Source organism: Centruroides sculpturatus, unplaced genomic scaffold (genome assembly GCF_000671375.1).
Source record: "Centruroides sculpturatus isolate CEXI.00-Female unplaced genomic scaffold, Cexi_2.0 scaffold359, whole genome shotgun sequence".
NCBI classification, from domain to species: Eukaryota; Metazoa; Arthropoda; class Arachnida; order Scorpiones; family Buthidae; genus Centruroides; species Centruroides sculpturatus.
The window spans coordinates 112,715-256,893 of record NW_019384764.1 but is presented as its reverse complement, the minus strand read 5'-3'; the positions used below and the strand labels follow the sequence as shown (position 1 = coordinate 256,893).

Below are 144,179 nucleotides of genomic sequence, written 5' to 3'. Positions count from 1 at the left end.
TCCTCGCGTATATGGTACAGTTCTTGACGATGCGGCTAATAAAAGAACAACTAACAGTCAACGATCTTACTGGGTGAGTTCGAACTTGTTCCAGGAAGTGATGATTCGTACACCCGGGGTTCGTTGCTTGTTTTTTTACGACGGTTAATCTTTTAATACTAGTTTATTTTATTTTAACATTCACCTCGGATGAAAAGTCGGGAAAGTACAAAGGATAACTGCGAATTTTATCGAAGTTTCATCAGAGTTTATATATTTTTAATATAATTTAAGTAAAATGTTTTGTTTTGTACTTTATTTACCCGTATTATTATTATTATTATTAAAATAGTTTCAAATTGTGAGACTCACCAATAATTTAAATTTTCATAAAGAAAATAAACCTATATCCAAATATCCCTTGTAAAACACAGTAGTTACGTTCGGAAAAAGTGCCGTGCTATATGAAACAAGAGACTAATGCAAAACATGGAATTCGGTTCCAAAAGTTAATACAAGTATACTATTGTTTTTCATTACTAAAAGAAATACATTAATTAAAGCAATCAATAAATAAATAACAATCACAATTAAAAGTATAGTATTACGTGTTAACATTAATTTTCTTTTTACGTAATATCGTAATTTTCTGATCTTTTCTGTTGATCTTAATCAGAAATATCAACAACAACTTCATTTTCTTTTATTTTCATCATAAAATTTTTATGAGTGACAAAATAAAAATAGAAATGTTATTCATCGAAAATTTGTTCTAGCGGGTCGCTTTTGTTCAGTCGAGTACCGAGCGACTTTTTTTTCCAGATTTTGTGTTCGAATACCGAATTGTTCGAGTACCGAGATACCGCCTTTCGTTCGCCATCTTCAATGCGAAATAAACCATATAAACTGATGTAAAATTTAACAACAAGAACAGTCATTTTTATTCTTCAAACTATTTATATTATTATAAATAATTTTAAGAATAAAATAAAATATTATTTATAAATTTATATTAGCTGTAGCCTATAATAAATTATGTAAAAAATGTTTTTTTTATTTATGTTTAAATTCACTAAGGTACTGTAATAAGAGGCTTAAAAGATCGGTCCGTATTACCTCGGATAATTTGGCTTATACTGTATATATTGTGAAATAATATGTTTTATTCTTAAGAATTTTATCATTTTGTCACAAACTTGGCAAAACATTATATTGATTATGTAAAAAACTAAGCCAATTTTGTTTGACCTAACTAAAATCTCATATAATAAACGGGCTATAAATGACCTATTGAGAAATCTCTTTCGAATGAAAAATGATAAACTAAAATATCTTTCAAATATACTATAAGAAAGATGAGATAAACATTTTTTGAATGAAATATTCGAATTGTACTTCGAAAATGTTAGCTAAACATAAAAATACGATACATTTCGCACGTAAACTTAATTAGAGAATGAATATTATGGCTTAAGTTAGTGAGTTAGTTAATTTTGAATAGTGCAGTATTTGACACCATTCAAAATTAAGCATATCGTGATAAAAGATACATTAAGTAATTTCATTAAGATATTATTCTCAATCTTCTATTAATTATTTATTTTAATTAAGAATTATACTAACCATAGTCACCTAGATACCTACCAGGCCGGAACCTAATATATAGTGATGTAACAAGAGGAGCGCATATTGTAAATAGTTATTCCTGTCCAAAACTCTATATTTTGAAAAGCAAAGTTCATGTTTTGTTAACATTATTTGGTAATATAATTTAAATAGCTCCAGATTTATTAAAATGTCAAAAACTATTGAAATTTCAGCTTATGTACTGTACTGTACTTAGGTTATTTTATAAAATTTAATATCACATTTCTATCAGTAAATTGTCATAAATATTGAAGGCCTAGAAATTACTTATCTTGATCTTCCTTCTTGTGTTATGACAAAGAAATGACAAAAAGTTCCTATCTTGAGGCAGCACAAACAAGATTGATGGCCGAACGGCCAAGCGGTCAAGATGACAGCCTGCCGCTCTTGGGAATCCAGAATCGAATCCGGACGGGTCGAAATTTTTCACGAGGTGATACATCCGGATATGTTGGGTCCCGGTCCCTCACCACCCGGCTGCCCCATTGTGGGCCTGGCCGAATCCATAATGGGCTTGCTAAAAAGAATGCCCACAGAATGGAAAGAGTTAAAATATATATTGCTTTTATTTAGTGTGGCAGCTGGTAGAAAAATAAATTGTATAAAAAACGTAAATCTAAATGATCATATTTCAAGTCGGCAAATTGTTCAATTTTAATCACACAGTCAAAGAAAAGAAATAATACTTCCCCGAGACGTTCCGATTCAAAATGGCGTCGAAATACAATGAAGAAAAGTCGGAATTTTTGGAGATTTCTTCTTCGAGACAATGTCCAATAGTAGGAAAAAATAACAATTGGAAATAATTGTTAGATAAATGTGACGTCTCATGCATATTACGTAGAAATTTCTACGTCAAGGCATTAAACTACTACTACAGATGTCCAATATTATGTATAATTTTCAAAGATTTACCAGTTTATTGCGACGATTAATTCAGAAATTAATAAATACACGAATTAGAAATTTATATCAATGTCAAATAATTGACATCTCACAACCTGCTATGTTATATTAAAAAGGTTATTTCCCCATCTTTATTATATTAAAAAACGATTAATTCAGAAATTAATAAATACACGAATTAGAAATTTATATCAGTCAATTATTTGACATTGATATAAATTTCTAATTCGTGTATTTATTAATTTCTGAATTAATCGTCGCAATAAACTGGTAAATCTTTGAAAATTATACATAATATTGGACATCTGTAGTAGTAGTTTAATGCCTTGACGTAGAAATTTCTACGTAATATGCATGAGACGTCACATTTATCTAACAATTATTTCCAATTGTTATTTTTTCCTACTATTGGACATTGTCTCGAAGAAGAAATCTCCAGAAATTCCGACTTTTCTTCATTGTATTTCGACGCCATTTTGAATCGGAACGTCTCGGGGAAGTATTATTTCTTTTCTTTGACTGTGTGATTAAAATTGAACAATTTGCCGACTTGAAATATGATCATTTAGATTTACGTTTTTTATACAATTTATTTTTCTACCAGCTGCCACACTAAATAAAAGCAATATATATTTTAACTCTTTCCGTTCTGTGGGCATTCTTTTTAGCAAGCCCATTATGGATTCGGCCAGGCCCACAATGGGGCAGCCGGGTGGTGAGGGACCGGGACCCAACATATCCGGATGTATCACCTCGTGAAAAATTTCGACCCGTCCGGATTCGATTCTGGATTCCCAAGAGCGGCAGGCTGTCATCTTGACCGCTTGGCCGTTCGGCCATCAATCTTGTTTGTGCTGCCTCAAGATAGGAACTTTTTGTCATTTCTTTGTCATAACACAAGAAGGAAGATCAAGATAAGTAATTTCTAGGCCTTCAATATTTATGACAATTTACTGATAGAAATGTGATATTAAATTTTATAAAATAACCTAAGTACAGTACAGTACATAAGCTGAAATTTCAATAGTTTTTGACATTTTAATAAATCTGGAGCTATTTAAATTATATTACCAAATAATGTTAACAAAACATGAACTTTGCTTTTCAAAATATAGAGTTTTGGACAGGAATAACTATTTACAATATGCGCTCCTCTTGTTACATCACTATATATTAGGTTCCGGCCTGGTAGGTATCTAGGTGACTATGGTTAGTATAATTCTTAATTAAAATAAATAATTAATAGAAGATTGAGAATAATATCTTAATGAAATTACTTAATGTATCTTTTATCACGATATGCTTAATTTTGAATGGTGTCAAATACTGCACTATTCAAAATTAACTAACTCACTAACTTAAGCCATAATATTCATTCTCTAATTAAGTTTACGTGCGAAATGTATCGTATTTTTATGTTTAGCTAACATTTTCGAAGTACAATTCGAATATTTCATTCAAAAAATGTTTATCTCATCTTTCTTATAGTATATTTGAAAGATATTTTAGTTTATCATTTTTCATTCGAAAGAGATTTCTCAATAGGTCATTTATAGCCCGTTTATTATATGAGATTTTAGTTAGGTCAAACAAAATTGGCTTAGTTTTTTACATAATCAATATAATGTTTTGCCAAGTTTGTGACAAAATGATAAAATTCTTAAGAATAAAACATATTATTTCACAATATATACAGTATAAGCCAAATTATCCGAGGTAATACGGACCGATCTTTTAAGCCTCTTATTACAGTACCTTAGTGAATTTAAACATAAATAAAAAAAACATTTTTTACATAATTTATTATAGGCTACAGCTAATATAAATTTATAAATAATATTTTATTTTATTCTTAAAATTATTTATAATAATATAAATAGTTTGAAGAATAAAAATGACTGTTCTTGTTGTTAAATTTTACATCAGTTTATATGGTTTATTTCGCATTGAAGATGGCGAACGAAAGGCGGTATCTCGGTACTCGAACAATTCGGTATTCGAACACAAAATCTGGAAAAAAAAGTCGCTCGGTACTCGACTGAACAAAAGCGACCCGCTAGAACAAATTTTCGATGAATAACATTTCTATTTTTATTTTGTCACTCATAAAAATTTTATGATGAAAATAAAAGAAAATGAAGTTGTTGTTGATATTTCTGATTAAGATCAACAGAAAAGATCAGAAAATTACGATATTACGTAAAAAGAAAATTAATGTTAACACGTAATACTATACTTTTAATTGTGATTGTTATTTATTTATTGATTGCTTTAATTAATGTATTTCTTTTAGTAATGAAAAACAATAGTATACTTGTATTAACTTTTGGAACCGAATTCCATGTTTTGCATTAGTCTCTTGTTTCATATAGCACGGCACTTTTTCCGAACGTAACTACTGTGTTTTACAAGGGATATTTGGATATAGGTTTATTTTCTTTATGAAAATTTAAATTATTGGTGAGTCTCACAATTTGAAACTATTTTAATAATAATAATAATAATACGGGTAAATAAAGTACAAAACAAAACATTTTACTTAAATTATATTAAAAATATATAAACTCTGATGAAACTTCGATAAAATTCGCAGTTATCCTTTGTACTTTCCCGACTTTTCATCCGAGGTGAATGTTAAAATAAAATAAACTAGTATTAAAAGATTAACCGTCGTAAAAAAACAAGCAACGAACCCCGGGTGTACGAATCATCACTTCCTGGAACAAGTTCGAACTCACCCAGTAAGATCGTTGACTGTTAGTTGTTCTTTTATTAGCCGCATCGTCAAGAACTGTACCATATACGCGAGGAAGACAATAAACTCAGTTTTGTTACGATCTCTCTCGTTCGTTTTTCACGAAAAGTAAAGCAATAGTAGTAAAAACACTACACTATTAACATGAAAAACGAAAGAAGAGATAAGAAAAAAAGAATTCCAGCAACGAGTTGCGTAACTTTCCCACTCTCATGAGATTTTATTAAAAATAACTTTTACATTATTAATTATAATGAATAAAATTGTGTATGGCGCCATCTGTTATGAGATTTTATTATAAATTATTTTTATATTCTTATTTATTATAAAATGGCATAAAGCTTAATTTTGAGGGAAGAGATGAGTTTTATAAAACGTTGTAAATACTAATAACGAATAAAATCTTCATTAAGTCCGACCCCATTCGAAATATACATAACCTCCCACTATCTCCTCATTCCCTCAACCTTTAAACACGAAAATTTAATACTATTAATGCCCCTAATACTCCTACATCCCTGCATAATTTCGTTTCTTCATCATTACCCCATCCTGAGATATTAAACGAAATACAGTAGATGCCAAAATCCTGGAGGATAAAATTTGATATGATTCCAATATAATACTTTCCATGTTACATACATAGCAAGGTTTTCCCCAGGGAAAGCAAAAGGAAACTTCAATATAGGTTTTCCTTCTGATATTTAAAAAGTAATTTTATTTATTAAGTATTTAGATTCATTTTCTTATTACTATTTAATCTTCATTTAATTCGTTTAATTACAATAAAATACATACCATTATGCTCTTAATTTATTATAATTAGGCTACTTAAACTTTTATCTATATATTTGAGTGATTTCTTCTACAATTTCCAAAATATATAAATATAATTAAAATGTTCTGTAGAGTACATCCAGTTAGTTAAATATTAATAACTTTGCCATCATTAGACCCAAATCCACACAGAATAATAACTTGCAAATAGGGTTTGTGATGGCTCTATATTTGGTTTAAGGACAGAAATGTTTTGTGACAATTTATTAATTAAAATTTCACTTACTTTACCACTTGAAAAATAATTATAAGAGTTAATACTCCTATGATTAAGCATTTCTTGATAATCATAGGCTTTACTTTTGATAAGATATTCAAATATAGATTGGTATTCCGAAAAGTGGCCATTTTCTTATGTCATTATTCCACGATTTTATAATACTAATTGATGAAAATAAATTAGAAAATACGAGTTTGTAAAAGAAACTATACAAAAATCCGAAAATTTTGCATTAGACTTGAATATCATAGAATTAAGTCTAATGCATTGGATGCATCATGCATCATGAATGAGTGAGTAATCGTGTAAGACTATTCATTCATAGCTTTTGTTTAACTATTCGAAGTTCTGTTTAAAGAACTACATTATTTACTTGAATTATTAAAGTATTTATTAAATTTTATTTTATAATAAAATATATTAAATTTTTAAACTATTTAAACTTTATAGCTACAATATAATCTCTGCTTATCATCTAATATAAAATTAATATCCAAATGTGTATATATTCTATTTAATTGAAATTTATCTTTACTTTATCTCCGTCAAACTCCAATTTCCAATCTAATTTCTTAAACTTTGTGCTTAACGTAATTAGAATTTATATCTAGTTTAATTACACTAAAACAATTAAAAGAAAATTTAATTATATTATAATTAAAAAAGAAACTTTAAAGTATTAGAAAATAAAACTTAAATTTTTTACTTCACATAATTTGAAAGTAAACATCCCAAATATAAATTTTACATTTTTAAATTGATTTAAAATCAAGATTTTTAACTTTTCATTTAATATATTTTCTACGCTAAGTTTTACAAATAAGTCAGAATTATGTAAACATCAGAAACAATAAGAATAGCTGAATACACTGAGTCATGTCATGTTATTGTTTGTAGCTATTGATTTTGGAAAATACCCATTTTAAGAAATAAACTTTACACGTTTGTCATGCTCTTCCATTATCTATGTCAGAGATATTACAATAGATAACACTTAACAAAACTGTTATAGCGCTGTTCAACAACAGAGATAGAAAGATGTGCGACTATACTCATCAGTTTGGAGTTATCGTCATTGGTGATAGCGCTTGTGGTAAAACAGCTTTAGTTAAACGTTTTACAACTGGCACGTATAATCCGTCTTACGATTCTACGATAGGTGTCGATTTTGCTTTAAAACTAGTAGAAGTAAATAAAGTCAAAATACGTTTACAAATATGGGATACCGCAGGCCAAGAGAGATTCAGGTATAGTGTTATTCGGGCTTATTATAGTTATATGTTTTACTTTAGCTAATGACTCCATCAGATTTGTTTTAAACTCGAATATATGCACTTTTATTTAAAAAAAAAAACTTTCTGATACTTTAACATTTATACGATTATTAAATAAACTGAATATTTTAATACAAAATATTAATGATTGTGTTTATATTAAATAATACGTAATAATATTTTAGAATATATCAAGAAATTTCGTTTCTATTTACCATATTCTTAAACTTTTCATTATATGTACTGTACGTTTGTGTTTTTAAATATATTTATCTTCATAAATAAATAATTTAAATCTGTACATGATATATTTTAAAACACATCGATTATCATCATTTTTAGGTCAATATCTCATGCTTACTATCGCAAGGCATCTGGAGTATTCCTTGCTTATGATGTCAATGATAGAGTTAGTTTCCGACATATTTTGGACTGGTTAAAACAAGCAAGAAAATACACAGATAATCCCATTTTTCAGGTTGAAACATTTTCTTTCTTTTTTTTTNGCATTCGAATACGCACGTGTTTTTATATAATATACATGTCGAAATTCCCCCCACTGAAGGGAGATGGCTTACGGTAAAGAACTCTGTTTCTATTTATACGATTTTAGATGCGGGTTTTTGCGTTTTTGATTGCGTTTTAATAGGGTACGTCAACAGAATGTACAGTACACTAAGAAGGGATTTTTCGATATTCCCCGCGGGGGAGAAAGACAGAATTAAGACTTACCGCGAAGAACTTGGCTTCTATTATATTATTTTAGATGCGGGTTTTTGCGTTTTTGATTACGTTTTAATAGGGTACGTCAAGAGAATGTACACTAAGAAGAATTTTTTCGAAAAATTTCCCCCCACGGGGGAAGTGTTATACATTTATAATAGATACATTTTGAGCCACAACAACGCGTGGCGGGGTCTGCTAGTTATGTAATACCTGTACAGTAAAACATGTTTAAACGTAAGCTTTGCGATTGCAAAACTTCGTGTTTGCATTTGGCAATTTTACAATAAAAATGATCGCAACTGCGTGCATTTACTTGATATAGTTTAAAAATGGAAAAAAGAAAAAAAAAAGAAAGAATACACTAAACTGTTCAAACGGAAGCTGCCAAAGCGGAAAAAAAATTGGTATCGTGCGATTCCGGTTTATGCACGTTTTACTGTGTTATATACTAATTTGTAAGATAAGTATATAACAACTAATAATAGATAACTATAATAGATTTGATTTAATAGATAACTATATATAAAAACATTTCTTGAAGTTTTTAACATTTAATTTCAAATGGAATTCAACATAAATTATTATCACAGAAAAATTTAATGTTTCCATTGTGTCATATAATCAAACTGATTAGAATCTAATACGTGTGTCGTCGTAAGTTTAATCAGTGTCATAAAAATATTAAACATGTCATGTTTAATATCTGTCTAATTATAAATCGATTATATATGGATTTAAAAATAATGCACATTTCGTAATCTAAATAGAATTTTTAAAGTCATTTCCTTCATTTATAGTTAATGGGAGAATCTTATTAAAAAATAATACACTTTAACTTCACAACAATAAAACAATATTTTATCTTCATATGATTTTTTTTAAAATTTTCTTTTTGGTTCTCCCCAATAAAAGAGCCTTCTTTCCATACTCATCGTGGATTTGGGTCATAATGGGTGCAGTCGGGTAATAAGACAGACCGAACATATCCCACAGGATGAGTACTAAGAGGGCTTTTTTAAAAATATATGAGCCTAGATCTATTGAAAAATTTCGATACAATATTCCTAATATTCAGTATTCCCGCTGCACAACGCAAAACTGATTGTTTATTGTATGATTCCTGATAGTTTATGCCAGTTGTGTAAATAACTTTCAGCTGAATACATAAATTTATAATGACTATTTTCATCAGCATGTGCTAATAATTCACTTAATTTTGCTCATTTCAAAGAGAATTTAGTCAGAAAATATAAATGTTACGAAAGAAAAATATCAAAAATTTATTCCAGAATGTTCTAAATTATTTAATAAATTATTATAATCATTAATTTAGATAAGAGATAGCGCCTGAGGTATGCCTCTAGTGCCAAATTACTTAGTTTCTAATTATTAACTTTAGCATAATAATAGCCTGATTAATTAACGAGAGTTTGGATTAGTATAAAAAATATGAATGCAGAAAAACTTTTTGTATTACATCATTCTATGTATTTTTAATTTAGAATTTTACTATATTATTATTATTATTTGTTTTACTGTATAAAAACAGACACTGAAAAAACATTTGATGATATTTTTTTAGTTTTTATTACCTTCATAATTAAATATGTTGTGCTCTTGCAAACTTTTTTTCTTCCGAATCGTTTGAAAGCCCTAATATGCCAACGACTAAAAAAATAATCTAGTGCAAGTTTTTTAATTAATTAAATTTATTTACAAAAGGACAAAAGAAAACTTCTGTTTGTGAAATACATTATAAAATTTCTTTAATATTATAAATTAATTTGTTCAAGGTATTATTCATTAGATAAAGAAGCCATTATCTATATTAGTTTTATATTTCGCCTCTGTATTAAAAATCTATTTTGCTTAATATCTGTATAGAATTTCAGAAAATTTTATGTAAATATGAAACTAACTCCGGGGAAGAAACTAAAATTAAAATTGAAACTTTTAAATTAAAAGTAAACGAAAATTATCAAGTAAAGAAAGAAATTTCATTGAGATAAAACAATATCACATCCTCTTATCGTTTAGAAGTGCTTCTTGTAAAATGAAAACAATTAGAAATAATTGAAAGTATATTACTTTCTATATCTTAATTTTTCATTTTTAATATTTTTACTTTTCCGACTCTATTATATATAGTCTAACATTGAGAAAATATGATTCAAAAACGACCCCCCTCAAAATTTTTACATTTTTGGACTTCAAAGGGACCTGAAGCATTTCGAGGTTCCCTGAGTCCAAAAATGTGAAAATCTTCGGGAGGGAACCATTTTTTGATCGATCGCCGAACTTCCTTCTGCTATAAAGGCCTATATATTGTAACCGGGAAAATAAAAACGGAGCTTAATCTTTTATTGTTCTATGCCAGTACGTACTTTTGAAATAGCTTCCAGAATTTAGTATTTGCTTTTAAAGCATGAAAACAAACAAATTGCACTTGGCATTTCCATCAAAAACAAAAATTTGATCTCTTTCCCCGATTCACTATATTCATAAAAAGTACGAAAATAAAACTTCATTTTCAAATCTCTCGCGCTTTTTTCCCTCAAGCGGTCATCTAAGTAAAAACTTATTTTAAAATACTTAGTAATTTAAAATTATTTTAAATGTTTTAATATATTTAAAATAGGCCTAATTTTCGTACAGTCGAGCACCTGCAAGATAGCTGCGTTATGTTCCCTTATCCGAAGTAACAAGATCACTCAGAGGATTGTTAATGGTATTCGATTCGCGCCACTTTATCGTGTCTTAGGTGCTTTGCGTAACTTTTACAATACACTTCAAAAAGTTAACTTTACTACACTTACATGATATTGGTTTCCATTTTTACATTATCAATTTTGTTATTCTATCGAATAATCAGTAAAAACAGTATATTTACCAGTCACATTATTTTCATTTATATCCAGAAATACATAGATCTAGCTGAAAAGATGCGAACATTCTGCTTAAAATTTTCTGGTTATACTATTGTCGAATGGCACGTACTGTACAGTATAAAAACGAATAAGTACAGTACCGCCTTAAAGTAGTGTAAACTCCGAAATCTAGTCGTTAATCACTTCTTGCCTCGCGTCCTCTCGAGATGAGGGTGTATGTGATCCGCGCTGTATATTAGAAAACTGACTAATGGAAGATTTCACAAAATCTCACTATTATAGTATAGAGAGCTCTGTTGCCACGTGCCCTGGTCGATCACTGTACCGTGTGATTAAAGATAGACTCTTATAAATCTTCTCTAGAATAGTGCACCCTTATGCGGACGGTTATCCAGTGCTCTGTTAACAGGAGTTTCACTAATGTAAAAGACAGGAAAGAAAATCGGAGTGTGCTCTTTCCGTTCGTTATCCGGTGTTAAGTGGACTCGACTGTATAAACTAAGAAATTTTGTGTTCAAAATTTCTTAGTTTATACAGTCAGTGTTTTATAGTATTTAGGAAAACTAAATACTATAAAACACTAAATACAATAAGTTGTAATTTTATCTAAAGGAAATTGTAAGTTATCAAATATATTTTATCAATTTAAGTACTGGTTGCATTAAATAATTTTGATTTCAGAATTATTGCAGGTAACTTAAGTAACCTTATGCAATTGTAGATATATTAGATTAATCATTTTAAAAAGTGCTTTAAAAAACTGATATATTATCTTCAGCTTCTTATAATAAGAAGTTCTCGACATTATTCATAAAATCTATATTCATTAAATCTATTTAATTAATGAATGGATAAAAATCGTTTTTCATCAAAACATTTTGAGAAATGTATCTTATAAAACTGTTCCACTTTTCTGTGAATAATTATATTAAAGATTTAAGAAATAGCTGATGTAAGAAACTGAAGATAAGATATAAAATAGAATAAGAAATATGACAAAATTCGCTTGCTATAATTATGTTTACTGGTTAGAATTATATACGAATAAAGACTTAGAATTTAAAGTTATTTATTTCTATACTTAACTTTAAAAAAAAAAAAAACCACTTAAGTAGAATTTAAAGAATATGTAACGATATTATGGAAGAGCTTATCATGTGCTGTTTTTTAATAAATCTACAATCGTTCACAGGAAAGAGAAAGTTTTTATAAGATAAATATTAATAAGTAATTAGTAATGTAATAAAAAATATTGACATTTATCAATATTTTATGACGTAAAAATATTTTTATTCATTCATTAAATCTATTTGCCAAAAACAAATATTTCAAATACCTTAAGCGAATTTATCAATAAATTCGGTTATTTAATTCGAAATGCTGAACTATTTAATAAAAGAAAAAAAAATTATCAAAAAAGGAAACAGTTTTGTCACGTCAGGATAAGACAAGCACATTGCCACTTAAAATAGATTGTGTTGCACAACATTTCAAGTATAGAAATTACTTTTCACAGTATATCACACAATAAAACCTCGTTAAATTGGAAGTTGAAGAGATTAAAAAAAAACCACCCCGACTTCAAGTTAACGAGTTTAATATCCGATTTTCTCAAATTTTTCTATGGCTGGGAAATTTTATTCCCGTTGATGAGCCGTTTCTTAAAAATCTGTTCAGATTTATCACAAAATTGTAATCAGTTTACGGCGCTTTTGAGTACGTTGCCAAGGCGCTCCCTTGTGTCTCGATCAAAACGCCAAACGTAAGGCAATTAGCCTCTTTTAGGACGACAAAGGTTTATTTTTGTTAGGACTAAAAACAAAATTGGTTTTAATAAATGTACCTTAATAATTCTCGAGTTTCTAGTGGGCTAGTCCAAGGGTGGGCAACCTTTTTTATAACATGGGCAAGAATAAATTTTACGTTTTTTACGCGGGCCATAGTAGTTAATTGACACCTTGTGACCTGTAAATTTTTAGTCTGCAAATGCGAAATAAATAAATAAATAATTAATTAATTACTACAGTCGCCCCCATAACACTGTTGATTATTCCGTTTTATATGAATTCCATGTTGTATGAGTCACTTAGATTTTACAAATGCGTGTGCCGGGCTGTGAATGGCTCACCTATTTGTAAAATCTAAGTGACTTTAAACACAATATAAACAGCACTATGTAGTGCGATACAACAGACATTACATTTTCTAATTGAATAGCTTTTGCACGTAGATTTTCTTGATGGATGATGCGATGAGATATAATTTAGAAAAATTCTGTTCTCCCATTTTTCGTTTGAATAAGGAAATGACTCCCTTATTTTTTCCTGTCATTGCTGCCGCAACACTTCAGAAAATAATATTCAATTTAAACTAGACGAATTACATCGAAAAATATTTATTAATAATTTCTTCTAAACCTCTCGCGGGCCGTAGCTGGCCCGCGGGCCGGGGATTGCCCACCGTTGGGCTAGTCCACCATTGTACCATAGAGATTACTGAATAGTTACTATATCGGTACATTTACATTTCTTCACTTTTCTAAATTCATCTTCGCTATCTTTGATATGGTCATTAGCCTTAACTTCGCTCTTCTCAGTGGTCTCATCTTCATTACAATACCTTCATAATGTAAGTAAACTCTAACAAAAAAATCTAACTTGCAGTGGTAAAAAACATCTAAATTTAAGGTAAAATCACCGTTAATAGGTAACTGTACAGTACATATAACTGGAAGAGTCACTTTCCCGTATTAACGAAATCATGTTAGCCTGATCATTGACACAGCAATGCACTGCTCTTATACTCCTAGGTGAAGTAAGCAAGAACATGTAAGAGCGCGGTATGCTCTTATAAGCGAAGCAGAACACGTGTTTCAGTAACGTAAAACAAGTGATTTTCACATATAAGAGTACGGAAATACGATAGTATATATAATAGCTCCATCTCTGAATGTCTTCTTCGATGGTACAATCATAAACTTTCTTTTCGCGACGTCTCTACATTTTTGTAATTGAAAAAACAATTCTTTGTAAGCAATATTAGACTATACCGGTATAATATGCTGTTTATTTTAGATACCAAAAATGTTAATAAACAATATCCTTGACGAAAGAAACGAAAACACTGATAAAAATCATAAGAGAAATCTTCGAAAATAATTAGCTAGCGCTGTAAACCAATCTTTCCGATACTATTTTTCATTTTGTTTTGAGATTTCAAATTTCTGATAATATAGTCGAAAGAAGATTATTTCATTCTTTTGCAAATGTCTACTTTTATTTAAACATCGAGCTAGCATTCAAACGAGACTATTGTAACTTTATTACATTAGATGCCTCTTATTTGACGCATATTTGGAGAATGCTTGGAAATTTATTTGATCGTCATCCATTAAAACTAAAAAATAAATCTATCTTCATTTTTTAGCATTTAACTCAAGTTTAAAAATCGCACTCCTAGCAACAGTTTATTTTAAAATATTCAGAATTTATCTACACCTTTATCACTTATTACATTTACGATCGTAATCAATACAATTAAACTGATTTTAAAAAAATTTATCGACTAAATACAGATCTGCATTGATGTAAAATTTACAAATTACAGTAATCGTTAAATTCAAAACTACATTTAATTTATTTTTGAATTTAACAACTATTATAAAAACACAAAATGTGTATTTAGACTTAATGTTATAAAAATGATCCGTCTTACATAATAAAAATTTTAGTCGGTTTATATTTACGAAAAAATATCAAATTTCATATTTAACATTGAGCGTAAAAAACAACCAGATTCGAATCCCGAAATTTTTCAGTTTAGTTAGCTTGTTTGAAAAATGAGGATGTAATCTCACCGAGGGTATTATAAAGCTTTTCAGTTTGGTATTGGATCCTCAGAAATATTCATGGATAGCTTAGGCCAAATATCTCGAGCCCCTCCTTCATCCAGACATCCTATGCTTAGTCAGATAAAAAAAAAAAAACATGAAAAAGCCTATCTTAGAGTTCAAAAGGACGAAAAAGATTTTTAAAAATCCAACTAACGTGCACCAAAAGGTTTTAATTAATTAAAAGGTTTTAGGTTTATTCTTATATGGCAATGCAACACATGGAACTGCCTGTTGGAGGATTTATTCTGCTATGGTGGAACAGAGGATTTATTCTGCTATGGTGGAACAGAGGATTTATTCTGCTATGGGAGAAAATTTCATTTAGTATTGTCAAATAAGGTATCAGCAATGTCTCCACACCTGTTGAAAATACTTGATGCATTGTTACACAACAGTAAAGCTCCCCTATTTGGAAATACGAGCTGAGCTGGGGTTTGTTACAGCAAAGTCCATTTTTGAAATTAAATTGCATCTGTAATAATAATGGATACATGGTATGTCGGATATGTTTTCATTTGATTACTATTAAAATCACAGCATTCAAATAAAGACTACTTTAGCATTAAGCAACTGAACTAAACAATTTTTATATTACCAGAAATATTAAAAATCGTATCATTTTAAAAGGATAAAAATAATGACAATCATTTCTAATCAAACCTGCATGGTATAGTTTTATACTGAATGAAATGCTATTATCTTCATTTAACTTATTTTGAAAATGTTATGCCATTTCTGTTTTCGTACTGGTAACTTACAAAATAATTTGTATTAAATATATTTTTAATGTACAAGTTTCATATATTTCACTCATGGAAAAGCTGTTTATAAGAAAAACTAAATTTCAAAAACTATCAGATAAATTTTTATCAAAATTGTAATCATTATGATAAAGATGTTTTCCAATTTAAAAAAAAAATTTATGTCAGTATTATTTTTTCCTCCTGACTTTTGTTATCTAAAATTATTTTTGAAATTTTTTAAAAGGAAACAATTGCTAGATGCTTGAGTTTATTTTAAATACTGTATTTATAATGATTCTTAAAAATTTCATAGGTTGTTGGGTGCAAAGCTGATTTGAATAATAGTCCTGAAGTATCTACAGAAGAAGGAAGACAGTTTGCAAAAGTTAATGGTTTTAAATTTTTTGAAACATCTGCTAAAAACAATTTGAATGTGGAAAAACCATTTGTAACAATGGCTACAGATATCTATAAAAAATTCGTACCCATTAAAAATACACCTGATACACACTTCAGCCAAATAAATCTTAAACCTAAAACCCCACCACCACAGAAAACATGCTCTATCTGTACTTAATTTATAAATAAATAAAATTTAATAAACTTTTATAAACTTTATTTTATAGAATATTATAGATGTGATTACACAATATCTTTATTGTGATTTTATATAAATGAGTACAGTTTGCAAACCTATCAATAGTTTTGATTCATTAATTTATTACATCTTAAATTCTAGCAAATATTTCAATCCAAAATATAACATTTGATCAAAAATAAAGGAATGCTAACACTGGAATATTGCATATGCTTATTTTGTGATACCAATAACACCACAGGCAAGTCTTCCTCCTGCATTACCAGTTGTTTTACTCAATTCATGTCCACCTTTACCTAAATCATCAGGATCAGCATGGACCTAAATTTCATCAATAAAAGTTATGAGCAAGAAATATAATAGCAATATAATAGAAAAATAAAGAAACAAACAAACAATAACTTACCACCATGCTGCGACCAAGAATAGAAAGGGGTCCATAGAGAGTAATCAAGCTATCAGAAATGTTTACTTTTGCTACTCCATCAGGACCAGCCTCTACATTTCCTAAATCTCCAACATGTCTACAAATTAAAAATATAAATTGTTCAATATAAAATGTTGTTACTCAACTCCTTTCTCCAAATAAAAAAACAAATAAAACTAGCATATTTAAAATAAGCATTCTTTAAATGAATCTTCATTATATTTTTGCAGTATATTTATTCCATTTTTACTAACTGATGTTGATGTTATAACAATAAAATAAATATTTTCAAAATACAGCTGTCCCTTGATAGTCTGACGTTTTGTAATCCGACATGCTCAGTAGTCCGATGCACCTCCCGTCAAGGTACTCGTCTCCGTTACGTGTCTGCTTGCACAGAAGCATGTCGTGCTGTGAATCTCCTCACCCAATTCTTATATGATGACACACATTTCGTGTGTTTTCCATGAGCAGTTCTGTTCGAACAGTTGGAGTAGGGAATATTGTAGGCTACTGCTAGCAAAACAATGCCAAATATGTAATCATTTTCGACAATCCAGACACTTTTGATAATCCGACACCCCTTTGAGTGTCGGATTACCCAAAAGTGTCCGGATTAACAAGGGACAGCTGTACATTTTAAGAATTTTTTAAAGAACTGAAATTAATATATATTACATAAATAAATATATTTAAAATATTAAATAATAAACTGTTGAATTTGTTTTTAATTGTAAAATTATGTAAAACCATCAGAAGTAATTTAACTGAAATTAATGTAAAAAATTATTTATTTACTAAAGTTATTTGCAATAAAGTACTTAATTCATTTTTAATATTGTATTTATTATTTTGTGATACACTGTTAGCACCTACTTTATATATACTCAAACATTTTAAATCTGAGTATATAAATACAAACCTAATTTATTCTTTCTATGGTACTTCTGATAATTTATCATCCATTATCAGACAGAAGTACCATAATTTTTATCCTGAGAATAATTTCAGAGCTAGAATATCTTGTACTTTAGTAAAAAAAAAATTGTTTCTAACTTATCCAAGTCAAAATCATTTACACAAACTTGCTTTCTACAAGGGTGCATCAAAAAGTAAATTGCAATTGGCAAGAACTTTTTGTTGATCAATGATATTTAGATAAAATCTGGTAACAACTATTGTAATACTTCAGATTACAAGGCATAGCAGATTTGTCAACATAGTTGCAGAGGATCAGTTTTCAGTCATGAAAGATGTCATGTCATTTGGATGTAGCAGCATTCAAATTGGAACTTTGTGCAGCAACTTGTTTATGGGCAATGGGCAACTGGTGTTGGATTTCAGTGGGGTTACACCCACTGAAATCCAACACCAGTTGAAGGAAGTGTGTGGTGAGAAAGCTTTTGCACAATAATGCTACACCTCATTCAGCAGGCATCATGAAGGATGTTCCTGTACAATCCATTTGAATGGATTGTTTAGGAACAACCTCCCTACAGTCCAGATATTGTTTTTTGTGAATGGCCTCATGAAAAAGGTCCTTTCAAATTGCCAATATGAGTCCAATGACGATATCACAAATGCAACACAAGAACGGTTATTGCATGTTGGATGGAAATACTTCCAAGAAGGAATAGAAAAACTCATGCCATACTACAATAAACGTTTAAATAAACTTTATGATTGTACAATGTACTACTTTTCAATTTAATCACACAAATAAAAATTTGACTTTTATGTTTCATACTTTTATTTTTAGAAAGAATGCAACTTACTTTTTGACTCACTCTCATACAAAGGATAGGCAAAGTACACATTAGAAATTATACAATAAGCCACATACAACATAAGGAATTTTACTCAGAAATTTTGAAAAAAAATGCTCTTAATTTATTCTGATAATCAAGCAGATAAATAATATTCTATATATATCTGCTAAATTTTAAAATGAATCTAAATAATTATAAAACTACAATATACTTCTGATTAATTCAATATCAAATGTTTGTATTCTTTATACTTACACTGCACTAGAATTATGCTTATTTTAATTATAGAATTCAGTCTAAAGGTAAGCAGTTTAATCCAGATTAAAAATTAGTAATTTTTGAGTATAAAATTAGTTTTCTAATTTTCCAAATTTTTAAATTAAACTACTTAGCACAAGATGATCTTTAGTTAAAATTCTGTGATTTAAAATTTCAGTTTAACTTAAACTAAAATTTAGATGATGTTGATTCAAATTTTGATAAATATGCTAATTTTAATCATTTAATCATTGTTCTAGGTGTGAAATACCCTATGTTTACATAGGTGTGTAATACACAGTTTTACACTATGCATAGTACCTTTAACTATCATGTCTCTATGTAATACATCTCTGTAATCCAACAAATGGTAGACGGACTCACAGCAAAAATTTTCTGTGAGTCCGTCTACCATTTGTTGGATTACAGAGACGTATTACAGAGATCTAATATAAAGCAATCCAGTTATATAGTATCAGGTCTGGTTAAAAGTTTACAATTTTAGGTTGTGTGTAGCATTTGGCACCACATACTTTTAATGTTAAATTTTACACATATATTGTTTTATATATATATGTGTGTAAAATTTAACATTAAAAGTATGTGGTGCCAAATGCTACACACAACCTAAAATTGTAAACTTATTATTGTAAATTAATTATGTATGTATAGTATACAATATATATATATATACATATATATATTGTATACTATACATACATAATTAATTAAAAACAACAAACTGAAATGAATATTTAAAATATTTTAATATACTTGAAATTAGTGTTGGGGCAAGATATTTCAATTTGACCAAAAATATGGCTTGACACTAACACCATCTGCACAAATGCAATAGACTAGAATGAAGTTTCAGGACTTCCAAAAATGCCAGTAGGTGATGGTACTGTATATGCCATAGATCTTCATACTGTCCCAAACGTCTGGAAGTTTCTGGCAGCAAGACAATGTCAAGCATCATTCATTATATGCAGTAACACAGGCAGGTCAGATTCAAATAAATAACAAAATTAGAAAATTTGTTGGTCAACAAAGACATGAATTCTGATTATCAATCCCAATTACTGATGTTTCAACTACAGCTAGTAAAACTTATTAGTTGCTTGGCATTATCTTTATCCTAAAATATGACGTTCAGTGTTTCTTCAGCAGGAGGTCACTTCTTTTTCACAAATGAAATTTTCTATTGTAATTGCAGTAATCATGATTGTTTTGCATAAGTTAATATTAACCTAATTACAAAAACTAAGTGTGTAAACAGAACATATATGTGGTTTTACAGGTTTTCCCATATTTATGAAATCTAACTATTGACTTTCCTCAACACTAATATTTATGGTCTGCATCTGACAGGCCTAAGTGTAAAGGTTCTTATAAAGCTCAGACACATACTTGTACTCACCACACTTTTTTTCAGGCTAATTCACAAGAAGCCAAATTGACTGGTGTCAAGATCACCACTTAGTTCAGTTATAATGCAAGATTGTATTTAGTTTAAGTTATCTTTAGTTAATTTCTTGTATGTTCCAGTTTTTTTTTTTATTATTTTTGTCATTGTCCCAAAAAACAATAAAGAACCTCAATCCACAGATAAAGTTTTAAGCTGATATTCATATTTTGTAATAGATAAAAAACAAGCAAAATCATGGGCATTTAATTTCCCAACAATTGTAATGTTTTGAAATGAAATTTATGCACAAAAATACACAGTCACAAATTATTGTTATTCTTTAGAATCAAGATAGTGCCAAGCTACAAAATGCTGACCTTACCTTTTGAAAATACTTTGATCAAAGTGTGCCATAACTTTTTATATATAATGCAAATACCCCTTCAAATTCAGGATATCTAAAATAATAATAAAGTTGCAAACACATTCAGTTACCAAACATGATTTAATCAACCTTTCAAACCATATTTTCTCAAAATAGTGGAAATAAGGCTTGGCACTATCTTGCCCAACCCCTTCAAATATAAAAACCAAAATTCAGCAACAAGATGTTAACTTTCCTGGCAACATTTAAAACTGTCTTTGTCACCATCTGATACGATATTTTATTAAAAACTTATTATATTTCTAATTATTATAAATGGCAATAAGTTAAATTTTGAGGATAGTTATCAAGTGTTTGCTCATGGCCATTGTGTGTTGCAGTCTGTAAATCATCATTAAGTCAACCCTACTTGAGATATGACACACAACTACCCTTTATCTCGCCACCCTGTCAACCTTTAACCATCAAAATTGAATAGCATCAATCCCTTAAACACAAAACTCTCTGCAGAGTTTGCAGTTATTAATCTTCACAGAGTTCAAAAAAAAGCACAGGAGTTATTAAGCTTCAAAGAAAATGAACAAAATCATGCTCCCCCACACATATATATAAGGAGGTTATATATATACAGTAGAACCTCGATTATCCGGACTAATTGGGGATGAAGGTAGTCCGGATAAGGAAAAATCCGGATAATCGAAACAAATACTTCAATTTGTCTTTTAATGATAATACAACACGTTTTCTTTTCGATGACATATCGGTGATATTAAAAGTAAATACTGTATTTAAATCGTGGTCAAATTTTCAAGAAACAAACGTTCGTATTGAATTTGGACTACTACTGACCAACGCTAACAGACTACCTATTGTTTAAAAGGCCCTCTGGTGGCGCAAGAAGACGGATTTTATAAAATAAAAAGCAGTTGAAACTGCATTTTTATGAATAAAAATTTGACAAACTATTTATCGTTTTATGACGAGTAAAATTTTTTCGTCGCGTTCGCGGCTTTTAAGTAATGCATAAACCTTCGAGGCGCGAGGCCCTTCGGACCGCGAGGCATAGGCGGTGGCCCACGTCGTCCATGCCTTACGCCGCCCTTGGTCATAGAAATGATGTAATTTGAATATAAATTATTTATAAATACGTATGTCAAGTTATATTTTTATTACTACGTAAAATATATTTAAGAGTTTACGACCCAGTCCCATATATTTAAGAGTTTACAACAACCATATTACGACCCATATATTTAAGAGTTTACAACAACGTCTCACCCAGCACAGTGCTGGGTGAGACGTTGTTGAAACAAAATAAGTTATGCATTCCGTCACGTACATAAACAGTGTCGTAATTCGCCAAGTGCAAATCAGCAAATTCGTAAAATTTTTGTTTATTTTGAACAATCCGGATAATCGAAAATCCGGATAATAGAGGTCCGGATAATGGAGGTTCTACTGTATATATATATAAGGTGGTTCTATATATATATATACACAGAACCACCTTATTTTTTCATTTTTTGGACATTTTAAGGTCCTAATTACAAAGATATAAAAACCTTGGGATTTTTATATTTGACCAATTGCCATAACTTTCCCTCTGTTGAATATAACAGAGCCAGAAAAGTAAAAACCAAAAGAATAACATCCATGAATATAAAAATGTTAGTAAAAATGTGAACAATGAATTAATTGAATTGAATGGCTATGGTAACAGCATATATATTGATTACATTTTTTACATGCACTTTTAATTTTTCTACCAGTATTTTTCATGTACAGTAGATATATCTTCCATACTGGCTAACAGATTTCTTAGACTGATTCAGCAGATATTCCAGTGAAAATCTAAACTTTGGCAAAGAATTGTAAAAAAAAGTTATTTTGTTCATTATTAAATTCAACACCAGAGAAAATAGCTTTTAAAGATATTGGTTTTTATGAAAATCCTCAAAAAATGGAGTTTTTACAGGTAGAAGTGACCATCTTACTTTCATCTAAACAAAAAATTTTGTATATCTAATCTTTAAAGTTATTTTTCATTTAGAGCCAGTTGCACTAATTTCAATCTCAAGATTTAATACATTTTAATCTGCAGAATTTCCCTCAACGTATTCCATGAGTGTAAATCTTTGGGATATACTGTACTGCTAAGTAAACCAAGTTTAACAATACAACTTAAACCTCACACCAAATATCAAAAAAAAAAAAAAAAGTAAAAATATACACTGAGTGTGGCATTAACAGTTTTTTTTATTTTCACTAGCATTTTCAACAAACTTATATTCATCATCTTCAGGTGAATGAAATTTAAAAAAATAGAACACAATATTCTAAATGAATGAAACATATATAATTTAAATCAGTAGCATGCATTACGTGGAAGCACTGCTTGTATTTTCTAAAATATATTCTGTGATTATTTTCATAAACATATAAATATGTTTTATCTTTGTTTCATGTCAACGTATCTATTTTAGAATTAAAATAAACTGTTTATTTTTGTTATTTCCAGTATTTGTTTATAATTTTTATGGAAACACAGCTTCCCTATCATTAAAATGTCACTGCACATCAGTTATTTTAAATCAAAATTAAAAAAAAAGTCATTATGAGCATGATCAAATTTTGATCATGCAAGATATTGAAATGTTATGCAATGCATGCATGGATATATACCCCCATGTCAAAGATGTGATGGTGGACACACTGTTCAGCCATTTATATACAGCAACCCACACACTGGGTAGGTCAAGCAGTTTGGCAGTATGCAAAGCTGATTTTTCACGTGCTAAGTCCATGCATGTGCATAATATGGTCAGGGAATCTATTTCCAAGCACAACACTGCATAACGAGAGAGAGGTGTTAATAGTTCAACTGCCATTACTGTACCTTAGATTCCTCTCCATACACATTTGCTGTATATTCAGGCAACATAACTTTTTCCTGTCCATCCTCACTACTGAATTTATGCAGACTCATCTGCAATGATCAGGATAAACTCTCCACCTTTGAAAAATCAAGAATCTATGCTGTGCTCTTAGAGAATCTTGTAATGGGGATAAACAAGAGGTACATTGAAACCACAACACTAATGCTTGCTAGACACCTAGCCAAGCACCAGGATGACAGGATAAAAGGAAAGTTCTATGGAGTTTGCAAAAAGGTGCTTGAACAGAACTACAACCCATTATGGGCTCAAACACTACTCAGACACTGCAGCAACCAGAAACTCATTTTCATATGGGAAAGAAAAAATAAATAAAAATCGCTCCTTACAACTAAGGCTGTGGAGTCAGAGTCGAGAGGAATTTCTGACCGGAGGAGGAGTCACAGTCGGGAAAAATGTATCAACTCTTAACTGGCATTTCTCTCTGTTTTACACAGAAAAAATTTTTAAGTTTAATATTGGAAATTGGCAAAATGCAGCAATTTTATTTATTAAATATGTAGTTGTTATCTTTGTAGTATTTCTGTTTAGTAGCTAAATAATTATCTTGACCCAATTGAATTTGACTATTTTTGAATCATTGTTTTATTATCCTGCTCTAAATAAGTACTCTATTTTTCTAAATGAGCTAGACTAATTGATCAGAGTAAATATTTTTCTTTTCTGAACAACGGGCTGAAGTAGCTAGATCACACACTTTTTAGTTGGACTAACTTTTCTGGAAGAGTGAAATTGAAGTGCAAATGTTATAGAATAGTGAGGTTGAGGCCAAAGTTTTAAATGCGAAAATGTGTACGTCTGATGTTCAGCGCCGCTTTCCTGTAAGCCTGGAAGTTTGACAATGGTGTTTGGATAGTCAGTGGAATCACGCTTGACATTCCAAACACCATTGTCAAATTTCTAGGCTTACAGGAAAAGTGGCGCTGAATGTCCGACATACATGTTTTCGCATTTAAAACTTTGGCCTCAACCTCAATAAAGATATGAAGATGTAGAATTTTATTGCCCCCCCATTTCTCCTCTTATAAAAAATATTTTAACAAATTTAATAAATATTAAAAATATTATTTATTTGTAACTTACATTAATAACTATAAAAATACTTGGGTAAACACCCCGGGCTGCTTTCAGAGTTCAGAGTAGGGTACCCACTATGAGTGCCTCTGTACCTCTCCTGTAAAATGACTTGGTATTTCATTTTGCTAGAGTGGGGAGTTGGTCTACTAAAATTATCAGGAGTCAAATTTGAATGTTTTTTTACAGACTCTGCAGCCCTGCTTACAACAACCTTGGATCCATGCAACACTCCCAAAAGCTTGACCTGCCCACATGTGGATTGCCCTATATAAAAATGGCTAAGTATTAACGTGTGTCCACCATCATATCTTTGACATGGGTATATTGCACTGCACATTGGGTTTACACATGCACTGCATGACATTTCAATATCTTATGTATTTGAATTTTGATAATTTCAATTTTGTTTGCCTGAAGATAAACATAAGTTCATTGAAAGCACTAGTGAAAATATATACTGAGTATGGTGTTAACAGTTTATTTTTACTTTCTTTTTAAACTAGGTTAACCAGCCAATTTCAGACAATTAAAATTTATTCTGTAGATCAGTGTTTTTCAACCTTCTTAAATACACAACCCCTTTAGAAGGTAAAAAAGTCTGGTGACCCCCAAGGCCATATTAAAACTATATCAGTGAGTTTAAAAACTACACACAGTAGTACCTCAGGATACGAAAGCCCCAGCAAACGAAATTTTCAGGATACGACATGAAATTCGAACATATTTTTGCTCCACGATACGAACAAAAACTCACCATACGACGTTACATTAGTTCGCAGCGCCATTTTTTATTCACTTCTGTTCGTTGGTCTCAGTCGGCGCGTTTGCTTCGTCGTGGAAGGATCTCGCTCGATAAAGGAAATCTTGAGGTATTATCAGAAAATGACAGATTTTATTGAAAAGAAACATCCCGAAAAGGTTCACGCTGGCCGTATTGCTGCTCGGAGTAATAACATTTGCCTAAGTCATTTTACAAACATTAAAAAGTAGGCAAAGCCGAACCTCTTTGGATAGATATTTTACCAAGCGACCTCTATCCAGTGAAAGTGCTGGTGGAAGTGAAGGAAAGAAAGCAAAAAGCAGTGAATAAAAATTAAAAAAATAATTAAAAAATAAAACAACACTAATTTTTTAAAATCTTTTCTAAGTTATTTTTAAATTATTGTTACATTATATTATGTAAGTTAAGTTTTAGTATCATTTCCCTTCTCCCTCTCTTCCGCCACCAATTTACACCTTCATCGTCGTCTATCCTCAAAGGTAAAGTGCAAATAAAACTACATTTTTTTTTTTATCAATTATTATTCTATTACGGTTATTTATACATTTACAACTACAAAACGCATTTTTTAGTATTTTCCTTACTATAGTTATTATTATTATTTTTTAATGTATTACTTTAGCTTTAATTTGAGTGTGTTTTTCGTGTTGGAACAAATTATTTGGTTTTACATGTAATCGTATGGGGAAAAATGATTCACCTTACAACATTTTCATGATACGATCTGAGTGTCGGAACGGATTAATTTCGTATCCTGAGGTACCACTGTATTTAATTTTCTTTCTGTTGAGACCTAAATAGTGATCGAAAAACCAATCGTACTGTAAAATAAACAGGTACAGCCTTCTCACTGAAATTGTAAGTTTTTTTTTATTGTAGTGTAGGACCTACAAACACTTGTCTTTCTTTTACCCGCGATCCCCCACATAAGGCTTCGCGACCCCCCCAGGTTAAAAAACAACTGCTGTACATTATTAAAAATCAAGATGGCTGACCAACTCTGATTCCAATGTGGATAACATTTATTTAGAATATTTAAAGGAAGTTATTTCTAATATTGGTAAAATATTTTAAAGAAATATGATCTTATAACAATGTATAGTGACAGTTTCAAGAATTGATTATGATTTAAAACTACAATTTTATGTTAATAGTCAGGGTTAAAGGAATCTTATGGTACTTTATAATGAAAAAGATTAATAATATATATACATTATATAAGATGGTTAAGATATTGTACATAATATCTACCAAATCTCCCAGCATATATTTTCTCGTACATTCAAATCTGTCCCATGCTTTCACTTAGACATTTTTATATTTTCATTTCTTTATCTTGTTTACTGTTGTTTTCAGGAAAATGAGTACACAGTAAAGACTAAGCTGACTGACCAATAACTAGTATCTAACAAACCAAAGTGACTGGTGCAGTGAATATAGCTTACTCTTAAGATTAATGAATGAAAGTCAGATTTATCCCATAGACAGTTATTTGGTAGTTTATACAATAATTCATGCAAGTGGCCCTTAGTTACTGAAATACTCTTTAAAAAAATTTAGATTTTATATTTACAAAAGACACACTCATTAATAATTTCATGGTATGTAAAACACTCCATGCCTTGCCTTAATTACCAAAACTGTAACAGGATTTTAAAAATTTTTTTACAGACTCCTAGCTAATACAATAATTTTTTGTTGATTTAGCTAGCCGTTAATTTTTGTGAAATCTTTACAATGTAGGGTTACAATTTTTAAATTAAATTAAAAATTATGATTATCAAATTAATTATGATATCGAAAGAATATATTTTAAATTATCCTTTAAGGGCAGACTACTACTACTACTAATTGTAGTGACCTGCCCCTATACATCATACTTTTCCTGATAACAGCATCATGCTGGCCATCTATCGGTATGTTTACTTCTGAGCTAATTTTACTGTCAGCATGCTCAACCTGTATACTTTCATCCGAGGGCCATGTTACTTCAGAGTTGTGTGGCATCATTTTTAACGAAATTAGTAAGCTCGAAGTGCTAGCTAGTTTACTGTTGAGCTTTGCACTAATTCAATATGGCTGCTTCCATTGAAAAAAAATGACTTTCTAGTACAAAGAAATGAAACAGAATTATTTTTGGAAAAATATTTGAAATTTACCAATAAAAAAAGTGTTCTCTCTGTTTTGGCAGAAAATAATTTTATCGGTAAATTTCAATTATTTGTTGTATAAAATGTTTATAATAATCTTTACTTTTTTTATTGTAAGGTTCAATAGTTGTAGATGACTTTTTTCATAAACAGAGGGTTAATGTGAAAAAATTAAGTTTGACTTGTTACTTACGATTAAAAGTGAAGTTTACCTTATACACATTTGGAATCTTCAGAAGTTCAGAGCATTAAATAAATCATAAAGAAATGAACAGCATTAAAAATAATCCAGAATTATATAAGTTTGTATACTTGAAAAAATTTTCAATTGCATATGGGAAATGACTGAGAAATTGTATCATTTGAATAAAAATTCTTGTTTCAACTATTTGCATTTTAGGAATTTCTAAAATTAAATACAGTACAGTAGAGCATCGATTATCCGAATGTTGATCAACTGAAATGTCAATTAACTGAAAGCTTTTCAGTTGGAAAATTTAAATTTCCGCTTGTGCTGTGGTGCTGCAATCTTTAGCTGTGTCTTGGGCTACTCCAATATTATTTTTGTTGGTGTGCATGTTTTAGCTGGTAGCACTGGCACGACCATGAAAGGATACTTAAGGATGTGCCAGGATTTGAACAAATTTCAACATGGGATAGGTTAATATATTTTTTCGTACATAATCAGTTATCCGAAACATCGATTTTCCAAACAACACCATTCTCCAATTGATTTGGATAATCGATGCTCTACTGTACTACTACTACTACTACTACTACTACTACTACTACTACTACTACTACTTTCATAGCATTAAGTAAATACAGAACATTATAAAACCATTAATAAAAAAATTATTATAAATTACACAAGGAAATTACACAGTTTCATTAAATAGTGATGATGTAATAATAATAATTAAACAAAATGATACTGTGCTCGTATAAAAGATTCTTTGTATGGGTATTTCTACTTTTGTTCAAGTAAATATATCAATGAGATACTGAAACAAATATTTTGAATAATGTTTCATCAGTAAAATATTGAGATGAATGTTTACTCCCCTCAATATTTTACTGACCAAGTATTCTGAAATTTTTAAGATAAACATTCCATTTGCAATGTCATCACGCTTTGTTGTAGTTTTTCCAACAGCAGGATGCACTGGTGTTTCTTCACTTCCTTCCTTGTTCATCAAAATAATCTATTTCTATTGTATTATAAGTTTGTATACAAATATTGTGCAGAATGCATGCACCAATAATTGTTTTTACAATCAAGTCCATTTGATACATCTAAAAATGTTAGCGGTCTTAACCTTCCAACAAGATGTGTAAATGCATGCTCAATTTGATTTCTATATTTGGTTATTTATTATTGTGTAATTGAATGCGGTTAAGATTCCCATTATTTCGATATGCTGTTAGCAAATGTTTAGATAACAGATATGTACTATTATCCAAAATATGGCAACAGCTGAAAAATCCATCTCTGATGTAATGTTGATAATCGGAAAACACAGGCATCATGCACTGACCCAGCATTATCTACACAGCAGTCTAAAATTACCATTTTCTCATTACAAACTAAACTTATAGGATGACTTAATACTTATTTCTATTGAAATAAGCTACTGCTTCTTCAGTTGATATCCTAATAGCCATATGCTTTCCATCAATAGAGCCTATAATTCCAGAGAAACCAGATTGGGTATAAAAGAAATTCCATTGTTCTTGCAGCATCCTGCTGTGATTGTCAAGAGATTTTTCACTTTCATTTAACATTAAGGAGCTCATTTCCATGTAGATAAAAAGCCGAAACAACCCCAAGAAGGTATGATGGAAACCAGAAGACGTCTGTATGTCACCAATTCCTTTTTAAGAAATTTTTGTATTTTTAACTGGATGTATTTTTGTGTTTTTAAAAAGGACTTTTTGATGGCCAATAGCCTAACATGAAAGGTCAGTCAGCAAGAATGTATAGTCTGAAATACAAAGAGTAAATGGTGGTTCCTTTTTTTGGGAGGACTTTGTCTTCAGATATTCAACTAAGAGAGAATTAACAACCTTATTTAAAATATTCCATACAGTGCATTGAGACATTAAAAATGATTGCTAATAATACCCTTAGAGAAAAGAAGGGGAAAAATGTTTTGTATTTAACATCAATAATTTGTTGATCTTAAACTCGGTTCACTTACACTATAAAAAAGCAATGTCACATCTATTCACTGGGTAAAACGATTGTATTAAATATGTATTATATATATGTACTGTACAATCTGCTATTCTCTTATATACTGCATCTGATTGCATATATTACTTCCTATAAACCAATGTGAATGATTTTTCATTTTCCAAATGTCCATAGGCAGCATATAACCTGCTTTTGAGGAAATAAAGGTCATCTTCCAGGGGCAGTAATTTTTTTGTGTCTAAAATTGCACTTATTTTTTTTAAGGAGACTTTCAAAAGATTCTCTTTAAGTCTAAGATGCTGTTTAAAATTGGTTGGATTATAAACTGGTTCAGTTGCTTCAATAAAAGTTTATCTTTTCTATGATCTTGCTTTTCTTTTTTCCTCTTTCATTTTTTCCACAATTATATCCATAACAAGATCATCCTCATCAACTTGGAATCAAGTAATTCTATCTGTAACGTAACATTTAAATCAGCAGCTTTGATAATATTTGCATGAAACCGCCATATTTATTGTTAGCATTTACATTTGAACTGGACAAGTAAGAAGAAATACACATGCTAATGACGTCACTTCTGGTGTTCAGAAGTGGCACTATTAGCTCAGAATTAAATGCACCATTTGTAACTCCATCCCAGGAAAATTTTTGAATTGAAATCATGACTTCTAGTATAGACCAAAAGTTCATATATAAATAAGAGCCTCCTGTCCCAAGTTTTCCATATCTGGTCGCAACTTTCATCTAACACTGTTCGAGATTAAAGGACACAGACAGACAACAGTAGGAATTTATAGGTCTACAATTTTTTCAAACTGTAGCCTAATAATCTTTGAAAACATTAAAATAGTATCAAGTAAAGCAAGAAATGGGGATGCTTAACATCCCATACAACCCTTTCAGAGTTAAGAGCTTTGTTAAGCTTTCCTGATAGCAGATGTATGTTAGAGTATTAGATGCAGAAAATAAATGAAAATTAATGTACTAGGATAGTGATTGTTTATATATAAAGCCTCCAAACTGCCAAATTATTATGAGGCTGATAAATAATTAGAAATAAATTTTGACTGTAGGTAGGCAGTTATTAAATTTACCATTAAATTTATTAATTAAATTAATTTTTAATTTAGAATGTTCTGGAATAAAACAAAATTGGCCTGGAATGTGATTAACCCACAATTCCTGCTTACCATGCACATATGATGCCAGCTATGCTATCCAGACCTCTGGCCAATCTTCACTTACAGAACTATTAATGAATTGATTTAGGTATGATTATACAGGTATGGTAACTTAGCACCCAAGAGCTCTCCATAGCATTCAGTCAACTTACTCTTTATTCAAGCATTGATAAAGCATAAGTCAGCTAAGAATTATATTACAAATTATTGTTGGGTATTATAATAGTCTAATAATAATTTGGTAGCTTATTTGGAATCTAATCTATTGAGTTAGTTGTTTTTAACACACACAAACCTCACACCAGAGTAAAGCATAAATGGGCTAAGTCCATGGAGAGCAGTGAATACTAAATTTTCTCAGTTAGTACAAGTACCCTGCATGGTTATATCTAAATCAATAGTTCTGGAAGCAAAGAATGGCCAGAGGTCTGGATAACATAACTGACAATGTATGTGCATGGTAAATAGGAGTTGTGAATTAATGTACTAGGGTAATGATTGTTTATATATAAAGCCACCAAACTGCCAAATTATTATGAGGCTAATTATTTATGAGCCAAATTATTATGAGTCTTTGCCCTGGACTGATTCAATTTGGGAATGTTTAGAAATAAATTTTGTCTTATTCCAGACATTATTAAACTTACCATGAGACAGCAGCATAACTGCCAAATTTATTTATATCAAATAACTCATTAGCTTACAATAGCCTGATGATAATTCAGCAGTTCATTTGAAGACTAAATTGAGATAAAGAACAATTCTTTCATAGTTCAAAATTATGATCATTGATGCTTAGATGCTGAATGTAGTTTTCAGGAAAGGAACTTGAAGATGTCACTTGCTGCTCATGGTGCACAATGGCTCTAAAATGGCTTGCTGCAAAACAAACAAAATGCCATTACTGCTTTCCCATTTTCATAAAAACAAAAATCATCTTTTGATTTCCCTGGGTTCTCCAAAAACAGGTACTAATGTAAGTCTTTCTTAAAAATGAAGCAGAATAAAGCAGACTTGTGTTATATCAATACATTTTGTGTTATATAAACATATATTTATTTGTCAATATTATGAAACACCTAGTCTTGATGTCCCATTTGAGCATTGTGTAAAAATATTAAACTAAAATGTGTTTATAAATTATCAAAAATAAAAATTCTTTATACCTAAATATACAGATAATTGCAATCACAAAATGAATTATTTCTTCTAGTTTTCCACATTCATATCTACTATGCTTGTTATATATTTTTAGATTTAATTATAACATAATACATGATTCCACTGAACTGAATTAAAACAAATTTGTTTTGGTATATCAAAGCTGAAACAAGAAATTTAAATAGTAATATACATCATTCTGATTATATTATTAATCTAAATGCAAAAGGAGAAAAAAAATACAATGAATTATCCTATACTGACTTTCAACATTATATGTCACATTTACCTTTCTTCATCACATGGTGAACCATGGGTCTTTCCATGGGGATTGAAATGTGCTCCAGCACTTGTACAGCCATTAGTATTATCACCAAACTCATGAACATGAAAACCATGTAGTCCAGGTTTCAATCCTCTAACTTCTCCTTCAACAGTAACAGGACAATTTGGTTTCTAAAAAAAATTTATAAATTTCTTATGGTAAATTACAATAAAAGAACTAAATAAGACAAATTTGTAAATTAAAGTGGGGAAAAAAAAATGTTTCAAACCAGCTCTTTCTTAATATAAAAACTATACTTATTTGAAATTTAGAAAAGGTTCCATTTTTATGTATTAAAAAATCTGTCCAGTTTGTATTAATTTTAAAGAATATTTTAATGCATAGAAATTACCCTATGTTACAGCATATAAGATGCAACTTTTGTTTAAAAAGTTTTCAATCTTATATGTGAGGTTGAAATTCCCGTAGGCTAATGAATTCTCCAAACAGCCTTCAGTAGGGTACAGCTAATTTCTACCTTGATCAACTCTTAAATAAAAATATAATAATAATGTTTAATTAATAAATAATAATTATTTGCTATAGATACAGCTTTTGCATATATTCAAGTAAAATATTTTAATTGTAAATGACTGCTATTAACTCCTTTTCTCTCTAATAAAATCAAAATGTACTTTACATTCTAATTTTACTTTTAAATTTATTTTTTACTGCATTTTGTTTAACAGTCATATACAAAAGATAAAGGATGGCTTTTAAACACACTAAATGCTTTTTCCCTATGCTGAAATGAAGGAGTGTCTTTACTGTATTGCTGTAAAATACAATAATTTTGGATAATACTAATAGTCATTTGTTATAGCAGAGTAAGTGTGATTGATCTTTAAAATCAAATTATTTTATCTTTTAAATGCAGTATTTGAAATTGATAATCTATTATCACACACACCCCTCCATATAATATAGCTACATTGATCTGAAATATTTGAGTAAAAGACTTCCTACAGAAAAAAGAGTGAGAAGTACATTTAAAGATGATACCAGAAAAATCTGAAAAACTGCAAGGTCAAATATTTTACGTCATACAATATAAAGTCCAACCTGATATATTTTAGAACATGTCCATTGAACAATTAAGTGCCATCTGTCTACTCTATTTTTTATTAATTTACTCTGCATTATTGTAAATAGCAAGACAAAATGAAAATGCTGCTATAAATTATTCTTCATTAGATTTTGAAATATTCTAGTTAATAATATATTATATCATTAAAAAAAACTTATAGAAGGTTACTTAAAAGATCTGTTTTATAACACAGTTCTATACATTTTAAAGTTGTAATCAAAGCATGTGATTTCCATTAAAAGGATGATAGATATATTGTACGTTAGATAATTTGCTGATAAGTTTACACTTATAAAAAAAAAAAAACAAATTCAATTATTGATAAACTATTATAGGTTTAATATATAACAGTAGTATTAAATAGTGAATTTAACTAGAAAATAAGCTTAATAATAATATAATTAAATCCTTTCATAATATTAGCTTAATAAATACAAAACATAAATTAAGAATTTTATAAAACTAACAACTAAAACACTAAAAACTTTATTTCTACAATAATTTAATTTTAATGAAAATGATTCTTAATGAACTATATACTGTGTATGTATATTATAGTTCTCATATAAAGGGGAGGTGCAAAAGTAGGTATACAGGTGAGAATCGGAAATACAAATGTTTGGTGTTCTTTATTATTATTTTTATTAGTTAGTCTTCCTTATTTGTGATTTAATTTGTACATAAAAATAAATGTTTCTTTTTCCTATTTTCTCCCTGTATGTTTTTCCCACAATAACAACTGTTTATCTACTTTTACACCCTTCTGTATATTAGTATGTTACGAAAAAAAAAAAAACAGTATTATAATACAAGAACATAATAAAAACTTTTAATTAATTGCAATTAAATAAAAATACTGTATAAAACACATGATATTTAGAGCGTTAAATTCATTAAAATTTAGGACAAAACTATTGTGTAAACCATTTTTTATTTTTGCAAATAATACCCAACATCCCTCACAAATGTACACACATTCTGTAATTCTTAAAGCCTAATTGTATTTCATATTAAGGAAAAAATCTCAGTTTCTTTCATTGTCTGTGTTAATGTGACTACAAGGAAGAAGGAAACACTCGTACGCTTTTCCTTAAACATATTTCTTATATAAACAACAATTATCATACGAAAGGAAAATTGGAGACTCGCTTACAAGGAAGGCAACATGGACGGGTTTGTTAACCGTTTAAGCTGTAATTAAGCTTGTATACATAGAAGCACAACATAATCAAATCAATTATCCTTGAAAATAATTAAACCAGAATGAAATTTTTGCTAAATCATTAAATTTAATAAGGATATGACGTTTAAAATTGCTCAATCAAAGCCACCGGTTTCCTCTTACCTTGTAAACAATTATGTAAACCGATGCTAGAAGTATAGAGAAAGTAAAAAAATGTCTTACCAGTTGAGAAAAATGAACAGTACCGCTTACACTTTCTCCTACTAACACGCAAACCGCTTTTAGAGGACAAGAAGCCATGCCTTGATAACGTGTAACGCCAGACGACACTAGAACAAACAAGATGGAGGAGACGAGCACGCGCACAGATTGCATCATGGATCGATTCCGAGGCTTTATATATGAGATAACTATTGGTGCGAAACGAAACGGAATTCAATTAATAAATTTTAAAATTATTTTAACAAAATTAATAGTAAAATTTTTAAATTTATTATATATTTGAATTAATTTATAAATTTAAGATATTCTNTAAATTTAAGATATTAAAATTAAATAATATTTAAATTATTTTTAATATTATTACTTAAAACTTAATTAAACTCAATTTATATATTACGTATTATATATATATATTTTTTTCTATTATTATTTCGTGCTTGTAAGAATTAAATATTACGAATTAAAATTATATATTCGTTTTATGTCGTATCGGTTTTTATTAATTGACCAGATTTGTCACGTGCATTTCTTATGCGCAAAATATCATTTGTTCTTTTTATTTGGGATTTCATAACTTTTTGAAAGTGAGATTCATGCTGAATCTTTCATAATCAATAATCAGAATTTTGCGTTAAATCAATGTATCAATAATAGTTTGTCAAAATTAAGAATGATTGGTCATTACATTTGATCTAATATCAAATCTGGAAATTTGAAATTAACGACATTAATTAATATGCAGATCATTCAGGATTATTGGGCATAAAATATTTGAGAATAGAAAATAATATTAAAACAAAACTGATGCAATTAATTAGATTATATATATAATATTGCATATAATATATATATTTATATATTCCTTATATATAGCTTTATTTATTCATGTTAGACTACTGTATAAAACAAGAATACATTTGTGTAAAAAAAATGAGCTTCTTTTATTCGATTAATATTAGTAGGAAAATATACTTTGATTCAAATGAAAATTGAAAATTCACAAGAATCTATTTTTAGATTTCTGTATAGACTACTTTGAGTATAACGTATCTGCCTATTATTAAATATTATATAAGCTAAATTTAATGGTGGACTTAAACATTAAATATTATATATATTTAATGATTTATTAACGCGGAAGCAAATTCAGCGTAAAGAGGTTGAGTAAAATGACAAATAGACTATTAATAAAACATATATTAATGCAATAAAAATCAAAGTTCAAGTTTTCAGATCAGTTAAATCATAATGCAAATCAATAATTTTCTTTTAATAATTTAATAAATAACTTAAAGAGGAAGATATAAAATATAAAATACACAAAACTGCATAGAAGTAGTTTTTTTTTTTATACGAAAACTATTACGTTATATCCTGAGTGAGAAATGTTTTGCAATAATTACATTTTACTAATATTGTGTAAGGAAAATAAAAACACAAAACCTGTTTTAATGTTATCTAATAAAATTATATCTTAGATTTTATATTAGATCGAATTTGCTTTCTGTATCCTTTCACATCTTTTTATTGTTCAAAGTGCTGTATAATTTAGAAAACAGTTTTGTCTTAATAATAATATGAAAACAAAGATACATTTTTATCAATATTTTTAAAAACTTAAAGATCAGAAAAAGAAAAAAAAACAAGCATCGTCATTCTTTAGAATTTTCATTGGATAACTTGTGTAATGACCGTCATTTAATTTTATTAGGTTTTCAGTTGTTTACAAGGAATTTAAAGAATTCGGAGCATTTTAACCAGTTAATTTCGTCTTATAATATAAAACATGAAATCAGTTGAGCATTATAAGATTTACTGGCTATGATTGAGCATATATATTTTTCTTATTTGTGAATTCTTTTGTTTCTTTCATTTTAATTTAAATGTAATCAGAATCCTATTAGTAGGATTTAAATTTCAGCGAACCATTAAGCATAAGTTACAAAATTCACATGTAAAATCATTTAAAAAATACTATTCATATGTTTGTAATACATACTGAATTACACTCATTGCAATAAAAATTAGCGCACCGAAAGTTGTCAGAATCGAACGAAATTGTACATGTGTGAGTGTAACGGTGATATAACTAAGTAATTACAAAATGAAAGCAAAATAATCATTTATTGCATGAAAAACTACAGATGGAAGGAGGTTCTAGCCACTTATAGCGTGAATACACGATGCGATACGGGCGGGCATGGAGGCATACAGATGCGGTATGATGTCCTGCGGCATCTCAGTCCACTGACTGCAAGCAGTCCTCTAGATTGGCCAAACTTCTAGGTTGTCCAACTTGGTGTCCTAGGTGATCCCAGACATGTTCTATCGATGATAAATCAAAGGACCGGCAGGCCAGGGAAGTATGGCAATGTGGCGGAGCACTCCTGTGACACTCTTGCTGTGTGTGTGGTCGAACATTGTCCTGTTGGAAGATAGCTCTTGGGAGCCCTGCCACGAGAGGCAACACATGTAGCTGCAGGATGTCACTCACCGCTGAGCTGTCGTGGTTCCTTGGATCACTACTTGGAGGTGACCGGCTATCGTGTGTGATTGCAACCCGGACCATCACACCAGCTATAGGGGCAGTATGCCGCTCCAAAGAGTAGGCAGGATTGATGCGTTTACCACGGAGCCTCCAGACACGAACACGGCCGTCGTCAATGCCCGAACTGAATGTAGATTTGTCGCTGTAGACGACCCGGTTCCATTCCGATGTGGTCCAATCCCGTCATGAGCGACACTACTTCAAATGGAGTAGACAGTGGTAGTGTCAGCAATAACAGCACATGTAATGGCCGCTGCGATACCAAATGCTTCTCACCCAGACGCCTCGAAATGGTATGAACAGACATAGGGGCTTATAATGATGGCACCACCTGAGTCCGGATGACGGACAACGATAAGGTCGCTGTGTGCATGCTTGTTGGAGGACCTAGCGGTCTCTCGGCTAGTGGTCTGCCGATGGCGTCCTGAGCTTGGGTCGTTGTGTGCAAGCTCTCTGTCGTCCACTGGTCACAATACTTCTTCAGTGTTGTCAGAATGGCCTAGGTGGCGGTCTATTCGACGAGTTGACCATCCGGCTTTTCTCAACCCGATGATCCTTTCCCTCTCAAAATCGGTTAGTTGTTCACATGATCTTCGATTGCAATGTAAAGGCATATCTAGTGATACAGTGTCCCTCTGTAACACTTAAACTACAGATAAGAGGCCTTTGCGTGCTGTTATTTAGACCAAGAGGGATGCACTTTTAATGCCCTTTGCTGGCATTACGCAATGAGCCATAATGCTATAACTCTAACCATTTTCATATCTGCGTGACAAGTTTTGCAACGATACGACAACTTCTTCTTGATGCACTAATTTTTATGGCAATGACTGTACTTTATAATTAATAAAAGCAATAATAATAAACAATTCTTGCAAAGTGACTACAAGTTTTAGTTTCCTTAAGAATCATAAACTTTTAAATAAATTTTTAGACTATTGTAAAACCAATCTTTTATTTTTCGTTGAATGCCAGACAGCTTTAAAATTAAAGACTTGTAGCAAATGTAAATATTCCTCCTGCGTTGTAGTTTTTTTTTCTTATGAATAAACAATTTATTAAATATTGAACAACTTGAAGATTACATAATTCATTCGAGTATCAATTCAAACTAAAAATAATAACTTTAACTGTTACTGTAAATCTTGTCTACAGTTTTGCTCAACTGATTAGCGTCATTATTGTCATAACGTTACTTAATTGACCTTCAATGTTTCTAGACTAGAAATTCCCCTGTCAAGCATGACGAAACACATTTTTTTTTTCTTCTTCTTCTTTTTTGACAAAATAGCGAGTCTGTTTAATTCCACGTTGATAAAATAAAGATGAATTGTGTATTCTTGTACATTACAGTACGTCACTTAAATGATCGTTACCTCCGATTGGATAATAGAACGTCACGTGGTTACCATGGAAATTTTAAAAAAATTTGTTATAGAAGTGACACGTTGAAGCTATCTTTTTTTAAAGTTTAAATTTAAATTTAATGAAGTAAATTTAAAGTACGCCATTTGTCAAAATATTTTAAAATGCAACTTAAGGGAAATTCCGTGGTCAATCAAGTGCGATCATCGATCTGAAATCGATAAAACGTTTATTCTGTAGTTAATATTTTCGCAAAATAAATAGCCTATACTTTCCGTCAGAACATAAAACGAATATAACCAAAATTTCATCTCGATTGGACAAAAATTGAAGGAGTTGTGGTACAAAGTAAAGCCCCAAGGCTTTTACTGTGATGATGTTTGTTTTCCAGATTTATTTTAATGGTGACATTGCTTCGGAATTCGTAAAATACTATTATGATCACTCAGGACTGATATGAACTTATGATTTTAACTAACTAGTCCACACTTATTGGGCTGCAATTTGAAAAAATGTGGATCTATAAATTCCCACTGTCGTTCGCCTGTCTTTCCGTAATCTCGAAAACGGTGTTAGATAAATGGAATAATAGAGCAGATATGGAAAGCTTAGGAGCGGGAGGATTCGATTAACTATATAAGAACTTCCGATGCAAACTGGAATTCATGTTATTTCAATTAAAAACTTTTTCCCTAAAAAATGTTAGACAGATGACCGTATTGTTAAAGGAAAAGTATGATGTACCGTACAGGAGCAAGGCACTACTAATTTGAGGTGGAGAGCATATATTTTAAATTAAAAAAATTAAAAATTGCAGTCGGCACTGTGACGATGCCACAATAAATAATTGCTCGTTATCTACTTAAATTAAACGCTATTTTCAAGAACGCAATTGAAAAGAGAAAAGGAAATTATAAGCAGAATGCAACTTTCATACAAAACACCAAAGGGAATTTCTAGTGTATAATTATAATTACACACTTGTTAACACAGAAGAGTATTTTACATTTTTCTAAAAAGATTGCGTGAAAAATAAAAAGCTTTCACCATATAGGGGGAAATTGCACAATCTACATTGGGAACTACTTATGTGTATTGTAGAAACTGAAAGAGCATTTACTAGACTAAGATAAACAAATGATTTCATTTTATATCGAAATTGCGTTGTATAAGTACCGCGTTATACCTGTAAATGCATTAAATAAGTATATTCATGTTTTAGGTGGTTTAATTTAAGTGATGACTTCAAAATTCGACAACCGTTCTTGGATATTCAATATTAAATATCTGTTTACATTAAAATAGCTATTTTCCAGTAAATTTCTTCCTATTATTTCATCAAAAATTTCTTTGAATACTACTGAGTTTTAAAACTCTTTAAAAATTATCCATGAATACGATACTAGTTCGATTGGATATTTAAGGAATCTTTCTACCCTATAGAGTCTAAGAGGATGTTTATCGTGTCCATCATGGATTCAATTAAGATCATAATAATTGTTATTACGTATAAACATATGTACAGTATACGAGTTGTATTAAAAATGTAAAACAAATTTTAGTATAATTGACTGTTAAAAGTCCAAATATATTGCATTGAAAAGTATGCAAATATAGCTTTTCTTATGTTATATTCAAGTAAGGATATTTACTATTTTTCGAATTTTAAAAATATTTTATAAAAGATTTAAAATCAACATTCTTTTTATTTTTAAAAACAATTTCTTATTTTCTTATTTAAAAACTAGAAAAACATATTTATCAAGTATTTGAACATAAACAGAATCCTTAGATCAGAGAGGAAAAATTGTAATGGCCTTCAATATCGTTACGAATAAGTTTTAGTAAGCTTCCAAATTTCCGAATCGTTAAATAACTTTATCGAAGTTTGTGTGATGATGAATAATAATAAGAATTTAAGCTTTTCAGGAATTAAAATTTCAAAGTTGTAATGTTTGTGTCGTCACAGATGTATCAAGTTTACGAGTTTTATATTCACAAAGCAACTAAGCCCCCCAAGAGGATAAATTGAACACTGCGAAAACATTTGTTAGTCATGGGTTGGAGCTTGGCTAATGGGATAACCGTGTGGAATTTTCGGAATTTTCTTTACGTCTTTCCCATAAAAGTCCTCCCAGAAGACAACCCCTTTGACAAATTGCCATGGCTTGCGTTGTCTTATTCATCCATTTTATTCAAAACAGGTAAACAAGTTTGCCAAAAATTTAAAGAATCGAATATAGTTATACTAATTAGTATGTATAAGTTATACTATACCCAGGTAAGTTAAAATCGGAAGTATTGCAGTCATAAAATCGATGTTTATGAGTGTAATTTTATTATGTTCTTTTTAGAAACTAATATTTATATACTATTTTAAAAAATTTATCCTGGTTTTTCATCTGTTTATCCATTTATTCTGATTAATTATTTTTTATATTCCAGTTTTATCGAAGATAAATTTGTATGATAAAATTGAAATCTTACAAAAACAAAGAAAAAATTGTAAAACATTCTCCAAGACTTCTAACTAACAAAAAAAAAAAACCATTAATAATCAATGCCGGAGTTACAATATATGCAGACTGTGCAACAGCATGGAGATCCAAGTCGAGTGGAGCCTATTTTGTCAATATGGAGGCAAAAGGCTGGGAAACAAAGTATACAATCATATATTAAAGTACAAAATATTGGGAATAGGTTATCAGTATTCAGAAAGGTCCTGAAGAGGCCAGAAATTCAGGATAAAGTCTTTATTTTCGTGTTTGTGTGACCTAAAATTTTGAAGTTCCTCTGCTGTTAGTAGTAACTTTTCCTCGAAGACAACGATTAAGATAAATATAGTGTCTAATTCTTCCGCTCGAGTTTCCTTTAATATATATATATATATAAACATTATTTTTGATACTTAATTTTAAATAACTGTTTTCGTGTTTATACATTAGGCCTATATAGGGAGGGAATAGAAACTTGACTAATATTTTACGATAGATCTAATAAATGAACAACGATATAGGTCTTTTACATGCACATTGTGATATAGAGCACTTCTCTATCATTTATTTAATAATATCTGCTGTAAGCAATACATTAATTGTCAAATATAATCTGATTGATTTAAAATTTTTGCAAATTCATTTATTTTACAGTAATCAAACTATATTAAAAATCGAAAATTGTCATTTATAATTTTGAATTAAGCATAAAATATTTTAAATCTTTAACCAAAAGTGTTTTTTAAGAATTTAATATTGGAACATTATATAATAAAAATCGAAACTCTTAAATTATATTGTTTTTAAATTAAATACTTATAAATTAATATAATAAACAATGCCAAATAATAAAACGAATGAAAACTGATCTACCTGTGAAATTTCAAGATAAAGTGATATAATGTTAATATATAATATTAAAATTATATGACGTCGCTTGGTAGGAAAGAAAAACTACTTTTTATGCTTGTGCATTATCCTTAACTTCCTGGAATTCTAACAATATATTAATAAAATATACAGTATTTCGCATTTTACGGAAATCAAAGCGATGAGTCTGTCATCAAAATTAGCAACTAAATTTAAATTATATGGCATTCAAATGTCTGTTATCACTTCTCTCTCATTAAAAATTTCCATATATTATCAATCAATTCAATAAATACGTTATTTGTACGTTATAAGTAAATTAATATAATTTAATTTTACATCTACGTAAACCAATTAAATTTCTTTTTATTAAACATTTATACAGTATTTCGCATTTTACGGAAATCAAAGCGATGAGTCTGTCATCAAAATTAGCAACTAAATTTAAATTATATGGCATTCAAATGTCTGTTATCACTTCTCTCTCATTAAAAATTTCCATATATTATCAATCAATTCAATAAATACGTTATTTGTACGTTATAAGTAAATTAATATAATTTAATTTTACATCTACGTAAACCAATTAAATTTCTTTTTATTAAACATTTATACCATAAAGTGTAATAATGCCTAATTTTAATAGTGAAATAATTAATTTTAAAATAATTTTTCTCTAATTCCTTATTATATAAAGAAAATCTTTTAACAATTACATCTGAAGGTCACATAAAGGGAAAATGGGATTGTATCACTTCGTAGAACAATGCTTGCACGAATAATTATTGTACTAAAATGCTTTTTGTGGAATATTTGACTTGTATCAATAATTTTTCGAACGAATAGAACTTTATTAATGAATGCTAATCACAAATTATTATATAATTGACTAAAAGTTTTGGCACGACGTTACTAAATAGAAAAAACATTGTATTTCAATGTTTTTTTTTCAATAGAAAAAAACAAACTAACTTCTATAAATACTGTATAAATTCTTAACTATTTTATTAATATGTGTTTTTTTTTTCTGAATAATTAATTAATTTATCATTATTTTTAGTTCAATAATAATTTTAAGAATTAATATAAAATGATTTATTCAAGTTATAAACTTACTCTTGGATGTTCTTTACTTTATTACAGCAATTTACTTTAGTATGAAATGATTTTACAATTTTTGTATTCAATATACAGTAGTGGTTATCCTTCAACCTTAATGTAGTCTATTGTGTTTTCAAAAAGTTGTATTATTCTTGTTCACATCACAAATTTTATTTCGAAGAAAAGAGAATTTTAAAACAGATTTTCATAAATAGAATTTATTTCTATTTATTTCTAACATTATTCGATAATTTTCAGATTTAATAGATTTTTAAAATATTTGAAACCGGTATAATTTAAAAAATTATTATTAAATCTTAATTAATTACAATGTGAAATGATTATGTGTTAAATGTAACAATATTCTTTCCGTTATATAATCTATGTAAATCTATCACGTCTTTGTTATTTTGATCGAATTAATCTGTAGAATTTCTCATTGTAACAAATAACTTAAAATTTCAATTGTTTAAATGAGAAAGATTAAAATCAGGACTGTGGAGTCGCGTAAAAATCTACCGACTCCGACTCCGACTAAGGGCGGATTTGTTACCGAAAGAGACCCGGTAATTCTGATGTCATCACGTGACCTCAGAATAAAAGATTCAATAAATAGAGTTCTAATAAAGATAGAACGTAGAAACTTTTTATTCCAAAGCTAAAAGACTCCTCTAAGTAACATATAAATATGTATTCGATAATTTTTACTTTTCCGGATGTTATATATAACAGAGGGAAAGTGTAGCGCTCGGTCAAAAAGTGACCCCTCACAAATTTTTACATTTTCGGACTCGGGACACCTTGAAATTTCGAGATATGCAAAAGATTCGAGGTTTTTTCTATATGTGTGGATGTTAGACTGTGTGTGGGGGGCACGATTTCGTTCACCCTGTTTGAAGCCTAATAATTTCTGTGGTCAGAATCGGAGTCAGATGGTTTAACACAGGAGTTAGTTATTAAGCGTCAAAGTGGTTGAACTAAATCGTGTCCCTATACACATTCTAACATCTTAACGGCAGTGGCGTGCCGTCATTAGAAGCGGTGGATGAGCCGCTTCCCTTGTATTTTCTAAAAAATAAATATATATTAATTTTAATTATATGAAAATTATCGCACAATATTTTATTATAACCGCATTATGTATCTTTTTACAAATTTCTATACTACACGTGAAAATAAAAATAAGATTGCTATTGTATATTCGACTATTAGTGGCGGAGTGAAATCTCTGTATTGTCAGATTCCAAAAAGCCAGATTTGCGCATGCTCTTTACAGAGCACCAACCTCACCCGGTTTAGCCGGTGGAAGCCTACGACCTTGGGTTGATGCTACACATATAACGCTTCCAATTCTATCCGGCACCGGTTATGGGCTGTTAGCCGCCCACCCACTAGATATTTGGCCGATTACGTGAATCACGAGTAGATTTATAACTTAACCCAACCGATAAGAATTTACTGGTATGTTTTTCTGATATTTCTGTATAGTTGACAGGAGTTTTAAAAAATCCATTAAAATATTTGATATATTTATTCTGCTCTCCGATTTTATATTACGGATTTCAATGTTAAACCAGTGATATTACGATTTCGTATGTCCCATCTTTAAGGGGATGCAGAAAAAAACGTGTACAATTCTTGTATAATGTTAAAAAATTAACTTTTACTTTGGTAGCATAATTTACAACTAAATTTAATGAATGAGAGAGATGCACGAGGTACAGAAAAAGCTCTAGAATTTATTTTCCTTAAATTTACGATTTATGTATCCGTTTGTCATAAAAATTTGTCTTTCCACTTTTTCCCGAAACTACAAATATTCGAGCACAAAGTAACTGGTTTCGACTTATTTCTACTTAAGAAGAAGTTAAATAATTAAGAGATTAGGGAATTGGGGACACAAACAAAACCCTGATGAAAGAGCCGAAATTTTACTTAAACAAAAGCCTAACCGAACCAATCTCTAGCCGAGTACAGTGGGAGTGATTTCTTCGAAATATTAGATGTAATAAAGACAGACATTTTTCCAGTTCGATGAGAGTGACCGAAAAGTTGTAAATTTTGGAAATTTCCGTGGACAACACCTGGTCCTAAAACGAATTAGAAAACAAACGACGGACAATCAATTAAGTTTAACATATTTAGACTTTTACAGCTATGGTGAGAAACGTTTAAAATTTACAACAACCCTGTCGTGTCTTTTGACATTTGACATTGACCGGTATCGGCACCCTCGGGGTTTGGCAGCCCGCGTGCATGTATACACCGCACACCTAGCAGGACCGTCTCTGATTCCACTCGTAGGGAGCTATTTGACTAAATAGTTAAGATTTAAAGAGTAAATAATATTTTATGTTACTTTTATGTATTGTACGTTTCATTACAAAGCTATATTTAATTATAATTTTCTTTAAAAGTATATTCATACAATTGAAGAATGTTTTGTACCAGGTATATATATCCACCACACATTTTATTTCACCAAGTAAGTTTTTATAATTTTATTTTTAATTTTAGCCCTTATATCGTGGCTAGCGATTCGGAATGTAATTGCGATATTGAAAATTTATTTTAAAAAAGTTTTGGCTCGAGATCATATAATGAAAAAGAAAACATTANACATTCCACCGGGAATATTTGTTGCTCGATCATCAATGCCATTATCACTCGGCCAATACGGACCTGCACTCTCATTAAAATGTGGATGGGCATTTCAGAATATCTGAACAAACAGCAATGCCGTCTACCGCAAAGTGAAAACACGGAATATGCAACAATTGGGTGTTGTATATAATATCCTCACAGTAACTTTTTAGACACCCTTTATTTTACTTTTCCAACTGTTATAATATAAGAGGGAAAATATGGCAATCAGTCAAAAAATGACCCCCCCAGACTTTTACATTTTAACTTTGGGAACTTAAAATGCCAAAAAACTTGAGGGTTTTTCTGTATTTACGGATATGAGTGAGTGAGTGAGTGAGTGAGTGCGTGTTTAGAGAGGCATGATTTCTCATATGATAAAAAATTAAAAAATAAATAAATTGCCTGACAATAAATGAATATAAGCCTCAAGCTTAAAATACTTTTCATAAATACAATTTTAAACTACTTTACTGAAATATAAGCCATACTGAAATATGGTAGAACCAGTGGTGATATTCAGCGGGTTCGCACAGGTTCAGCCGAACCCGTTCTTAACATTTTCAAAGTTTTCCGAACCCGTTGTTTAAACACATGTAACATTTCTCAGTGATTTTGTTTCTTTTAAAAAATATATTAAAATATACGTATTATACTCTGTAACACTACTAAACTAGAGCCTTATACCCCGTTCGCCTTGGTGCAACCTCCATCGACCGTTTCAATCTCGACTGAAACGAGGTTCAATCGTGATCGACTCAAGAGAGTTCTTGAAACTAGGTCCAGTCATACGAGAGGTCCCACAATCCCACGCGCGCGAGAAAATACAAGATGGCTGCGGAACATGTGTTGGGCTATCAACAGCTAAATAAAAAAAATATTGTATTTCAAGAGACAATGACATCTGTCTACTATTATAATAATACCTAATGATAAAATAAATGATTTAGAAAAGTTTTTTCTTGAGAAAAAGCCATTTTTTGTTTATAAAATATTTTGAATGAAAAATATTAAAATATGTACAAAATACACCATTTTGAACACTTTATATATATATTTTCTTTTTATAAATAGTAAAAATAGTTCTGGCATAAACAATGTTAAACTTTAACTGACTTAATTTTGCGAACGCATCTTTTTTATTTATATGAATATCTTAAGGTCAGTTTTTGCTCTAATGTTGCTAATGCACCATTTGAGCGAAAAAAAATTGTTAAGGAAAAATTTTCTGTTAGCGAACCCTTTGTTAAATATTTCGAATATCACCACTGGATACAAGTCCTGTGTTGAGCGGCTAATGGCACTCCGGTTGCTGGTTGTCGTGCGTGGAGTCCGACTTCATGCAGCCTGTTGCGAATGGTCTGGGTGGTCACAGATGTACCCGTTGACGGCGATAAGCAGCTTCGGATGTCACGTACCATGGAAAACGAGTCTCGATGGGCCGTTTGGTGAATCTGCTAGTCTGCGCGCTCTGTCACACGCCGATGCGATACATTCCATCTTCTGCAAGTTCCCAAATGTTCTTGCGTCAATCGTGTCACATACCTCTGGATGGCACTTATGTCACTCCTAACACGCATGACAACTGAGCGCATCGACAAACCGATGCGCTCAGTTGTCATGCGTGCAGCTCCAGGATACGGTCTCGCACCTCAACCGTTAACTGGTGATATTCAACTCGCTGTCGTCTCCGAGGAATTTTCTACGCTTCTTTGAAAGTTCGGTTTGTTTTGTTATGGCAACTCAGCACTTGAGCGATCTGCCTAGGGAGGACTTTTTAAGGAATTTAAGGACTTTTTAAGGAATGGCCCATATTTAAGCATTACAAACGTGGAAAAAACCGGAAAACTCCACGTGGCCAGCCCTTCCTGGGGCGGCGCGAACCCACGACCGAGCTCCCAGTGTTTAGGGAATGGAACCGCTTGGCCACTGGTGGGCCGAAGGAAGGTGAGAAATTCTTCAAAAGAACTATCATAGGGTCCATTGTTACTCCCTGAAAACTAACAAACAACAAACTCACCTTCTTTCTGGAAAAGTTGCAGTTGGTGAAGACAAGAACCCGACAAACTGCTTTGTTTTCATCAGACAACTTCTTGGAGATCCATCGATACTACACAATGCAGGCATATTGGAATACCAATAGGTCTGCATTGTGAAAAATATCGTTTACTGCACAAAAGACACATTCAACTTTGTTGAGATCTTTCCTAGGGTAACACGGGGATTTCTTTCATTATGAACTTCAGTGAGTTTGATTTTTTCATCCCTGAAGGATGTACGCAGATAATCGGGCGATCTATGCCTGCAACATTAGTGTATCCTTTCTGCAACTCTACCACCACCACCACCTTACATGTCTCTGCTATACATTTACCACTTTACCATTTCACTATAAATGTTAAACGTCATCTACCATGCTATGTGATGTTCGTATACAAATCCGGGGTTTTGATATCAAGAAATTCCAAAAAAGCAGATGTAGTTTTTTTACTCTTTCTGCCCTGTGGGCACTTAGAGGGCCTCTTAAAGCAGGCCCATTATGGGTTCGGCTAGGCCCACAATGGGGCGACGGGTGGCGAGGGACGGGGCCCGACATATCCGAACTGACCACCCCCGAAAAATTCCTGGGGATTCTTTGACCCGTCCGGATTCGATCCGGGTCCACCAGAGCTGTGTCAATGCTCCGGACTGAATAGCATTAAATTCCTTAATTTTACATTCGTTTCCTTTAACATTCATTGTTTTGAAATAAAAAATATAGTGGTAGACTTTTCAAGTCTTGTATTATCTCTTTTCAACAGTACCATTTTTTAAATTTATATAAAGCAGAAACTGCTTTATATAAATGTTAATCAGCTGCCTTAAGACCCAAAGCTTCGGAGAGAGACGGACATGCCCAACGTCATAACCGACGTAAACGTCAAGAAACATTTAAAACACGCACATGCGAGGCCGCAGTCCGTGCAAGTTAAATACCCGTTGTATAAAGATCAAAATAAAAAATTTTCATATAGATCAAAGTAAATTGATAGCAATCGGAAATTTTTATCAATTTATCAAAATTGAAATTTCTGAATATATTTTAAACTTAAAATCTTATATACAAAGAACAAATGTTATAAAACTTAATTTTGAAAACTATTAAAAAAAAAAAAAAAAATATTTTTTAAAATTAATGTTACTTTCACACGCAAGGGGGCATCTTTACGAAAGTGCGTAATTGAGAAGAGTGAGGATATTTGTGTTGATTTGACATCTGTTATTTGTGATTTACGTATCGAATATCTGTTGAACTTCTTTACATAAATGCCGAAAAATAAAGGTAATTTCATAATATACAAATTATAAAACTAAAATCTGTATCTTATACTATCTACTGGATAATCTCGAAATAAAAAAAAAAAAAAAAACATTAAATTGGACAAACTCCTCTACCCTTTTTAGTATACTGAATTAGTAAAAGTACTATTAGGATAGGACATTTTTAAAGTTCCAAGACTTTTAAATAGCTCTTTGTTTAATGGTGAGAACTGAGCGCTTCTGAATCTCGGAATTAATCAATTTTCATACAAATTTGTATCTGTAAGTTCACATTTTCAACAAATTTTTATAATATATTACACATCTCAAGCAAATATCTGTTAATTTTCTTTTTCATTCATTTGGGAAATAATATTGTTTTTTATGGAAAACTTGAGTCTATAGTTCATACAAATGAAAAAATTTTGTAAAAATCATTATTTATTTATTTAGTGAGGTTTTTTTACTCTTTGTACGGGGACAAAGTGAAATAATACCAAACAAACAAAAGTATTGTCCAATAACACAAACACAAATAGAGTAAATATAATAATCTCAGTATGGAGTCCAAATTTGTCAATACAAAAGTAAAAAATCATTAAAAATTTTTGATTTATTTACATTTATATTGAAATATAAGTTTGTAAATTTTACTTGAAGTCATTGAATGGTTATTAAGAAAAGTCTTGTAATTGGGTAATAAAAATTCATTGAAGTGAGTATAAATAATTTTATATTTAATTTATGTAGTCTCAAATAAAAACACCGATGGAGCAATATCACTGTAAAATTTTGAGATACTAAAGTTAATTTGTTAGTAATATATTGTGTATATATATTTTCCTACAAATCTTTGTTTATAATATTGGATAAGCCATGAAATGTAAAAGTTAGATTTCAAATAACTATTATTTTACAGATTGTTTTAAGATATCAAAAACCAACTTGGATATAATTGTATAATATAACAATTTCAATAACATAATGTTGAAAGATTTATTTATTAATAGAATTTCACTTAATATTTACTTATTTAACATAACGAATCATAATTTTCCATTTATATATTATATTTAAATAGTAAAGAATAAAATAACATTTTTTAATATATGTAAACATTCAATCTATAATCTGATTTTTCAATTAAAGCCAAATGAACTATTAGATTTTAAGAAAGTGGATACAGTAGAGCGTCGTTTATCCAAATCAATTGGGGACTGGGATTGTTCGGATAATTTATTTTTCGGATAACCGATTATGTACAAAAAATATATTAATTAATTAACTTATCCCGTGTTGAAATTTTTTTCCATTGCGTGTCTCTTCGTGTTGAATTTTCGTGAATGTTAAGACTAATGTAAACTTTTTAAAATAATAATTGTGGCTATTGTATTGTTAAAAATTATTTTTATTTTTTACAAACAAAATTAATATATTGAAAAATATAAAAACAAAAAAATATTATACTTTAGAAGTTAATCTAGTATCAAAAATGTTTGATTCAGCATATGACAGTCCTCAGAAAAACACCAACAAAAGTGCAGTGCTGCCAGCTAAAACACACACATGAACAAAAAAATATTGGAGTAGCCCAAGATATAGCCAAAGATTGCAGTGCCACAGCACTAGTGAAAATTTAAATTTGCAGACTGGAATTCTTTCGGATAAATGACACTCTACTGTATTTCAATTTCTGTGTGCATAGATCAAAAAAGCATTACAGATGGTCCTCTACTTTTGTACCTAATTGGATCTTGAAATATGTATGAAAGTTGAAATGTACAAAAGTAGAGCAATGTATAAAAACATCAAAAAGGGTTTTCAAAATATTTGTTTTTTTATTGATTAGTATCTGGTGTTTTCTTTATAAATTTGCCAAGAGATAATTAAGTTGTATTCTTCTTTCTCTTTACTTGATAGAGTTCTGTAACATGCTGTGTCTTTTTCTATTGTCCTTAGTACATGAGATATATGTTCTCAATTGTACGGAGGTTATGAGACCTTGATTTCTTTTTTCCATATCAACAATGCTGTTTTTCATTTTTCACTCATATTTATGAATTAATAAGTGCAAATTTTTTCACCAAAACAGAAATGTACCGTACATAAGTGATAGCACATGTCCTAACTTAAACTGATAAGACACAGCTTATCAACACAAGTGCTAACTCAAGACATCCCAGCTTGAGACTGAATCTGTGATGTCGGAAATGGCCATGATTAATTTCAGAGAGGAGAGGAGGGACTAGTGACTAATAGTTCATAAGGGAAGAATTATTACATGAAAGTGTGTGTGTTTTGCCATATAGATTGATAAAAATTAAAAGTATGAAATATGTATGAAATTGTACAAAAATAGAGGACTGCCTGTATTTATTGAAACAGTTAGTAGATACTGATTTTTGAAAGTAAGATAGGTTTATTTGTTTTAGTATTGTTATTTACAGTGTGATCACTAAATCTAAAGTTGTTATGCCATTATTGTCTTTGCAGGTTAATTGGAAATGTTAACATTAATTTCAAGGAAGTAAAGTTACTGTAGATATAAAAAATTCAAGTGATATTTTTTTAATTTTTGACTTTCTAGTTAGCAACTTTATAGATTCTGCATCAGAAAAGATTTTTAAAATGACATTTCATAAATATAATAAATGTGTAATAATGATTTCATGAATTTGTTTGTGAAATTTTTGAACAAAAAATAATAAAGTTAAATGAAATATTACTTGGCGAGTTTAACTTGTATTATTTGTTATTTTTACATTTGCACCAACACTATATAATAATTGTCTACTTTCTTCACTCAAAGTTGCTTTTTAGCCAAATGACCTAATAATCCTACTTTTATCTGGAGTACCTAAAATATTTTTTTTTTTGCTATTTCATATTATATCAAAGTATATTAATATAACAAAATATAATGCTGATAATTTGAATACTTTGATTTATAATATCCAGCCTTCCTCAGTATGGAGTCCAAATTTGTCAATACAAAAGTAAAAAATCATTAAAAATTTTTGATTTATTTACATTTATATTGAAATATAAGTTTGTAAATTTTACTTGAAGTCATTGAATGGTTATTAAGAAAAGTCTTGTAATTGGGTAATAAAAATTCATTGAAGTGAGTATAAATAATTTTATATTTAATTTATGTAGTCTCAAATAAAAACACCGATGGAGCAATATCACTGTAAAATTTTGAGATACTAAAGTTAATTTGTTAGTAATATATTGTGTATATATATTTTCCTACAAATCTTTGTTTATAATATTGGATAAGCCATGAAATGTAAAAGTTAGATTTCAAATAACTATTATTTTACAGATTGTTTTAAGATATCAAAAACCAACTTGGATATAATTGTATAATATAACAATTTCAATAACATAATGTTGAAAGATTTATTTATTAATAGAATTTCACTTAATATTTACTTATTTAACATAACGAATCATAATTTTCCATTTATATATTATATTTAAATAGTAAAGAATAAAATAACATTTTTTAATATATGTAAACATTCAATCTATAATCTGATTTTTCAATTAAAGCCAAATGAACTATTAGATTTTAAGAAAGTGGATACAGTAGAGCGTCGTTTATCCAAATCAATTGGGGACTGGGATTGTTCGGATAATTTATTTTTCGGATAACCGATTATGTACAAAAAATATATTAATTAATTAACTTATCCCGTGTTGAAATTTTTTTCCATTGCGTGTCTCTTCGTGTTGAATTTTCGTGAATGTTAAGACTAATGTAAACTTTTTAAAATAATAATTGTGGCTATTGTATCGTTNAAGGAAAATTGTTTGACATTATTTTAATTCTCATATTACTCTAAATTGATTTTTTAACATTGAATTTTATTATATCTCTTGTATCAACATCATAAATTTATTTATTATTTTATATATTTATATTATGTTTCAAAATACAAAAATATAAATTACCAAATATAAAATCAAAGTTTAAGTTTTATAGTAATTTTTTAGGTAAGGGAGGAAAGAATAGAAGAAGAGGAAAAAATGAAAATGAAGCTGAAAAACGTGAACTTGTATTTAAAGAAGATGGACAGGGTATATATGAACTATTTTTAATATTTTAATACTATTTTATAGCAAATAATTTTTCTCCATTACTGAAAAGAACATTGTTGTTGTACAGAAAATGCTGGAGCAGGATAGACATGTGACCTGCTATCAGATAAAGGAGACTTTGGGCATTCCAGTACTTCCAATACATGTTATTTAGCACAACCACATCAAAGTGAGAAAAGTGTGCTCTCTTTGGTGCCCCATACCTTAACAACAAAAGCAAATGACAAGGTTTATTGTTTGGTGTCAGAAGATGACACCAAACAATGCACCTTGTTATTTGAAGATGCTTAAAAGTTTCAGAACAGAACTTCTTGTTGTGTGAACATTATCATGACAGGTGACAAAACTTTGCTTTAATTAATACTATGATACCCCGCAATATCCAAAAACAAGATGAATCATCCCCATTAACATTTAGAAAATTATAGTCAGTAAAAAAGAGAATGATTGTTGTATTATTCACAGTTATAGGAGTCATACAGTTTGTAGTACTGTAGATGCAGTAGGTGGTCACTGTCAAGTGGTACACTGAACCCACAGTGTCTATCATGTATTATTCAGGCACTAAAAAATCCGTGACCATGGTCATGGGTCAATATTTGGTTTTGCACCATAATAATGCTCCTCCACATTGGACCAACATGTGCATAGCCTATTTGGCTATGACCAGCTTGAATGTTCTTGAAAATCGCCTTGCAGTCCTGATTTTTCACTGTATGACTTTTCCTTGTTTCCTCATAAGAAAAATCAACTAAAAGGACAGCAATTCTTGAATAATGAGGTATTCTTATATGCATGGGATGAAGAATGTGCCCATCTAACACAACAAACATAAGTAACATTTGACTACTGGTTCTAGAGGATGCATAGGTGCATTGAGTATAGTGGAAAATATTAATTCTTTTTACCTCTATGTCCTTACTGTTTTACATTTCTGTGTATATACTGTCTTCTTGGACTATGTTTATTAGTATGACTTATTATACTGGTGTAGTTTTTGATTAGTAAAGAGAGGAGCTCTTAGCCAAAAGTCAAAACAAAATATCTTTATTTTTATTTGTACACTCTGTGTGTTTAAGACATGAAGGCCTCCCTTTAGTAGGCTTACAACATTCTATAACAATTTTATAAAAACTTTTTTAAAAACAATGATAGTACACCTGATGATAATATTTAAGATAAAGGTAAAATACTTACATTTCTTTTATTGTCTAATATTATACACCAATACCGACATAAAGTATTCAAAAAAACATAGCATAACATACCTAACTTAATGTTTTTCAAATTACGCCTGAATAAAATGATAAATCTATTAAATAATTAAAGTTTTATAAAGTTGTGAAAGAGTGTAAAAAATAAAGTTGTACTGCAAAACTTCCATAGAGTCCATTGTAATTTATTGTTTAATATAGCAGTATAATACAAAGCAAAAGTAGGGAAAATGATAATTTTAAAATAATTCTATATTTTCTTCAAATTGTATTCATTATAACATGATGTAAATTAGATTGCCTGTAATCCTATTATTTTTCTTTTCCAGCTCTGGGATAACGTTTTGTGTTATTTCCCAATCCTATTTGCTATCTTTAGCAGTAATCCTTAAAAATTCTATGCCTTATTTCTTTATTGAAGATGATGATGTAATAGTAAAGCATTTTTATTTATTCCATTAATGAAATAATACTTAAATCTTAGAAGGAATAAATTACAACTAACATGTTCATTTAACCAATATCAAACTTTTTTGAAAATTGTTCAAATTAACACAAAAAGCCTATTACATATTATCAAAATCTAATCTTAATACTTTATAGTTTAATATATATACTTTTTAATAAATTTTATTGTAATGTATTTTGTGTAAAGAATGAAAAAATAAGATAATGATTATAAGAAACATTGTTATATAAATGCATATACAATATATGTAACTTGTAAAAAATTTGAAAGGGAAATTTTAAGGTTAGAATGTGATGTACAGTAATACCTTGACTTGCGTTACCCCGACTTACGTGAATCTGGAGTTACGCGATTTTCAAATCTCGTCAATTTGTCTTTTGTTCGAGCACCACGCAACTCTTGATTACTCACTCCCTCCACACTATTGTTCAGCTTACATGTTCGGACATGTCGCACGGAATCAACACAAAGCTACAATTTATTTTGTGTTATTTATTTCTGTGTTTGTTATATCTACGGAGACTTGAGAGACTCTATGTGGTAATTTCTTGTAACCATGAACGAATCAAAAGATGAGATAAGATTAACGAGAACATTTATTAGCTTACGTACATTCGACTTGGATTTTACAAATTGCGAAATTATACCTTGACTTACGTGGTTATCGCGTAAGTTCGGGGTATCACTGTATTTAAAAATAAAAGAACTACTATTTGAAATTCATTTTTTTAAAATTCTTAGTAAATTGAACTACAAAAACAATAGGAATAATTAATTTTTAAAATAAAAAAATAAAACTTAGCATAATAAGTCACAGTTTAAGTGAATATTAATAATACAGACTTGATCTATAATTTTAATACTGTGTTATGTTATGCTATGCTGTTTGTGATTCTAAAAGAAAGTTAACAATTTTGTTGTTGGAATCTTTTCTATATTTAATTTAATAATTCTACTACTATTTATTTTATTAATTGCCATTTTGGGCAGTTATGATATTTACTGTTACACAAATTTAATGTAAAGTATTGGACATTAATGAGAATACACTATTATTTATTCAATGCATTAGTTTGTTATGAAAGGAATCTTTATTGCTTACAGTTGAAATTATCAGTCTCTATAAATTTTCAAAGTTTTATATAAATAAATAAATTTTATAATGATAATGTTGAACCATTAACAAAATTTGGATTCATAATATCAGGTGCTAGTTTCAAGACTACTTTGAATTCAGTAGAATTAATGTTTTATTATTTTATTAATACAGTAGACTCATTAATTCAAACTGATATAATTTGAATTTTCTCGTAATTTGAACTGGCCACTAGTACCCATCTAATTCCTATTTAAATCAATGTAAAATTCTCTTGGTAATTTGAACTTGGTTGCACTTCCTCCTGTTTATTCAAGTGAGTAACATGTGTTACAAAATTAACATCATTTTTCCATTTTTGAAATTCAAAGATAAAATTTAAAATTAATAAATTAATTTAAAAATAAAATAAATTAAAATTTAAAAACATGATGATTTACAGATGCCTTGAAGCAGTTTCTCATTGTGATTTCATATGGACAATACAGAACCTTTATTTGGTATTTTTCATTGATTAAACATTATTCTGCTTGCAATATGGTGTTAATGTCTTGTTAAATTCATTTTTTTTCTTTGTTCTTTATCATCCAGAAATGGTCTTTTAATTCAAGCTGTTTAAGGCATCCCTCTGAATTTCAATTAAAGAGAGTCTACTGTATTAAAATTTTATTATAAATATTATTAGACAAAATTCACAAATATGCCTATATAATGTTTTGTTCCACCAAAAAAAGGTCAGTGTTTCTTCATTGGAGTCTAAGCATTTAACAAATAGAATTTGAAAACTTTTTTGTTTTAAGAATAATTCCTGCTGGTTTTGTGTTAATTCAGTTTTCAAATTTAAATATGAATGATGCATGGCATTATTTCAAAAAAGTCAAGGATGGTAAATTGAAGCAGTGCACAAGTTGTAATGTTCTACCAGAAAACTTCGATGTAACATCAGTTATGTAGAATCATCATAAATCCAAGCATACTTTACTGCCAACTAAAGTCAAAACAGGCATATGAATAAAATACCATAATACCATACCACTTTCATTAATTGTTTAAAACTAGTTTTGTTGATAGCATTACTAATAACATACTATGTGACAATACCATTGATCATATTCTCAAACAAAAATTGTTAAAATAATTAATAATTTTATCAAGTCAAAATATATTCAAATTTTTATAGTTTTTTGTACATCTAGAGTCATGAAGTTAATTTAATGCCTTGCTGAATTTGATTAATGGAAAGTGTGTGAACTAAATGATTTTGTTCACATTTAGGTATTATGGATTTATAGATAACAATTCATTTTAAATATTGATTTAGAATAATGAAATTGTATTGTTCCACATATTACTAGATCACATTCATTGTTTTCGATGCTTGTGAATTGAGCATGATTAATGCTTAATCTAACATTTATTTAGTATTTCAAAATATCTAATTTTGCATTAAGCATTAATATCTAATTTTGTAAACTTTATTCCTTTCAAACTTTGAAAGATCATATTTCAGATCAGAACTACTTTTCAGACTATGTAACAGAGCTTTTGAGCTTATTCATGCTTTCAGTTAGTGATGACAAATGTACAAATATCTTTAGAGCTGTTAAGCCAAAGTTAAGAGTATGTTGTCATGTTAAATTGTTTAAAACTCAAAAAATGTCAATCAAAATTTGAGTGACACATGTTTGTTTATGTTCTAAACAAAACTGAACTCTGCACATGAATTTTTAAAATCTCAGCTTAAATCTATGACAAGAGTTTTTCAATGATATTCCTCAGGATATTTATATTTCCCAATCTAATCAGGATTTCAAATAGTTTACAACATTCACTGGCCTGGACTTGATGTCCAAACTAAATTGGTTGAGATCAGTCAATCAGTTTCAGGGGAGTCTAATTAAATCCAATGACATTTGTGTACAGAAAATGAGTTTTGTTTGCTCAGCTTAGTTATTGTGTTTTCATGTGTTTGTTGTAAGTTTCTGTAAATAGACTTTTCTAATAAAACAAATAGTAATATATTTCAATAAAATTTTATGTTTCCTTTCATATTCACCTTACATAATGTATGGAAGTTTTGATATAGCATATAAGTTTAAAATAGTAAAATTAATATTAATAAATAAAGTTATTATATTAGTATAAGGGCTTTTCATTTTATTTGTTTTTGCTTTTTAAGAACAATAACATAAAATGGAATTTCTATCTATATTTACATACAGGTCTTATAATATAATCTAGATGGGTTAATAATAATAATAAGTGCAGAATCCAAATGGTTAGCAGTTGAAAGTTGAAATTTGGTACACAGTTAGGGTATGCCATGAGAATGCACACTAAGAAGGGAGTTTTGGAAATTTCTCCCCTTGGGGGAGAGGAAGAGGGTTAAGGATTACCCTGAAGAACTTGGCTTGTACTATACTATTTTAGATGCGGTTTTGCATTTTCATGGAAAACTGAATATATTTTTAGACCTATCTAAAAATTCTCTAAGTCTCGGAAGAGGGGGGACCTAATTCTTGCACCTGGTGAAAATGGGTAAGATCGGCTTAATATAATAATCTTAATCTTCACTATTGTTACTTTTTGCCGAGCAACACCAGGCTCATCTGCTAGTATATATATATATATATATTTCTGTATATCATTTATTTATAATAGATAGATAATTATAGAAATTTAATTTGATATAATAGTTGATTTGATTTTGAATATATTAAATCTATTTACTCATCCTAATGACAATATTAATTTCAGAATATGCCCAAGTTGTAAAAATGCTTGGAAATGGTAGATTAGAAGCCATGTGCTTTGATGGCATTAAAAGACTTTGCCATATCAGAGGGAAACTGAGAAAAAAGGTCAGTTCTTTTGCTTTTAATATTTTTCAACTGGCTATTATTTTGCAAAATAGTATTAATTAACCTAACTGCTTCCACTGCAGATTTGCATTAGCTATAATTATCAGTAATACAAATTTTCAAAATAGACATCTGAGCTTAAAAATCTGTTTGATTTTTACTATCAATTTAATACAGACTAACGTAAACACCATGTTATAAAATAGGATTTATATTACAGATAATAGTTATTTTCATTACATAATTATTACATAACATATGAAGCTATTAATTCATTTAGTTAGTAACAGTTTATTAGCTCAGCACTTTTGCATCCACTAAAAGTAACTGAAAGAATTGCTTAGTTTAGTTTTGGTATTTTCAAGAAATAATTCACTTAAAAATCAGACAAAACAAAGGAATGACTCATAAACATAGCTTTCAAAAGCAATAAATAATTTTCTATTTCCATACACACAGTGGTGATATTTGAAATATTTAACAAAGTGTTCGCTAACAGAAAATTTTTCCTTAACAATTTTTTTTCGCTCAAATGGTGCATCGGAAGGCTCTAGTTTAGTAGTGTTACAGAGTATAATATGTATATTTTAATATATTTTTTAAAAGAAACAAAACCACTGAGAAATGTTACATGTGTTTAACAAGGTTCGGAAAACTTTGAAAATGTTAACAACGGGTTCGGCCGAACCTGTGCGAACCCGCTGAATATCACCACTGCATATACACCAATTACTACTGCCCTGTGGTGATTGCCAAATACCAGGCAACAGTTTTATCATTCATACAATAATATCTTGCCAAAGCAGACTTGGCTAATAAGTATTTTCTCTAGACATACACACATATGTTTATAGTAAGTATTTCAACCAGGATTAGAAAAACATATGCAGGTAGAGTGCATGTCTGGAACAGGAGGAGTTAATAGAATTGAAATGAATATACTTAAGCAATTATTCCTTAGGTAATTAATTTGGAGAAAAAGGCAAATTATTTTTATTCTAAGAATTATTACTCAAATAAATTTGAAAAGTATTAAAAAAATTGATAGCACATAAATTATATTAGATTTTTAAAAAAGTTAATAATGATTCTTTTTTTCTATTATAAGAGTTTACAGATGATAAAGATCAAAATGATTTGATAGTGATGACAGCAGATAAAAATGTAATACTAAACTATTATATTAAAAAGAAAATGTTTTATGAAAAATTTGGAAATGTAAAATTTAAGAGTTAAAAGATCATTCAAGAAAATTCAATATGTAGATGATTTGTTCATTTACAATAGAATGTTAAGATAATTTGGATATTATTAACCAAATATTAATTATTTATCAAATTATCCTGAAGTAATAATGTATTTACTGATAATATATTTTGATCTAATACTTTGTTACAAATATTTTAATGTTCAAATCTCAAATTACAGCTGGGTCTTTGCATACCTGCCACAAGAACTCACAATACTTCGTTTTTTCACCCCTTTTTATCGCCTTTCTCTATCACATAGATTTTTTTTTTTTATTGCATAGCTTCCTATATGTTTTCAGTCGAACAGTTTTTTTCTATTGCAATTTTAATTTTTATAAAACCGAATGTAAATTCATTCTTTATAATATATAATGCATTTGTTATTTTTTCCTTCTTGTGTTATTTTTACCTTGTTACCTTATTGGGGTTTATTATTTAGAGGCAGAAGTCAACTGTCTTTTAGATGTCTTCAAATATAGATATAAATAAGTAAATAAATATTATTTATTGATAAAACACTGATAGAATCATTAAAGTTAATTAAATTCAATAAAAAATCATATATTGTAAATCATGGTTACAGTATAAATAATATAATTTAAAATAAATTTATGATAAATTATATATTAGATAGATACAAATTAATATGATTTTAAATTATCTAAAACATTGTTCAATAGAACTGTCATTTGATTACAATTAAACTAAATTAAGATGATAAAGGAATTTATTATAATTATAATTGAAAAGACTTTTAACTAAATCTATTTTAATTACTGTATAATTATTATAATTTAAAAAAAAATTAATTAAGTTTCTATCTCATATTAAGTTTGATACAAGATGACAGCTTAACTGCCTACCTCTAGTTGAAATAATAATTGATAGAGTAGCCTAAAAATAGCACTATGATTTTGTCAAGATCATTTGACTTGATAAAAAAAAAAACTATTGTAACCAGAAAATTATGTAAGTTTTGTAATTTCTTAGAGTTTTAAGTAATAAAAGTAATGAAAGAAAAAATAATGATTATTAAATGGCTGTAATAGTTAATGGCTGTAAAATTGAGGAAAAAATTGATAAAAATCAGAGTAATATTCAAGACAGAATACGTTTGATCTAGTTTGAATTTATCCAATCAAAAGAATTAATAAAATTTCACTGTTGGGTCTTAAAAAATGAAACTAATATACAAATTATACTAAACAAAATGAAAACACTATGTAAACAAAAAATTTCTATAAACTGTTGGGTAAAATCTTTAATCAAATGTTGAATTCATTATGAATGTCTAGATTGTTTGATATTACAGTTGACCCCCTTATAACACTGTTAATTTTTCCATTTTATACGAATTCCGTGTTGTACGAATACATGAGCCGTTCACAGCCCGGCATACGTATTTGTAAAATCTAAGTGACTCGTACAACATGGAATTCATATAAAATGGAAAAATCAACAGTGTTACAGGGGGGATCGACTGTAGTTTAGAACAATGGTTCCCAAACTTATTATTCCTAAAGACCCCTTTTAATAGCAAAAATCTGATCATAAACTCCAAGTGAAATAACTCTCTACACAAGTACTGTACATAATAGCAAAATTACAAATTTAACTTTGATGTCCTGAATGGTGAAATAAAAATAAAATATAAATAAAACATTTTGATATTTAAAGTAATATTTATTGAAATTACTGCTAAAGTTTGCCCGTTTTTGAAAAATGGATATAATATAATGAAAACAAAAAAATGTATAATTTATTTCTAATTGGGTTATAAATTACATTACAAAAATTAGTAAGTTTTTTTTATTTTATCTATTCAATTTTTATAGAAAAACATATTTTTGATCAAAATAAATAAATTATTTATATATTTTTAGTCATTAAATAGTTTTTATAATTATGAAAAACAACCAATAATTATTACTGTTTTGGAAAGAAAAATTAAATAAATGTATAANATTGTCCATATATATATATATATAATATATAATTAATTTATAGTATTTAATTACATTGATAATTTAAGTGAAATTTTTTTTTATATCTATGAAGAAAATTGTAAATGTTAATACTTTGCTAATATGCTGAAAATATTTTATATTTATAAGATTTTTTGTATAACTATTTTTTTTAAAGATTATATAAGTAATATGTAGCTATCATTACAAAGATAAATCCGAAACAAGTTTTAAAATATTATAATTCTTTATGATCTTTTATATAAATCCTAAATGGAAGTGACATTAGAATAAAATTAGAATTAGCTGGAAAAAGATTCTGTGTGAAGATAGAAGAAACGCTAACAGTAAAATAAATTTATATTGTTAAGGAAAGAATGGCATAACTTGATCAATTTCAAGATAGTTAAATATCTTTTCTTTTTTTTTTAAGTGAATAGAAAAATTTATTATTTATTATAATATTAAATGGAAATAATTGTTGATGCTTTATAAAGTTATTTTGTTAAAATAATTTGGAGGATTTTCCTTTAGTTGTTAGAATAATGTGTAAGGACTCATTTTCTATAATTTTTTTTTCCTATAAATAAGTATTATATAAAAAGTTGTGTGTTATGTATATATGGTACAATATACTTTTACTCTCTATTCTATTTTTAATCCACCCTAATGAAATTATTTTGCAAAACATAGTTGTATTTATATATTGTACAGTAATTAATGTTCCAGGTTATCTCTCTTTAATAAAAACACTAAGTATAAATTAACAGACACCATTTACTTTTCACTGCAGCAAAAAATTAAATATTTATTTCTGTTGCACAAATTATAATTTTTGTTTTTCATCAACTGTTATGGTACAATAAAACACTTTCTAAAATAACAGAATATCTAGCTAGCAATGATTGTCAACAGAAAGGACACGTCTACCTATACATCTCACAGAGCACAGCATTACCAACCTATAGAAATCGTTTAAAGATTTCTCTGTGAAAAATATGTATTTAATATTCCTATTAAAATTACCATATTTACTTGCATATAAGACAACCTCACATATAGGACGAGGTGTAAGTTTAATAATTTAAAGATCAAAATAAAGAAAATTAGGTTTATTAATACAGTTCTAATTTTGTTTTGTTTAATCACAAGTAAAATATCAAATGAACGTAAATGCACACATTGTCCCACAAAAATTATTGGCATTTTAAACATTAAGGAAAAATCCTATAAAATTGACAAGGTAATTTGTTCATGTAAAGCTGGACAATGGAGAATTTTTTTTGCCAATTCTTAACAGTCAAATCCACTCTCCGTCGATTACACATATCAGTTTCTCTGAATTCTGATTTCCAAATAATCATCTGTTTTCATGTGGGAATGGATTAAAACTTATATCGTGCTCCTGTGTGATTTTGGAATTTCAATCTGGAATTCAATTCCAAAGCTTTGTTTTTCCTGTTGCTATTCATCTTTACTTCTGACAATGTACAAGAACAATTCTAAGACCCAAATAAAAGACATGATTTTTAACTACAAGAGAGTAAGCATCTGGTAAAAACTGCAAATACATGGTTTACAAAAATTATTTGCAAAAACACAAAGATTCTTTCACTTGTGCATATAGAACAACCTAGGAATTTGAAGCTGTGATAAATGAATAAAAACCTTGTCTTACATGTTAGTAAATACAGTACAAATGTTTTTTCTGTTTTAATGAGCCATATTATCTGCAGTCATTCAAAAATAATAGTGATTGACTGGTCGATCACAATTGACTTGTTGGCCATGCTGGTACTGTATATGCTATTTCCTATATAATTGTAATAATTTTTACACAGGTAAAATCTGAAATAATATGCATAGTACATACTTCTTGTTATGGAATGTATATACTTTCATTAGTGAACTACTTTCTAGCTAAATCAAATCACCCTTTCATATTTGATTCCTCATCAATGGTATGTTCTTTGTGTAAGACATATTATCATTGACAAGGCAATATACTTTTCTTATTAAAAAAAAAAATTCATTAAAGCATTACTGCATGTATTTTGTTCTTTAGATATTTTACTACTATATTTATTGCCACTAGTTTAAAGTAAAATTTATTTTAGTAATTTGATCATAATAGAAAATACAGGACAATTTGTAACAAAAGATCATCATTTAATTTGATACTTGATTACATTTGAAAATAAATTATTTTTATTAGTAATTGAGTAATTGTCTTTTGTTTCGTTTAGATTTGACTGCTTAATTTATTTTGAATTGACACTTTAAGAAATTAAGGCAGTTTTAAAATTGGATAAATTTCTGTTTTTCAAGACATTTTTTGTAGTAACAAGTTGAGTGTATGGTTAACTAAGCCATACCAAAATATAATTGTAAAAATTGTCATTCGTGACAGTTTTTCATGAATGACAATTTTTTAAAATCGTAAATGAAATAAATTAAAATAATTCCTTATACATATGTGACAAAAGTAAAATACACAAGAAAGATCTATAATCTTCTATTTATGGATTTAAATTAAAGTCACAAACTCACTCTTAGGGTAATAAATACTCATCTGATATTTTTTTAGTCTCTTGATACTCTCAGAGGAGAGAGAGACTATTTTATCTCTCTTTATATGATAAAAAATAGTGAGTGAAAGAGAGAGAACAACATTAACATATTTAAAAATAAATAATTAAATGAGCTGTCGATTTTGAAAGTGGGGCAAGTCCATTTTATGTTATTGCTAGATATTTAATGATTTGCATTTCAATGAGTTTAAAAATATTTGTAAACAGTAATAGACTTATTTTATATTATTTTGGTTTTATTTTGTGTAAATTTAATATGCAATAATGGTTATCCACTTTAGGTGAAAAAAATCATGGTTTTGGTATGCGCCAATGGACTTGCCTCACGTTTAAAAGCAACGATTTGTTGAAAACGTTGCTTTTCTTTGAATGGAATATAGTTATACAGTAATAACGAAAAATTTAATATTTTATTTATTTTATTTCAACATTTCATACTTTTTTCAAAAGCTACAATGAAACAAAAAATAAATTTAATTTTATAGGAAAAAGTGAAGAAAATAATAAAAAATATTTAGTAATAAGTTGCATGCATATAATTATATTTCTTAGTTTAGATGGTGCAGATTTTTAAAGTATTCAGGATAAATGGGTGGTACATAGTGTAATAAATCCATCATATCTTCATATTTTTCTTTAGAGTGGACTTGCCTCACTTTCAAAATTAACTCACTGTAAATATCATTGACGATATAAATTACTAGTAACAAATTTATATTGATATCAAAAGATATTTAATGTGAATTAATTAAAAACATAAATTTTATGTTAATTTGTAATAAGAATTAGCTTTAAATATTTTTTTCACAAAATGGACTTGCCCAACTTTCAAAATCAATGGCTCAAATATTGAAAATTGACAAAGAAATTTCAAAATATGGATAATACTGTATGGATAAAAACCTAATTAATTTATTAAACTTTTATTTTAAAATTAAAAAATATACTTATCCAAATTTTATTCAATATCTTTTGCAAAATTTGTTTGTTATAAATATTAATATATCAACATTCCAATAACCTGATGTATATTTGTTAGTTAGGTGTTTAGGATAATACTTTCAAAATGAAATGGAATAAAATAAGAGATAATAACATTCTAGATAATTATTATTATTATTATTATTTTTTGAAATTCTGACAAAATCATCATTTACATATTGTATAATTAATACAACTGATGAAATAAAATAAAATGTAGAGACATTAAGACCAAATTACAATAAATAATTTAGTGCTTTTGAATATGTAATAAATATCTTTGTTAGAAATCATAATATAATAATGTCAGTGAAATGTTGCATAATTCACTAGTATGCTCAAATGTAATATCAAAAACTAGTAATTAAAATGATTACCGGTATTTTTAAATTTCTGATACCTTCAGTTTAACTTATATTACTATTTTCTAATATTTTTACTGAAAATCCTCATAGTATGCAGGAATATCATATTATCTAGAAGTTCATTTTTGTAGCATTGATTGAGAAGCACTGATTTCTAGCAATTGAGTTTAATATCATAGTTTTTCAAAAAGCAAAGAAAACTGTGATTGAAATAAATTTATTTTGAACTCAATGAAATTATATACAATAATTTATGATATGAAGGTAATTTAAAATATAAGTGATAATATATTTTAAAATAATTCCTGGACTGTCAGGAAATTACTCATACAAGGAAAGAGGAAGTTAAAAAATCTTTAGACTTAATAGAAATGTTAAAGTTTTACAAGAGGAATAAACATTTCATTTAATAATCAATAATATCTTTGCACACTTTTCAGTCTTTCAGTACCAAACCAATATTTGGATACAAGAACAATAAATTTAGTTAAAAAAATAAAAATTTATTTCAATAAAAAAGAAATAACCGATGAGATATTTAAATTAAATGAAATCAAGAGTTGTTATGCAAATTTGGAAACTACTAAATTATATTACTTTTTGTTTTAAATTATTATTGATCTTTATTCATTTTTCTAACATACAGTAGCATACATGGGGCATACAGTATGTTAGACCAATGATTCCCAATTAGTGGTACGTGTACCCCCAGGGATATGCGAAATTGCATGAAGGGGTACGCACGGCAATCTAAAATCGGTTAATTTAAAATTTAAATGCATGAGATGAAACAATTAAAAAATAATGGGTGGACCATCAAAAATTCGGCAATTTACAACATGATGTTGAATGCACAAATTCGTTTATTTATAACAAAATATTCTCAAAATTTCATCAAAAAAATGCATTTGCGACNTGATTTTGAAAGTGGGGCAAGTCCATTTTATGTTATTGCTAGATATTTAATGATTTGCATTTCAATGAGTTTAAAAATATTTGTAAACAGTAATAGACTTATTTTATATTATTTTGGTTTTATTTTGTGTAAATTTAATATGCAATAATGGTTATCCACTTTAGGTGAAAAAAATCATGGTTTTGGTATGCGCCAATGGACTTGCCTCACGTTTAAAAGCAACGATTTGTTGAAAACGTTGCTTTTCTTTGAATGGAATATAGTTATACAGTAATAACGAAAAATTTAATATTTTATTTATTTTATTTCAACATTTCATACTTTTTTCAAAAGCTACAATGAAACAAAAAATAAATTTAATTTTATAGGAAAAAGTGAAGAAAATAATAAAAAATATTTAGTAATAAGTTGCATGCATATAATTATATTTCTTAGTTTAGATGGTGCAGATTTTTAAAGTATTCAGGATAAATGGGTGGTACATAGTGTAATAAATCCATCATATCTTCATATTTTTCTTTAGAGTGGACTTGCCTCACTTTCAAAATTAACTCACTGTAAATATCATTGACGATATAAATTACTAGTAACAAATTTATATTGATATCAAAAGATATTTAATGTGAATTAATTAAAAACATAAATTTTATGTTAATTTGTAATAAGAATTAGCTTTAAATATTTTTTTCACAAAATGGACTTGCCCAACTTTCAAAATCAATGGCTCAAATATTGAAAATTGACAAAGAAATTTCAAAATATGGATAATACTGTATGGATAAAAACCTAATTAATTTATTAAACTTTTATTTTAAAATTAAAAAATATACTTATCCAAATTTTATTCAATATCTTTTGCAAAATTTGTTTGTTATAAATATTAATATATCAACATTCCAATAACCTGATGTATATTTGTTAGTTAGGTGTTTAGGATAATACTTTCAAAATGAAATGGAATAAAATAAGAGATAATAACATTCTAGATAATTATTATTATTATTATTATTTTTTGAAATTCTGACAAAATCATCATTTACATATTGTATAATTAATACAACTGATGAAATAAAATAAAATGTAGAGACATTAAGACCAAATTACAATAAATAATTTAGTGCTTTTGAATATGTAATAAATATCTTTGTTAGAAATCATAATATAATAATGTCAGTGAAATGTTGCATAATTCACTAGTATGCTCAAATGTAATATCAAAAACTAGTAATTAAAATGATTACCGGTATTTTTAAATTTCTGATACCTTCAGTTTAACTTATATTACTATTTTCTAATATTTTTACTGAAAATCCTCATAGTATGCAGGAATATCATATTATCTAGAAGTTCATTTTTGTAGCATTGATTGAGAAGCACTGATTTCTAGCAATTGAGTTTAATATCATAGTTTTTCAAAAAGCAAAGAAAACTGTGATTGAAATAAATTTATTTTGAACTCAATGAAATTATATACAATAATTTATGATATGAAGGTAATTTAAAATATAAGTGATAATATATTTTAAAATAATTCCTGGACTGTCAGGAAATTACTCATACAAGGAAAGAGGAAGTTAAAAAATCTTTAGACTTAATAGAAATGTTAAAGTTTTACAAGAGGAATAAACATTTCATTTAATAATCAATAATATCTTTGCACACTTTTCAGTCTTTCAGTACCAAACCAATATTTGGATACAAGAACAATAAATTTAGTTAAAAAAATAAAAATTTATTTCAATAAAAAAGAAATAACCGATGAGATATTTAAATTAAATGAAATCAAGAGTTGTTATGCAAATTTGGAAACTACTAAATTATATTACTTTTTGTTTTAAATTATTATTGATCTTTATTCATTTTTCTAACATACAGTAGCATACATGGGGCATACAGTATGTTAGACCAATGATTCCCAATTAGTGGTACGTGTACCCCCAGGGATATGCGAAATTGCATGAAGGGGTACGCACGGCAATCTAAAATCGGTTAATTTAAAATTTAAATGCATGAGATGAAACAATTAAAAAATAATGGGTGGACCATCAAAAATTCGGCAATTTACAACATGATGTTGAATGCACAAATTCGTTTATTTATAACAAAATATTCTCAAAATTTCATCAAAAAAATGCATTTGCGACAATACCTAAATGAAATTCTTACGCAAGAAACAAAAAATGTACAATTAACACAATTTGTTTTTGCGAAATTAATTTTGAAAATTTTTGTTGGTGTTGCAAATAACTCCACCAACCACCTTCCCATCTCTGACCAAGAGGAATTAAATTTATAGACATTTCATGTAACAGCAGACTCAAGAGTTGTTTTGCAGAGTAATCATTGAGTAATTTTTGAGACATTTATCATGTCAGCGAAGCAGAAATAATATATTTACTACCATTTTGCACAACATACCTCTGCGAGAGCAGATTTTCGGCCATGATAAACATGAAAACTAAACATCATCACCGACTTCAACTCAAAGATGACTTGAGATTGAAGCTGACCAAAAAGCAACCAGATTTTACAAAGTTGTGCAAAGAAAATCGTGCACATTTGTCGCATTAAAATTAAATAACCTTATGTTATTTTCATTATTATTAGAATAGTATCTTAAAGGTAATAAATGTAAAAAAAACTTATTTTATTTATTGCTAGACATCTATCATTACCCACAGCTTCTCCCGCATTATATTGAATTTTCTCGCAGTAAAATGTAACCTATGTCCATCTCCAACATGTAAGCTATCTCTGTGCCAAATTTTATTAAAACCTGTTCAGCGGTTTAGACATGAAAAGGTAACAGACAGACTTACCTTTGAATTTATAATATTAGTATGGGTTAATATGAATTTCTGCTATAAGGGGTATGCGAGCTTGAGCTCTTTCTTGAAGTGGTACGCAGGAAAAACTAATTGGGAACCACCACTGTGTTAGACATATTATAAAGATCAATAATAAATAATTTACATAAAATAGAATTGGATCACCTATGATATACACCAAAAAGCATTCAAAAGATGTGCAAAGTTGCATATTTAAATTATAATTGCAATTTGTAATATTAAGTTATGTTGTACAGAGAAGAAACCAAGAGGAATAAACTAAAAAGTGCATTTTATTACATAAAATACTTCGTTGAACTTAAGTGTTATTTTACACACCATAGCTTTTGTGAATACTGTTAATGAGCATTGTCACAAAAACTTGTCATTCATAGTTATAGAAATAAAAAAAGGGTATAAGTATGCTTTAAAATATAACATGATTAACTATTACTTATTGAATGGGATCTGAATACTTATTAAAAGCTTTGCCACACACTGTCATAAAGTAAACGAGTTTATTCAAGTATTCTGTATCAGCTTGTGATATCTAACTTTTCTAACACATTTATGCAGTTGCTATTTACATGTATTTTCTAACTTTTTTTTTGCAACTTTCATGCTCATAATATGTCAGCAGTTTTCAATAGGGTTAAGATCAGGACTTTAACCTGGTAAACCATCTGATCTGAGTCATTTGTAGGAACATTTTTTTTACCTAAATAGCAATTTACGTAAAAAATCCTGGGCCTACATACATGCATACGCCACTTCACAACACACGTATCACATTGCATGCACGACTTCAAATACATTTGAAAATCAGTTGCTTGTTCTTAATGGTTTATCAAGTATTTTAATTTGAAAATATTTGTTCTGTTTTTCTCAGTATATTCTGTACGTTCTTTTAAAACATTTATTCGCCTGATGACGATGATTATAAATTCATCGAAAGTATTGCGATAAAAAAGCATTTTTAATGCAGTGAATTTCCCAGTGAGTTCTCCATCCTACTATACAATATTTGGTGTGAGTATTAATCTATAGTATACTAAGCAACTTGTATGTCAATTTAAGTAATCATAACAATAATGCTAACAAACTGTAGAAAAAGAACACATTCTACTTTATCCACCATCTTGATGCATTGTCATCCTGAAAGATGCAGGGTTTCATGTTACAAAATTGTTCCTTGATTTTTGAGATTAGCTTGACAGATAAGATTTTTATATAGAAATCTATTCACAGACTCATAAAGTGTAGTCTTTGACTCACTAGAAACTTTACTGTCTGCATCAGGTTGCCCTTTTCTTAATCCCAAGGGAGTTCCTCTGGGATTAAGAAAAGGACAACCTGATGACAAACCTAAGGCTTCATTTTATTTTTAAATTAGTTATTCATTTTAATCACAGAAAACTTTTTACTAATGACAAAATTAAGATAAAAATATTTTTTATTAACCAAAAATTTGTTCTAGTGGGTTGTGATTGGTCGAGTACTGAGGTACCATTGTATTTGATTAATGTGATTTTGATATACATGGTTATTGCAGGATTAATCAACTACATTAATCAATGGATATATATATACAGGTATCTTCTTGCATAATATACATACAATGCACTTATTTTATAGTCTGTGGGTGTAGCTAGCAGTTAGTTGGCACCAAGTCTTGGATGTAAGAGAACCTTCATCCCAGACTGGCCAGTTTCTCTAAAGTCATCTTTATTCTATGTGCTGGCACATTGCTGTGGTGGTATTGGAATTTGTCAATTTTTGGAGTATGGGAACACTCAAGTTGTGCTAATTCTCTGGTTGGATTCTCTAATGGATTATCATCTATCAGTTGCAGGAGAATGTTATCATTAATGATGGAATTACTGCTTGGATGGAGCTCATCTTGAAGCAAGAAATCTCCATCCTTGAATTTCTTAAACCAATTGTAGCAGGTCTGCCTGTTGACTGCATCCTCACCAAATGCTTTGTAGATGAGATCATGAGCATTTGTTGCATTGTAGCCACTTTTGAAATGATAGAACAACAAGCAAATGTGTTTTTTCAAAAGTTTAATATTTTCAGACATTGCTGATATGTTTATTTCTAGTGAAATATGTGTCCTGTACTCCACTTATATATTCACATAGAATGTCAGAACATTTTTTCCAGTTATTTCTAGTAAAAAATCGAAATGTCTAAATTTAACCTTTACAACCTAATTTGTACATATACTGGTGACTTGATAAAAAGTCTTATAATTGTTATTAAACCAAATTTCTGTTAAATATTCATGTAATTTAATATATAAAGAAATTTTGTTTTATTTTCTCAGGTGTGGATTAATCAAGGTGATATTATTCTTGTGGGTTTAAGAGATTATCAAGATGCTAAAGCTGATGTTATCCTCAAATATAATCCAGATGAAGCTAGGAACTTGAAATCTTATGGTGAATTACCAGATTATGGTGAGCAGCATTTCAATTTATAATAGCATGATAAGTTTTTTAAATTATCAAATNTGAGAAAGTTTGGTCTAATAATCAAATGAACCAATCAATTGTCAGATTATTATTCATTGGTAATTAATTCTGTTCATTTGCAAATAATTTGAGCTTTCATTTATACTTGTTAAATGTAATACTCTAACACTACAACTTAAGCTACGTCATCTTATTTGTTATATAATGGTGCAAATAATTTTAATTTAAAATATTCATAGCCAAAATTAATGATACTGTATTTGGAGATGATGTTGAAGATGATATCATTGAATTTGATGAAGTCGATGGTGAAGAGGATATTGAAAATGTAAGTAGACAGAACTTTCAAAAAATTATTAATGTAATGTAAGAGAAAGCTTATTGATTTATTTATTATTTAAAAATGTCAAAAGAAGTTGTCTTCATAAATTATAAAATTGTCAATATTTCAATAAGATTGTAATATTACACAGAAACATCCCTTATTGATTTTTCAAAATAATTTTTTATTGTGAAGTTATATTTATCATAAGAATTAAAATTTATGCAAACTTCAATTCAACTAAACTTAAATTCCGTGGATTAATCTTAACAATTAATCTTGTTGTTTCAGATTAATTCACAATATAGAATTCTTAGTTGAATAGAAATTTGCATATATAATGCAGTTGGATTATTGCTATCAGATATAATTTATCAATATATTATCCTGATCATTCTCAGAATTTGTATTAATTCAAATTTTGTGTTTCACTAAAATCATTCTTTTTTTTTCTTTTTTTTTTTTTACAGATTTAGAATCTTTGTCTTCCTCATAGGAACAGTTTTTAATAAATCTAGAGTATAGAAATTTTATATTACCCAATAAGGATTTTAGCAATAACTCATAAATTTTCAAGCACTCTGTAAATGTAATCTTCCACATGTTTAGAGACTGCTAACAAATGTGTGTGATAAATGATGTCATATTTTGTCATTAATAGTATAATTAACATTTTTTTAATTCATCAAGAGATTAAAATAATACTGTTTCTAACAAGAAACTCTTGTATATATAAAAAAAAAATATAATACAAACAGTTATAATTCATACTTGTTATAAATTTTATAAAGAAATTTGCAAGTTTTCAAAACAAATTTATATTTTTATATGAAATTATTTAAAAAGAATTATTAAAAAGGAGGAACTAAATCCATTTTTATGCATATTCTGAAATAATAATAATAATAATAATAAAATTTTTGGTTCACAGTGAATACTGCTAAGGAAGAGCAAATTCTTTATTTGTTTGATTTTTAAATATCTTAAGTAATGAAGAATTAATAAAAAAATAGGTATTTAATTTTTATTAATTCTTTATTATATATACTCTACATTGAAATGGTAAGTCATATGAAAAACTTACAAAATGAAAACATTTCTGAAAATGAATGCCATTTCTGGGGAGGAGAAATGCTTACATTTCTTATTCTGTTGTTCTGTGTGTTGCATTCTTAATCAAGTTTTAAGCACAGATTAAAAATTAATTTGTGATTTTTGTAAAGGATAAATTTCAATTTCTTTGGCGTTGGACTTTGATATTTTGTAAACAACATTTCAAAATATGTTATACTCATTTTAGTTTAAAAACCAATTTTTAATATATTACAAATTTATTTTCACTCGAAGTATTGTTAATTTATTATTTCTTTTAAGCTGTTTTATTGTAAATATCTTTAAAGAAAATTTATTTGGAGGAACAAAATTCCTATTTTTATTATCTATTTTGAAAAAATTAGGACTAAATATCATGCAAAGTTGTGATGTTATATAAAAGTGTTGTTTTCATGTGAATTGTTTGAATATTATAAATATTATCTATAGATATTAGTTTTTCTCAGATTTAGTCTCAAAAGTGATAGCTGATTTAACTACCATTTGCTATTTCTTATAAAATTGCTATATTTGCATCCTTATTTAAAATATATTGCTAATGTGTTTTATCAGTGATTTATCTTATTATAAGTACTAAACTTTAATTTATTTTATTGCCTGTATGTTAANTGTAAGTTTGAAGTATTTCAATGTAACTGCTGAGTTTCGTAGCAATCAGTCAAACAGCAAAGGTGTCAATAGCAAACAAACAAACATCTTCATTTATATTAATTATATTATGTATATATATATATTTATATATAGATTAAAATCAAATCAGCTTAAAGGTCCATTTACACACAACAGTGACTTGCCGGCACAGTGCAGTGAATTTTTGCCTGTGGGAAATCGTTGACCTAGTTTTAAACCACCCTGTCCAGATTCGTCAGTCACAGTGCTGTGCAGTGGCAGTTGAGTGACCATATCGTGAAAGTACATTTGACGGGAACGATATTTTCACTGACAGTAAATTTTGTTTTCCAATGGATGACAAACATTTAATTGAAATGGAGCATCAACACCCATGTTCTATTTGATTTATCTCATTCAAAATACATGGACATTGGGCACAAAATGAATATTTTCTCTGTTTTGTTTAATAAAATATGAAATGCATGTTGGGACATTCAAAAATATTCAAAAAATATAGATTCGTCATCTCAATTTTTTATAAAGAGTATGAAACTCCCATTCTGTTGATATTTTTTCCCATGCTTGATGTACCCACTTGCAGTGCTTTCTTGATCGTATTTCTTTTTCTTCTTCATCCAAACATAATAGCCAATTCATCCCAGAAAAGTCCATGACCATTCACTGACAGCACGGTCACTGTGTCGGCACATCACTGTTGTGTGTAAATGGACCCTAAACCAAATATCCTGGGATTGTTTTGGTTAATTTATCAAATTATTTTAAAGTTAAAATTTATTTATTTGTTATGTAATTTCAACTGGAAGTAGATCATGTCAACACTTTAATATTTAGAGTTACACACAACTAATATAAATATATACTATATTAAGTAACTAAAAATGCTGTAAAGTAAACAAAATAAAATGAGATGTTTACTAACACTTTCAGGTGGTTAGCCTATCATCAGGATACTGATATTCCATATAATTGTCATGGAAAATATTACCATAGCATCATTTGTGCAAGCAAAAAGGAAATGATACAGATTTTACTAGAACCAACACTTACAATTTCAAAGCCACATTTTGATTTACTCCATTAAATGTTTAAAGAAATAGGAGTTTGGTTTATTAAACTTGTAAACATAGGTTTTATAAGAACCTATGTCATTTCCTTTTTTGCTATGGTAATAATGATTGCTATGACAATGACAACTATTTGGAATGCTTATAGCTTGATGACATAAAAATGCTAGTGTGAGAATGGGGATTCCAGTCTACTTTGTCTCACGAGGATGGCCGTTATAATTAAGAAGAAGATTCACAAAAATCTTCTTGTCAGTCCTGACACCACTTAGTTTAGCTTGAGGACTAAAACGCAAAGTAAAGTAGAATTTGTATTACTGGAATATAGGAGAGTTGTTTTAAAACATTAACAACATTTTTAAATTAGGTTTAAATACTACACTATTTTACCTTGGGTATGCCAATATGCACATCTTTTATTGATATTTCATCAGGAACATAAAATGTTAATTTATCAGATACTGTTGTAGAATCAAACTGATCATGACCAGCTAAAACGTCTAAAAAGAAAAATGTTTTTTTGAATAAATAAAACAATCATGGATATTTTAAAAACTGTATTTTAGAGTTATGTCAATTGTTGTTTTTAAGAAATAAAATTTTAATTGTAAAGTGTGTTTGTTGTAATAATTGATGAACAAATTAAGTTAAATCCATATTATAAATAAAACAAGAACGAAATTTGAGATTGGAAATTCAAATTTATTGTGTAATTTCATGTATATACATAATTAGACAAGCAAATCAGTATAATTTAAATTTTATTTCTCGTTAAAATGAAAACAAGATGGGGGAAATGTAGAGAGAAATTTCTGAAATTGAATTATGGAGATTAGTTAATAATGCTGATTTTTGATATAATAAATGAGTTGATGTAACTTTTTAGTAACACAGAAGCAGAAAAGTAAAATTTTTCGAACTACCATTCCCATCTTAACATGGCATGTGCCAATACATCCAAATGAAATGTGATCTGCAAATAGAAAAACGTGAAGATAAGCTTAATTAAGTATTTAAAATTGAATTAAATAGACTAGTCAAGAAGCCACTCAACGGATTAACACGTTATCTTAAAAATGTTTCCGTTTTCTGATGCTAGAAGGAAACGTTAATTTTGACATCAAACCAAAGGCTTAATTAATACCTCAAACGATCTAAACGCTTGGGAAATTGTACAAGTAAGCTGATAATAGAAATTATTTATAATTTTAAAAATAGTCTGATGATAAAATACTTCTTTAATTCTAAATTTTCTTATTTTCATTAAAAGCAATATCACAAATAATAATAATATACAGTACATAAGGTAGGTTGCCCTAATAAGGCTCAGTTTATGAAAATAAGTCTGCGCGGACTCTGATAAAAATGTCTATCTGAAAAATAATTTCTAGTATATTTAAGAGAGAGAAAAAGGGTAATCGTGTGTATGTGAAGGAAAGGAGACGCGACATATTCATTAGGGCTAAGATATACAGTGGTATCTCGTACTTCGAACGCTGAATTCGACAAAAATCTGCTTCAAAATCCGAACCATGAGTACAATAAAAAAAAAACGCCCGAAGGGTAAAATAAGATTCTAAACAAAGAATACAATCTCAAATTAGCACTAATGTGTTAAATTTCACAAGTTAAATTATTAGCGAGGTTGAGGCCGAAGTTTTAAACGCGAGAACGTGTACGTCGGACGTTTAGCGTCGCTTTCCTGTAAGCCTAGAAGTTTGACAATGGTGTTTGGAGTGTCGAGCATGATTCCACCGACTATCCAAACACCATTGTCAAACTTTTAGGCTTACAGGAAAGTGGCGCTGAACGTCCGACGTACACGTTCTCGCGTTTAAAACTTCGGCCTCAACCTTGCTATTGATAAATCACACATTACGTTAAGTAACGAAACCTGTTAAAAATACACAAAAACTTTCTGTTCAACCCAATAAATATAACCTTTTCCTATTAAATCCAGAAGTTTATTGTTAGGGCATTTAATTGTGTTAATTTTACTTTAAATTACGTGTATTTGTTGTTTTAACTTTATTGAAATGAGTATTGTTTAGGGTCTAGGAATGGATTAATTCGCTTTCCCTTGTTTATAATGGGAAAAATTGATTCAGAGTTCCAACAGTTTCCTGGAATGAATTAAATTGAAGTACGAGACACTACAGTGTTACTGTTATTTATAGAACTGGATGTTCCTAATAAGGCCTACCGCAATAACGAAGGACTTTATTGAGAACAATATAAACTTTGGAAAACTGTCATAACAAATTTGTTTTTCCAGAGTTAACTATACCTGCTATAGGAAAGAAAACAGGGAAAGAACTAGATTCCTCTCTGTTGGATATGGCCAAGGAACTGGATTCTGTAGAAAAAAAAAACAAAGTCAGGAAATGTAGTTTGCAGGTTTAACATTCCTTGCAGAACTTTAGGAAACTATTTAAAGACAAGTAGAACAGACATAAGAAAGGGGGGAAAAGTCACTTCCTGTACTGCTGTCGGAAGTACAGGAACAGGAGTTGGTACAACGAATTCTAAGTTTTTCACACATTGGAATCCCTGATTCCCAAAACACATAGCCACTGTATTTTCAAAATCAGCAATATACAAACTCCCTTTAATTAATGAAAATCAAGAATGGGTTCATGATGAATGCATTGATTATCAGCCTGAAGATGTTGGATATTTATTCGCCCAAAAGTACGGCAAAAATTAATAAGCCATTGAATTTCAATAGCGAATTTTATTTTGAACAGTGCTCGTAAATAGGCCTAATTTGAAAATTTTTTAAAAGTCATACTTTCATCTAGTCACTAATCACTGCTATGTATATAATGTGGGCCTTATTTGGGCAACGTATTTTATTAGTTTAGTAAGAAATTACTAATATTTTAAATAATATACAAATTTATAACTACTCAGTGTTCTTTATCATTTGTCTAAGAAACTAATCGATTCATTATAGTTAAATCCTTGAGATGATTTATCACATAAAATGCCCCAATTAAAGCATCTGTAATACTAGATCACTTACAACCTATTAATTTCCATAAAGAGGAAATAATGAATGTAATTTTCTGGATTGAAAAATGTTATATCATTCATTGCATTAATTTATCGCTGAAGTTTACAAGCTTGATTTAATTTTTTCAGAATTAATGTTACAATATTTTTATTTATTATTACGAAAATCAGAGTTCAACTAGTAATTGCCAACCCAATAAACTGTCTCTAAAAGCATTACATTAATATCCATTTAATGCAAAGGAGGATTACAATATCTATTATTATAATGTATCAAAATATGTATAGAAATATAACATCGTAATCCGATAACATAATTCAGATTGGTATATCTAGGGTTACGATAACCAAATTATAAAAAAGAGAATATTAAAGAAAGGCTCTGATTTTAAAAAATAAAACAGTATACAAATTTAAACTTTTTAATGTTTTATTTTATAATGAAAAAGAAAATACAGGCATTGCCCGTCTAAACGTAATCCGTTTCTGAAAATCAAATTGTGGGAGAACGTTAACCAGGAGTTTATTTCTCATTATTTTAAATGGGAAAAAATTATAAATACTTTACACCATTAGCCTGAAATCACCAACCAGTTTCCTAAATCGTAACTAAAACACAATGCAATGCCTGTATAAAAGTTACAAACTATCACATGAAGATATACAATGCTTATGTATGCCTACTGTACTTGATAATCATAAAACGAAGCATTAAGTTTCTTTATGCATTAACATTTACAATCTACAAATCTTCATGCCGTATGGCAAACATAGTATTTACGATACAGCACGTAAATAACACACAGCAATAGAGATTCGTTTTAAAAAATAAAGATAAACAGTTTCCAAATAATTGGTCTCGTCTTTCATGTATGTAACTCCGTTCACGAGATTAAGAAAGGACAGACTGACCGACGGACAGAAGACAGTGGGAATTTACAGGTCTACAATTTTTTCAAATTGCAGGCCAACAAATGTTGTCATTTAATACAAATGTCGTTCTTAAATTCTAAATTTTGCTCTTTTTTATGAAATAATATGAAAATTAAAAAATAAATAAATAAAAGTCTTCAGAAAATCGATTATTTTCCAATCAGCACTTTCCCAGGAAATTAATCGAATTTGTGAAGTAATAAATATATATAAATTAAATATACTTTGTTATACTCATTAAGATCTTATTATTGAATGGAATGAAGAAAGAACTCATTTTCTTGGAATACGTTTCAATAAATTTTATCGGATCGATAACATGTAATTATATCATTAATCTAGCGAAAAGATTTTTTTTTCTTATTTTAAATATGACATTATTTCTTTTTCTTTGAAAAATTTCTTAGTTTTATTAAGAAAAAAAAAAATACTTAAGTTTTTCTGTCTTACATTTCCATTAAAAATAACAGCGATGGTAGATTAAAATTTTAATTAGAAAATATGAGATATTTTTATTCGTATTTAAAAGATTTAATTATTTTAATTTGATGGTTAATTTATTCAAGAAAATTAAAAATTAAAGAGTATAATTATTAAAAATTCAATTTACAGATTTATGAATTAATGTAAGCTTATCACTTCCCGAAGTGATTGATATAAGAGATCGTTTTCAATCACTCTGGGAATGTAATAAAACTATAATTAGAATAAAATTTACTTAAATTATCTTTAAAGGCCGTCTACTTTTCAATTCTCTATCGATTGATTCAATAATCATTTCTTAAGTAAATGATTCATTCACTTTAAATGTTGATTATATAATGTTGTATTACTAAACTATCAACATTAAGAAATAATGGTATTCCCCAGGAGTTAAATAATAATATAAAATTAATAAATATGTTTAGCTTATGAAATTAATTTATTACATAAGCTATATACAGGAAATTCCGCGAAGAAGTGGCAATGTTTTTATAACATGTTCTAGAGGTCTAGGAGATAAAACAACATCCATAAACATAGCTCTTCAAATGCATTGTTTCAATGCTAGACTGGTTTAAAGTTCAGATTAGCTATTTTTATCTCTAACTGTTGGAAAATAGCCTCAATCTTGCTGCCTTCATCTTATTACTTTCAGAACCTTATAATTTTACGGAAATACAGCATTCACTTGCATTTCTTGGTATCTTAGTAGAGCAACATGGATATATGAGATAAAAAAGAAGAATTAAAATACTATAGTTTATAGCCTTAAAAATAATTTTGGAATTGAAATTGTGATATTGAAATGTCAAAAATATATTGGCACGCATCGTTATATCGATATTTTAGTCACATTTCAACCATTACAACTAATTGCGATGACATTGACTGACGTGGCTGTTGTATTTCTGTCTTCGCTGTCTAAATTGGATATGCTAGAGAAAAAATAAGGATCTGTTCTTCTTATTTAGATGACAATGAAAACAAAATAAATGTTATTTTATGCGTCTGTCGTATATTGTAATTGAATTTGAGTCTTCGCCATTTGTCGGAAAAAGCTGATGATTGCCTGATATCCAAAGCTTTGATCATAATCAATGGTACCGCATCGTCAGTCGGAAACTCAAGTTTATAAAATATAAATATTCCATTAAATATTTTAATATTTAATTACTTCCAAATTACTGCAAGAGTTCTCGTCTAGATATCTCAAATTGAATCAGAGTAAATATATATACAGTCAAACCTCGATAAAATACCCCCCTAAATGAGGTTATCCTTGTAGAACGGATCTTCCCAATAACTAATTATAAAGTATAGAACCATTAAGCATTTATGAATTGTTAAATGAACGATTTTTTATATCGCAACGATATGAATTTTCAAACTCACAAACTCAACATTGTATATACATTTCGGTATTATATATAATTCTTATTGTTTGAAGTATTTCACCACACGATTTAGTGTGCCGATTTCAGAAGTAAACAAATGGTATCGGTAAATCGAAGTTTGATTGTAAAATATATATTCAGGCCTTAGCTTACATGTAACTTACAACACAGCATATATACTTGTATTGATATGTACTGTACTATATTTATTCTCTAAACTCAACACTACGATTATTTTTATTATACGGTATTTAAAATATAACATTCACGAACTAATACTATACTCCAGAAAAATAATTAAATAAATAAATATATATATATATTATTAATTCACGATCCTCGTCCTTCCGACCCTTGGAACCCATTTCATGGAGCTCCGGAAGGAGGAGGACCGTGATCACCGATCCAGAAGCTTTTCGACAAAAGTCACTCTAAGAGCTATTGGTAATTACAACAATTTATTTATTATTGATATAACTTTAAGTAAATGTATACATTAAGGCTTAAAATCAATAATTTTCCCCGACAACTTTGGGCGATCAATGTTCCCACGCTCTCCTCATATCTCGGTTTGTGTCTTATAAGTGCTGCTAAGGATTTTTCGAACGAAATCTAATTCTTCTAGATCTAAATCTTAGCAAAATTTTCACTTAAAATTCGAGATACTTTCTGTGATATTTAAATAGCATATTATACAACGAATTTTAATAATAATAATAATAAGTTAAAACATTTTTTCTTTAGTATTTTAAAATAATATTCAATTTGTTTGATTGAGTTACTAATTAATCACACCCACTATTTCTAAAAATAAAATCTTCCATAAAAACTTATCAAAAAAATATAAGAAGCATTTAATTTACTCTCTTGTTTTTATTTTATTAAAATTAATGTCTGATAATTCTTAATATTGTCCTTAAATTCCTTCAATATATTTTAAATTTAGTCTGTCATTATGTCCTTTTTTCATTTTTGACTTTCCACACCGTGGGCACTGAGAGGTCCTTTTTAATCCTACGCATCATAAGTTCGGCCGGGGTAAGGGACATTACATACATGAAGAAAACGTTTCAATTTAGAAAAATAATGTTATTTCTATCAATTTTCATAGCTTATAAGGAAAGACAACGATTAAAATAGTCGATTGAGTGTTAGCAAAGCTTTTAGATTGGAAAAAAATCGAATCATAAGATCAAAGAGATTCGAATAATCAGAATTCATGTTGCTATCTTCGGTATATTTGTAATAGATTTGATTCTGAAAAATTCATCTTATGTGGGAGTAGAAAGTTCATCCCTTCAATATGGACGGTATTTCTCCTTCTAAACATTATATCGACAATTTGTAACAAATTACACATTACAATAAAATTAATGTACATTTTCAGTGACAGGTTATATAGTTACAAAATATCAATATCGTATTTAACGATAATTGTTATGTGTTTTCAAGCATTATTTTAATAAATAAAATTTGTGAGATTAAACGAAATGTATTGTAATATATTTCTTAATGTAATAAAATTTAATGCTTAAAACTTTTTACAAATATTAATATAAAAAGTTTTAAGCTAATGAAACTATTTTTATGTTTTAACATTTTGCTTTATACGTACAGTAATATATTAATATGTAACCGGTTTAAATACCGTTATTCTCTAGGCATTATCACATTCACAGATTTCAAAAATACTAGCCTATCAACAACTTTATTTTACCCAGATACATTTTGAAAATTAAAACATTTCCCTCCTCAGTGGGCTTTCTTTCAAACAAGCCAAACGAAGCACAAACTCTTTTTTGATACTCTTACACAATATTTCAATATTCCAATTGTTTTTTTTTCTATTTCTATAATAAAATCATTTCTTCCTGTGTTCTTTTCTTTAACCATACGCATTCCGCATGGTCATTGCCGTCATTCCGAAATGCATCTGGGTAAAATAAAGTTGTTTGATAGGCTAGTATTTTTGTAATCTGTGGGTGTGATAATTCCTAGAGAATAACGGTGTTTAAACCAGTTACATATTGATAGATTTGTGTTTTTACTGGTTATTTCGCGAGTCAAGATTTCTGTTTCCTTTCGCAAGAAATTCGCTGCAGTTCTTTGATGCAAGAGTAGCTAAGAAAAGATATTATTGCTTATTAATGAAAGAGGAATTCAATTTTTTGGTGCTTAATATAACAATAATTTATTTTCTGTTAAATAAAAGAGAATTTTAAAATTTTTGATAAAAGAAATAAAGTAAAAATGAAGTGGACGCTATAAAATCAAGCGTGTAAAAGTTTGATGAACTTATCTTACTTGTTAGTTCGTGACTGTACTTTTGCCGCGGCTGGGGATATAGAGATTTGATTGTTAATTAAGAAATTTGGTTAGTTCGAAATTCGAAGTGAAAATTCTGTTAAACTGTGATATGCTTGGGTTAACTTGTTCGTTTATTTTACATTGAAGTGCCTCCATGCAATAAGAGAAATAAGAGAACAATAGACAAGAACAACTCTAATCTGGTCAATATGGTTTTGCTTTTATAGTAAAATATTTTCGGGTGTCACCTTACATATGGTCTATCCTTTTTTTCTCTCTTATTTCATAAAATACAGCTGGGTTTCGGGGTTGCAGGATTGGGCTACGAGTAGCAGATTGAGATATTTGTACGACTCTAGCTACGACTTATTACTTTTTCAGCCACTTTAAAAGTAATTTGGACTACATTTCAAGAAATTCTATTTTACTTTTTATAAAATCTATCTGGTGACCTGTGAGGTTTTCACCGGGCACATGCTATTTACCTATACAGTATATTAGTATTATTATTAATTAACGAAAATAGCCTTCTGTATACGTTGCTTAATAAATTACATCAGTTATATAGCATTTGGCATATTGTACAGAAATATGAAAATCTCGGACAATTCGAAATTCGATAATTCGAAATCGCGAATATTTCGTCCCCTGAATTTCGAACTAACGAGGATTTCCTATAGTAACATTCATAACACATACGCGAATTATGCTGCTTTGTATCTTGGACGCTCCGTAACTCAAAAACTGTCCAGTTTTTGGCTTTGTGCCTACGAAAACTTCTGATCAAGACTACTAACACTATGAAATATCAAAGATTCAATCAAATCTACCAAGATCCATTCTTGGTTTTTTATTATAAATTTTAAAATATAATTTAAAAAATCACGTGATTTCCACGAAGTTAGTTAGGGGATCTCTAGCCCCTAAGCTTTCCCTATCTGGTCTCGAATTTCATCTAGTCTATCTAACTCTGTTCTCGAGATTAAGGAAGGACATACAGACAATAGTGGGAATTTATAGGNATAAAATTACATTAATCATACATTAATTTGGTTAAACAAAATAATTATTTATATTTTGATTTAATTTTCTTTTATTGAGAACACTGGTGATCAGCAAATTCCTGTAGTTTAGTATCGTTAACGTTATTTTTAATCTTTTCTAATTCAGTTTTTAATCTTTAAGAAACAATTTTTAATTCATTTCTTTCCTTATATAAAACGAACAATTATTTATTGTGACATCATCATAACGCCAAACTCCAAATTTTTAGATCTCGATGAACAATGCTTTTGATTTTAGTAGTGTCTTGTCCCTGTATATCATACTTTTCCTATTAAGAATAGAATCATGCCGGTCATTTATATAACTGTTCTGGAGAAAATTTTTTGAATTGAAATAACGTGACTTCCGGTCTAAGTTCGTATTTAGTTAATGCGGCCTCAAGATCCTAAGCTTTCCCTATCTGGTCTCGAATTTCATCTAGTCTATCTAACTCTGTTCTCGAGATTAAGGAAGGACATACAGACAATAGTGGGAATTTATAGGTGTGCAATTTTAAAATTGCAGACCAATATTCTTTATGAGGCATAATAAATACATTAGCAGAAATTGAAGGCGAACATCGTGAGATGGATCAATTTTAACCATACTTGGTGATAATGTTAAGAGGTATGATAAAGAATAAATCTTCAGCAGCACTTAGTTTATGAAAACAACCTTATTTATCTGTGTGACACATGAGTAAATGTTATATTTTTAAGATTTATTATTATTAGTTTTATCAATACAAAATTTTAAAAACGTTACTTTAGTTCTTCCGTACAATATATAAGGTATAAACACAGCTAGAATATACCAGAATTACTTTATACAGTAGGTCAGTGGCGCATCCACAGAGGAGCCAAGGGGCTTTGGCACTCCTCTGGCAAAGTTTTTTCTTAAGTAAAAATTTATTTATTTATTTATATTATTGTTGGATTAATGAGGAAAGGAATATTGTCTACGAGGGCATAGCTAGATCGATTATAGCAGGGATGGACCTAGCAAATTTTGAGATGGCATTACTGGAAGTGCCTCAGAGAAAGAAGATTTAGGCCTTCTCCTAGAAAATTTTTGAAATACGATATAATACTTTATCACTAAACACCTTTGGTTACTGAGAAACATTTATTTGCTTAAACTATACAGCCTAATGTACAGGCTGTCCTCAAGTGACTGATTTTTGGAACATCAGTTAAAAACAGTTCTAAAATAGAATACATTATGTATAGAATATAGAACATTAAACTTTAAATATTACACTAAACACTTAACAGCCAAAGGTGTTTAATGATTAATTATTCTTTCTGCTGAGAATGGGTTCGGTTTTTATGATATAATATTATATTAAATAACGCGTGTACAAAATGCTGTAAAAATATTCGAAATTTAAATATTAAAAAATCATTATTTATATTTTTTAGATAAATTTATAAATAGAATTTCGTCATTTGGAACAATCAACAAGGATGGTTGAGCCACCTTGGCCCTCTCTAGCTACGGGCCTGGTCGTCTATTAAGAATATCCATTAAATCGAATGTATTTTAAACAAATATATAAGTCTACATAATAATAACAAATTTACAATGTACAGGATTTATTAAAGTGTGTGAATAAAGTATGAATAAAATGAATAAAATATTATTGTAATGTATATTGAATAATTTAAGCACGCCAGTAAAACATCTGTTAAAAATATAAAAATAAATTCACGACAGGAAATAAACTTCATTTTAATTAAATACGTCAAAAAACTATACAATGTAACTAATAGAATGTTTCCACTCCACTAATGTTAATTCATTGACTCAACCTTTTAGAGTACTCTATTCACGAATAAAAAAGTTTTAAATTTCTTTTTTAGAATAGAAATTTTATGTCCGTTAAATTGGGATCTTTTAAACTGAGACCCTACTGTACACGTATTTCTCTGAATTGAGAGTGTGGAAAGATTATTAGGTTACATGAAGAGGAATTTCATTCCAAGAAATTCTTTGCCGCCAAATTGCAGGGAAGTTTCGACAGCGCTTTGTTGCTAGTGCCAGCTAATGAAAGAAGAGTCTGCTTTCCATCATCAGTTTCTGGACCCACATGACAAACAGACGAGTGGTAAAATAATTAGATTCGATGAATGAAATTATGAGAAGAATATTAACTGCTATATAAATAAGAAATTCTGTAGTTTCCCTTGTGCATTCCTAGTAGGATTAAAAGTGTTTATTTCATATGTCACATTGACCTATCGTCATGAATGTTTTTAGAAGTTCTATGACAAGTTTAACTAGAAAGAGAAGTGAAATAGTGTTCGGTAATGAAAACCATTTCTTTATGGGGTGTAATGAAAGACGAATTAAAATTAGAAGACACCCAAGAGAGCGAGCAAGTGAACACTGTATACATTGCACATCCCAGCATTATGACATACGATATGAATACCAACTCAAGATTTTTTATTGTATTCGTGAAGGCTCATTTACTGTCCAGTATTATGTCAGTATTATAATCCAGTTATTTACTATTTTTTGACAAACATAAACAATGCATTGATTCAACAAGGCAAGGCAATGCATACTCACCTAGCCAACCTCACTAGACATTCTCTTCGGAATATAAATGTCCTTCCATGACCTGTTAGATCATTAGACATGTTTTCTATTGAGCACGTATGGGTCATGATTGGATAACAACTACATCAATTGACTTTTCTAGAACATAATTTATAACAGAATCAGGGCTTGTACTCAAACACAAGATAGTCACACTCGATTTTAATCAGCTAATGTCACACAGTGTCCATCCTATATTCTAAATAAATTTTTTTTTCTATCAATTTACATAAACATTCTATAAACTCACAAAATTTCAACACGAATAGATAATTTTTCAAGTTGTTCCACTTTCATTTTTCGCCAGTGTATTTTTACTTCTTTCACTATATAATTTACTGTAATTAATTATAATTTAATAAAATCTTATATGGACAAGGGTATATTATTAAAGGTATGATAAGTGTAAAATTCTTTGCATTATAATTCAAAATAATGAAAATTGAACAGAAAAAGTTATTTATTTAAACAGGAATTTGTGATTATATAAAATATTTTATAACAAAAATCGAAAATTATATTTTTCATATGAATATAGGCTATATACATCAGTAAACATTCGATAAAAACTTTCAATCTCTTCAATTGAAAATAATGTTAAATTCCATTTTTTTTTTAAATTTTATAACAAAAATTAATTAAATTTTAACTCATTTAATAAACAAACCAATAAATCACGTTGTTTATCAAAATAAATTCTAATCGATAAATTCTTGTTATTTAAATATGCAAATATATTAAAAACTTTCGTAAAATGAAAAATTATTAATTGTTTAACAGATATTCAATTTTATTCAGTTAATTGTAATTCTATTAAAACTATAATTTTAATTAATTTTTAACTAAAATACGAATATTTAATTATTATATAAAGTAGACGATTACTCAACAACATCAAATAAGTAGTATTTTATATGATTTATTTTACGTTATCACCTGAAAAATAACCTGATATAACCTATATATATATATATATATATAATATTCGTGTTATAATTTTATCTTTAATATACTATGCAAAAACTCCAATTTAAATTATAAATTATTTGGAGAGAAGTATTTTATATTATGTAAAATTAAGCATTAGAGTCATTCCCCGGAAAGCTTTCATAAACTATAAGATAATTAAGATTGTGGGCCATTTAACGTAATTAGTAGAATATTCAAGTAGCGTATACGATTATGAGTTTTTACACATCTTGCATTAAAAGTAAAGAGAAGATCTAACTGCCAGTTGTCACGATACATTAATCAGGTCACGGCTAAAGAACAATATTTAATTGCTATAAAAATATTGTAAATTTTTATTAAATATTTTTTTTTAAATAAAGAATTTTAAATCCTTACTTATTTCGGAATTTAAAACTATAATTTTAATTATTTTTACTTTAAAAAAAATGAAAATATAACGTATGGATGAATCGAGTTTTCATTTAAAAAAAAGAGGCATGTTGCCAAATTAATATAACTATTAAGAACAAATATAACATGAAATAAATTTATAAGGCTTTTACTTATTACTTCAATGCATAAATTTTTGATTTTAGGAAGTACACACAGGCATATTTTTAGATTTTTATGCCTAATAATGCCATTAGCATGATAATTCACTTCCACGAATCATAACAATAAAAATCTTTAACATAAAAATTTTTTAGGAATAAATGAATAGAAGTAATTTATCATTAAAATTAAATGTATATACATAAATTAAAGATGAATTATTTGATGTAATATTTTCAAAATTCAATTTTCGTAATTTGAAATCCTATTTAAATAAATTGTGAAATTTATTTAGCTGACTTCAATAACACCTCGACACACTAACCCAAGTAGATCTAGTTATTACGAAGTTGATAAGAAAATTTTATATAGAGTAGCCTATTTACAATTGATTTCAATATGAAAAATCTATTAGAAACTTTTAATATTATTATAATCCCCAAATTTCTTCTATACATGAAAAAATATCTATTCGTAAGCAAATCTCAATCATTCTTTCTTACACTATTTCAGAACACGATATTGAAGAAGAGGGGTTCTTCCATACAAGTGTAACGTCAACAGCATTCTCATAAAGCTGCTTTTGTCTTGATGTAATTTGATCAAGCTACATCACGTAGGGAATGCAATCTTTTAATCACAGCGGGTAACCATTTATTTATCTAATAATACCTGACTATCAAGGTCAAAATTTGATACCTTTTTTTTTTTAATTCTTTCCATTGATGTCCCTAAATCATTATTAACATGATATAGTCGATTCATTTCTTAAAAAATTGAAGCTTTCAATTTAGATATAATTACTCTTTAAAAAAAAACTATTTTGTGGAGGTAAAAAACTAACTCGTATTAAAAAAAACTATCACAAAATTATAAAATGTTCCTGTAACGGTCAATAATAGCTATAATGATGTTAAATTATTTGCTGTTCACTTGTACCCATTAAATATACACTAATGGAAGTTCTGTTGTAGAGCAAGTAATTCATTGATGTTAATAGTAATTACACTTTACAAAACTTTTGTTATGAACTAAGCTTACTATTAAGTTTATATAACATTCTATAAATCAAAAATTATTAATATTTTCAGTTTGTTATCTTTAAAATTCTATAAAAGGTTAATATTTTTTGCACAGTAATTAGTATTTTATGTAACATAAGATTAGGCTAATTGTAACAAATTATACAAAAAATAAAAAGTTTATTTTAATTAACTTTTAAATGTACTTGATAAAGAATTTAATTTAATTCCAGAAATAGATAATTTGGAAATTAAATTATAAAATAATTAATTAATAAAATTTAAAAATGATGATGGTAAATATAATGTCTGCTATTCTCCTTCTAGCAACTTTTAAAATGTTTATTTTAAATTAATTTCTATTTAAAACACTCTTTTAGAAGATTTACGTGAAACTTTAATAGACATTTAAATATAATAAAATTACCGTTTTATAAAACATGCAGGACATTCTATCTTCATCATCAGCATTGGGGCAATCAACAAATCCATCGCATATTACACGATTATCCACGCAGATATAACGTCCATTTTTATTCGGTTTCGGACATGGAATTTTCTGCATTCCGTCTGGAGCGGGTGGGCACTCTGTTACATAAATCATATATAAATTATATAGTTTTAATTTTTATTATAGGAACTAATCTAGTTTCTGTAAACAGAAAGTAATCGTTTATTTCTTTTATATATTAATCGCATGAATTATTAATGGAGATATCAAATTTTCCAAACAGGAGATTTATAAATTTATAATTATCCTTCTATCTAGAGAAAATATGACGTCGCGACTCCCGCTGTATGATTGATTATCAATCCCTTTTACGTCACAGTATTTTTAAAAATAAACCAATAGCGCTCAAATTTTAGTTTAATATAAAATTATAGAATTACTAAAACGTCAACGGTTAGTAAAATTATAAATAACATATTTTTAAATGAAGAAGTATAAATAATTTTTGAAAATTTCAAACAAACGCTATAAGTTTATTTGTATCACTAAATATTTCAAAATGGCTTTATAATACATTTCAAAATATAATTCGCATGCGTGATTGGCTATTTTCAAAATTGAAACTGACATCTTAAGCGATTTCGAATCTGATTTGCTATCATTCAAAAGTATGTTTGCCGTTTATTGGTTAATAAATGGTAATATACTTTAAAATCCATTTGACCTTTTGAAAGATGGCAAATTAGCTTTGGAATTACTTCTACTGTATCAATTTAGTTTTTAAAAATAGCCAATTACGCTGGAGAATTTATAAATGACGTAAATTTTATTTTTTATTTAAAATATCTAATAATTTTCGAATTTTTTAAAATCAAAAATTGAGTATAATAAAGGGAAAGAAAGTGTATTGTAAAAACATTTGACGTAGATAACAACGCACATTCGCTTTAAAGAAATAAAACATATTCTAATAATAGATGAATGGGATTTAAATATTCATTTAAATCCCATTTCGGTCGTAAAAAGAGTAAATTTGCATCTGTTGCGAAGAAACATTAAAAAAAAATGACTAGTAAAAGGAAGTATAAAGTAAGAACTGTTGCCACACTCATTTAAATAGAACTGGCTATAAAATTCTAACCCATTGATATCATATAGAGGTAAGGCCCCATAACGAAGGGCGTGGTTGAAACAGAGTTGAAGTTGTGCCAAATTTAACATAAATTAGCACTATTCTTAACTATTAATATTAATTTTTATTCTTAATTAAGATACAGTGAATAATTTATGGAAACATCTACCAGATATAAAAAAGCAGGTGTTCCCATCGTCCATTATAAAAAGACTTGTGCGTGGGAGTAAAGATAAAGATAAATTTTCTCAGAAACTAGAAAGGAAATTAATGTGGGCGGAATTTGTTTTGGNGATCCAGAAGCTTTTCGACAAAAGTCACTCTAAGAGCTATTGGTAATTACAACAATTTATTTATTATTGATATAACTTTAAGTAAATGTATACATTAAGGCTTAAAATCAATAATTTTCCCCGACAACTTTGGGCGATCAATGTTCCCACGCTCTCCTCATATCTCGGTTTGTGTCTTATAAGTGCTGCTAAGGATTTTTCGAACGAAATCTAATTCTTCTAGATCTAAATCTTAGCAAAATTTTCACTTAAAATTCGAGATACTTTCTGTGATATTTAAATAGCATATTATACAACGAATTTTAATAATAATAATAATAAGGTTAAACATTTTTTCTTTAGTATTTTAAAATAATATTCAGTTTGTATGATTGAGTTACTAATTAATCACACCCACTATTTCTAAAAATAAAATCTTCCATAAAAACTTATCAAAAAATATAAGAAGCATTTAATTTACTCTCTTGTTTTTATTTTATTAAAATTAATGTCTGATAATTCTTAATATTGTCCTTAAATTCCTTCAATATATTTTAAATTTAGTCTGTCATTATGTCCTTTTTTCATTTTTGACTTTCCACACCGTGGGCACTGAGAGGTCCTTTTTAATCCTACGCATCATAAGTTCGGCCGGGGTAAGGGACATTACATACATGAAGAAAACGTTTCAATTTAGAAAAATAATGTTATTTCTATCAATTTTCATAGCTTATAAGGAAAGACAACGATTAAAATAGTCGATTGAGTGTTAGCAAAGCTTTTAGATTGGAAAAAAATCGAATCATAAGATCAAAGAGATTCGAATAATCAGAATTCATGTTGCTATCTTCGGTATATTTGTAATAGATTTGATTCTGAAAAATTCATCTTATGTGGGAGTAGAAAGTTCATCCCTTCAATATGGACGGTATTTCTCCTTCTAAACATTATATCGACAATTTGTAACAAATTACACATTACAATAAAATTAATGTACATTTTCAGTGACAGGTTATATAGTTACAAAATATCAATATCGTATTTAACGATAATTGTTATGTGTTTTCAAGCATTATTTTAATAAATAAAATTTGTGAGATTAAACGAAATGTATTGTAATATATTTCTTAATGTAATAAAATTTAATGCTTAAAACTTTTTACAAATATTAATATAAAAAGTTTTAAGCTAATGAAACTATTTTTATGTTTTAACATTTTGCTTTATACGTACAGTAATATATTAATATGTAACCGGTTTAAATACCGTTATTCTCTAGGCATTATCACATTCACAGATTTCAAAAATACTAGCCTATCAACAACTTTATTTTACCCAGATACATTTTGAAAATTAAAACATTTCCCTCCTCAGTGGGCTTTCTTTCAAACAAGCCAAACGAAGCACAAACTCTTTTTTGATACTCTTACACAATATTTCAATATTCCAATTGTTTTTTTTTCTATTTCTATAATAAAATCATTTCTTCCTGTGTTCTTTTCTTTAACCATACGCATTCCGCATGGTCATTGCCGTCATTCCGAAATGCATCTGGGTAAAATAAAGTTGTTTGATAGGCTAGTATTTTTGTAATCTGTGGGTGTGATAATTCCTAGAGAATAACGGTGTTTAAACCAGTTACATATTGATAGATTTGTGTTTTTACTGGTTATTTCGCGAGTCAAGATTTCTGTTTCCTTTCGCAAGAAATTCGCTGCAGTTCTTTGATGCAAGAGTAGCTAAGAAAAGATATTATTGCTTATTAATGAAAGAGGAATTCAATTTTTTGGTGCTTAATATAACAATAATTTATTTTCTGTTAAATAAAAGAGAATTTTAAAATTTTTGATAAAAGAAATAAAGTAAAAATGAAGTGGACGCTATAAAATCAAGCGTGTAAAAGTTTGATGAACTTATCTTACTTGTTAGTTCGTGACTGTACTTTTGCCGCGGCTGGGGATATAGAGATTTGATTGTTAATTAAGAAATTTGGTTAGTTCGAAATTCGAAGTGAAAATTCTGTTAAACTGTGATATGCTTGGGTTAACTTGTTCGTTTATTTTACATTGAAGTGCCTCCATGCAATAAGAGAAATAAGAGAACAATAGACAAGAACAACTCTAATCTGGTCAATATGGTTTTGCTTTTATAGTAAAATATTTTCGGGTGTCACCTTACATATGGACTATCCTTTTTTTCTCTCTTATTTCATAAAATACAGCTGGGTTTCGGGGTTGCAGGATTGGGCTACGAGTAGCAGATTGAGATATTTGTACGACTCTAGCTACGACTTATTACTTTTTCAGCCACTTTAAAAGTAATTTGGACTACATTTCAAGAAATTCTATTTTACTTTTTATAAAATCTATCTGGTGACCTGTGAGGTTTTCACCGGGCACATGCTATTTACCTATACAGTATATTAGTATTATTATTAATTAACGAAAATAGCCTTCTGTATACGTTGCTTAATAAATTACATCAGTTATATAGCATTTGGCATATTGTACAGAAATATGAAAATCTCGGACAATTCGAAATTCGATAATTCGAAATCGCGAATATTTCGTCCCCTGAATTTCGAACTAACGAGGATTTCCTATAGTAACATTCATAACACATACGCGAATTATGCTGCTTTGTATCTTGGAAGCTCTGTAACTCAAAAACTGTCCAGTTTTTGGCTTTGTGCCTACGAAAACTTCTGATCAAGACTACTAACACTATGAAATATCAAAGATTCAATCAAATCTACCAAGATCCATTCTTGGTTTTTTATTATAAATTTTAAAATATAATATGGAATTAATGAATTTATTTTATTTAAAATAAATAAATTTCTCTGATGTGCAACGATTAAAGAATTTCATTTTACAATGGCAATAGAGTTATTTTAAATCAATTAATTCTGAAATTTAACGATTGATGGCACAATTTACATAAATGAGTGTTTAAATAAACTACTAATGTGAAAAACTTAAATATATTTTATTATTTTTTGTTTATTCATTCGCAAAATTTAAGAGTATATTAGTTATTCAACTAGTCGAAGACGTTGATATTAATACATTATTAATAAATTACCTTAATTTAATTAAACAAGTCTATATTAAATCTTATAAACTATTTTATCAATTTCAACTTAATTAAATATGATTATAGAACACCTCTTATTATCTAGGATTATAAAGGATTAATCATTTTCCACATTACATTTAAATCGATATTTTCATTAATTTCATTTAGATACGAAACTACAACTAAATTATACAACGTCGATATTTTAAATTTGAAAAAGTACACACGCATTTTTTTATTCTTGCTTTTTTTTAAAAAAAAAAGAGAAGAAAACTTTGTCTACATTTAATTATATATTTTTTTATTATTTAAAAAAAATAATCCANTTCCTATCCTATCTAATAGCTCAAAATTCAACAGTAAAAACCAAAAAAACAATTTCTCTTATATTACATTAAACTATGAATAATAAAAGATATTAAATTTTAAAATTTGTATTAAAATAAATAAATTTCTCTGATGTGCAACGATTAAAGAATTTCATTTTACAATGGCAATAGAGTTATTTTAAATCAATTAATTCTGAAATTTAACGATTGATGGTACAATTTACATAAATGAGTGTTTAAATAAACTACTAATGTGAAAAACTTAAATATATTTTATTATTTTTTGTTTATTCATTCGCAAAATTTAAGAGTATATTAGTTATTCAACTAGTCGAAGACGTTGATATTAATACATTATTAATAAATTACCTTAATTTAATTAAACAAGTCTATATTAAATCTTATAAACTATTTTATCAATTTCAACTTAATTAAATATGATTATAGAACACCTCTTATTATCTAGGATTATAAAGGATTAATCATTTTCCACATTACATTTAAATCGATATTTTCATTAATTTCATTTAGATACGAAACTACAACTAAATTATACAACGTCGATATTTTAAATTTGAAAAAGTACACACGCATTTTTTTATTCTTGCTTTTTTTAAAAAAAAAAGAGAATAAAACTTTGTCTACATTTAATTATATATTTTTTTTTATTATTTAAAAAAAATAATCCATTATATTTTATGCAATATCATATGTCATAAATTCAAGATATTAAATAAAATTATCTAAATGAAAAGAAGTAAAGCGATCAAATTTTTACTTTATTTAAATTTTTTCTGTAATTGATTTTTACCGTTATTTTACGAATGATAAAATAAACATTTTTCTTGTAAAGTTTACTTTTAATTAAATTTTAAATATTCTTCAAGATATACTTAAAAATTTTTCTCTGTCATTTATCCAGAACATAATACAAATGATGAATGATGAAAAATTGTTGTTGTTCCTATCATCTTTGCTTTTATCTGTTTATTCTCTTCTATATTCCCTTAACGTTTTATAAATATTTTTTCTATAACACTATAAGAATATTTAAATATATTAACTATAAATAAGATGCTTCCAGTTGCTTATGGCCATAAAACTTTACATTTGAAATTATCAAACATTGTTTTTATTACTTTTTCTTCTTGTCTAGTAGAATGATGATTTTTCTCTTAATAATTCTTTTATACTAATCTAGAAACCTTTTCTTAATCCGTTTTTCTTAATCATCTTATCAGTTTTCTCTATAGATTACAATTATCTAAAAACAAACTTTCTAAGAGCAAATAATAACGAAATCTTCCAATATTATTGATATATATATATATATTTTTTCATATTTTATTTTCTTATTTACATACATTAGAATTGATTTGTAAATTAATTTAGGATGTAAACTCTTAAAATGTTATTTAAAATATTCTATTAAAGTTTACGTAATAAGCTTGTAAACAATAGAATTTTTGTTTTTTTTTTAAAAAAAATCGCCTAGAGAAAATGCAAGAGCGTAGGGATTTATTAAATTCAAGGCAAAGATTTACTTAAAAATTTTGTCTGATTTTTTGAAAAAGATTGGTGGTAATCTGTTCGGTTCCTAATGCAAATATCCAATTAAATAAACCTTTAAAAACTTCATTCTTTTTATAAATAGTAAATCACTTAAAGAAGATGTTGAAAATTTATGAATTCATAAATCATTGTTTTTTGAAAGTTTGAGTATCCGTAAGCTATCCGAAGGAAGTTTTATGATCTGGATCTTTTCAAAATATCTAAAACGATTTCGTAATTCGTAGTCAGATAAAAGATATTTCTGTCAGCAAACCATTCACGAATATTTCTAATAGATTCATAAACATCGTCTACAAATATTTTACATTCAAGTGAGTTAATTGATTTAAATTAAGAATTAAATTAATTTCCTTGTATATATTTTACAAATAAATAATGCAGATTTTTTTTTTCGTTATCTATAAATGTGTTCTAGTATTTTTTTTAATCTCTAATTAATAATTTATAAAGGAAAATCCTTCAACTATAAAGAATATTCGTAAATAGAATAATTAAGAATAGTTTAAAGATAGAAAGATTTAATGTAGGAAATGAATTTTCTAAACACTTAAGGTGGTTTTCAAAAATTTTCTGAATAAATAGATTATTTTTATGAAGATTTGAATGATTATTGAATTCATAAACACTCATATTAAACTAAGTTTTATTCACAGCGGTTAGACATTGTTCGGAATAATAGATTTTTTTTCCTACTTTTTAAAAAGATTCGATTTTTAATTAATTTTATAAATACTTCAACAATTCTGTCGTGTACCCTTCAGCAGTTTATAAATAAATTCATTTTATTCTATAGAATATATAGTTTGATGGCTAATTAGAAAAATTTTGTCAGAGATTAACTATTGTAGATTATAAAAAAGAAAAGAAATGACTTTTTTATTCTCTACATAAACTTGATTTTGGTATTAATATCATAAACACTCGAAGCAATTCAATATTTATTCATTAGTAGCTATGGATTGTCTGTAATATTTGATTCAAACTTATTCTCTAGAAAGACATAATTTCATTATTAATTTCATAAATAGATAAACTAATTTTTATTTTATAATAAAATAAATAACTGAGAATAATATATGTTCTGTTATCTATTGTTATTCTGTCTATTTTGTCAACACTTAAAAGAATCGAACATTTATTTATCAACACTTTTAGTGTATCAAGAATAAATAGATCAATTCTTATTCTATGGAAAGATTCATCTTAAATATTAAATTGATTAATAATTTAATTTAGAAATCTAATAATAACTTAATAATAATAAATTAATTCATACTAATAAAGTATATTCTTAGAATAAATATAGACATATGTAATTTTAATTATTAAATTGACTTTATTTACATATTAATTTCATAATCACAAATTCATAAATAGAAATCCTACATAAATTTACATAAATATTTTTAAAATTTTATAAAATTATAATTCAATTTAAATTAATATTTCTCTATTACAAAATTTCAATTCAATTATAATATTTTAAGCAATGGTCATTATAATTATGGAATATCTAAGCAAGTATTACCTTAGGCTATAGCATAAAGTAATAATTGTTCAAACACTTGTTGTTATATAAAATAATGAATGTGAGTTTGTAAAGTAACAATTGTATTTTATACTAAAAAATACAAACAGAAAGTCTTTAACTATTATTTAATGATATTAATAATAATAGTTTAAAGTTTTCTGTAATTATACATAAAATATGAGTTAAAATAAAAGCGAAAATGGTAATAGTAAACACACAAGCAAATAATATTTTCGTAAATATTCACATCTGTAAATTCAATTTAAGTTCTTTTTAGAAAAAAAAATAAATAAATTAGAATTAGAATTTAACTGTAGACTATAATTATTATGAAAATTTAATTTATTTTTAATTTTTTTTTTAATGTATAAACCTATTTTCTTTTTTTTAAAAAAAGTTCAATTTTGATGCTATTGTTATAATTCTCAAAACGATTCAACATTTAGTTATCAATAATTTATAACTTGTTAAAGGGAAATAAGTGAGTTAAATCGTCTAGAATAATTTAATCTATAAGCTTCCATTACCCGAAGATATATTTATTCTGGAAAACGGATTTGAATCTATTTTAATATTTTGAATCCCAATATGACTCGAAAGTAAATTTATGAATATTTTAAAGTGTCTTATTTTAAATAATCTAAAATAGATTATCCATAACAAATAATGGTTTTCTAACGTCATAGATTGGATTTATAATTTTACAATCATTCAACAAAATGCAATGTTTATTTATTAATATTTTGCATGCTATTATGAATAAATGGGTTTGTTTATTCTCTAGAATATTTTCTGGAATTTCTATAATAACTACATAAAGAGATCATTTATATAGTTTTAATATAAAGTTAATGTATTAATAGTTATAAGATACATTAAAATAATTACTTGTTTTCTAGAACTGGGTAGTATTTTTAATATTAATTTGGAAAATAAATTTAATTAATTAAAAATTTCTTAAATAAGAAAATTAATAATTAAAAATTAACAGAACATTTTTAATTGACATATACTTTTGGTACAATTTTAAAAATATTCAAATAATTCAATATATTCACTCGTTAATATTTCATAGAACGTATAAAATTAAATAGATCACTTTTATTTTCTTTAAGTGTTTAAACTCTTAACAAGTATTAATTTGATATTCGTTTATTGATAAATACAAATTCTTTAGCAAATAAATTAATCGTTAAAGTGATTTAACCTCACTGTAAGATTTTCTAAATATTTCAAATCAATTTAAAATTTCTTAGACAATAAAATAGAAAATTTAGAATAAATAAATACACTGTAATGCCATAGAGATTTGGTCGAGATTAGAATCCCATAAACACTCAAATCAATTTAACCTTTACTCATCAACAGCTATAAATTGTTTAGACTAAATAAATCACTTTTTATTATTTAAAATAACAATTTTTTATAAATTAAATCGTACGTTTACTTATATTAATTTATTTTAAAAAATAACTTTAAAAGATTCCCTTTTTTTTTAAATTATATTTTCATGAGACTTTTTACTATTTATTTTTAGAATATATTAAAACAATATAAGGTTATAATTAATTCTATGTAAAACACTGTTATTTACGGAATTATTCGTTTTATTGTTGACTTAAATTTTCATAAATATAAAGATAAAAATTTGTTTTAACTCACATAAATTATAAATCTTATAAATGCTAAATTATTGCTTTAAGTAAAGGTTGAAAAGGTAAATTCTACTGAAGATTCAATCTTATCTTCTTTTTTATTGTTATTACCCACTGTTGTTTCTTTTAGAAAACATGTTATTGGTAAACAATTCGATTTTTCTCATCCTTCTTTTTTTTTTTTTAAATACAATGTATAAAACATTTCAATCCGGAAAATCGAAGTTATTTTTATTTAATCAATCTCTATTATTACTTTATATTTCCCAGAGTATAGTGTTTAAAAAAAATAATATATATAATTTAAATTATATTTATTTTTTAAAATTAATTTAGTTAAATTTTTAATACATAAATATTTAAAAAGTATCATCATCATCATCATCAAATTTTCAGCATTAATAGTGTTTAAAAACGATAATAATAATAAAGATTTAAGAAAAATTTATAATTTTAGTGATGAAAGTCCTACTCTTATTACTTTATACTCTCCTTTTCGAAGTAAATAGCTTATGAAAGTCATTATATTTTAATTAAAATTTTTACTTCATACGTTTATTTTCTCTTCTTTCTCTTACACGCAGCTATTTAAAACTGAAAAAAACTATTTAAAAAACTCAAATATCGAATAGCTATACTATTTACTACTTTATTAATGAGTCTCCTTGCGACTTGCAAATGAGACTTATAACACAATTGTTATTCTTATGTAGTTGAACACTTTTATTTAAAATGTTTGTTGTTTAAACAAGTTATAAAATGAACTTTAATGAAGAGGAGAAGAGAGGGAAATATTAAAAATAATAAATAATTAGAACTTTCTAACAATATTCTTAAAATCTTAAATATTATTTCGAGTTTATTAATGTTAACGAAATTTAGAATGTTAAAAGTGATGAAAGCAAATAGATTATAAATAATATTTGTTTTTAGCTTCATGACAATACTTTAATTTACTTATAAATTTGTTGTTGTTAATATATTGAAATAAGTAAAATAATAGTTAAATTCACTGCTGCTGTTATAATTCATTTAAGTCTTGATAAGAACTAAAAAATATTACGTAAATTATGAATCAGGTTAATTATAGGGTTATTACATCATTCTCTTTTATTTATTTAATAGTCTGCTAACAATAGAGAGAATGTTTTACGGTTTATTTTGAAAGATGAGGTGTAAAATAGCAAGATATTTCTTTATCAAATCATCTTTCAAATCTCCTAAGAACTTCCCACCTTACACCGATTTAAAATTTAAAGCTATAAATCTTAAGTAGGAGATAACATAAAAAGAAATGAAGAGGTTTGTTGTCTTCACTTGTTTTTCCTATCAGAAAGAGAATTTATCTACTTTTCTTTCTATTTTTTCTACGTTTATGAGGTTTCATAATCGATCTACACGTATTAAAAAACATCACTTACATTCTAATTGTTAGCCGATAAGAAAAGGCTGAATGATACACCTGTTGAGGATCACGAAACAAGAATATAAATATATTGTAATATAAAATTGTAACTTGCACTTACCTATTACCGGTACGTCGTAATTTGAGGAGTTACTTTCATGATTAGAATTAATTCTTCTCGGTTGTCTGCTGAATGTAACCATCCTTATATGTTTATTAAACTCAGATAGGATAGCCGGTATCATATCTTCGTCAGAGTTTTTATCCAAAAATAAGCGCACCGATCTTCCACAACAGAAGGTCATAGTAAGTAGTAGATATGATGATACGTGTAAATACATGATGATCAGACTCTAAGGTCAACTTAACATAACTGTACACCTTAGCTACTATACCTTCTATTGGTTCGGTCGATACTGAATGAATCAGCTGATAGAGCTAGGTCCACCCACGCATACACGGTTGTTAAATTCAGTTAGAGGTTCTGACAAGAAAAAAAGAACAATAAATACTATAATAACTTCAAATTAACCGTTATTGTTTACCTTATATTGTCATATTAACATCAGGATTTATCATAAAATCAAATTAAGATGTGTCTATATTTAACTTTGGACTATAAAAGCATAACAAGAAATGTACAGGTAGAATTTTGTTTATTTAGTAACTCCTAATTAATATAAATATATGTAATTATATTATTTATTAATATATACTTTAGAATAATCGATACTTTTTATATTTTCTCTTTTCTACCATTATTTTATTTATTTATTTGTAAAACAATATATCTCTTATGAAAATTCAATAAAAATTTTAATTTTTTTTTCTATAAATTATAATTATTTCTCTTAAATAAATGAAATATAATAGTAATAAAAACAAAATATACGATAAATTAAACAGTTTACAGTATAAAACACTTACCTTAACAATAAATTTTAGCTAGTAAAGTGAAGAAAGTTGTAATATGTATCAAACATATTTTATTAATTAAAATATTTTTGCTTCTATTCACAAATTAAAAAGTATTTGTTTAATTTTTAGAAGATAAAAATTTAAAAAATAGCTTTTTATAATTCTTATTCCATTATTGTGATTTCCGTATAGAATTGAAACCGATTTATAACCCTTATAAAGTTAAAAAGCTGATTTAGTTATACATAAATATATATTTCATACATATAATCTAAGCCTTCATTAAGTTACAGTAAGTATTAAAAATCCGAATTTACAATTTATACATAAAATTACTCGTTTTGTAATTCACATACCAAACAGATGTAATTTACTCCAAAGTTAAAATCGAGCAGTAATTTACAGATAAACAAATCTGTAATTAAAATTTAGAAACTAATACGTTAAATTTTCAGGTTACATTAAAATTCAGCACACAATTTACATATTAAAACTAAGCCTCTTGGTTATTTTCACATAAAATTAATCTTTGCGAGTAAAATTAAAGCCTGAATTAGTAACTTGCATATTAAAATTAAAATCTCTTATAATTTTATACGTAAAGTATCAAAAATAATATTGTAATTTGTACACTAATATTTAACTTTTCTTAATTTAGAAACTGTCTCGCCTACATCTTTACTTATACAAAGAATGCATTTAAATTTCTATATAAAAACACATTCTAAAAATACCAAATGTAATTAATCTATTCTTTATGATTTTTTAAAATTATTATTTAGTAAAAAAATCGAGCAATTTTAAGATGAGGTCAGAAATTTTGGGACTGATCTGTGCAGGAATGAGTGAACTCAGTAGCTCAGTGACCCTCATAGTCGTCTTTCTCTCCATTTTCTCTTTACCTTACTCCTATCTCATCCCTCTTCCACTTCATTCTTCCTCTCCTTCCTCTTTTCTCCAAGTTTATCTTCGAGTAAAGCTCTTCTACTTCTTCATCTTCTACTACTTCTACTATTGCTACTTCTTCTTCTACAGTAGAATACATTATATATATTAATAAATTGAAATGTTTAGGCTGAAATTTAATTTTTCTAATATAAAGAAAATGCATATAAATGCACATAAAATTAAAATCAAACTTAATATAAAATATTAATAACTTATTTACAATGAACAACATAAAATTAACGTAAAAATCTACGATTTGTACATGTTTAATTCCATACTCCATTTCAAATATATGAGTAAATACATTCTAAAGTTTAAATTGAACATGTAAATAAATTAATAAATAGAAGTTTTTTTTAGCTTAAAACCAGTAAAAGTTATATTAAAAATATTTATTTTAATAATGCTATACATACACACCTTTCATTGTTTTTAATGTTTCTTATTAATAAATTATTCTCTTACTTTTAAAAGTATATTTAAATTGAATTATATGTAATTTAATATTTTAGATTTTTATATTATATTCCTTACATATATTTTAAATATAAAACATACATTAAAAAATAGAATTGAAACAGGTAAAAAATAATGATAAAAAAAATCAATATGAAGCGATAAACACATTATAGAAATTAAATTCGATTATATTTTATTAAATTTTTCTAAACTCTATAAATCTAAAATAATGCAATAAATATAANTTTCTTAAGTACCACATAGAATGTTGATAAAGCATGATAATATGAAAAATGTATCTGTAATCTCTATGTACAATTTAGTCTCTACGTGGTGACGCCACAATGAGATCTCGCACCACCACAATCTTTCTAGGGCAGCCTCTGGTTCAGCACGTGAAAAAAGTTTTCTTTCCAATTCAGCCCAGGGGCAAAAACTGTTGGCCACCCCTGCTCTAATGCCATAGCTAAGCAACAAAGCTATGTGTGAAATTTAATAAAATAGAACAAAACAAAAACTTGAGATTTTTATATTTATTATTTGCGTAAGAATTTTTTAAAATTATACTTTTAATTGTAAACATTGTAATGAATAAAAGAATGAATATTTATTTATTTATTTATTTAGAGAAAATATCATTACGAAAATAAACTGTATACATGTTCGATTAAGCCGTGTAATTAGCATTCTATACTTGCAAGAGGCTTTATCCGTTGATGATTATATGTAAATTTGTATTTACACACGTGTGAATTTATTATTCACTTGAATAATATTCCAATTTATTGCATTTTTTTAAAAAATATTTTATATTGTTTTAATTTTATGATTGCTACGAGATGGCGTTAGTTGTTGTTTTTTTGTTACATAAACATTTTTAGAGCGCTTCTTCTTAATTATTTACTCTATTTGATGGCTTTTTATTCTCTTTTGGGAGCTGTAACTATAAAAGAGATCAATCAATAATTCAGATTTACTTTTTTTTATATACGAAAACAACAATTGAACGTATTATTTTTCTTAAATAACGCATCAATGGGTTAGTATGATTGAGCATGGATCTGCTAGACTTAAACTTTATACAGGAAGGGAGTGTAAAAATAATATAACTGAGATTTTACTATGACAATTTTTTTTTTTTTTATTGGAAACACATTTTGTGAATCTTATATTTTCTTTAGAGGTCCACAAAAGGAGAATGGGCCATTCTACTTGAAGGAAACCTCTTTTAGTAAGTTAGAAAGACGGAGTTTTTAAGTTGAGTGGGTCCTTTTAAGTCTATAAACTGAGAGTATAACCACCTGTTTATATAGTATGACTTATCTTTACTGGTTTATTTTTACAACAGATATAAAGTTTGTAAAGAAAAAAAAATTCTCTTTAGTTTTATTAAAGTATTCAGTAAGAAAGGGAAATACTAAGTCTTATTTATAAAGCTCTAAAGAAGATGAATAAAAATCAAGATCCTGATAAAGATGCGGAGGACGATATAAAAGAATTTTCAAATTTTTATAAACAAAAATATGGAAATAAGATATTTATAAATATAGAAATGACAGACAAATATAAGGTTTCTTTATAAATTCGTAAATATGAGTAAATTTATTTAAATAAGACTTCTTTATAGATCTGTGAAAAAGACATATCAATATAAACTACTTTCATAAACTTTTAAATAATAACATATAAGGTAATTTATTTAATAAATTTATAAATAAAGACATATAGGGAATTTATTTCATAAATCTGTAAAGGAAGGGAATATGTTATTAAAACTTTAAAAACATTTTTTTGGATAAAGGTTTAAATTTTCATGTATTGATTATAAATTTTACAAAATATAAATCACAGTGACAAAAGCTTTAGTTAAATGTAAATTTATTTTTTTTTCTTTCAATTTATATTTCAATATTAAAATAATTTTTAAAAATCTTTATATCAGAATACTAGAAGAAGTCACATAAACACATACTCTACTTCTCAGTATACTATTTTTATTCTCAAAAATTGGACGTTATTTCGAAAATTTCAACTTAAAGAGGATCATTTTAATAGAAAAGGTAAGATATTCTTTCTATCCATTAAAATGGTTTAAATTAGAACATAAGATGAACTTTGATCTTTCAAGAGTTGGACAGATTCTCGGGAGACAAACGGAAATGAATGTTTAGTTTTGACATCAACGACTCGATGGGGGAAGATATTGACCCTTATTTAATTATTCAAGCCAACTTTAACTTTTCAGTATGTCATTTAACAATGAAAAATAATGGATTCGAGTAATTTATACTCTATCTTGCTTCCTGTTTGTTTAAGATTATCTTAATAACTAACCTAATCACATTTTAAATAAAACGCCTTCAGCTTTTAAATGAATAATTATAAATTCCTCAAATTTTTTTACTGACGCCATATTGAATTAAGAAACTTAAATAAAGAATAAAATTTTTAAATAACTTACGCCTTAATAATAATAATAATTTTATTTTAAATATGAAATTTAATCATTAAAATTTAAAATAAAAATAAAAATACACTACGATTAAAAATTTAAGTATCCATTTTTTAAAATTTTTTTAAAGTATTGTTTGAATATTATAAACGTTCATTTAAATTCAAAATCAAGTTGACAACACGTCAAATACATTTTTTTAATATTTTTTTTATAAATACATATAACGTTACATGACGTCACGAGGGAAGGCGATTGTCTAATCGCGTTCTGTTGGGACACGAATTACGTCACAAAAATTAAATATAGAAATTTTTGATACGGAAAACGATAAAATAATTAAATAAATAAATAAATAAAAATTCAATCGGAATTTTATTCAAATGAAGTTTTCATACCAAAAAAATTTTTATATGTAATGATTTTATTGTTATTTTTATATCGAAATTTTATCGATATTGTATTGCTCAACGCTTAAATGTTGGCATTTTATCTAGAAATATTTTAAATAAAATAGTTTTTTTTTTAGATAAGATATGTACTTAAATAATTTTGATTAGTAACAGGATTTAATTTTAATGAATACAGATGAATATTTATTTAAAAAAAAATTATTTAGATTATTATTTCTCAAACAATTTGTCTTAAATTTCTACCTATTACGGCAATAATTTTTTCCAAAATAAATTTCCTGATTTGTCAAAACTTTCAATCATTATTTTATATTCTTCTTCAAAGTTATATTCTTCTTCTTTAAAGTTATTATAATTGAACAATACTTCTATTGTCTAAATTTGCGATAATATTTATGTATATATCATTTTGCTATTTAATATTATTACTTATCGATTTATATTATAGAATATTATTTTCTTTTATATTCTTTAGAATGTTATTGGACAGACGGAAGGATTTTATTATTCAGCATTAATTCCATATAATAAAAGATAAATTTCATGTTTACGTATGAAGAATATGAAATTTCATCTTTTACGATATATTGACATTTTATATTTCTATGATTTTANGACACATTTTTTTTTTTTTTTATTGGAAACACATTTTGTGAATCTTATATTTTCTTTAGAGGTCCACAAAAGGAGAATGGGCCATTCTACTTGAAGGAAACCTCTTTTAGTAAGTTAGAAAGACGGAGTTTTTAAGTTGAGTGGGTCCTTTTAAGTCTATAAACTGAGAGTATAACCACCTGTTTATATAGTATGACTTATCTTTACTGGTTTATTTTTACAACAGATATAAAGTTTGTAAAGAAAAAAAAATTCTCTTTAGTTTTATTAAAGTATTCAGTAAGAAAGGGAAATACTAAGTCTTATTTATAAAGCTCTAAAGAAGATGAATAAAAATCAAGATCCTGATAAAGATGCGGAGGACGATATAAAAGAATTTTCAAATTTTTATAAACAAAAATATGGAAATAAGATATTTATAAATATAGAAATGACAGACAAATATAAGGTTTCTTTATAAATTCGTAAATATGAGTAAATTTATTTAAATAAGACTTCTTTATAGATCTGTGAAAAAGACATATCAATATAAACTACTTTCATAAACTTTTAAATAATAACATATAAGGTAATTTATTTAATAAATTTATAAATAAAGACATATAGGGAATTTATTTCATAAATCTGTAAAGGAAGGGAATATGTTATTAAAACTTTAAAAACATTTTTTTGGATAAAGGTTTAAATTTTCATGTATTGATTATAAATTTTACAAAATATAAATCAAAGTGACAAAAGCTTCAGTTAAATGTAAATTTATTTTTTTTTTCTTTCAATTTATATTTCAATATTAAAATAATTTTTAAAAATCTTTATATCAGAATACTAGAAGAAGTCACATAAACACATACTCTACTTCTCAGTATACTATTTTTATTCTCAAAAATTGGACGTTATTTCGAAAATTTCAACTTAAAGAGGATCATTTTAATAGAAAAGGTAAGATATTCTTTCTATCCATTAAAATGGTTTAAATTAGAACATAAGATGAACTTTGATCTTTCAAGAGTTGGACAGATTCTCGGGAGACAAACGGAAATGAATGTTTAGTTTTGACATCAACGACTCGATGGGGGAAGATATTGACCCTTATTTAATTATTCAAGCCAACTTTAACTTTTCAGTATGTCATTTAACAATGAAAAATAATGGATTCGAGTAATTTATACTCTATCTTGCTTCCTGTTTGTTTAAGATTATCTTAATAACTAACCTAATCACATTTTAAATAAAACGCCTTCAGCTTTTAAATGAATAATTATAAATTCCTCAAATTTTTTTACTGACGCCATATTGAATTAAGAAACTTAAATAAAGAATAAAATTTTTAAATAACTTACGCCTTAATAATAATAATAATTTTATTTTAAATATGAAATTTAATCATTAAAATTTAAAATAAAAATAAAAATACACTACGATTAAAAATTTAAGTATCCATTTTTTAAAATTTTTTTAAAGTATTGTTTGAATATTATAAACGTTCATTTAAATTCAAAATCAAGTTGACAACACGTCAAATACATTTTTTTAATATTTTTTTTATAAATACATATAACGTTACATGACGTCACGAGGGAAGGCGATTGTCTAATCGCGTTCTGTTGGGACACGAATTACGTCACAAAAATTAAATATAGAAATTTTTGATACGGAAAACGATAAAATAATTAAATAAATAAATAAATAAAAATTCAATCGGAATTTTATTCAAATGAAGTTTTCATACCAAAAAAATTTTTATATGTAATGATTTTATTGTTATTTTTATATCGAAATTTTATCGATATTGTATTGCTCAACGCTTAAATGTTGGCATTTTATCTAGAAATATTTTAAATAAAATAGTTTTTTTTTTAGATAAGATATGTACTTAAATAATTTTGATTAGTAACAGGATTTAATTTTAATGAATACAGATGAATATTTATTTAAAAAAAAATTATTTAGATTATTATTTCTCAAACAATTTGTCTTAAATTTCTACCTATTACGGCAATAATTTTTTCCAAAATAAATTTCCTGATTTGTCAAAACTTTCAATCATTATTTTATATTCTTCTTCAAAGTTATATTCTTCTTCTTTAAAGTTATTATTGTTATTATTATTGAACAATACTTCTATTGTCTAAATTTGCGATAATATTTATGTATATATCATTTTGCTATTTAATATTATTACTTATCGATTTATATTATAGAATATTATTTTCTTTTATATTCTTTAGAATGTTATTGGACAGACGGAAGGATTTTATTATTCAGCATTAATTCCATATAATAAAAGATAAATTTCATGTTTACGTATGAAGAATATGAAATTTCATCTTTTACGATATATTGACATTTTATATTTCTATGATTTTATTTTGCAATCGCATTCTAAAAATAGAATGTAAATAAAGAAGAATATTTAATTTCAGTACAAATTCGTATATCATATTAAAAAAAAAGGCCTGCATTTTACTATTACAGAGTTATTGATATTTTTCTCATCCCAGCAAATTAGTATTTATATTTAATTGTGTATTTCTTCAATTTAAATTTTCTAAGTACTGTACTTTAAAAATTCAATTAGAATTAGTAGGAGGATAATTTTATCATCTTTCACCATCCACCCTTAACATAAGCCCATAGAAGGCAATAACTATGCCTTTTATGGGCGTTTTTATTTGGAAGTACAATAAAAATTTATATAAAATCGTTTATCTTATGCTAAAAAAAATGGTTGAATGTTAAATACCTTTAATAAATATTGGTATATGTTGATAAGCCTGTATTATGTGTTAATCTTTGATAACTTTTTTATTATCAGTTCGATTCTGTGGAAGAATTTTTGAGCAATTACTTTATACGTAAATTTAGTATTAATTTACAATTTGTTAAATAGATAATTATTTAAACTATTATTTTATTTTAAAACAAGATGATTTTTTTTCCATTCATAATTAAATATTTAACTATTTAATTATTAAATTATTTTTATTTGTTTAGTATTGTAAGGATACTTTTACTACCTAATAGTATTTTGACTTGTAGAAACCACAGATGACTTTCTATTTAAAAAAAAATTAAATAAATTTTGAATCGTTACGAATATTTTATATGTGAACAATTTAATTCTTTAAAAAATAATAAAACATATCCTTTAAAGTTAATTTAACAGGCAATTTTACTATCTAACATCCGTTTTAGTTCTGGTTTTTATATAATATAATATAATGGAAAATAGTTCAAGTTGAAGCCTTTTTATGATTTATTATTCTATAAATGTTTATAAAGCTCAATTATTCTATATTTTTATTTTATTTTTCATTTAATTCATTTCTTATTTTCATTTCTATAACCTAGTAAAATATGAAATTATGAAATATCCAATTTTTGAAGTTGTCATCTATTATTAATCAAAATATAAAAATAAAAATGTAAAAAGGATTATTTACAAAACTTGATATTTTTCCTTTACCCAACCTCATTCCGCGCATTAATATTAAAGATATTAGGTGAATAGAAGAGCTTATGTTGGTGTCAAATTCCGTGACGTAATCCCTATCAATACTGTCGTCACAATTAACGTAATCTGTCAATGCCGTGACCTCATCAGTCTTGTTTAACTTCCATATAAAGAATTTTCTATATTTATAAATTATTATTTTTTTATCATGAATTTTAAAATTGAATTCTAGATTTTTTTTCGTTCATTAAATAAAACATTATTATAATAATTGATAGAACTTTTATCTGACGAACAGCGTACCAGAAAATGCAGGATGTTGTGTTTTATCAAGATAAAAATACAAGTTTTTTTTTTTTTTTGTTATTATTCGATTTAAATTAATTCGTATGAATTTTTTAAATATTTTATAGTTTAATTATTATAAATCTTTTTTTTAGCAATGGGTTTAATTTAACACTAATACAATTTAATCTACAAGGGATTTTATAAAGAAACGTTAAATTTAAATATGAAATTTGGTAAAGATAATGAATTACATTTCTTTGGAAGCAATTGTGAATTCACCCTATTTTACTGACTCATATCTATTTTAACCCAGCCATATTGGGCAAAACTGTGTTGACACAGTAAATATAAAGTAATGCAACCCTAGTCAAGAATGTGATCAACAGACTCTTTTACTTTATAGATAACTCGCAGTTAACATGGACATAAACTCCCCTTTAAAACGTCTGGCGCCAGACCATTTTAAGGGGAGAAAAATTTATATTTTTGCTAACTAAATACGAATTTTTGACCTCTTTACAGTGACCTTATCTACTGTATATTCAAAATTAGTGATTGATACGACCCACTAAACTTATTATTTACACCTTATTTTACTGTTGAATATTGTATGTTATTCTGAACATACAGGAGCGACAGTCGGTATAAATAAATCGATAATGATTTTTTTTCTTTTATCATTAGTAATGTTGATGACGTCACCGAAGTTCTCACTTCCAAAACTCGTTTATGTTTAAAATAGGAATCAATTCATTAAAGTATACGATAATTAATAATATTTTAAATTGATTTTAAGAAGCAAAGAATGAATAACAACTTTTTAAAAAAATGAAATTTAAATTTAAAAAAAATACAACGCGCCATCTATTATTAATAATTGGCATTAAAAAATAAAATAAATTTATTTAATATTATTTTACTAGAAAATTTGTTAATAAAACGTAAAATTTATTCACCAAAAATAAAATATTTTTAGTAATTATTAATAAAACTTAAATTTCAACATTTTAAAATGATTATTATTATTTACTTTAAATTTTTTTTTCTGATAAGAAAATTAAAATCCGTGTTATCCATCCTTGATCGATATTTTAATTTTTTTTTAATTCGTATCAAATAATTATCGAAAGTTTAGTAAAAAATTAGGACAGTGGGTGGTTTACCATATATAGTCAAAAACGCTCGCGTGAATTACGTTATCTGCACGTGTCCTAGTTACACGTAACAGTCTCGATGACGTAAGAGCTCTGACCAATTAGACTTTTAAGCTGGCGTCACGTGCCATTTGAAGTAGAAGTTATCCACAGAGCCAAAAGCAAAGTAAACGTTGGAAGAAAGAAGCTTAAGTTGTTGTCTCTTTGACGCTCCCTGATTTTTGTCTATACAAGTATTTTATTTTTAAAAAAAGATGGCGGAAAACAGAGCCACTAAATCTGGTTTAGCAGCCGAAGCTCATAGCAAAGTAAGTATTTAATTAAATAACTTTTTTTGACTTATTTATTTATCCTCTTTTAAAGTCGGCAAATTTAAATTATATAATAAAAGATAAATTTCATGTTTACGTATGAAGAATATGAAATTTCATCTTTTACGATATATTGACATTTTATATTTCTATGATTTTATTTTGCAATCGCATTCTAAAAATAGAATGTAAATAAAGAAGAATATTTAATTTCAGTACAAATTCGTATATCATATTAAAAAAAAAGGCCTGCATTTTACTATTACAGAGTTATTGATATTTTTCTCATCCCAGCAAATTAGTATTTATATTTAATTGTGTATTTCTTCAATTTAAATTTTCTAAGTACTGTACTTTAAAAATTCAATTAGAATTAGTAGGAGGATAATTTTATCATCTTTCACCATCCACCCTTAACATAAGCCCATAGAAGGCAATAACTATGCCTTTTATNTTTATTTATAATTTTTGCTAATACAATTAATAAATTCTTAAATAATTTAGCGTGTTTACACAACGCTAATATTTTTAAGTGTTGATTTATCAGCTTCGTTATCATTATTATTTTTTTTCCTCGAAATATGCAAAGTTAAGTGCATTAAGTAAATATTCATGTCTGAGAATATTTTTATTTTATTTTTTATTAAGTTGCGAAATGGATGATTCATAAGTTGATATTTGAACTTTGAAATTTTTATCTGACTCGAACTGTCACGACTAAAAGGAACTACCAGTTCTTTCAGAAGGAAATGGGAGTGGAGATAAGGTAGACGTAGTGTAAACTGCCCTTCCCATCTGTCATAATCTTACTTAAACATAATTCAAGTTTCTTCGGTTATTGAGTGGGTTGAAAAATTAATGAAAATTGCAGTTTGCGAAAAAGGCTTACATCGAATGAAGAAATAACTTTTATTTAAATAAAAAATTATGCTTATTAATATATCTTTACTTTTAAGATTCAAGCTAAATATGATGTAGAATTAGCCGGCGAATTGTTGAGATGGTTAAAAGATGTTATGGACATAGACATTGATACTGATGGCAATCCGGATAATCTCTATGCCATCTTAAAAGATGGACAAGTTCTATGCAGGTGAGTGAGTATTCGAGTCTCTTAAATTGCTTTGTGTGTAGTGTTTTCTAAATTATTATTTTTTTTAAATTTTTAGGTTGATCAACATCTTCCAACCGGGTAGTATTCCCGAGAAAAAAATTAATAATACAAAAATGGCATTCAAATGCATGGAGAACATTAATAACTTCTTAGAGCATGCCCGCAGATTAGGAGTACCTGCGGAAGAAACTTTCCAGACAGTAGATTTATGGGAAAAACAAAATCTTCCTTCAGTTTGTATTTGCCTTCAATCATTAGCCAGAAAGGTAAATTAAGATTTTTGTATAAAATTCGACTTAATTTAAATGTTCTTCAATCTTGTTCTCATCACAAATTTTCTAGTAGTCGTTTATAAAGTAATTTTTTTTTTTTAATTCTTTCAGGCTTCTAAATATGGTTTGAAAAGCATCGGTCCCAAAGAAGCTGACAGCAACGTTCGTCAGTTTTCGGACGAACAGCTGAAAGCTGGAAATACAATCATTGGGCTTCAGTATGGATCGAACAAAGGCGCAACCCAAAGCGGAATTAATTTCGGAAATACTCGTCATATGTAAAGCTTCTCGAAGAAAATGTATTCCTAAAATCTATATTTATATTCGATTTTTTTTTAAAAAAAAAAGAATGAATTTTTTACATGTTTTTGTACTTTCTGCAGTTTCATGTTATCTGTACAAATTAACGTGACTTAGTTTTGTAATTGTTATGCAGATTTTGAAATTTTATTAGTAATATTTACAAAATACTTGAAATTTCAAAATTGTTAATGAGTTTTAAACTGTCTTAATCTGGTATGAATTTAGTAAATTAAATAATTTTTTTACTATCTTGGCTTGGTGTTTTTAAATATTAATCTTAGTAGTGAATTCGGTTTTGCTCGTTAAAATCTCGTCCTCATAGTATAATTTTTTTAACGTAATTTTAGAGCTGTAATGAGACTGAAGAATCACGCTTAAATATATTTGACATTAACGATCCAAAATAGCTGAACTATCAATAGTTTACTCGAACCGAATTAAATGTTAGTCATAATGGATTGATCGGCATTATATCGTTCTTCGCTTTGTTATTGACGCAATGAATTACGATGTCGGGTGTCTTAGTCGCGTCACGTTAAAATCCAATCGTTGAGGTTCGGCAGATGTTTCTGAAAATCCGAACAGCTGCTTTCAAACAAGAGCATTGTTTTGAGTCTGTACAAAATAGTTGCCGATAGTGTTTCGCTTTTCGCTTATGAATTAGAATTGAAACGGAATACGAAACCCGCAAACAGAAGTAAGATTATCAGTTTACAAAAACTTTTTAAGCAAAATATTGGTAGATGCTTTAATTTTTTTTTCTGATAAGAAAATTAAAATCCGTGTTATCCATCCTTGATCGATATTTTAATTTTTTTTTTTAATTCGTATCAAATAATTATCGAAAGTTTAGTAAAAATTTAGGACAGTGGGTGGTTTACCATATATAGTCAAAAACGCTCGCGTGAATTACGTTATCTGCACGTGTCCTAGTTACACGTAACAGTCTCGATGACGTAAGAGCTCTGACCAATTAGACTTTTAAGCTGGCGTCACGTGCCATTTGAAGTAGAAGTTATCCACAGAGCCAAAAGCAAAGTAAACGTTGGAAGAAAGAAGCTTAAGTTGTTGTCTCTTTGACGCTCCCTGATTTTTGTCTATACAAGTATTTTATTTTTAAAAAAAGATGGCGGAAAACAGAGCCACTAAATCTGGTTTAGCAGCCGAAGCTCATAGCAAAGTAAGTATTTAATTAAATAACTTTTTTTGACTTATTTATTTATCCTCTTTTAAAGTCGGCAAATTTAAATTAAAAATTAAGCTAAAAGTTTTATTTAATTTATTTATAATTTTTGCTAATACAATTAATAAATTCTTAAATAATTTAGCGTGTTTACACAACGCTAATATTTTTAAGTGTTGATTTATCAGCTTCGTTATCATTATTATTTTTTTTCCTCGAAATATGCAAAGTTAAGTGCATTAAGTAAATATTCATGTCTGAGAATATTTTTATTTTATTTTTTATTAAGTTGCGAAATGGATGATTCATAAGTTGATATTTGAACTTTGAAATTTTTATCTGACTCGAACTGTCACGACTAAAAGGAACTACCAGTTCTTTCAGAAGGAAATGGGAGTGGAGATAAGGTAGACGTAGTGTAAACTGCCCTTCCCATCTGTCATAATCTTACTTAAACATAATTCAAGTTTCTTCGGTTATTGAGTGGGTTGAAAAATTAATGAAAATTGCAGTTTGCGAAAAAGGCTTACATCGAATGAAGAAATAACTTTTATTTAAATAAAAAATTGTGCTTATTAATATATCTTTACTTTTAAGATTCAAGCTAAATATGATGTAGAATTAGCCGGCGAATTGTTGAGATGGTTAAAAGATGTTATGGACATAGACATTGATACTGATGGCAATCCGGATAATCTCTATGCCATCTTAAAAGATGGACAAGTTCTATGCAGGTGAGTGAGTATTCGAGTCTCTTAAATTGCTTTGTGTGTAGTGTTTTCTAAATTATTATTTTTTTTAAATTTTTAGGTTGATCAACATCTTCCAACCGGGTAGTATTCCCGAGAAAAAAATTAATAATACAAAAATGGCATTCAAATGCATGGAGAACATTAATAACTTCTTAGAGCATGCCCGCAGATTAGGAGTACCTGCGGAAGAAACTTTCCAGACAGTAGATTTATGGGAAAAACAAAATCTTCCTTCAGTTTGTATTTGCCTTCAATCATTAGCCAGAAAGGTAAATTAAGATTTTTGTATAAAATTCGACTTAATTTAAATGTTCTTCAATCTTGTTCTCATCACAAATTTTCTAGTAGTCGTTTATAAAGTAATTTTTTTTTTTTAATTCTTTCAGGCTTCTAAATATGGTTTGAAAAGCATCGGTCCCAAAGAAGCTGACAGCAACGTTCGTCAGTTTTCGGACGAACAGCTGAAAGCTGGAAATACAATCATTGGGCTTCAGTATGGATCGAACAAAGGCGCAACCCAAAGCGGAATTAATTTCGGAAATACTCGTCATATGTAAAGCTTCTCGAAGAAAATGTATTCCTAAAATCTATATTTATATTCGATTNCATCTATAATAAAAAATGTAAAGATTAGAAAATATTTTAAAAAGTTAAAAAGTATAAATCAATAAATTCGTTAAAATTACTTCATCGTAAATATGCCACATTAGTGCACGATAAAAACAAATATAATTTTAATAATTAAAAGAATATAAATTTGCTAACTTTTCGAATTCTACTTTAATTTTATTTTTTTTAAGTTAATATATAAATTATTAATAATAATTAATTATTATATTATGATGTAATAAAATTAAATATCTATTTAAAATTTGCTTATAAATAATGTAATTAATAACGCCATCTACAGGCAGTTAGAGAAAAATTGGATTATACATCATCGTAGTGTCATGGCGACAGATATCCCTCATCAACCATTTGATGCGACGAAACGTCTTCAAACAAAGAAACAAACTTTAGACGATGCTTACGCCGCGCCGGCTAACTTTCTCGAGATTGACGTAGGAAGCCCTATAACACACGGATTAGCCAGAAAGAGATATACCGATTACGAAGTGCACATGAGAGTAAGTCAATGGAGAATGTTCTGTTTTCAATTTTAAATGACGCAGTCTTGGAATTTGCATTTTTTAATTCTGCTCAAAACATCACCTTAAATAATCATAAAGCGAAAACAAGAGAACGAATTAAACACCTCGAGAATTAACTCGAACTCGGAGAGAGAGCATTTTAACATTGTTATTGTATCGAAAGAGCACATTAATCTCTGATTCAGTTTGTAAACTCGAAAGGTATTTGCAGCCGTTAATATAAAATATCCATTTCTTCCCCTCCTATACCTTTGTTATGGGTAATTGGTTTCATTCTTCCATTGTTTAATCGTTATTTTGACGTTTTTGTCAAGCAGCAAAGAAATTTATCAGCTGATTGTTTAACGAACTTCAATTGAATAGCTTCCTGTTTTAAATTGTATCTTTTTGTTTTCCGTTTTATACGATATTTTGGTTGGAAAACAATGCTACTCATTGATATGTAATGTTTTTATTCAGTTTTAAAGATATGCTTTACACAAATATTCATCTAAAATTTCCTGTTAATTATTTCCATAAATTTATGCATAAAATGTTTAAATTATATACTATAAATTTATAAACATTTCAAAATTCGGCATGCCCTTTTTTTTATTGTAATATAAATTACTTTGGTGACTAATATGTATGAATCTTTAATATTACAAAATTAATCAGATAGTGAACTAATATTTTATGTAGTTTAAAGTACATATTTATTTAACCCTGTACAAAAAAAAATAAGTGTTATAAGTAAGTGATGTATAATTACGGTAGGGTCCTGGAAACTCCACATTCTGTAAAAGTCCAGTCGTTCAAAAAATAAAAATATGTAATCTAATTTTTACTGCTATAATTTTAACACTAGGATAGAGTAAGTTATCGTTCCTCACTGGCGACACTTGATAATGTTGTTAATTTTGAGTGTTAGCAAAGAATATAACCCGTTTTCCAAGGTGCCTCTGTAAAATGCTGTTATACGAATACCATTAACTTGAAAGCAGCCGATATATATATTTTTTAAATTAGAATTTAACTAAAAATATAAATATTTAATATTGATATGCAGTTAATACGTATATGAATTTTCACATAAAACACCTTTAAGAAAATTCTACTATTTAGACTGGCAATATTGCTATTTGTAAAGCTCGTCGTTTTTTGGTAACTTTTGCCTTCCCAGTCCACATTAAATTGAGGTTGCTGGACTTTTCTGTATAAGCAGTCATAAATATCTTTGGGATTTATAACACTATATTCAAAAATACAATGCTAACTAAAACAGAACATTTCTCTCTTCTTGTTAAAAACTTCAATTATATTTAGAACGTCATTTTATATTTACTTTTACAAAGTAAATACTACAATGAGTTACTTATACAACATATTAAAGTACTACTGTATTCACATTTATTAAATAGTACTTTAAGTAATGGCTGCATTAATATTCATTATTTATATATTGTAAATTGTTTTGTGAAATACAAATTATTTAATTTTNACTCGAGACACGCAATTAAAAAGTTAATTGCGCATCGTTATTCATCCAGTTACTTCTAAATTGCAATAATTACTTTCAAATTGCCTAGCAATCGTCTTAACGGACAGTTCTACATACGAACGAAATTGTAAAAGAACGAAGATTGACGCGATATCGATTCCAGAAGATCGGTTTTAATTCATTTAAATGGTAAAATATATTCCAAAATTTAAAATATTCACATGGAAATATTATATATTTTATTTTTATGAAATTTTGAAACGAAGTTATTAATTAAAATTAATTTTTTTAAACATTATTTTTTTATAAAAAAAAATATGACGAAATGATATAAATTAATTACAGAAATATTTTATTGTCAAACCTCTAAACAATGGCCACTGACAGGAACATAAAGAAACCAATATTAACAATTCGTATTAATGAACGTATTTAAACACATAAAACACGGTTAACTGACTTTTAGTCTAACCTGTATATTTTATTATTGAAATTATCTGTAAATATTATTATTGTTAGAAAACTGTATAAGAGAAATTGACATTCTAAAACATTTTATTCGTATAATATGACTATGCTTTTTCTAAACATAGTTGCCTTTCATAACGAATGTAACTTTCACTTTATGCCAGACACAATTTCAATGGCCAGTTGCATAAAGTAACAAAGATATTTTTCAAATAACTTGCAAGTTGTCGTCATTAACTAATTTCATGTTAATGCTATTCAAGGGGAAAGTCTATGATTTTAAATCAGATTCTAGAAAATTATTTACTATTTGTATTGTTGAGTATTTAGAAGTTATAAAATTGTTATCATTTTATATTGTTATAAATATATATCTATGTATGTGTAAAGCCATTTACAATGAAGTAAACTTAAGCTAATACTTGTGTAACAGAATTTAAGATTTCTGTTTAGTAATACAATGGAACCTGGTTAACTCATACCTGGATAACTCAAATTTATTCCCTGACTGATTTGAGTCAACCAGGTTCTGCTGTAGTTTTTTTGGAAGAATATTCAAGTATTAACTGTTTTAACTGTTAAATTATTTTCTACATTTTGGAATAAAATGATATATTTAAGAATGCTACATCTACGTTCAGACTTAATTTTAGTGCCACAAAATTATAGCAAATAAACTAAGCCATTTTTTATAGTAGGAAAATGAAGGACTTATTTTCTTTAGTTATATGTACAATATTTATAATGTAAAAGCAGATAAATTAGATTCTATTTGACTTTTATTATAAGAATTATGTCTGTTGTATGGTTAAGATAACTAGTGTGAATTTATTTTTATCTTATCGGTATAAATATTTGAGTTTGCCACCAATTCAAATGGATCAGATTTGATAAAACTAATGTAATGACATTATTGTTACAGTATATGTTTTAATATTTAATTACATTATTAATTATTATAGTAGATTATTGATTTAACAGACTAATTGGATGAAGAGAAGTATGCTATTGCTAAAAATATAAGTATGAATAAAATAATAATATAATGTACGTTGAGTAATTTATACTGATTAACACGTTGATCCGACCTTTTAGCATGCTCTATTCGTGAATAAAAATAGTTTTAAATATTTTCTACAGGACAGATTTTTTTTTGTTTGTTAAATCTGAAGTCTGTTAGTGAGTCTCTACTTTATAACTAAACATACTCAGAAGAAAGCATATTAGTTAAAATGTAATTAAATTTTTTATATCTAACAGACTAATAATTTTATTTAATAACTATTTTTTAAATAGACAAATCTTCCAGTGTTTAAGTTGAAAGAATCAACAGCAAGAAGACGTTACAGTGATTTTGAATGGTTAAGAAATGAATTGGAAAGGGACAGCAAAGTAAATATATCTGAAATTTTTTAAAATTTTCTTTTATTTGTTTTCAGTTTATAATTTGATTTGATTTTTTTTTTTTGAAGATTGTAGTTCCACCTTTGCCAGGAAAGGCATGGAAACGACAGTTACCATTCAGATCGGATGATGGAATTTTTGATGAAGAGTTTATTGAAGAGAGGAGAAAAGGGCTTGAATTATTTATAAATAAGTAAGAAAATTTATCATTGTTGTGTGTTGTAAAATGAATTTTAACTTTTGCATTTGTTATCATGATGATATTTTGAAAGAAAAACACTTCATTAAAATTCAGTCTTTCGAAGTTACAGATCAAATGAATATAATTTATTTTGATGATTAAACAATTTCAAACAAATATGATCATGAAGAAAAATATTTTAATGCTATAAAAAAGTATGTATTGTATATGATCAAATATCTCAATATCTAAACTGTACTTATGTAACACATTATTCTAATAGTCAATTATGGAGATTGAATAACTTATCATTAACACATCAGTTACATAAGTTAAGAATTGTAGAATACATTTATTTAATTATCAATTAAAAATGAAAAGTTTCCAGTTTTCAAAAATAATCTGGCTTTTAAGTTCCATTAAATAAGTTATCAAGAATTTTATGTGATTATCTATCTGAGTATAAATTATTAAATTATATAATGATAATTTTCTGTTTTCATTGTGATCCTGAAGAGGAAAAATTTCATATATTGTATGTGCTACAGGATTAGTCAGAAACAGCAGTATTTTATTATATCATATTTTGCAAATTCTTTTATGATGACCTCAACAATAGTTTGATTTATGCAAGAAAATTTCATTGTATATATTTGATGACAATTATTTTTGGTTATTACTAAAATATATATAGCTTTCATCAGCTACCACACTGGATATTGAGAAAAAATATATATAATTATCAATATATTAATTAAAAAAAGAACTAATATATTAAATAATTAAATACACTTATAAATTTATAAGTGTGTGATTTAAATGAGCGAAGTTAATTATACTGTTTTATTATACTTTATACAATTTCTCAGCTATAAGTTTTTAAAATAAAAACAAAATTCAGAATATATATTGTTTATTACTATGGTAAATTAGTGAGATTTAACTTACAAAGTTTAGAATATGGCCTGATATTGCAAATAGTTGAATATTTCAACAGAATGTTGTTTAGACCCAAATTCAATAACTTCTGGTTCTTATTTGTAGTATCTTACTAAAAAAATTTAGATTTATTAACTTTATAATTTACACTACTATGCATATGTAGCTAGAACTATTTCTAAGACTAACAGCACAAAACCTTTCTCACTAATTTCTAGCCTTATTAACTGGAGTACAAACGTTTTCGGCCTTCTTAATAGGCCTTCCTCGGGTACACTGTGGAGCGTCGGTTAGAAGAAGTTTAAATGCTGCCAATGTTTACTCAGGTGTCGTCTTACCCGTGACGTCTTCGTCGATGATAGGTATACGATACCGAGGGAGAAAAACAACATACTTTTGGTAAAGAAGGGAGGTGTGCAGATAGGATACTTGCTAAAGTTGGGGAAAAAGATTTTAGAGTAAGCGTGCTACGTACAGGAGATGCACATACACGTTTGTACTCCAGTTAATAAGGCTAGAAATTAGTGAGAAAGGTTTTGTGCTGTTAGTTTTATAATTTACATTATCACTGTAGTTTTTTATTGTTTGTATTACACATTAATAAATACGACAAACAGTTGTACTGTATTTTCATATAAAAAGTACAGTCATATTTATATAAAACAAACTTTAATAAACTAGAAAATATTTGGGAGATATTTGAGTTGCATTGTGAAATTAAAATAATTTTATTTTATTGATAGAATAAAATTAAAAACTGTATTTTTAATTTTAATATTTTATCATCAAAAATGTTAAAATTGATAGGAATTAATTTTTGAACTTCAATATTAAGATGTGCTATTAATTAATTTAGTGGTATAGAGATGATGCCACAAATCAAATTATTAAGCAGTTTTAGTTGATACAAATAGAAATTGTATAATTTATTATTAAAAAAATTTCATAAAAACAGGAATTATCAATAACTTTACAAAATTAACAGTTTTATAAATGTTAAATTCTAGAAATATTAAATTTTTCTCTTCCTAGAATGGCATCTGAAGGTATACAAATATACACAACCAAAACCCGATATATTAAGCAAATATACACCCACAACTGCTGTAAATGATCGGGCTACAATGATTATAAATTAGAAATGAATTTGGCACTAAAGTGAGGTGTTAGGTGCCATCTCGTATTAAAGTTAATAATTATAATATTTAATTAATTAATTTAGATTAAACTGGAAGAAAATCGGCCCAAAGCAGGATTCAAACCTGCAACTCCCACTTACCGTGCGGACATGTTGCCAGTTATGCTACCTGGACCTTCGGTCCTATCTCCTCTTCCAGTATATATAAGTTTAAGATATAACAATTGATGGCTATTACAGTGCCAACTGGGGATGCAATCACTCCCTCAGCCAGAAACATCCACTCAAGGCACTCAGTTGGCCATCACAATCCTGGCAAGGTACAGTCATCCCCCTATAACACTGTTGATAATTCCATTTTATATGAATTCCATGTTATACAAGTCACTTAGATTTTACAAATACGTGTGCCGGGCTGTGAACGGCTGATGTATTTGTAAAATCTAAGTGACTCATACAACATGAAATTCATATAAAACAGAATTATCAACAGTGTTATAGGGGGGGTCGACTGTATAGATATACAAATGTATACAACTGAAACACAATATACTAAGCAAATATACATCCACAATTAATCTAAATTAATTAAATATTATAATTATTAATTTTAATACGAGATGGCACCTAATGCCTCACTCTAATGCCAAATTCATTTCTAATTTATAATCATTATATCCAAATTTAGTCTGATCATTTACGGCAGTTATGGGTGTATATTTGGCATCTGAAGGTATTAAGTATGTACAGTAAAAAGTTGACCCATTAATTTATGAAACAATTAATGGTTTTAAATAGATTTTTAAATATTTTTTATATGTAATGATTGTGTCAGTGTTTTTCAATATTTCCTAAATTCATGTTTAATCAGTGTCAGATGTAGGGTTTTTGGGGCCTAGGGCTTATTAAAGTCCAATGGGGCCCCATTTACAATAAAACAAATAATGCTATAAATTATCATTATTATAATAGAATATTATCAATATTAACTAGTTTTTACTATATGATAAGTGTTCATAATTAATGAAAAAGTATTAAAAATTTATGATGATAATTCAATTTTTGTGGGCCCAGGACTTCAGCCCTATTAGTCCCTAAATAGATCTGTCCCTGTGTTTAATAAATGAATTTTGGAATATTATGAAGTGCAAGTACAGTATCCAACAACTTCTTCAATAATATGAAGAAAGGTAAAAATATTTTATTGAAAAGAAAGAAATTAAGACAGTTTTTGGAAAACAAATGTTGTTGGCTTATAAACAGGGTTTGAAAATGCATTTTATTGTTTACCTGTGATGAGTGAAAATTTATTTTATAGATGATAAAAAGGGGGAGAAATCAAAGTTATTGAATAATATGTATCCTTTGTTGAATTGAAATATTTGGAAGATTAATTAATCAGTTTAATGAATATGTTGACAATTATATTATCTCAACTGCAGAGAATGACAAATAAATAGTGATGAATGCTAGTATTATCAAGAATAAGATATATATGTCATATCCTGAGCATTGAGTATTTAACTCATTTTTGAAGACTTTATTCTAATCAACTTACTAATTGACTAACATATTCACATTTTTAGTATTTTCTATGTTGTTAGAAATGTACTGAATATCTTTATAAATTTATTTTGCCAGTAGATTATTATTATTGATTTCTATGTCATGTTTTTGAATTTTCATATATTTCTATGCAATAATTTTGCCAATTTTTGTATGTACTTAAAGAACACAATTCATATATAAACTACAATTGTCCTTTATTTTGAACTTATTTATGATAGTAACCAATGAACTTTATATCACAAAGCTTTGTTTCTTTTATTATAAAAAATTTAAGCATTCTATAATTAACAAACCACCACTACTATCATCATCTGCTTTTAATTGCTACACAATGCATCTTATGTAACAAGTGAGTACAACTTATTTCATTCAATATGTAGTGTTTGTTTAGAATTGTTTTGATTAAATTTTATGTTTTTTTTTTTTTTTTACTTTCTTAGTAAAGTTAAATATGAAATAAAATGAAATCATTTGTAAATATTAATATTGAAATATACAACTATATTTCCTCAATTCTAAGATGCTCTTCTTTTTAACCCATTTTTTGTTTGTATTAAATAGAGATACATCTTAGAATCAATAGCATATTAAGTTTCTTATTAAAGGAACAGCCTATTCTGGGATCAAATCTGGGTGATTGAAAAACCCCAGGAATATTTCAGGGGGACTGTCCCAGATATATAGGGTTCCACTGCTCACCAATCTTACCCATTGTACATATGGCCAAACCCATGATGAACCTGAAAAAAGCCCTTTTAGTGCCCACAGGACAGAAAGACTTCCAAAAATTTCTTCAGTCCAAAACCTAATAATTTATAATGTTGTAAGTTGACGATGTATTATCAATACATTAGTAAATGGTTACATTAGTTTCAAATGAGCTTTGCTAGTAACAAGCATTTAATTTAAACTTTTTTAGCATTTAAAATGTAATATTATGATGCAGCATTAAAACAAAGTTGTATATGCAGAAGAGAGAGAAACTACAGCTTATAATAAAAATATCACAAACATTTTGTGACATTTTTATTGTTTTACTAACTTGTTACATAGCAACAGTTAACAAAAATGGTTATTCTAAAAATGTTTTCCTTCATTAAATAAACCATAAATTTAGATTTCAATCTCATATCTTCAGAATCATAGAAATAGTTATTATTAAAATTCTTAATAGACATTTTTATTTAGCTTCTCAGATAAATTTTTATTTTTACTTTAAAATTAAATCCATTTTTACTTAATAACATATCCAGAAACAGTTGTTAGTTTTATTATTGAGACTGTTTAATAAATATTAACAGTAGATGACAATTAAAAGGAATTTCATAGAATTAAAATACTTCAGTGTTAATAACCACAAAAACTTAAATATAGCATGTTTTAAATATATATTTTGTTTATTTAATTTTTCTGTTATGCGTTTATTCCTAAGATTACCTAGATATGAAAAATTAGATTACTTTAAATTATTTTTGGATTTTTACTTTAGAATGTACTGGAATGATTAGTCTTTATTTCAGTTAGGAACAATTTTTGTTGGAGTAGTAGTAAAAACAACCAATCATTTTGAAAGAAATTTTTTGAAATCTGTTAAGTGTATCAGATTATATAAATGTGCAATTAAGAGAGATGCAGTTTTATGGACCAATGCAATATCTTGTATTGTTGATAAAACTGTCTCTCTTAATTACGATTTTTTGGCAAGGACAGTGCCTAGATATTTCTATTTATTCCTAAAGGCATAAAAACAAAAATTGATTTTGGATTATAATTAATAAAGAAGAATATAATGTTAAATAATTCATTTTAACTCTTTGTTGTTCATATTATAATAATTTTTATTTTAGTATTTTCAATATGAACAAGTATGTTGAAATTTTATTGTTTTCTTTTATAAAAATTTCAGGGTTGCGGGTCATCCTTTAGCACAGAACGAGAGGTGTCTTCACATGTTTCTCCAAGAACCTGTCATAGACAAAAATTATGTACCAGGAAAAATCAGGAATACGTGATTTTGTTTACTTTTACTAAATTCAGATTTTTTGTGATTTTTTTCCGGCAACACCAAAAAGTGATAGTTTGTTACTCTTGATCATATTTTCATGCAACTGGTTATTGCAGTCTGTTTCAAAAAGAAAAGATGAAATAGTTATATATGCACTTTTTAAAAAATTGTATATTAGTATTTTATAATTTATTTAGAAGTTTTTTTAATTACTGTATAGTTTTATTGTATTGTGCTTCCCTGTACCCTAATTTATTATTCTAAACCTAAAAATTCTTTATACTCATTTTCTATTATACATATTCTCACTAGATATAATATTTAATAAATTTTTTGTTTGATAAAATTATTGACAATATACTTAAGCTAACAGTTTGGAGTGTTTTCTTTTATACTTATAAAAAAAAATGCAAAAAAAATGTAAAAAAACTCTACTGTTTGTGAAATTCCCATTAGAATATACAATAAAATGTATTCTGTTAATTCTAGGTTATATTGTTTATTTTAAGTGATATAAAATTACAAATTCTTGACATTATAGATGCAACAATAAAGTTACAAATCATTCTTTATTGTTAACAATGCTTTTTTCATAATTTTGATTTCTTTTAGTGAAAAATGAATTGAAATAAAATGGGAAATTGTTTTAAAGGAATCAGGTAATAAGAAATAATTTAAAATACAAATTTCTCCATTTAATATACTTTATTTTGATAGTGAAATATTTAACAAAAGAAATCAAACAAGTCTTGGAAAGGTAGGAAAAACCAATTAAAAGATATATAGTAGAAGTAAAATTTGACATATATAATTTATAAGATGTTTAGCTAAGCATTTATCCAGGAGCAAGAGAGATCTTTTTAGTATTGAATGATTATGTGTATTTGGTGCATGCTGAAATAACCAAAGGGAATCAGTTTAAGACAGTTTGACTTAACATACATTCTAAGACAATATTGTATAAATTGATAGCAAAAAGAGAACTTATTTTGTTAGAAAACATGTTCAAAACTGTCTTCAATGGAAATACAAAGATGTAGACAATGGAGCATTGGTGTTCCAGATGGTACAGCATTCTGGTGTCATTGTTTAACAGGCCTCTTGTATGTGTTTCTCCAGTTTGTCAGTGATACTTGACACTGCTGGGAACACATCATATATCAATGCTTTAAGGTGATCCCAAAGGAAAAAAATCCAAAAGGATTAATACTGGGAACATGTCCTATCTAGGATTGCCAAACCACTCTAAGTTACTGATGCATACTGGAAATGATGTAGGTACCATCATATCGCTGTAATTGCACCAATGGAAAGTTATCAAGCCATTCATCCACTATTCTGTTTAGATATTGATGTTCAGATATCAGTCACTCTTCAGGGTGCTATCAACATATACGGAATCAAGAAGCTGCTCATCCCAAATTCCACACTAGACATTTATGATAAAACTGTGGTTCTCAATCCATGGTCTGCAGAACATGGGTGCTCCATGAAGCCACTTCAAGTGTTCCGTGAAAAATCAAATATACAATTAAAAATTGTTGCAAAAGAAAAATCAATACAATGTAAAACAGTTTGTGTATGGTAATCAGCAAATGCCAATGACATTATATACTAGACCAAGTGTGCTCTTGATTTCCAAAAGGTTTGTTCTGTGGAAAAAATGTCAAAGTTTAGTGTTCCCCAACTTCAAAAAGATTGAGAACCATGGGGATAAAACATACTATGTTACATATGTTGCATGCATCATGGAGCGTGCTGTGTTCAGTGATGCATGTTGTGACAGCTATCCACACTATTTTGGAAAACTGCCTCATAAAATGGTATAAAGGAGTTGCAATTCATTATGCTGTAAATTGAATGTAATATTGCACCACTCGAATCTTTTTGTGGTATCATCTCTGTTGATTGCAGATAGCAACAGAATGGGTGCATGTCCAGTGTATGCTGTGGTCCACAACATAATGTAATCTAACCAAAGCCAGTAAGATATCTTGCCCTGATATATGTTTAAGTAGACATCTTGTATAATGTACAGAAATTCCAATCCATTCCTTCATGAATCACAGAACTTCAATTTTCTAAATTGCTATAAAGTCTGCAAGATCTATCAAACCAAAACTATTTAAAATTTTTATGGGAAAGATACAAAATTGGAGTTAAAATGAATAAATATCATATTTTTTTACAAGTTTATTAACTAAATGATTTATTTAATATTAGATTAATATTAAATAAATCATTTAATAATTTCCTATTTCTAAATATTCATGAATTAAAATTTACAGAGTATATAATGATAAATTAGTATATGCAATGATAAATATGTGACTATGGTTTGACTATTAATATTTATCCATTACAAAATCAAATATGGTTTAATCATTTAAGTGTTTCTTCAATGTTAAGGGGGTACATGTTTAGTAACTCACTCCTTAGTGTTCATCTGATATGGATGGATAATTGTCCTTTTTATGCTAATCCTTTTAGCTGAAAAATCAAAAATACACTGCTGACCTTTAAAATTGCTACACCATGAAGGCAGCAGGCAACAAATGCAAAATTTGCATGAAAGGTATGTACTGTACAACATGCTGGGTGCTAATGTGCCTCAAGATTATCTATCAATTTAATGTCTTCCTCCCAATATACTATATGTATATAATAAACATGATTCTGCTATTTGCTTTCCTTCCTGGGTAGCAATTTACAATCTACACTGCTGGCCTTATTGGCCAGCAGTGTAGATTGGAAGTGAAATATTTGGTTTAAATTAATATCATAAAATATTTCAAAATCTAAAGAAAATGCCATAAATGTGTAATATCTCAGAATGGGATAAAGATTATGAAACTAAAATTTGGCATGGTAACTTGTATATAAGGGCATTAATGCCATAAATTTTGGAGTACTGAACTGAAATAGGAGATAGAGGAACGAGAGATCGTGTATCATATCGAGTGGGGTCAGACTTAAATAAAAATGTTCGTTATTGACATTTAAAACATTTTAAAAACTCATCACTAATTTCAAACTTAAGCCTTTTTTGCCTAATAATAATAACTTTTATATTATTATCTCGTAACAGATGGTCAATAATGTAAACATTCAATTTTAAGTGGACTATTTTTTAAATGGAGATTTTTATCGTTATTCAACAAACTTACGCCTTTTAAGCTTTTGTTATGACTGAAATTTTATATCTGAGTATAACTGAAAATTATCAAATTTCCTAATGGTCCCCTTAACTTCCTATTCGAGTGCCTGGAAAGTCAAACAACAGCCTCTGCCATATTTTAAAATTCCTTTGTTATTTGAACAAAAGAGGAAAATTAATGGTACAACTAAATAGGGTTATGTGAACGTATGCTTTCAAGAAATAAATTCCTAAAAAGAAGGCTACATTCACTTGCGCCAATTGAATAGTTTTCTTAGAAAATTGCAGATATTCATTCATAATTTCCTTCTACCAGTTACTAGTTTTAAAAAGAAACAAGATTTCTCCAAGTAATGTTTAAAAAAGTATTGATTATAATTATTCTTTCGAAAGATGATAAATTTCTACTTCTAGCAAATACCTATAATCAAAGCTGCTAAACCTTAATTATCGGTTGACTAGTTTTATTTCTATCGAAATTGATTTCTGCTATCAAGTTATTTAGGAAATCAATAAGTTTTTCTAAGTTTTTATACAGTCATTGATTTCAGTATTCTGCATTTGTTAGTTCTCTACGTATCGAAAATCTTTCGAGATGCAAACTCTTATAAATTTATTTATAGTGTGGCAATCTCTAGGTCATGGCGCATTATAAACAAAACTGGTCTAGGGGCGTCCGAGATGGTCCACCTAAAAATTCTTGGGATTTTTTATCCATCCGTCGTTCTCAGAGCCCTACAGCAGTAAGTTGACACCATATCCACTCGGCCATTCAGCCGTTCTATATAATGTATATTGTAAAATTATGGACTCCAATAATAATAATAATAATAATTATAATATTGTCACTTTCAGAATAGTCTGAAGACAGGCTATTCTGACACAGTTAAATCATTGTTAAGTCTTTTTCTTAGCTATCGAATGGCTTCTGATATTTGCTCATTTGAAATATTTGTTAATTCAATTTTCAATTTGTTATTAATTCCAATAAATTAAAATAACCTGAAAGGAATTATTATAAGTTTTTGGAAGAAAAATCTGTCGTAAAATAGTCTAGAAATGTGAAAGTTGGACAGTTCTATTTTCAGCACTAATAGCAACATTTTTAGTCAGTCGATAATGAATAAATAGAAGTGTTCTGGTATGTAACAACTAGTGTAACAATTTTTTAGTGAAAATTCATATTAATCTGATAAAATAAAAAGAATCCACAATGAATTTTTAATTTTCCATTAAAAAAAACTGATTTACTGTTGGAATTGATTATTTTACTTTTTCAGTTTTATTGAATATTTTACCTCTAAACTCACGTATAATCCTGTGGGAGAGGTTTGATATATGAAAAAATAGAATACTTAAGTCCACTTATAGTATTCACAGAATACTATAAGTGGACTTACAAGTGCATTTTATCAGCCAGTACTGGAAGTATGCTTAAAGAATGATAACAGTGCTAGAGCTAGGCCCTCAACAAGCTTCACCAGTGGTAACGTTTGGTTCGCATGTAAACAACGAAGACTGTAATGGCGACTGTCATGTTCGCTGGTCAGCGATTTTTTTATTATTATTATTATTACTACGCCAAGGATATTAAACTGTTTATTGATCCAAATGACGTTGAAGGACATACCAAAACTGTGAACTTCAGTTCTAGCATGACTCCACGTTCACCAAAATCATTCAGTAAAGTGACAGTTCAAAATCACTGCTGATGACCCAATTATTGTTCATTACAAGTATTCCCATTCAGTTGGAAGAGTAGGCAACATTTAGCATGAAGAAGAAAGGCCATCCTAAAGTACTAAAGAAAAAATATGATGATCGAAACATGCTGTTAATCTTGAAAAGATCAGTAACTTCAGAAGCAGATGGAGTTCATACCTGCAGGTAAAATGGATTTCTGGATAAGGTTTTTTGCTAAACAAGACAAAAGAAGTGCACCACAGTCCAAACATATTTGAAGACGAATAACCTGAAGAATGGAAGAGTATAGGAGATGGAATGGGTCTCCTTCCTAATCGGTTAGCTCAGCTGCTATAATGTTATTAAGGTGCAGTGCACTTCTCCCTAAGCCCAGTTATAATCGTGTAAAGGACTTTTCGTCGTTTTTAAAAATCCTTTATCAAGTAAACGTCAAAGAAACGTGTATTTCGGCTTTGTCTGATGTCTCAATACTGGAACTACATTTTGATAAGGCTTTATAAATGTACTGGCATAAAAAATTGCGGATTTTAGCAATCTTTTCGCTTCTCTTGCAAAATTTTAGACAACATTCTAACCTAGTTATAATCCTCAGGTCTTCAATTATGAACGTACAGAACGTAGGCCTAAAGTCCTAAACTATTTAAATATTTCAAGGTAACATGACAGTCATTTGCGAGTTTCTTTTCAAATAACATAATGAAATACGTGGAATAAATTTTATGCTACAATTTCTAATAGCTTCATGATTAATAGGACCACAACTGTGGTCATTGACATATCTGTCTGAGAAAACCGTATCAGTTAAAATAATTTAATGAATACCAATTTTAATTTATTTGGTACAAATTAAAATTGATATTCACTTATGTTAAAAATGCGTACAGTTTCAAACTGAAAGATAGTTCATAACAAAGATTTTCTCATTTAGAATAGAAAAAACCTTGGGAGAAGAGATAGCGAAAGTCAAGATTTCGAAGAAATTAGCAAAGGACCACCACAGAGCATTGTAAATAGTATTATTTTTAATAAACCTTGATAGACTATTCTTTCTAATAAATTTAAGAATTTTCCAGTTGTTGAATAAAGTAGAATTAAAAGATTCTGCTACAGAAACAGATGATAAACTTTTTTCACTTGCCGAAAATTTAGTAAATATGAACACGAATTCATACAATGAAAAAATTCCACCAATTCTCAGATACAGAGACAGCATGGACATTATTATGGACAGATTGAGAAATTCGGAAATCGAGTCACCAACCATTTCTTCTTATGAAATCAAAGATAATGATGTTAGTTTATTAAACTTACAATTTCTTATATAAATATACATCGTATAAAACTTATCAGAGAAATATTTATTTACAGAACAAAGCAATAAACGTTCAAATCGATGAAGAATCCGTCGATCTTAACAGCGATGATAATTCAATAGTAGTAAATGGAAATAATTAGTATAAGGTGCTGGAAAAAATTAGAAAAATAAATTTATCAATATTCTCAATTGTGCTTTTGTAAACTCCTTCCATATTAACTTTTACTAATTTAGATTACTGTTACTTTCACAAAAGATAATATAATTTTTAATTTTTATAATACTTTTTTTTAAAATGAGAACTAGTTTACCCGTCGCACATTGCTGCGATCTCAGAAGAAACGAAATTCAAGCAAACTCGACATACAGTTGTCCATGTGAGAAGCACGGATTCTCCAAATCTAGCCCACACACTTGCAGCGATTGTCAGAAGTGCGATATTCCCCATTTATATGTATATATTTTTGATCCTTTACAATTTTAATTATCTAATTGCTCCTTCCTCTCTTCCTTAGCATGCTGTAAAATTTCTGATAGTTGGATAATAAACCGTTTTATTGTAATTTGCCTTTTTAAATTATTTTGAGTTGATATTAAAATTGGAAAAGGGGGATTCCTAGATCGGTAAAATAGGCGAATTTCCTCCTACAACTTCGGTTGTTGTTCCGGATATAGTTAAGGTTTTAACAAAGTTCAAGCGAATACATAATTAGCAAAAAAATAGTTGAAATAAAGTGATTAAACAAAAATTATTACAAATATTGTAAATAACAGTTCACAAATGGCATACAGTATATAGAGATATTTTTTGGAGGGGGAATGGTCTTCGCAATTTGAAATCGATCGAACTCACGATGAAATGCTCGTATACACTCGCGCCATCTATCGTAGGATAAATGTACTATGCCAGAAAGCTTCGCGGGAGTGTATTAAAAAAACTTCCCAGTTTCTTGGCAATCGAATAAGCAGTGTGGTAATGCATGAAGGACATACAGACAGACAGACATACATTCATTTTTATATATATAAATGAGGTAAAGAGAAATTTTTCATACTTAGTTTTGCTGTATACAAGTATATTAGTATGTAACAGAATACGTGGCACTCAAGGCTATATAGTAAATAAAGACTAGAGACCACTCCGGCTTGTTTATCGTCCACTAGTATTCGCACGACTACGACTAGTTGTAGGTTCACGCCTAACTACCAGTGCTCAGTGGTGTTATTCTCTAGAACACTAGTGGGCGATGTTGAGCCTCACCAACGGGCTGATTATGTGGAGTTTTCCAGATTTTCTTCACGTTAGTAATACCTAAATAGGGACCAGTTTCCCATAGAAAGTCCTCCCGAGAGGCATCCCCTCAGCTTTTCGTTCATGGCTCGCGTTTCCGTAAACAAATAAACAAATAACATTGTGCCGCCACGGATTCAGCAGATAATCCAATATGGCCGTAGAGCCATATTGGATTATCTGCTGTTTCAAATGCACTCAATCGAGTGAAACTTATCCGAATTAATTTCGATACGAGTTATTTCAGTTATTTAAATAGTTCAGATAACTGTACACGTTCGAGAATACAGTGGTGCCTCGTATAATGTACTGTACTTAATCCGTTTCAGGTGCACGTCCGTTAAGTGAAAAGTCCGTTATACGAAACGCATTTTCCCATAGAAACACATGTTAAAACATCTAATTCGTTCCGCAGCATAAAATAACCATACTGTACCATTAAAAAAAATGAAAATGGAGCAGTCACCAATTATGCCGGGTAGTCAGATGTTTTGAGGAGGATGTGGAGGAACCAAAGTATTCCTCTACCTCCTTTCTTCACACATTCATACAGAGAGACACTTTCACACATTGCAGCAAGTCTCTTTTTATTGCTTTTTTTAAATCGGAGTCAGATTCAGGAGAGGCTACCGGGGCTTGCAGGATCAACTCCTCTTGTTCCATCCTTTGTTTTTTGGCAGCTGACTTCTTGAAAAACATGTCCAAAGTGGTCTGTTTCTCTCTCTTCTTCAACACCTGTCGGAAATGACGGGCAAGGGTGCCATTGTAGAGATTATTGATCCTGTTGGCCTCAGCTCTGTTTGTATAATGAGTGTTGGTAAACTCCTGAACCTCTCCCCATTCGACAAGGAAGTTTTGGTCAACTTTCACTCCTTCTGATGATTTCTTGCTGTTTCAATTGAAATCACCTTTCTGATTTTTTAGAAGCCACGATTTGCACAACACTTGAATAAATGTAAATACCCTGCACTGAGGTGATGTACGTAATAAACAAGGGAGCAAGCCGAATTCCATCGGAAGCTCTGTACTTCAGATATAATAATAATATATTCTAATAATACTAATATATTATAAAAATAGCAGATTGTCATCGGCAACGGCTACAGAGTGGAAACATCACTCGCACTTGTTCGCAGAAAGTCCATTGTTCACGTAACTGCCGAATGGAAAGTCCGTTGTTCGCAGCGTCCGTTATACGAGGCACCACTATACTATAATTATAGCGAAGCAACCTTCAAACCTGTAATAAAGTTCTTTTACGCAAGGTTTTTATCATTTATTTTGAAAAATAGTGACAATATTATTTTGAATTTAGACTCGGATTGCAGAACGAACCTCTAACGATTACGGTGATAATGTTCGGATACATGACATTAAATTTACTCGTTCACTGAATAATTTTATGGTTTATCACGAATGAGGGGACCGAAAACGAGCGCGAACAACTTCAGCAAACATCCGTAACCATTTCATCATAATCCTACTCTTCGTCACTAATCAGTGTTGCATAATGGTACGAGACAGAAAGTGGAAAAATAAAAGAACGTTGCAAAGCCCCCCGAGACACCATAACAAAATCTTTCCTGAAATACGGTCCTCCGGGTTATTCATCACTTTATTATCATCAGTGCCCACCAGTGGCCAAGCGCTCTTCGTACCCTGAACACTAGGAGTTCGGTCCTGGGTTTGCGCATCGCCAGGAAGGACTGGCCACGTGGAGTTTTCCGGGTTTTCTCCACATCTGTAACGTCTAAATAGGGAGTAGTTTCCCTTAAAAAGCCCTCCCAGAAGGCATCCCCCTTAGGCAGATCGCCCAAATGTTGCGTTGCCATAACTAAACAAACACTTTTATCATGCCGAAGAACGTTTTGTTATTAAAAATATGAAAATTTTATGCTTATTTAATTCCAATAAAATTTAAAATAAAAGTAACAATTAATTACGTTCCATTTGTTATAAATTTTTCATTGTGAAGAATGTATTTTCAGTTTTTCTTTCCACGACGCATTCCTCACTTGGATATGGTGTACCAATTCCAGTTCCATAACATTCTAAATGAATTTCCGAGATAATTTCGAATCTATCAACAATATTTGTATTTGTAAATGTGGCGATTCCAGTTTTTCCCGTAATGTCGATTCTGCCTAGTCATTACGGGGTTTGTGGACAAACAAACAAAAAATCTACGGAGGAGGGTGAGACCTTGACGATGGTTCCGTGGCATTAGTACAGAATTTATATTCTGTGACTAACATTATCCGGCAGAATAATTTGAAGATNGGAGCAAGCCGAATCCCAACGGAAGCTCTGTACTTCAAATATACTAATAATAGGCTATATTTTAATTATACTAATACTGTATATTATAAAAATAGCAGGTTGTCATCGGCAACGGTAACAGAGTGGAAACATCACTCGCACTTGTTTGCCGAAAACGAGCGCGAACAACTTCAGCAAACGTCCGTAACCATTTCACCATAATCCTACTCTTCGTCACTAATCAGTGTTGCATAATGGTACGAGACAGAAAGTGGAAAAATAAAAGTACGTTGCAAAGCTCCCCGAGACCCCATAACAAAATCTTTCCTGAAATACGGTCCTCCGGGTTATTCATCACTTTATCATCATCAGTGCCCACCAGTGGCCAAGCGCTCTTCGTACCCTGAACACTAGGAGTTCGATCCTGGGTTTGCGCATCGCCAGGAAGGACTAGCCACGTGGAGTTTTCCGGGTTTTCTCCACGTCTGTAACGTCTAAATAGGGAGTAGTTTCCCTTAAAAAGCCCTCCCAGAAGGCATCCTCCTTAGGCAGATCGCCCAAGTGTTGCGTTGCCATAACTAAACAAACACTTTTATCATGCCGAAGAACGTTTTGTTATTAAAAATANTCTTTATACTCATTTTCTATTATACATATTCTCACTAGATATAATATTTAATAAATTTTTTGTTTGATAAAATTATTGACAATATACTTAAGCTAACAGTTTGGAGTGTTTTCTTTTATACTTATAAAAAAAAATGCAAAAAAAATGTAAAAAAACTCTACTGTTTGTGAAATTCCCATTAGAATATACAATAAAATGTATTCTGTTAATTCTAGGTTATATTGTTTATTTTAAGTGATATAAAATTACAAATTCTTGACATTATAGATGCAACAATAAAGTTACAAATCATTCTTTATTGTTAACAATGCTTTTTTCATAATTTTGATTTCTTTTAGTGAAAAATGAATTGAAATAAAATGGGAAATTGTTTTAAAGGAATCAGGTAATAAGAAATAATTTAAAATACAAATTTCTCCATTTAATATACTTTATTTTGATAGTGAAATATTTAACAAAAGAAATCAAACAAGTCTTGGAAAGGTAGGAAAAACCAATTAAAAGATATATAGTAGAAGTAAAATTTGACATATATAATTTATAAGATGTTTAGCTAAGCATTTATCCAGGAGCAAGAGAGATCTTTTTAGTATTGAATGATTATGTGTATTTGGTGCATGCTGAAATAACCAAAGGGAATCAGTTTAAGACAGTTTGACTTAACATACATTCTAAGACAATATTGTATAAATTGATAGCAAAAAGAGAACTTATTTTGTTAGAAAACATGTTCAAAACTGTCTTCAATGGAAATACAAAGATGTAGACAATGGAGCATTGGTGTTCCAGATGGTACAGCATTCTGGTGTCATTGTTTAACAGGCCTCTTGTATGTGTTTCTCCAGTTTGTCAGTGATACTTGACACTGCTGGGAACACATCATATATCAATGCTTTAAGGTGATCCCAAAGGAAAAAAATCCAAAAGGATTAATACTGGGAACATGTCCTATCTAGGATTGCCAAACCACTCTAAGTTACTGATGCATACTGGAAATGATGTAGGTACCATCATATCGCTGTAATTGCACCAATGGAAAGTTATCAAGCCATTCATCCACTATTCTGTTTAGATATTGATGTTCAGATATCAGTCACTCTTCAGGGTGCTATCAACATATACGGAATCAAGAAGCTGCTCATCCCAAATTCCACACTAGACATTTATGATAAAACTGTGGTTCTCAATCCATGGTCTGCAGAACATGGGTGCTCCATGAAGCCACTTCAAGTGTTCCGTGAAAAATCAAATATACAATTAAAAATTGTTGCAAAAGAAAAATCAATACAATGTAAAACAGTTTGTGTATGGTAATCAGCAAATGCCAATGACATTATATACTAGACCAAGTGTGCTCTTGATTTCCAAAAGGTTTGTTCTGTGGAAAAAATGTCAAAGTTTAGTGTTCCCCAACTTCAAAAAGATTGAGAACCATGGGGATAAAACATACTATGTTACATATGTTGCATGCATCATGGAGCGTGCTGTGTTCAGTGATGCATGTTGTGACAGCTATCCACACTATTTTGGAAAACTGCCTCATAAAATGGTATAAAGGAGTTGCAATTCATTATGCTGTAAATTGAATGTAATATTGCACCACTCGAATCTTTTTGTGGTATCATCTCTGTTGATTGCAGATAGCAACAGAATGGGTGCATGTCCAGTGTATGCTGTGGTCCACAACATAATGTAATCTAACCAAAGCCAGTAAGATATCTTGCCCTGATATATGTTTAAGTAGACATCTTGTATAATGTACAGAAATTCCAATCCATTCCTTCATGAATCACAGAACTTCAATTTTCTAAATTGCTATAAAGTCTGCAAGATCTATCAAACCAAAACTATTTAAAATTTTTATGGGAAAGATACAAAATTGGAGTTAAAATGAATAAATATCATATTTTTTTACAAGTTTATTAACTAAATGATTTATTTAATATTAGATTAATATTAAATAAATCATTTAATAATTTCCTATTTCTAAATATTCATGAATTAAAATTTACAGAGTATATAATGATAAATTAGTATATGCAATGATAAATATGTGACTATGGTTTGACTATTAATATTTATCCATTACAAAATCAAATATGGTTTAATCATTTAAGTGTTTCTTCAATGTTAAGGGGGTACATGTTTAGTAACTCACTCCTTAGTGTTCATCTGATATGGATGGATAATTGTCCTTTTTATGCTAATCCTTTTAGCTGAAAAATCAAAAATACACTGCTGACCTTTAAAATTGCTACACCATGAAGGCAGCAGGCAACAAATGCAAAATTTGCATGAAAGGTATGTACTGTACAACATGCTGGGTGCTAATGTGCCTCAAGATTATCTATCAATTTAATGTCTTCCTCCCAATATACTATATGTATATAATAAACATGATTCTGCTATTTGCTTTCCTTCCTGGGTAGCAATTTACAATCTACACTGCTGGCCTTATTGGCCAGCAGTGTAGATTGGAAGTGAAATATTTGGTTTAAATTAATATCATAAAATATTTCAAAATCTAAAGAAAATGCCATAAATGTGTAATATCTCAGAATGGGATAAAGATTATGAAACTAAAATTTGGCATGGTAACTTGTATATAAGGGCATTAATGCCATAAATTTTGGAGTACTGAACTGAAATAGGAGATAGAGGAACGAGAGATCGTGTATCATATCGAGTGGGGTCAGACTTAAATAAAAATGTTCGTTATTGACATTTAAAACATTTTAAAAACTCATCACTAATTTCAAACTTAAGCCTTTTTTGCCTAATAATAATAACTTTTATATTATTATCTCGTAACAGATGGTCAATAATGTAAACATTCAATTTTAAGTGGACTATTTTTTAAATGGAGATTTTTATCGTTATTCAACAAACTTACGCCTTTTAAGCTTTTGTTATGACTGAAATTTTATATCTGAGTATAACTGAAAATTATCAAATTTCCTAATGGTCCCCTTAACTTCCTATTCGAGTGCCTGGAAAGTCAAACAACAGCCTCTGCCATATTTTAAAATTCCTTTGTTATTTGAACAAAAGAGGAAAATTAATGGTACAACTAAATAGGGTTATGTGAACGTATGCTTTCAAGAAATAAATTCCTAAAAAGAAGGCTACATTCACTTGCGCCAATTGAATAGTTTTCTTAGAAAATTGCAGATATTTATTCATAATTTCCTTCTACCAGTTACTAGTTTTAAAAAGAAACAAGATTTCTCCAAGTAATGTTTAAAAAAGTATTGATTATAATTATTCTTTCGAAAGATGATAAATTTCTACTTCTAGCAAATACCTATAATCAAAGCTGCTAAACCTTAATTATCGGTTGACTAGTTTTATTTCTATCGAAATTGATTTCTGCTATCAAGTTATTTAGGAAATCAATAAGTTTTTCTAAGTTTTTATACAGTCATTGATTTCAGTATTCTGCATTTGTTAGTTCTCTACGTATCGAAAATCTTTCGAGATGCAAACTCTTATAAATTTATTTATAGTGTGGCAATCTCTAGGTCATGGCGCATTATAAACAAAACTGGTCTAGGGGCGTCCGAGATGGTCCACCTAAAAATTCTTGGGATTTTTTATCCATCCGTCGTTCTCAGAGCCCTACAGCAGTAAGTTGACACCATATCCACTCGGCCATTCAGCCGTTCTATATAATGTATATTGTAAAATTATGGACTCCAATAATAATAATAATAATAATTATAATATTGTCACTTTCAGAATAGTCTGAAGACAGGCTATTCTGACACAGTTAAATCATTGTTAAGTCTTTTTCTTAGCTATCGAATGGCTTCTGATATTTGCTCATTTGAAATATTTGTTAATTCAATTTTCAATTTGTTATTAATTCCAATAAATTAAAATAACCTGAAAGGAATTATTATAAGTTTTTGGAAGAAAAATCTGTCGTAAAATAGTCTAGAAATGTGAAAGTTGGACAGTTCTATTTTCAGCACTAATAGCAACATTTTTAGTCAGTCGATAATGAATAAATAGAAGTGTTCTGGTATGTAACAACTAGTGTAACAATTTTTTAGTGAAAATTCATATTAATCTGATAAAATAAAAAGAATCCACAATGAATTTTTAATTTTCCATTAAAAAAAACTGATTTACTGTTGGAATTGATTATTTTACTTTTTCAGTTTTATTGAATATTTTACCTCTAAACTCACGTATAATCCTGTGGGAGAGGTTTGATATATGAAAAAATAGAATACTTAAGTCCACTTATAGTATTCACAGAATACTATAAGTGGACTTACAAGTGCATTTTATCAGCCAGTACTGGAAGTATGCTTAAAGAATGATAACAGTGCTAGAGCTAGGCCCTCAACAAGCTTCACCAGTGGTAACGTTTGGTTCGCATGTAAACAACGAAGACTGTAATGGCGACTGTCATGTTCGCTGGTCAGCGATTTTTTTATTATTATTATTATTACTACGCCAAGGATATTAAACTGTTTATTGATCCAAATGACGTTGAAGGACATACCAAAACTGTGAACTTCAGTTCTAGCATGACTCCACGTTCACCAAAATCATTCAGTAAAGTGACAGTTCAAAATCACTGCTGATGACCCAATTATTGTTCATTACAAGTATTCCCATTCAGTTGGAAGAGTAGGCAACATTTAGCATGAAGAAGAAAGGCCATCCTAAAGTACTAAAGAAAAAATATGATGATCGAAACATGCTGTTAATCTTGAAAAGATCAGTAACTTCAGAAGCAGATGGAGTTCATACCTGCAGGTAAAATGGATTTCTGGATAAGGTTTTTTGCTAAACAAGACAAAAGAAGTGCACCACAGTCCAAACATATTTGAAGACGAATAACCTGAAGAATGGAAGAGTATAGGAGATGGAATGGGTCTCCTTCCTAATCGGTTAGCTCAGCTGCTATAATGTTATTAAGGTGCAGTGCACTTCTCCCTAAGCCCAGTTATAATCGTGTAAAGGACTTTTCGTCGTTTTTAAAAATCCTTTATCAAGTAAACGTCAAAGAAACGTGTATTTCGGCTTTGTCTGATGTCTCAATACTGGAACTACATTTTGATAAGGCTTTATAAATGTACTGGCATAAAAAATTGCGGATTTTAGCAATCTTTTCGCTTCTCTTGCAAAATTTTAGACAACATTCTAACCTAGTTATAATCCTCAGGTCTTCAATTATGAACGTACAGAACGTAGGCCTAAAGTCCTAAACTATTTAAATATTTCAAGGTAACATGACAGTCATTTGCGAGTTTCTTTTCAAATAACATAATGAAATACGTGGAATAAATTTTATGCTACAATTTCTAATAGCTTCATGATTAATAGGACCACAACTGTGGTCATTGACATATCTGTCTGAGAAAACCGTATCAGTTAAAATAATTTAATGAATACCAATTTTAATTTATTTGGTACAAATTAAAATTGATATTCACTTATGTTAAAAATGCGTACAGTTTCAAACTGAAAGATAGTTCATAACAAAGATTTTCTCATTTAGAATAGAAAAAACCTTGGGAGAAGAGATAGCGAAAGTCAAGATTTCGAAGAAATTAGCAAAGGACCACCACAGAGCATTGTAAATAGTATTATTTTTAATAAACCTTGATAGACTATTCTTTCTAATAAATTTAAGAATTTTCCAGTTGTTGAATAAAGTAGAATTAAAAGATTCTGCTACAGAAACAGATGATAAACTTTTTTCACTTGCCGAAAATTTAGTAAATATGAACACGAATTCATACAATGAAAAAATTCCACCAATTCTCAGATACAGAGACAGCATGGACATTATTATGGACAGATTGAGAAATTCGGAAATCGAGTCACCAACCATTTCTTCTTATGAAATCAAAGATAATGATGTTAGTTTATTAAACTTACAATTTCTTATATAAATATACATCGTATAAAACTTATCAGAGAAATATTTATTTACAGAACAAAGCAATAAACGTTCAAATCGATGAAGAATCCGTCGATCTTAACAGCGATGATAATTCAATAGTAGTAAATGGAAATAATTAGTATAAGGTGCTGGAAAAAATTAGAAAAATAAATTTATCAATATTCTCAATTGTGCTTTTGTAAACTCCTTCCATATTAACTTTTACTAATTTAGATTGCTGTTACTTTCACAAAAGATAATATAATTTTTAATTTTTATAATACTTTTTTTTAAAATGAGAACTAGTTTACCCGTCGCACATTGCTGCGATCTCAGAAGAAACGAAATTCAAGCAAACTCGACATACAGTTGTCCATGTGAGAAGCACGGATTCTCCAAATCTAGCCCACACACTTGCAGCGATTGTCAGAAGTGCGATATTCCCCATTTATATGTATATATTTTTGATCCTTTACAATTTTAATTATCTAATTGCTCCTTCCTCTCTTCCTTAGCATGCTGTAAAATTTCTGATAGTTGGATAATAAACCGTTTTATTGTAATTTGTCTTTTTAAATTATTTTGAGTTGATATTAAAATTGGAAAAGGGGGATTCCTAGATCGGTAAAATAGGCGAATTTCCTCCTACAACTTCGGTTGTTGTTCCGGATATAGTTAAGGTTTTAACAAAGTTCAAGCGAATACATAATTAGCAAAAAAATAGTTGAAATAAAGTGATTAAACAAAAATTATTACAAATATTGTAAATAACAGTTCACAAATGGCATACAGTATATAGAGATATTTTTTGGAGGGGGAATGGTCTTCGCAATTTGAAATCGATCGAACTCACGATGAAATGCTCGTATACACTCGCGCCATCTATCGTAGGATAAATGTACTATGCCAGAAAGCTTCGCGGGAGTGTATTAAAAAAACTTCCCAGTTTCTTGGCAATCGAATAAGCAGTGTGGTAATGCATGAAGGACATACAGACAGACAGACATACATTCATTTTTATATATATAAATGAGGTAAAGAGAAATTTTTCATACTTAGTTTTGCTGTATACAAGTATATTGGTATGTAACAGTGTAACGTGGCACTCAAGGCTATATAGTAAATAAAGACTAGAGACCACTCCGGCTTGTTTATCGTCCACTAGTATTCGCACGACTACGACTAGTTGTAGGTTCACGCCTAACTACCAGTGCTCAGTGGTGTTATTCTCTAGAACACTAGTGGGCGATGTTGAGCCTCACCAACGGGCTGATTATGTGGAGTTTTCCAGATTTTCTTCACGTTAGTAATACCTAAATAGGGACCAGTTTCCCATAGAAAGTCCTCCCGAGAGGCATCCCCTCCGCTTTTCGTTCATGGCTCGCGTTTCCATAAACAAATAAACAAATAACATTGTGCCGCCACGGATTCAGCAGATAATCCAATATGGCCGTAGAGCCATATTGGATTAACTGCTGTTTCAAATGCACTCAATCGAGTGAAACTTATCCGAATTAATTTCGATACGAGTTATTTCAGTTATTTAAATAGTTCAGATAACTGTACACGTTCGAGAATACAGTGGTGCCTCGTATAATGTACTGTACTTAATCCGTTTC

The 144,179-nt window shown here is 28.3% G+C and overlaps 8 protein-coding genes and 4 long non-coding RNA genes across 16 annotated transcripts in view; 9 read left to right on the top strand and 3 right to left on the bottom strand.

The window, feature by feature from the left end:
* Positions 1 to 762, bottom strand: part of LOC111628862 — an 843-nt gene extending 81 nt beyond the window's left edge. The window contains exons 1-3 of the long non-coding RNA XR_002757241.1: positions 588 to 762; positions 352 to 518; positions 1 to 218 (exon numbers count right to left, since the gene is read on the bottom strand). The exon at positions 1 to 218 is cut by the window's left edge and continues 81 nt beyond it. This is a non-coding gene — a long non-coding RNA (uncharacterized LOC111628862). The remainder of the gene's footprint in view (positions 219 to 351; positions 519 to 587) is intronic.
* Positions 763 to 4,581: 3,819 nt separating this feature from the next.
* On the top strand, positions 4,582 to 5,442 carry LOC111628863. Its single transcript, XR_002757242.1, has 3 exons — positions 4,582 to 4,756; positions 4,826 to 4,992; positions 5,126 to 5,442. It is a non-coding gene; the product is annotated as an uncharacterized LOC111628863 (long non-coding RNA).
* Positions 5,443 to 7,221: 1,779 nt separating this feature from the next.
* Positions 7,222 to 16,453, top strand: LOC111628860 (ras-like GTP-binding protein YPT1). Its single transcript, XM_023372717.1, has 3 exons — positions 7,222 to 7,591; positions 7,961 to 8,096; positions 16,181 to 16,453. Exons 1-3 carry the CDS (start codon positions 7,383 to 7,385, stop codon positions 16,442 to 16,444), a joined length of 609 nt encoding a protein of 202 aa, XP_023228485.1. The 5' UTR covers positions 7,222 to 7,382; the 3' UTR covers positions 16,445 to 16,453.
* A 114-nt stretch (positions 16,454 to 16,567) lies between these two features.
* Positions 16,568 to 35,218, bottom strand: LOC111628861 (superoxide dismutase [Cu-Zn]-like). The gene is made up of 4 exons (XM_023372718.1): positions 35,031 to 35,218; positions 32,503 to 32,669; positions 16,872 to 16,989; positions 16,568 to 16,786 (listed from the first exon to the last, which is right to left on the bottom strand). The coding sequence occupies exons 1-4, from the start codon at positions 35,184 to 35,186 to the stop codon at positions 16,679 to 16,681; spliced, it is 549 nt and encodes a 182-aa protein (XP_023228486.1). The 5' UTR covers positions 35,187 to 35,218; the 3' UTR covers positions 16,568 to 16,678.
* A 14,029-nt stretch (positions 35,219 to 49,247) lies between these two features.
* On the top strand, positions 49,248 to 74,096 carry LOC111628871 (eukaryotic translation initiation factor 1A, X-chromosomal-like). The gene is made up of 6 exons (XM_023372730.1): positions 49,248 to 49,374; positions 53,355 to 53,438; positions 58,996 to 59,099; positions 72,324 to 72,456; positions 72,711 to 72,799; positions 73,264 to 74,096. Exons 1-6 carry the CDS (start codon positions 49,359 to 49,361, stop codon positions 73,267 to 73,269), a joined length of 432 nt encoding a protein of 143 aa, XP_023228498.1. The 5' UTR covers positions 49,248 to 49,358; the 3' UTR covers positions 73,270 to 74,096.
* Positions 74,097 to 76,438: 2,342 nt separating this feature from the next.
* On the bottom strand, positions 76,439 to 109,187 carry LOC111628881. Of its 3 annotated transcripts, none has more exons than XM_023372740.1 (5): positions 109,126 to 109,187; positions 103,154 to 103,280; positions 101,455 to 101,817; positions 90,336 to 90,496; positions 76,439 to 76,576 (listed from the first exon to the last, which is right to left on the bottom strand). In XM_023372740.1, exons 3-5 carry the CDS (start codon positions 101,672 to 101,674, stop codon positions 76,523 to 76,525), a joined length of 435 nt encoding a protein of 144 aa, XP_023228508.1. In that variant the 5' UTR covers positions 101,675 to 101,817; positions 103,154 to 103,280; positions 109,126 to 109,187; the 3' UTR covers positions 76,439 to 76,522. The 3 variants fall into 3 exon arrangements, with proteins under 3 accessions (XP_023228508.1, XP_023228509.1, XP_023228510.1); XM_023372741.1 differs by lacking the exon at positions 109,126 to 109,187 and adding an exon at positions 104,318 to 104,370; XM_023372742.1 differs by lacking the exons at positions 103,154 to 103,280; positions 109,126 to 109,187 and having other exon boundaries at positions 101,455 to 102,048.
* LOC111628882 lies at positions 76,573 to 107,087 on the top strand. 3 transcript variants are annotated; one of them, XR_002757244.1, is made up of 4 exons: positions 76,573 to 76,781; positions 105,601 to 105,718; positions 105,787 to 105,902; positions 106,999 to 107,087. It is a non-coding gene; the product is annotated as an uncharacterized LOC111628882 (long non-coding RNA). The 3 variants fall into 3 exon arrangements; XR_002757243.1 differs by lacking the exon at positions 106,999 to 107,087 and having other exon boundaries at positions 105,787 to 106,113; XR_002757245.1 differs by lacking the exons at positions 76,573 to 76,781; positions 106,999 to 107,087 and adding an exon at positions 99,876 to 99,990 and having other exon boundaries at positions 105,787 to 106,113.
* Positions 107,957 to 109,455, top strand: LOC111628883. The gene is made up of 3 exons (XR_002757246.1): positions 107,957 to 108,077; positions 108,146 to 108,261; positions 109,367 to 109,455. It is a non-coding gene; the product is annotated as an uncharacterized LOC111628883 (long non-coding RNA).
* Positions 109,456 to 112,162: 2,707 nt separating this feature from the next.
* LOC111628887 (rac guanine nucleotide exchange factor B-like) lies at positions 112,163 to 116,526 on the top strand. The gene is made up of 8 exons (XM_023372745.1): positions 112,163 to 112,342; positions 113,302 to 113,438; positions 113,515 to 113,725; positions 113,843 to 114,010; positions 115,161 to 115,214; positions 115,815 to 115,951; positions 116,028 to 116,238; positions 116,356 to 116,526. Exons 1-8 carry the CDS (start codon positions 112,289 to 112,291, stop codon positions 116,524 to 116,526), a joined length of 1,143 nt encoding a protein of 380 aa, XP_023228513.1. The 5' UTR covers positions 112,163 to 112,288.
* Positions 116,527 to 116,864: 338 nt separating this feature from the next.
* LOC111628858 (sorting nexin-3-like) lies at positions 116,865 to 126,546 on the top strand. The gene is made up of 4 exons (XM_023372715.1): positions 116,865 to 117,096; positions 120,365 to 120,460; positions 120,541 to 120,665; positions 126,206 to 126,546. Exons 1-4 carry the CDS (start codon positions 116,920 to 116,922, stop codon positions 126,309 to 126,311), a joined length of 504 nt encoding a protein of 167 aa, XP_023228483.1. The 5' UTR covers positions 116,865 to 116,919; the 3' UTR covers positions 126,312 to 126,546.
* Positions 126,541 to 132,642, top strand: LOC111628859. The gene is made up of 4 exons (XM_023372716.1): positions 126,541 to 126,963; positions 127,022 to 127,061; positions 132,094 to 132,171; positions 132,239 to 132,642. The coding sequence occupies exons 1-4, from the start codon at positions 126,938 to 126,940 to the stop codon at positions 132,488 to 132,490; spliced, it is 396 nt and encodes a 131-aa protein (XP_023228484.1). The 5' UTR covers positions 126,541 to 126,937; the 3' UTR covers positions 132,491 to 132,642.
* A 4,049-nt stretch (positions 132,643 to 136,691) lies between these two features.
* On the top strand, positions 136,692 to 142,805 carry LOC111628878. Its single transcript, XM_023372736.1, has 4 exons — positions 136,692 to 137,043; positions 137,102 to 137,141; positions 142,174 to 142,251; positions 142,319 to 142,805. Exons 1-4 carry the CDS (start codon positions 137,018 to 137,020, stop codon positions 142,568 to 142,570), a joined length of 396 nt encoding a protein of 131 aa, XP_023228504.1. The 5' UTR covers positions 136,692 to 137,017; the 3' UTR covers positions 142,571 to 142,805.
* The last annotated feature ends 1,374 nt before the right edge of the window (positions 142,806 to 144,179 follow it).

Coding starts and splice junctions, on each gene's coding strand:
- LOC111628860 (XM_023372717.1), top strand. CDS start 7,383: ATGTGCGACTATACTCATCAGTTTGGAGTTATCGTCATTGGTGATAGC. Junction 7,592..7,960: donor GCAGGCCAAGAGAGATTCAG/GTATAGTGTTAT, acceptor CATCATTTTTAG/GTCAATATCTCATGCTTACT. Junction 8,097..16,180: donor CAGATAATCCCATTTTTCAG/GTTGAAACATTT, acceptor AAAATTTCATAG/GTTGTTGGGTGCAAAGCTGA.
- LOC111628861 (XM_023372718.1), bottom strand. CDS start 35,186: ATGATGCAATCTGTGCGCGTGCTCGTCTCCTCCATCTTGTTTGTTCTA. Junction 32,670..35,030: donor CTGTTCATTTTTCTCAACTG/GTAAGACATTTT, acceptor AATTTTTTTTAG/AAACCAAATTGTCCTGTTAC. Junction 16,990..32,502: donor TCACCATGTGATGAAGAAAG/GTAAATGTGACA, acceptor TTTAATTTGTAG/ACATGTTGGAGATTTAGGAA.
- LOC111628871 (XM_023372730.1), top strand. Junction 59,100..72,323: donor GAGGGAAACTGAGAAAAAAG/GTCAGTTCTTTT, acceptor TTATTTTCTCAG/GTGTGGATTAATCAAGGTGA. Junction 72,457..72,710: donor TGGTGAATTACCAGATTATG/GTGAGCAGCATT, acceptor AAATATTCATAG/CCAAAATTAATGATACTGTA.
- LOC111628881 (XM_023372740.1), bottom strand. CDS start 101,674: ATGTATTTACACGTATCATCATATCTACTACTTACTATGACCTTCTGT. Junction 90,497..101,454: donor TTACGACGTACCGGTAATAG/GTAAGTGCAAGT, acceptor TTTATGTAACAG/AGTGCCCACCCGCTCCAGAC. Junction 76,577..90,335: donor CCTGCATGTTTTATAAAACG/GTAATTTTATTA, acceptor TTCTATTTGCAG/ATCACATTTCATTTGGATGT.
- LOC111628887 (XM_023372745.1), top strand. CDS start 112,289: ATGGCGGAAAACAGAGCCACTAAATCTGGTTTAGCAGCCGAAGCTCAT. Junction 113,439..113,514: donor GATGGACAAGTTCTATGCAG/GTGAGTGAGTAT, acceptor TTAAATTTTTAG/GTTGATCAACATCTTCCAAC. Junction 114,011..115,160: donor TCGGAAATACTCGTCATATG/TAAAGCTTCTCG, acceptor TTTTAAAAAAAG/ATGGCGGAAAACAGAGCCAC.
- LOC111628858 (XM_023372715.1), top strand. CDS start 116,920: ATGGCGACAGATATCCCTCATCAACCATTTGATGCGACGAAACGTCTT. Junction 120,461..120,540: donor AATTGGAAAGGGACAGCAAA/GTAAATATATCT, acceptor TTTTTTTTGAAG/ATTGTAGTTCCACCTTTGCC. Junction 120,666..126,205: donor CTTGAATTATTTATAAATAA/GTAAGAAAATTT, acceptor TAAAAATTTCAG/GGTTGCGGGTCATCCTTTAG.
- LOC111628859 (XM_023372716.1), top strand. CDS start 126,938: ATGGGAAATTGTTTTAAAGGAATCAG. Junction 127,062..132,093: donor ATCAAACAAGTCTTGGAAAG/GTAGGAAAAACC, acceptor TTTCTCATTTAG/AATAGAAAAAACCTTGGGAG. Junction 132,172..132,238: donor AAGGACCACCACAGAGCATT/GTAAATAGTATT, acceptor AGAATTTTCCAG/TTGTTGAATAAAGTAGAATT.
- LOC111628878 (XM_023372736.1), top strand. CDS start 137,018: ATGGGAAATTGTTTTAAAGGAATCAG. Junction 137,142..142,173: donor ATCAAACAAGTCTTGGAAAG/GTAGGAAAAACC, acceptor TTTCTCATTTAG/AATAGAAAAAACCTTGGGAG. Junction 142,252..142,318: donor AAGGACCACCACAGAGCATT/GTAAATAGTATT, acceptor AGAATTTTCCAG/TTGTTGAATAAAGTAGAATT.